General features: G+C 48.2%; 1 protein-coding gene across 8 annotated transcripts; it reads right to left on the bottom strand.

Annotated features, from left to right (window-relative positions):
* Window positions 1–39,081: 39,081 nt before the first annotated feature.
* On the bottom strand, window positions 39,082–120,098 carry COL6A3 (collagen type VI alpha 3 chain). Of its 8 annotated transcripts, XM_025912771.2 has the most exons (44): window positions 119,854–120,097; window positions 105,393–105,513; window positions 103,265–103,882; window positions 97,224–97,826; window positions 92,861–93,445; window positions 90,571–91,170; window positions 88,673–89,245; window positions 86,465–87,073; window positions 83,820–84,425; window positions 81,613–82,227; window positions 80,119–80,718; window positions 78,977–79,314; window positions 77,764–77,842; window positions 76,508–76,653; window positions 74,992–75,084; window positions 74,292–74,345; window positions 73,285–73,356; window positions 72,294–72,320; window positions 71,901–71,945; window positions 71,728–71,781; window positions 70,979–71,041; window positions 70,001–70,066; window positions 69,591–69,644; window positions 67,394–67,429; window positions 66,728–66,790; window positions 65,841–65,903; window positions 64,504–64,566; window positions 63,714–63,776; window positions 62,212–62,262; window positions 61,976–62,011; window positions 61,462–61,524; window positions 60,545–60,607; window positions 59,253–59,285; window positions 59,132–59,168; window positions 59,019–59,030; window positions 58,429–58,922; window positions 56,843–56,939; window positions 55,339–56,037; window positions 53,920–54,022; window positions 50,533–50,930; window positions 49,011–49,274; window positions 47,898–47,996; window positions 40,575–40,739; window positions 39,082–39,916 (listed from the first exon to the last, which is right to left on the bottom strand). In XM_025912771.2, the coding sequence occupies exons 1-44, from the start codon at window positions 119,872–119,874 to the stop codon at window positions 39,876–39,878; spliced, it is 9,585 nt and encodes a 3,194-aa protein (XP_025768556.2). In that variant the 5' UTR covers window positions 119,875–120,097; the 3' UTR covers window positions 39,082–39,875. The 8 variants fall into 8 exon arrangements, with proteins under 8 accessions (XP_025768556.2, XP_086576146.1, XP_086576148.1 ...); XM_086720020.1 differs by lacking the exon at window positions 72,294–72,320 and having other exon boundaries at window positions 73,258–73,356; window positions 119,854–120,098; XM_086720022.1 differs by lacking the exon at window positions 103,265–103,882 and having other exon boundaries at window positions 119,854–120,096.
* Window positions 120,099–144,179: the final 24,081 nt, after the last annotated feature.

Here is a 144,179-nt window from a genome sequence, read left to right on the forward strand (position 1 = left end):
TTCCATCACGAGCCATAACAACGTCATTACCGCCATATTTTGTGCTTCTGGTATAATCAGAGGCACCATCACAATTTTTATTTTTACTTTTATTTTTCTTGTTTCTTTCACCCACAATTTTTTAAATGAAGTTTATTGACTGAATTGGGTTGTATTTGGACGACTTGCCTGGAATTGTTAATGGCTATGCTTTAGTAATTTTGATTGGGGCTTTTACTTGGGAAGACAGAATTTTTTTGTAAATTTGCACATCACCAAGGAATTGGCATTCAGTGACAACCCGCTTACCACGGTATTAAGGTAGATAACGTTGTGCCCCGGTGGCTGAGGAAAAAACATTGAATAATTCTCGATGGCCCTTTCTCTGCAATGTATGAAATGGGGCTAGATGCACAGTGGGTTCCAGAAAAGATTACAGTAGCACCAACTTGTAGCACCTGTTATTCAACATCCTTAAAGGAGTGACATTCCCACTATGATGAATTTTATCCGGACTGTCACCAATGAGCTGTAATTAATCACCTATTTCTCTAAGAATGGTACTTACAAGATGAAAATATAAAATTCTGAAACTCTTCAGGTGTTAGACATCTAACCATGACTCCTCTCTGTGCTGGTGCTGTTCCCCGTGTGACCCTGGATGCCACCATGCCCCCCCCCCTTCTTCTCACCTGGATTCAGAGACTTCTTTTGCCCCTTGTCTCAGCCCCTCCCCTCTGCCCCTCTGCTCACCACAGAGCTGCTTGGGGGAGCTTCCTAAAATGCAAATCAGATCCTGCTGTGTCCCCTGCTTAAAATACTCAAATGGCCACAGTAGGCTTCAGAACAGAGTCCATGCTTCTCTCAAAAGGAACAGAGCCCTTTAGGGTCTGCCCCTCATCTTGTGGCCTCGGTTCTTGCTCTCGTCACCCCACACCCCACTGCTCATCACCCCTACAATTTGCAGTTTTCCACACACAGCAGTGCTCACTCCTGTCTCTGCTTCATACTTGCCGTTGCCTCTGCCTAAATCAGGCTTCTTTGCTGGGATAGCTTCCTCACTTCCTTAAAAACTCGGGCAATGTCTCCCCCACCACCCCCAGGAGTGATTAGGGGTCTCCGTGACACTGTCTCCTCAGCTCCCTGGCAGTCTCCTTCTCCAGCTCCTCCTCTTTGCCCTTAAATGCCACAGTCCCTCAGGATGACCGGAGCCCATTCTCTTCAGGCTAACCTCTGCCTGCAACCCTGTCTCTGCCAGGACTTCAAAGAATTATGTCTGCTTGTTTCCTGGTGAATTCTCAGCACCCGGTAGAGGATGCTCTTAATAAGGATGCCTCATATGAACCAGTGAATAAATGAATGAATGAACACAAGTACAAACGTGGCCCTAAAGAACCGAAGCATCTCATGGAAATCCGGAAGCCCGATGTCCAGGCAGGACTCACAGGTGCCAAGACAGAATTCAGGACCTGGTTGGATTCAGGAAAACTCTAGGGACCAGATCAAGCTGTTCTTTTGGCCCCTTATCTGCTTCTGCTTCTGTTTTGTGTGTCTTCTCTTCTCATTGATAACTTGTCAGTCATCAAAATTTCCCAATTCAAATTCTGATAGACACGAGGTGCTGCTCTCTGTAGGATGCAGAAAAGAGGAAGGAGTCTCGATCCACTCTGACGGTAAGAAAAAGCCAGATAAATTACAGAGGCATAATTTTTCTTCAACCAAGCAGGGTACTGAGGTGGCAGGACCACCGAGTAGCCTGAAATCTAAGGAGAAACTGGTCCCTGCAAAGGAGAAACAGAAAGCAAACACACGAGGAAGACATTCCAAGCACCATACAAGCTGATAAGAGGTATTCAGCAGATAAGAGGAATTGTGTAACAACTTTGAAAAGCCAAGTATGGAGTAAGACAGCAAGGCGCTCCTGGGATTACTGGATACAAAAGCAGACTGCAACTATTGAATGTTCTTCTCCATGGACCCCCACTTGGTGCTCACTGGTGAGGCTGGGGTTTGGGTGGGTTTGGCTGGTGCATAACTGAAGGAAGGAATTGGCATATGCAACAAAACTCGAGCCACTGTAGAAAAGGCAAAAACCTGTCACCCCCAGGACTTAAGGGAAGGCTCATTGTATCTCTGGAAAGAGTAAAAAAAGAAATTCCTCTCTCCATGGGGAAAGCCAGGAAAGCATCCTGGACCTACGATTCTATACCAACACCATTAGATATCTCTGCTATTGAGGAAGGACGAGGTACAAGACAATGGTTTCCATGAAGAGGAGAGGAGGCATACTGAGGAAGACTCATCCCTGAGACCCAAACACACAGAGTATGCCTAAGAGTAAGGTTGGACCAGGACAACAAAGAACCCCCATTATCTGCCCGAACAAGCTAGAAAGAACCAAGAAGTGAGAAACCAGTCTACTGCTTAGAGAAAGGCAAGACCATGGACAGAGAGGCTGTCTGAGGAACAGTCTCACAGAGGAGGCTGAAAGCAGAGGAGGCATGCTGAGAAACCCCTTTACTGCACAGGGGGCATCAGAGGAACCCGAAACTCATATGTACTCGCTGAAGGTTACCCAGTGACACCAAAATCACACTGGCTCAACTCCTCACAAGACTGATGTAACTCTACCTGGTCTATCAAAAGGAAAGGTGTGACCATTTCCAAGAGTGAATACTGTCCACCCCAGACTTTTCTGTTCCATACATGATGTCCAACATCTGACCAAAAAATTATGAGATACAGGGAAAGAAGCAAGACAGAAATGATCCATCACCAACAGCCAAAATAATCAATGGGTCCAGACTCGGGGATAACTCGAAATTGAAATTGCCTGAGAATGTAAACTAACTCTGATCGATATATTAAAGACTCTAGTGGGAAGGTGAACAACGAGCCTGAGCAGATGAATAATACCATCAGAGAGAAGCTACCAAAAAGGAGTCAAATGGAAAATGCTGGAAATCAAATTAGGTATCGAGAAATCTGCCATGGGCTCACTACCAGACTCAACACAGCCAGTGAATCACTGAACATCAAGGTAGCTCAGTGAAAATGACCAAACTAAAGCACAAAGAGGGAAAAAAAGAGCACAAAAAATAGAACAGAAAATCCAAAGGCTACGGGGCAATACCGAAAAGTTCTAACATAACTAAAAGCAGAAGGAGGCGAGGGAGGAGGGGGGTAGGGATCAGAAGAACTATTTGAAGAGATAACGGACAAGAATTTATCAAAACAATAAAAAGACATCAGACCACAGACATAAGAAGGTCAGAGAATCCCCAAACAGAATAAACACTGAAGAAGAAAAAACACACCAGGACACATCATACCCTAACTACATAAAAACAAAGATAAAGGAAAAGCCTTGCAAAGCATCAGACACGTCACCTACATAAGAGCAAAGAGAAAAATTTGTAGGAGACTTCTTGTTAAAAATAACATGAAGCTAAATTCCAGAGAGAGAGATTGACCCTAACCATCCCAGCTAACCAACATTTCCCCTGTTTGAGCAAAGCCATGTGTGTCCCTCTGACTCATGGCTGCGGCCGAGTGACCACAGTTACCTTCCCTTCAGCACAGTCTGAATTTCCCATGCCATGAAATTCTCTGCTGAGTGGTGCATGGGGACCTCTGCACGCTTATCAGATAGGAGCCCATTCGGAAGCAGTTATGGAAGGAGATGCCTATGTTGATAAATAGATTTTATTTCCAAGTATAGTCAAGGCACGATGTATCGTATAGACAGTAGACCTGGGCACCAAGGAGCAGGCTTTCCAGGAAGAAAGATGGCACATCAGAATCTCCTGGAAGGAGAATCTTTGGGGACAGAGCACTGAGGGTGGCCTGACACCATACATTTCAGACTACATGGAAAATAAAAGTTAGAATGAAACTTTGGGACACCTCAATGCTTATCCGAGGTGGTTTATTACTGTGGTTTTAGAAGAAAGGGGGAGATAAAATATGGATAATAAAGATTCATCTTCCATTCCATTTGCACCCTGAATGTTTATATCCAAACACTTTCTGTTGGGCCTTTCTGTATTTAAGAAGCAATAAAGGTAGTAGTGAAGAATCTGTTCTCAGATTATGGCTCTGTGCCTTTACAGCCATTTGCTTTGGAAACGTTGCTTTACCTCTGAGTCTGTTCCTTCGTCCTCAGAAGGTCATTATGCGAACTGAATAGAATTCAGGGCAAGTGCTTAGCACAATACCTGGCAGGCTATAAACACCCCATAAATTTTAGTTGCCCTGAGCTTAATTACTGTTTTTTGTTTATTACATCATGACTTGATCAGTGTGACTTTTGTCTCAGCAAGGGTACGATCCGCTAACTGCCTCTCTCTGTGCACCTCATTCTTTGGGTCTCTCCAAAGCCCAAGGTTCATTCTTCGGAGACTTTTCACGCTCATGGCTCATTCTCCTTTACGAGGTTTGAAAGGTGAGCGCCAGCTCTGAGCTTGGACGCTGACACGACTCTGCACAGACCCAGAACGTCCTGTGCTTTTCCCTGTGATGCAGCCGGAGAACCTTCCCATCCCTGCCTTCCCCCCATGAGCACCGCTTGTGAGCTCTGCTCAGTTTGGAGGATGGGCTGCAATGGATTAGCGTGACTTGATCGTCTGAACTGTAACCCAACCAGCACCCCACGGATCTATGAAAATATTTCTAAGAATGATTCCATTCGCAGGAATCTTTAGCAAGCTTATCTGTGTTGTACAGATGCAACCCTTGCAACAGCATTGAGCTCCAGATCAGAGCCTCCAAACCTTTCCGTAAAGCACCAGATAGCAAGTATTTGGGGTTTCGTGGACTACACACAATCGGGTTTCATCTTGTCATTCTTTTTCTTTTCTCCTCCCCACAACCCTTCGAAGACATAAAAAGCTCTTAACCTGTAAACTGTAGGGAAACAGACTATGGGCAAAAAATTGGCCCACAGGCTCTGGTTTACTGATCCTTCTTACAGGTCTCTGATTTCCTTTGCATTAGTTTGGCGATCAAGAAGAACACACACTTGAATTCTCTTCTCTTTGCTAGAATCATATTGAAAGTCTGGTTTTCAGCTTTTAGGAAACTGGACTCTTTCAGAGATTTCCTTGGAAAAGAAGAGGGTATTTCATTGAAATACATTTCGAGGGGCACCTGAGGGACTCAGTCAGTTGGGTGACCGACTTCGGCTCAGGTCATGATCTCGCGGTTGGTGGGTTGGAGCCCCACCTCGGGCTCAGTGCTGACAGCTCAGAGCCTGGAGCCTGCTTCAGATTCTGTGTCTCCCTCTCTCTCTGCCCCTCCCCCTGCTCGTGCTCTGTCTCTGTCTCTGTCTCTCTCAAGAATAAATAAATATTTTTTTAAAAACTTAAAAAAAAAAAAAGAAACGCATTTCAAAATACATCTTGTGTAGTTACACACACTCGCACACATATGGTCCCTGCGTTCCAAGAAGTTGAAGTGAATAAAAATGTCCGAACTTTTCCTTCTGTTGCCATGCGAACATAGGTTAAAACAAAACGTATATCCTCAACAAGCACCAGGTTTTCTGGCCGATGAAATTTCCGATGCGTTGACTTTGGAGGGCATTCTATTTCCACCGGTCCCTGCCTGCCTGGCTCCCCTCTCCGTCCCTCTTCTCGGTGTCCCTTGCCACGTCCTCTGTCGTCTCCTCGTCTGTTGGGCTCTCTCCTTCGCCCCACCCCCATCGCTTCTTCACACTGCTTGCTCTGTGGGCCTCTGCGATGAAGGTCAAACATCTGGTTTTCATCTACCCACACTGTTTAACTGAAGCCCAGCCGACCAGATTTCCTGTTCATAAATCATTACTCATCTGGAGCACACTCAGGACCACTTTGGGACTGTTTGCTCAGCGTATCTCCTTTTTTAGAAGAACTGCCTCCCTTCCACGCCGTTTCAAGCTGGCCAGCATCTTCTGAGTTGATCATTTTCTCAATTTTTATTTTTGAAAAGGAGGCAAAAGGGAAAGGTTTTCTTTGATAAGGCATTTAAACAAATTGTATCAAAATTAGAGTTTGGTAAAACCTAAGAGTCTACAATAATACACGTAGTGAAAACCCTGGCAGTACATACATATGATGTTAAGGAGGGACAGTGTTGGATATTTTAAAGAAAGCTTTCAGCAGCAGGGATAGTTAGCACATATTCGCAGCTACGTGCCAGGCAGCACTGGAAATCTTAACTCGCCTAAGTCACAACAACCCTACAAAATAAGTACTCTTGACCTTATGTTACAGACAAGCAAACCAAGGCACAGGAAAGGTCAGTAACCTGTCCATGCAGGTAGGGACTGGCCGCCCTGTCCTGCGATGGGAACTGGGGGATCTGGCACCAAGTCTGTGCTCTTAAGCACCTGATCTGACTGCTTCCAAGTTGCTTCATCTGTAAAATTACCCTCAATTCACAGATGGAGAAACTGAGGACCAAAGAAGTAAAGTAAATGAAACCATCATAGCTATTTTTAAATTTCTCCAAACACTGTCTCTTTCTTAGAACTTCTGGTAGGTTTTAGTGCCGTGTTTTATGAGTTTATAGTGAGCTCCCAAGAAGTGCTTTAATTCCTTTTTGTGGACACAAAGTTAAAAACCTAATTCCACTTTTACATTTTTCACAGACACATGGGATATGTCATCAAAGAAATAAAATGAAAACGTCAAAATATTTTAACCTAAAAACGGACCAAGTCAATCAGATGTTTTTCCTACAGTCATGACGTCAATGATTTCAGAGGAATTAAGTAAGGAAATGAAAATGCGAATTCAGGTAAAGGGCCCCGAGTCCTGTTCTAGCTCTTGGGTCATATTGGACAATGACCAGGAGACAGTTAATGACCATCCATGGTGTCCAGTAGGTGCTAAACACTGTGCCAGGTGCTAAGGGAAAGGAGGTGGAATTGGCCACTTCTCCCCCTGCAAAGAATGACACTGTAGCAGCAGACATAAAATCTGTAGTGAGATTCCTGTCAATGGTAGCGATTTGTAGTGATGTGGATTCTTTGTATGTGAGAGGTACGCTAGTCTTTCTCCATCATTGCTCAAGTGGCACGTTAGTGGGGCGGTGCTGGCTGGGGAGGGCTGGGTCATGTGTAGTAAGCAGCAACACCAAAATCTCAAGAGCTTAATACAACAAAAAGTTAGCTGTTACTTACATCGCGTGTCCTGTGTGATGCAGCAGTGGCCTTTGCCCCACACAGTCATTCAAGGACCCAGGCTAATGATGCTGCCACAATTTTGTAGCTACATCATCACAAACATGAGGCCAGGTTCATCATAGGGAGATTAAAGAGGGTGCCTTCTTACTCTCTCAACAGAATAGAACACAGACCCCTTCTCCCTGGCTGGAACTCATCGTCTGGACCCCCTACCTGTAAGATGGATGGGATATATGTGGGAGCTGGTGAGTCCCACTGTGTACTCAGGCTCAGAATAAGGAAAATGGTTAGTCTGTTTCCTACTTTCATTATCTCTTCACTCCCTAGGCTCCCAAGAGATAACAGAGTCTTTAGAAGAGGGACAGATACCCTATGTTAAGAAACAGATACCCAATGAGGGATAATTGGATGGAGACATCAATTCTCAAATATATTGCAATTAAATGTATATTATTAGAGTTTACAAATCCCAAGTATTTTGGGCATGTATTTTATAATCATTATATTTTTGAATCCTGAAAACAACTCTATGAAACTAAATAATTTGCTCGAGGAGGCACAGGTCATAAGTGGTACATCTTGTATTGGAACTCCAGTCAATGGGATTCCAAAGCCTGTGCCATTATCCCATATGCAATGCTGCTAAGAATCATCTCACACAGTGCAGAGAAAGTGATGTACAGGTTTTGTGAATTTTTCATTGTATTTACATACATATTCCACCTTTCTTCTCTCCTATGTATGGCTTGAAATTTGTTTGTTGCCTCTATCCTGTTCTTTCTTCAGTCTCTTTCATTTTGCAACGATCTTTTTCTTTGGCTTGGTTGCTTTCATGCAATCTGTGCTACTTGTGCTGTGTCTCAGGTGGATGCATACATCATGGTCAAATAAATACATGCAGAATAAAGTAGGGTATTTATTTGTTTGTTTATATAAACAGGCAGCCTCCAGATAGTCCGAAATCTATGATTCTAGTCTTCGAATTCCAAAAGCCAACTCAATAATCATTAAAACTTCCCCTATTGCTTAGTGGCTTCTGCTGTTTATTAGCAAGATATTTATATGAAGAAAAATCAGAAATTGATGGCAGGTAACTGATCCTGACATACGGAATTGGTTAAATAGAGGTGAGGTGATAGTCCTCAAGACCCCTCCATCCTGAGAAGGAAAGCTGAGAATTCCTGTTATCTCCTGGGGCTCAGATCACCTACTGAGGCTAGAACTTTAGAATACTTGGAAACAAATATCATGGTACCAAGATGTTTTGACTCCCTCTTACCGCCTTAGTAAGGAGACGAAAGAGAGTGCAAGCTCCAGTCCAAGGTGATCACCCAGAAGCAGAAAAAACAGCAGAGAAAGTTTATCATTTGTTAAGGGAGGTTGTTTCTCTCTATTTCTGGCAATGCAATAATGTGGTTTCACATAAACATGCCATATGTGAAACTGCCCATTTCTTTTTTTTTTTTTTTAATTTTTTTTTTCAACGTTTTTAATTTTATTTTTGGGACAGAGAGAGACAGAGCATGAACGGGGGAGGGGCAGAGAGGGAGGGAGACACAGAATCGGAAACAGGCTCCAGGCTCTGAGCCATCAGCCCAGAGCCTGACGCGGGGCTCGAACTCACGGACCGCGAGATCGTGACCTGGCTGAAGTCGGACGCTTAACCGACTGCGCCACCCAGGCGCCCCGAAACTGCCCATTTCTAATGCCAAGCCAATCCCAGAGCTTTTGTGTTTGTGGTTGTTCCTGCCGGGGATATTCCCTAATTACCACACCCCTTCCTTTCATCAGATATTTTCATGGCTGGCTCACATCTTCACTTCCTTCAGACGTCTGCTCAGATGACTTCCTTCCAGAAAGGCTTTCCCTCAGCACCATTTATAAAGAATACACTCACGCACACACACTGACACACACACACATCACTGTCGATTATCCTACTCTGCTATATTTTTCTGCTCAGCACTTACCATCAGCAGACACGTTATATATTTATTTGCCTATCTCTGTATATTATTTAGGGTAGGCTAAACTGACGTAATAACAAACAGACTCAAACAGACAGTGTCTCCGCATAATACAAGTTTTATTTCTTGCTCGCATAACAGACCCGGGGAGGTATTCAAGTCAGTAGATCAATCCTCCCCCTTGCAGTCATTCAGGGATACACACTCCTTCCATTGTGTGGCTCCATCAATCATTCCCCAAATCCAGGAAACAGAAGATAATAAAACACGGGGGAGATATGCATAGGAGGTTTTCACTGTCCCCACATTGGGATATATCACTTTTACTCATTTGATTAGAAAGGACTCAATTTTAGGGCCATATGTAGCTTTAAGCGATGTTGAGAAATAGAGTTTTAGTATGCATCCAAAGAAAGGGAGGCTGGATTTTGCTGAAGAGCTCACAGTTTTGATCTAGTGTTCTTCCACTAAAATGTAAGCTACTTGAAAAGAACAATTTTGTTGTGTTCATGGTTATATTCCCAATGCCCAGAACATAATAGACTTTCCACAAATTCATATTAAATGAAGAGGAAAAAATGAACAAAAACAAACTTGGTCTGAAGGTTTGAATGTAACCTGAGAAGTCCGGGATTACTGTCCAGGGCATGTTAGAGAATATGTTCCCCAGGATGCGCATCCCTGTGTATTTTCCCCATTCATACCTCTATAGATGATTTAATTCAGAATGAAAAAGATTAAAAAGTTGCCCAAGCATGGGCAGTTTCCTTTAATGGCTCTGATGAATAAAAAAATCACGATTATTCAACATTTCTGGCATTGAAAATTTACAAACGTATTCCTCGAAAACAAGAGAAAGGAATCTTAGCAATATTTTAGGTACGTAGGGTGCAAGCTTAGCTGAGAGAATCTTGAGATTTCCCCCTCAGTCTCCAAGATGCACCTCCGGAAGGGATTAGACCGATGAGTAGTCCACACTCATCCACAACACAGGAAAATCTGCTCATTTACTCTCTCAAGTCTGTCCAGAAGGGCCCTAGAACAAGGAAATCATTCAACAGACAGAAGCTGTGGCCTCTGGACTGACTTACCAAGGGCTTCAATCCACCTCCAGGGCAACACGTCAACAAAGAGACGTACATTACTTTTTCGAACCAGAAGGAAACAACGGGCTCTCTGAACCTTTGACCAGTGGATGGTGCTTCGCCATTTCCATCTTGTTTTGTCTCCACCAGTTCACATCACATGTGATGGACACTTAGCGCCATGTTGCAGGCTGTGAGGACTTATATCTGCAACATTCGAAGAGCATGCATGGGAAGAAATGGTTTTGACCAAAGGGTCTATACTTAGCAAGCAGTGGCAGTTCTGTGCTATTAACTCTGGATGCAATAACGTGTGTGTGTGTGTGTGTGTGTGTGTGTGCATGTGCACACATGCATGTGTGTTCTAGACAGCCACCCACGGGACTCCAGACTACCCTAGACAATTTGCTTAGTACTACTTTTCTGGAAAGTACCCTTTCCTGTTATTCATGTAGTCAGTCATATTAAGAGTGGGTAAGTAGGTACTTGACCCAAACTGGACAGCTGGGTCAATTAATCTTTCTCCAAAAACTGGATTGAGGAAGACAGGTGACTCTGGATCTGTATTTTAGTGATGATGTTTTCTGATACAGGGGAAGCAATGATTGTATTAGGAGGTCCTGAAAGGAGTATTTTGATTACTATTATGGGTTTTTGTGGCCCCTAAATGATGTTGGGGGGAAACTCACACATAAAATTGTCTTTTGTAATAGTAATGATGACTATCTTTTTCCTGAACACACACAATATGTCAAGTAGGGTACTAGATACTTTACTTGCAAGAATGCTAAGATTCATATTATTAGTTATTAATATCTCTACACATTAAATAAAGCTATCTCAGAGAGATGGAGCTAACCCAAATGTGTCAGTTTTCTACTGCTGCTGTAACAAACCCAAATGTATTATTTCAGTTTGGGAAGTCAGAATTCCCAAAATGGACCTCACTGGGAGAAAATCAAGGTGGGCAGGGCTGACTTCCTTCCTGAGGGCTCTTAGAGAGAGTGTTTCTCTGCCCTTCCCTTCTTTAAAAGCCACCAGCATTTTCTGGTTCCACCCCCCACCTGCAAAGCTAGCCATGGCTTTGACCTTTCTCCCATGATCACTCCTCACTCTCTGACTCTGATCTTCTGCTTCCCTCTTCCAGTTTTAAGGCCCCGTGTGATTATATTGTCCTCCCCCTGAATCCTCCCAGATAATCTCCCAATTTGCTGTTCAGCAAAATTAATTCTATTTGCAATCTCAATTCCCCTCTGCTATGTAATGTAACATATTCCAATGTTCCAAGGATTAGGACGTGGATGGTTTTTTTTTGGGGGGGGTGCATAATTCTATCTACCTCTAGGTTGCATAGCTAGCAAGGGTGCATAGCTAGCTGGATTCAAATATGAGTCTGCCTATAATACTCCCATTCATAACAGTCACATTCTTCAACCTCTCATCTTATTGGTATGCTGTTCTTCCTGCTGCTTGCGTGACTTCTGGAGGTACTTCAAGACCCTTTTCCAAAGAAGACATCCAGATGACCAACAGATACATAAAATGACGCACAACATCACTCATCATCAGGGAAATACAAATAAAAATCACGATGAGATACCACCTCACACCCATCAGAATGGCTAACATTAACAACTCAGGAAACAACAGATGTTGGCGAGGATGTAGAGAAACGGGAACACTCTTACACTGTTGGTGGGAATGCAGACTGGTGCAGCCAGTCTGGAAAACAGTATAGAAATCCCTCGAAAAATTAAAAATAAAACTATCCTACACCCCGGCAATTGCACTACTAGGTATTTATCCAAAGGATACAAAAATGCTGATTCAAAGGGGACACATGCACCCCAATGTTTATAGTAGTGCTATCAACAATAGCAAAACTATGGAAAGAGCCCAAATGTTCATCAACTGATGAATGGATAAAAAAGATATGATATGTGTGTGTGTGTGTGTGTGTGTGTGTGTGTGTATAGATAGATAGATATACATACATAGATAGATAGATAGAGATAAATACACACACACACACATACACACACGCTGGAATACTACTTGGCAATGAAAAAGAATGAAATCTGGCCATTTGCAACAACATGGATCGAACAAGAGGGTATTATGCTAAGCAAGATAAGTCATAGAAAGACAAATAGATGATTTCACTCATATGTGGAATTTAAGAAACACAACAGGTGAACATAGAGGAAGGGAAGGAAAGAATAAGATAAAGAGAGAAAGGGAGGCAAACTATAAAAGACTCTTAAATACAGAGAAAAAACTGAAGGTTTGTGGAGGGAGGTGGAGGGGGGACGGACTACATGGGTGACAGGCATTAAGGAGGGCACTTGTTGGGATGAGCACTGGGTGTTGTATGTGAGTGATGAATCACTGGGTTCTACTCTTGAAATCAATACTACACTGTATATTAGTTTACTTTAATTTAAATAAATTAATTTTAAAAAGAAAACCTAAATTCGAAGCCTCCTCATTACTCAAAGCTGAGCATGACTTCAATCTCTGCTAAGAAACATTTCCCAAGTAAACTCTCCTAGTGAGCAACAAAATCATAGGGTCAAACCCCATCTTCAGTCTTTCCTTCTGTGGGTTTGTAGAATCTGGAATAAAAAACCAATCTCAACTCTGTGTAGCCCACCTCATTTTATACCATCTAGCCATTTGGTTTTAAATCTTAAAGTTAAAAAGAACAAGAATAATTTTTCTCAAAGAAAGATTTTCACATATACACAGGAAATGACTAATGATGACCTCTTTACCTCCACATCTTCTGTTGACCGCATGGAAGAGATCTGGTTCCTTCAACCACCCTCCCAGGCCAGAGACCCGCTCCACCCCCACACTCAGGGCACACTCTCCTGCCATACTACTGTTCACTGATGGGCCCCTTCCAGAGTGGCAATTCCTTGAGAGTGGCCTAATCAGATCCTCACGTAGATACCGTGCTTCTATAAACTCTCTGAGATCAAACTCCCTGTTCGCTGGGTATGCCACCGCATCTCTTCAGCTTTAACTGATATTAAGGTCATTAAGGTATTTGTAACATGCTACTACTAAATACTATCACTTTATTGTATGTTGGAAAGTAGTTTATTTGTGGGATTTGGGTGAGCAGACCCAAACAAAAGTGCTTTCCAGCCAATCAAAGTGGATTTCATAGATCCAGCCCCTTCTTCCATCAGGTCTCACCTCCCAGGTTCACGCCACCTATAAATGTGAAAATGACTTCGGCATGTCTGTCCACGGGGCTGATAAAAAAAATGCTCAGCAGTGTGGAACTGGGGACGGAGTTCTGCAACACAAAGACCAAAAATCTTTGGGTTACTGAGTCAACATTTCCTTTGGACACCATTAGCCACTTAGTAATTCACCTCATTATGCCAGGCTCCACCCCATAATTCTCCAACATGTCCACAAGCAGATCGTAAAAGGCACATCAAATGACTTGATGAGGAACAGATTATGCACTAAGTCAACCACATTTCCCAGCTAAACTCCCGTGAAAGCAGGAAATGATGTCTGTGGGTCATGGCAGCTATCATTACTTATGTTCCCCAGATCCTCCACTGAGTGAAACTCAGTGATAAGAATGGGTTCAAACCAGTCACCTTACCAAAAATTGCAATCATCATTCTTACTTTTGTGAAAATACATAAAATCAAAAAGCAGGGTCATATAACCAGGTGTGACTTCTACACCTTTGCACGTACCCCCGAATGTCCTCAGTGTCCTGTCAATGAAACGAACACAGTATCTGTTCTTCCTGTCTCTCTGGGTTGTGATGAGTATCAACTTAGCTGAGATCATGAACATGTGCTTCGAAAACCACAGACATGTCCTCCATCACTGTGCCCTTGAGACAATCTTGACATCTGAGCACACCTTTCCTGGCTGCATCTCAATGTCCTCAACCAGCTAAGGAATGCCATACATCTGGGTGCAACCCTCGGGGAAGTTCTAGCTGCAGAACTTCCTTAAAAATGCACCGACTACATACAGTTTGGAGGTTCGGAACAATTGATATAGCCGAAAACATTCATAGTACTAATCCCAGAAGGAAGTTAATCACGCTTTGTTTTAACAGAACAAGTTTCACACTTGATGACCCGACTTGTATTTTGGGAAATGGCTCTGGTGCCCTTGGGATGGATCATCCAAAGAAAGGAGTGAGCCAATCTCACTGAAGGGATCCCTCTCCTTCATGTACTACATGACTTCATGTGACCACACCTGCTACTTGGTGCCATGCAATCACCAAAGAAATGGTCAACGCAGACACACACAGCAGCTGGAGGTGTGTGAAATGTGGTAAAACAAGAACCCCAGGGAAAAGCCAGCACCCTCATCAAGTGTGTGATCTTGACCTGGCCACCCCACATCTCAGAGCTCAGTTGCCTAATCTGTAAGATAGGCTTATGGTCCCTTCTCTCCCTTCATACCTTCTTCATCGTACCTTCTCCTCCATTGTACCTTCTATAGAAAACTGTCGTGAAGGGTGAGTGAAATAATTAACGTACGTGAAATTGCCAACACCAAAGCCAAGCTAGAGCATAGATCTTCCATGACTCACACAGAAGCAAATGTTTTCTTTGACATAAATCAAGGCTAATTCATACAAGACCAACGTCCACAGATGACTTAGCATTGCCTTTGATCTCAAGGTTAACATTTGTCAGTGTGTCAGAGTTTTCCATCTTTATATCATGAGCCCCAACAGATCTCCTTGTAGGTATAAGAAAACCTTATATAATGTGTAAGCGCTTCAGAATAAACTTGACAAGTGTTCGCAATAACAAAATTATCAAACTTAAGATGAAAAGTAATTTAAAAGTAGAGAGCAGTGGAAGCACGCTGAGTTAAGATAAAAATTGCAGAAATGCAAAGTAGCTTCTGGCTTTAATGATAGTTATTTGTAACACCTTTGGACAATGAGGAAAAAATCATGTTCTGTCATAACAAAAGGAGGTATTCACAGAAGACTTAAAATAAAAAACTATATTGAACTACGTAGTTTACAAAGAACATTCCATGTACGTTAGCTCAGTGAACCCCTTTTGCAGTGATAAAACTAAAGCTTAGAGACGCTAAGGGGCTTCCTCGGTGCCAAGGTCCTACCCTACTGTCCACACCCCAGAGCCCGTGTGCCTTCCCTCTAACCCTAGACTCTGAAGTACAGCTATTTGCTTCCGATCCCTACCCACACAGGCTGTAGACTCAGGGAAGAAGAATCAGACATGGCTGGAGAAAGCCAGGAAGACTCATGCCCTGTGTCCAAATTGAGGCATATCCCAGCAGATGAGGTTATCCAAGGAAAAGCCACCAGGTGGATTCACAAAGTGGATCAGTTTGCATCCCGAATGGGGGAAGCTGGTGCTCCTCGGCCCCTGTAATCCACAGACAGGGGCTGGAGCAGAGGAGTCAATATTCTGTGGTGGTGGAAGGAGCAGTCATCAAGCAGGAATCCAGACCTCAGCCAGGAGACTGGCGTGACTTCATCTTTGCCAATTTTGATAGGGGCACTTGTACCCCAACATTCTTAGCAGCACTTTCAAAGATAGCCAAATTATGGAAAGAGCCTAAATGTCCATCAACTGACGAATGGATAAAGAAGTCGTGGTTTATACACACAATGGAATAGTACTTGGCAATGAGAAAGAATGAAATATGGCCTTTTGTGGCAACGTGGATGGAACTGGACAGTGTTATGCTAAGTGACATAAGTCATACAGAGAAAGACAGATACCATAGGTTTTCACTCATATATGGATCCTGAGAAACTTAACAGAAGACCATGGGGGAAGGGAAGGGGGAAAAAAAAGTTACAGAGAGGGGATGAGGAAAACCATAAGAGACCCTTAAATACTGGGAATAAACTGAGGGTTGATGGGGGGTGGGAGGGAGGGGAAAGTGGGTGATGGGCATTGAGGAGGGCACTTGTTGGGATGAGCACTGGGTGTTGTATGGAAACCAATTTGACAATAAATTTCATGTTAAAAAAAAAAGTCCTGGCATTCAAAAAAAAAAAAAAAAAGGAGACTGGGATAAGAACTGAGCTCTGGACTCAGGGTCAATGACGGCATCCAGCAGGGACTAGGGAGGGGCTCATCATACCACTCAGAACATGCTGGGGAAGCAGGAATTGGATCCCAGATAGAATAATTCTGGACCCTGCCAGGTGATGAGCCAAGGATGCTGGCGTATCTCCTGCCCTGGTCAGAACCGGCCCAGGAAGGAGGAGAACTGATTCTTCCAAGGGAGGAGGTCTTGCTGAGCAAAGCTAGAAAAGGTCAATTTCAAAACAAGGGGGGGGGCGGCTCATTCCGCCCCGATCACCCTCTTCATCTCTGCCTTTTGAACACTGTGCTTTATTATTAAATTACATGCTCATTAATTGGCAAGGATTCATTGAGTTCCTACAGTGGCCAGGCACTGTGCCAGGTGGTGTTTATTCGATGGTATGTGAAACAGACCTGGACTCTGCCCCCAAGGACAGACACAGGCTGTGACAGCACCCTGGCACTGAGCAGAGGGAGCGTGGGACCCCAGGGGAGGCGGGTGAGCCACTCACCTTGGTTACAAGATTGAAGGGGGCCCCAAACACCTCAGCAATCCAGTAAACGGCATTTTAATGCAAAATTTTAAAAAATCAAAATAAACCCAACACAACCCATGATGAATAAAATATGAAACTATCCAAATAAAAGAGAATCTGATGACAGAAACCTACAGAGAAGAAGCAAAAATCACCCACCCTGCCATCATCGCTTGGGGTACTCCTGTGGTGAGTCCTTCCTGCCTGCTTTTAAATGTATAGATTTGAGTGGGGGCCGGGGGGAGCACCCGGGTGGTTCAGTCGAGTAAGTGAATGACTCTTTGATGTTAGCTCAGGTCGTGATCTCATGGTTCGTGAGTTTGAGCCCGAGTCAGGCTCTTCACTGATGATGCGGAGCTTGATTGGGATTCTCTGTCTTCCTCTCCCTCTGCCCCTCCTCCGCTCTCTCTTGTGCTGGCTCTCGCTCTCTTTTAAATAAACTTTAAAAAGCTTTAATAAAAATATATACACATGTACACATCTCAGTATAAAGTGGGAGTGATGCCCTCCCCTTAGTTTCATCCTTCAGACTTGCATTTCAATCCTTTATGACTCAGAGGTGTTCTCAGGTTCGCATTTTCCTGGTTGGGGTTAAGTGGCAGTTGATGCTTCCAACACAGCACGCCTACTGCGACCCCCACTGTATTTCTTGCGTGTCCTGAGGTCCACCCAGGGAGCCCTGCTTGCCCTAGATCTCAGGATCTGGGCCAAAGGAGGCCCACACTGTTACTCACTTCCTGGGAGTGTGGGCCATCATGCCATCTTCAAACTTCTATCCCAATGTGGAGTGTGTAAGTTCCACTCACATTATCATTGGCCAAAGCAAGTCACGTGGTCCCACCTACCCTAGAGGGGGTAGGGGGGGCAGCTCTGTCATGGTCATGACACGATCATCTGCCTCCGTGACTATCATGGCCATCCCTTGACCAAACCAAGTCAGGGAGGCATTCTTGCCCCTTTGGCTACTGTGGAGAGAGACGGTCACTGGATCTGCCATCCCAACAGCAAAGAGAGAAACATGCTGTTTGGAACAGTGGACAATGCTGAGTAGCCAAAAAATGGCATTTGTCCAGGGAGCAAACCTCATCAGCTACCCAAGGTCCAAATGCCTTTTACATGGGCGTCTTGAAAGAACACCCCCCCCCCACCACCACCGATTAATCTTTTCCCATTTGTCGTGGGGGGTTTTGGTATTTGCTTTTTTTTTTTTTTTTTTTTTTTTTTTTGGCATCAGTAGGCTTTCTTTTTCTTTTTTTTCTAGCACTTTTAGGTTGTGGAAATACCAAGCAGAAAGTACTGAATAGCATTCCCTTACACCCCCTTTTGAGACACACAGAGCTTCCCTATTCTGAACATCTTGCGTTAATGTGGTACATTTGTGATCATTGGTGAATGGAGTTGGCTGAGGCTCTTAGCCAGGGAGGAGCCTTACCCGCTGTGGCAAGGAGTCTGAGCTCTTGGTGGTCCTGCCTCTGTGGAATGGTGATGATTTTTCCTTAATCGCAGTGTGCTTGGTGGTCCAGGGAGGCACAGCAAGGGACCCTGGGGCCTTCATCTGTATTCCCCTCCACCCACTTTGAGCGAATAATTCCTTCACCCTTGAGGAGCGGGATCAATCATGCAGGCACTATAATCCACTCCTTTGCTGGTTAGCTCCCGTAGCATGAGGAGCCCTGAATGGCCAAGTAGCAGCATTATTTCCCACTGGGTGGATGGAAGAAGCTATCCTTTCTAGAGTACTAAAATCTCTCACGCAGAAGATCCCAGCAACATGGCCACCGAAGAGAAAAATGTAATCAGTTTATCAGGGATACTTGTGGAAAATGACATGCTCCTTTCCATCTCATTGTTCTTAGATCCGTATGTGTTAGTTATGAAAGAAGCAGCACTGTATATGGGTCTCAAGCACAGCCTGTAGAACAACATCATAACATCACAAGGCATTCTTCCCCGGCTGGCTCATATCTGCATTTTCAGCACACCGTTTATATCAATCGTTAGGATGATCGCATATATTCTGGTTCTCCTCTCCTTCCAGCAACCTAGTAGTAAAGTCCTTCTTCCTTCCCTGGAACTTAAGTTTGCCTTGTGCCTCAATGTGACCAATGACATAGGAGTGGCTGTGCTAACTCCCAGCAAGGAATGCGTTGCCTTATCTTTTTTTTTTCTTACCTTGGTAACTGTGGAAACATTCGTCAGGATGAAGCCTCCACCAGCCAGAGTTCAGGCGGGGCTGGGCCTGAAATGTGAGTGAGAAACAACCCATGGTTGTGTTGGGGTTTGTTTCTTTCTTCACCATAACCAACCTACCCTCACCAACTCACCCTTTCTTCTATAAGCTCAGTTGCTTCTGGGCCATGGGGTACATGATAAAACCAATGAAATTCATTCGTTGTAAAGTGATTCCCTTTAGAGACAAGGCAGTGAATAAGGTGTTCAGTAAGTCTATGGATGGTGGTGCTGGTGGAGCACAGTAACCAGGAGAAGCAAAGCCAATTTCGGAGTCAAGGTCTGTCCCAAGTAGGACCCATCAATGTTCCCTCATGGTGCAATGGGCCAATGTTATCAACCTGCCATATGGAGTTGTTGGTTGGTCCCTCACGACGCCATATAGGGAGATAAAGTTTGCATAATTTGCCGGCAAGTAAACCACACAACAGTGGCAATGGCCAGGCCAGCCTAATAAAACAGAGTCTCTACCATGGATCCCAATCATAGGCTTTAGCATAAGCTCTAGGGCCACGTGGATGTTTTTAGCCATTGATCATTGGAAGAAAGAAGCTAAAAAACTCCCCAACATGAGTCATCCCATCTGCCTGATGACTGAGAGCACCCCCTACAGTGGGGATCTTTGGGTGGCCTTTCAGGTAAGATGACTATTCTCAGCTTCTGGGCTCGTTTCAAAAAGCCCAGCCTTTTACCCCAAATCTCTTTGTCTCTAATCCTCCAGTCCTGCTCATTTGGGGCTCTGACTTCCATGTCATGGTCCATTAATCAGTATGGCTCCTCATCACCTGCCACTTCTTCACCCCTGGTTGCCACGGATGGAGTTGGTGTTGAGGACATGACACCATTTGTTGTGATTTTCCTCCCTGTTAAGGTTACTTCACACCAAGTAGACAAGATGGTTGCTTAGAGTTCTGCCTTTAGAAGCTTCTTCCCTTCTGCTTTCCTTCTTCAGGGTACCCTGAATAACAAATAGCTTCACACAGCATCAGTCCACTGTCACAAGGCACTGACACAATTTGCAGTTATCTATGTACCTATAGAGATAGATAGATAGATAGATAGATCATGCTCCATTTTTCTTCTCCTCTGTAATAGTCACAGATGTGGGCTAAAGAAGGGGTCACATTGTGAGAGAAGTAAGAGTGTAGCCTACTAGCTCATGCCAAGTTCCTGTGTCTACAGACTCTGCTTGTACCAGCCCAGATCTTCCACTGATGGATGGAGCCAAAGCTGGACTCACCCGAGTCCGTGGCAGGTTGGCGGGGCAACACCTGGCCCATGACTGGCAACCTACGTGGGATGGCCACCTCGTGTCCCCAGCATGACAGAAGCCATCTCCAAAAGAAGAGCCCTTATGTGCTCAAGGGGATGTGGATGGGTTCCAAAATCCACAGGAACTCCGTTGTGACTCTGTCCAGTCAAGGCTTGTCACTGGCCCCTCACGGAGTCTCAGAGGGGCTTTCTGTGGTGGATCAAAGCAATAGTAGAGGCCTCGCAGCTGGTCCCCGTGCGCTGTTCCAAGTGTCTGTCTTATGATAAACTAAAAAGTCTCTAAAGAAAATAAGCTAATAGCAGTAAAAATAAATGTTGAAAGACACAAATCCTGAAGTTTACAAAATTAATTTTCAAAGCAATGAAAAAATAAACAACTGAAAAAGTTTTTAAATTCGGAAAGGCAGAATGAAATAGCATACGCTGAGGGTATGAACAAGGAAGATGCCATTAAAAAGGATTCAGAGATTATAAAAGATAACGTCTTAGCATGATTCGAGAGGAATAAAATGAAAATAATGTGAGGATGATGGAAGCGAGATACAAATAATGGAGAGACAGTAACACAATAACTCAGCAATTCTAATTACAGGGCTTTTCTAGACAAATATGAGAAGAATCCTCCTAATGGTATACACAACCCCTCTAACCCCCAGCTTGGTGAGGAGACCAGGCCATGTTCTCAAGATGGCATTGAATCACATACTTGGCTTCCTGCCGTACCCAAGCAAGGAGGTGGAAGCTGGCAACTTTCATAGCTGAGATAAATTCACCATCTGCAGGACTTTGGCACACAACCCCAAACGTCCCCAGAGGTGTCCCATATCCTTCGTTACTTATAGCCAACATGCACACGTGCACTCGTCATTCTGTGCACGCGCATTAAGCAAGAGGCTCTCAAGAGGCTTCGAGAGACATACGCGCACACTAATCCAAACCCTTGCTCCCAAAGTCTCAGGCAGTAAAAAAGGAATAAAAGTCACACGTGAAAATTAATGAAGCTGATGGCTATTTGCACCCCACTGGCCTCCAGTCTTGATGTCCTCCCATGTGCATGGTGTGACTTTACTTTGGTTTCAGGCCAACTTTGAACTAATCAACTTCATGGTGTCCCTTTTTTATGGTTTTACCCAAAACGTATGGGCTCATAGGAGGCAATGCCTTGCACATAGAGCATTTCACTGGAAAAGTGCCCTCCAAACACCTGGTCACCAGATCTCTCTCCTGGCAGCCAGCCACAGGTGCTTCCTGACTGCCACAGGTGAGGCTCACGGACCAGCATCTGAGTTGGAGAGCTGCATGCAGGAAGCCACTGGAACGTGCTTTGGGGAGCAACACTGTCATCTCCAAGGATGGTCAGAGTTTTGGGGGTGGGGGAGGCTTCAGTGAGGGGAGTGAAAAGACGTGGGCAGATGACGGCAATCAAATGGAACAGAGTGGTTTTCATGAGGTTGTGGGGGGCAGCTCTGGGAGATGGTGATGGGGAGCAGAGAAGGCAAACCCATCCTACTGGCCCTGGTATGGCTGGGATTCAAAGAAAAACCCTTGAAAGAACGAAGGCAGAGAGCATTCCCCTTAGCAGAAAACCAGTTTTAGGGTAAGGCAAGTAAGAGAAAAAAAAAAAAAAAGATTCTGAAAACTTTTTGAGAATACAAGGGGAGTTTGCCATGATACAGGTGATCCAATAGGCACAGTGGAAAGATCTAGAAAAGAGGGAAGATATAGGGGTTGGAGCCTAATTAGGAGGTGCAGAGAGCGTGTGGGAGGAGTTTCCAGCAGTGATGAATGACCAAACCTCCCACTAACCGAGCTGTCAGCCTCCCACCAAGCAGCCCAGGGCCTCTGCCGCATGGCTCCTGGGCTCTGGTAGAACTTGTAAGCAGCCAAACTCAATACTCCCAGGCTTTGCATGTTTCAGCCAAATAAGGGACTCTTCCAGACCCTGACAAAAGGCGAAGAAATAAACCCTGGGATGTTGTCAAGAAACACAAGACGGAAGTGGCACCAGTGGCCATTTCTCCCATGCCCCACACCGAGGACAGGAAGAAAGGCACCTGGTCTGGGCATCCTGCTGGGAGCAAGGCGGGGCTGGGCACAGGTGCAGTATTGTGTCATGGCACTCCTGTGCTGGGTCCCCACTTTCAGAGGCCTTGCTCTTTCTCCACTAGCAGTCACGTAGAGCCACGGTCGGCCCATTGGCTCTGGGGCCCAAGGATGCCCCGAGATGCTAAGAAACCCGAGGCCCCATTTGGTTGGGGTTTCCCTGGCAACAGAACCTTGGTGAGCTGCCTCTCAATTTCGGTTTGCGATACGCGTGGTGATCTCAGGCCACAGCCCGAGATCTAGGAGTCAACCACACTCTTAAACGCTTGCCTGCCGGATGTGACAATCGAAACTCACCTTGCTTCTACGATTAACAACGGACCCCAGGGAGTCTGCCCTTTGCTAGGGTTCCTTGAGTAGGACATGGCTTCTGACACCAGGAGGTGGGGCTATGGGGCAGCTGCCAGAGAAAAGCCAGGGGCCTGGGCAGATGCCCAAACAGCATTTGCTACACGGTGTTCTAACCTGGAGACAGAGATGACGTTTATATGCATGGCAGCAGGGATGATGTTTGCAAGGGGGAAAAAAAACAGTAGGTATGAGCTCATAAAAATTTAAAGCCATGAAAATACCAGGAAAAGGGTGAACACTTTGAAAATTGCAATATTTGTCAAAGTCCTTCAATGAGTGAAAAAAAAAAATCTTTAAAATAGAACAATAAATAGGCCAAAAGAAAAATAGCACAGATAGCAAGGCAGACTTTCAGACTGTGTTGAATTCAAAAGTCAGGTTGTCCGTTTAGCGGCTATGTGACTCAGGGCAATTACAAAACCTCTCTGAGCCTCCATCGCCCTGCCTACAAAATGAAAACTTGCATTTTTTTTTAAATTGTGTTAAATGTTTTTATTTTATTTTTGAGAGACAGAGTGTGAGGGGGGGAGGCGCAGAGAGAGAGGGAGACACAGAATCCGAAGCAGGCTCCAGGCTCTGAGCTATCAGCTCAGATGCAGGGCTCGAACCCACGAACCGTGAGGTCATGACCTGAGCCCAAGTCAAACACTTAACCACCTGAGTCACCCAGGTGCCCCTGAAAAACTTGCATTTTTACTGGAAAAATGCAATGCAATGGGCTCCAGATACGGAGCACAGTCTCTGGCCTGGAAAAGCCATTGTGTCCGTTACTCTTAGACTTTTTTGCAACTGTTTAGACTGCATTCTAAATGTTTAAAATTTTAACTTCTCTAATAATTTTAAAATTAAAATCATGCAACATAAATTCTCACATATCGAATGGGCGAAGAGTTCATGAAATCAACATAGCCCCAACGGACGGATGGAACATTTCAAAGCCCGTAATTAGGAGTACAAATTGGTATCACTTTTCTCGTGGGCAATTTGGGGATGCATGCCAAACAACAAGACGGAGAATGGCCCTCTGCAGGAACAAAAAGAGAGCTGGGTTAAGATCCATGCACAAGGTTACTTGCCACCGTGTTATTTATTAACATAAAAAAGTAGAAACAATGGGTGTTTCGAAAAGCAAGCTTATGGGGGCTCCTGTGTGGTTCAGTCCATTGCGTCCGACTCGATTTCAGCCCAGGTCACGATCTCATGGTTCGTGAGATCGAGCCTCACTTTGCTTGGGATCCTCTCTCCCTGCCTCTCCCCCACTCATGCTCACTGTCTCTTTTTCTCTTTCTCTCTCTCAGAATAAATGAACATAAAAAAGGAAAAGTGAGCTGGTATCATTGTGGGTCATGCAGTGGTGCGAAAGATCACAGGTGCGTCAAAAGGAGGCTCCAGGGTCCTAATCGGTAACCAGAAACACCATCGTGATCTGTTTAGTAGGTGACAACTAAATATTCTCTCCCCTTGAGATTCTCTCGTCCGTCACCCTTCATTTGCAGAATCCACTTCCCTGACTTCTGCTTCCCATCCCCCATTCCCGGTGAACCCTTCCGAAGATTCCACCTCTGGGTCCAGGTCTCTCCTTACCCACCCAGTTCCCCAGCGCCTGGCGGTTGCCTTGCTTCCCTTTGCTCGATCCACAGTCTCTCTGGGCAACAGCATCTGTGCCCAAGGTTTCCACTGCACAGGGATTCTCCTGAATCTGTCGTCCAACTGACTTCCCTCCTCTGCTTCTCTTGTGTGGCCGATGCTTGCTTAGCAGCTTGTGCACCATAAGAGCCTCAAGACCATGAGTCGTCATTCTCCCGACCGTTCCATAACCCATCATGTGTTCCCCGTCTCAAGGAATGGCTCCACCTCGCATCCCGTTCTGTAACCCGGGCCTGGAAACCACCATCGGCCCCCTGCTGTCCTCACCGGCCCCATCGAAGCAGCCACCCGGCCCTTTCATTCCAGCCCCGCGTCTCCTCCATCCATCACTCCTTCCTCCCCGGCACGAGGCCCTTATCAGGGTCTTCGTCATTTCCAGCCAGACCGTTCATAGCCTCCTTTCCTGCCTCCCTCGACGGAAACCAAACAGTTCATGACGACAGCCGGTGGGGAGTAGACTGTCCTGCTACCATGAAATGTAATCGTGCCGTTTGCCCGCTTAAATTTTTAGTCGATGTCCCTTCACCTGCTCCGTATTAAACACTCTTTTGCATGACAGGCCGGGCCCTTCAAGACCTACACTGAGACTCTCAGTCCCGGCTTATCTCCACCGTCTCAAGAAGGTCAGTGATAACAAAGCTCAAGTCCCCTGAACACCGTCCTCCCTCCAAAGCCAAGCATTGTTTGGCACTCAGGTGCCAACGCTGCGTCCTTTGTGGTCTTTGGAGCCACCAGCCCTGCTGTCACCTGCCCCTGGGGCCCGGGGCAGACTCAGACGCGCTTCTCCTTAGCTCCTCTCTTCTTCATTGTCACCTCGACTAGAGCAAACCCCACCTGTGTTCACTTGCCGATGTGTCTACCTCTGAAGGCTACGTAGGGGCGAGAGCCAAGACTTTCTGTTTTCTTATCCTGGCTGCCTTTCACGGGGCCTGGCTCACAGGGGCTCTGCAGACAGAACTGCGACTGCCGTGTGCATTATCTGCCACCCCGACTAGACCGGACACAGAAGGCTCTGTCGTGTCCAAGGCTGTCAACGCCGAGTCCAGCAGAATGACACACGTACGGCACACGGCACGGAGCACAGACACGAGCCGCAATAGGGGCCGGGCAGTGAAATTCACACCTCCCCCCCGCCCCACCCCCCAGCGTGCTCTAGCAGGACTGTCCTAGATCCGAATGGATTTTATAGCTGCCAGCTGTGACGGTGACCGAAGGAGACGAAACCCAAGGCCAGGTTGAGAAGGGGGACCTGGTCTGTAGCTTTGTTTCCAGAAACTTCTTCCTCCGGGAATTTCATTTATGAAAATGTCTCCGGCATTTGGCTCCCATAGCGGGCGTTTTCTTCTCTCTCCTCAGGGCCCCGAAGCCCAGCACATCCAGGACTAGCAGGGGATTCCCTCAGGTACCCTGCTGCGCCTATACGAAAGCAGCGTTGCCGAATGTAATGAATTCTCGGACAACTTTGGCAACCGTCCTAGTCGGGCACAGGGTGAACCCCTCCAGGCCCTGCCATGTGTTCTGTACCTCTGTTGGGGTCACATGCAGTGACCCTAAGGTCGAGGGGACTCCATTTCCAGGCCACGGCTGCAAAATGTTGCACGATCCGTATACGACAGACCGGACGCAGCAAAACTGAATTTTAATTCGGTGTCTCTGAACCAGAGATTGAAAATTGGTGGCCCAAGGGCCACTCTTGCCTAGAGGACATTTATTCGGCAGTCGTGTATTAAAGTCATCAAACCTGCATGCCTGTGAGAGAGACGAGTCCCCCCCATCTGCCTGTCCTCTGACCTTAGTCATCTGTGACCCTGGTTGGGGTCTGTGACCACGCCTAAACCTGGCACACCCCGTGAGCTCCAGACTCAGGGGCGGAGCCTGAGGGTGGTCTCTGAGATGCGGTCACGGAGGCTGCTGTGGCCTGGTCTTTTCTGCCCACTTGGAAACCCCGTAGTGAGGAAGGGGGGGAATTTGGGGGCCCAGACACCAAGGAGGCATGACCCCCCTCACTGCCAGGGCACTTACAGACCCGACCGACCTGAGGGGCTCCATGCTGGGGGGGGGCCCTCTCTGAAAAACAAAAATCAATTTGGGGTGGGGCTTGAGTAACAGCTTCTGCCAAATGAGACAATTAGGGTCCCAACGAGACCCAGGAGACAGTTCCTGTATTTTCGCAGTAGATATAAATGGGCTGCGGCCGCAAAGCCTAGTGAACTACCCCGGGCTATTTTTAGCCCCTCCTCTCTGCCACGCTGGCAGATGTTCTCCTGCTAAAAGGCAGGCGATGGGTTCCATGTGTGCAAACGGGAACGGAGCGGCTGAAATGCTTCCAGACGCTGAGTCCGTTTCCCTAAAAGGCCTGAGAAAGTCACATCGGGTGGCCACAGGGACAGGAGCACGGACCCCGTGCAGAGGACAGATTTCCATCCGAGAGGGCTCTTTGGGCCCAGCAAGGGAGCCCGGGCACAAGCATCCTTTACGTGAAAATAGGTTTTTATTTTGAAACTCAGATACGGAGGAAGAGTTGAGCCGACAGCTACGTTGCATTCTGACAGTCTGAGGAAAGACAATCCTCGTGTGATTCATTTGTGGCAGACACTTTAGAGTCACTCACATAAATCCCCTTCAGACATTTACTTTACAAATCAAAGCTGTTCACCCGGCCAGTTGGTTAGAGCTTGATGCTAAACAGACCCAGTCCTCAGCTCACGCCTTTCCCAGGGCAATGTCACAGAAGGAAATAGTTTTCAGAATATGTTCCAAGACGAATAGAATAGAATAGAATGGAATGGAATAGAATAGAAACAGAATAGAATTAGGATTAGAATATTTCTTTCTTTTTAAATTTTTATTGATTTATTTTGAGAGAGAGAGAGAGGCAGAGAGAGAGAGAGAATCCCCCAGGCAGACTGCACACTGTCGGGGCGGAGCCTGACGCAGGGCTTGAATTCACCAACCATGAGATCACGATCGGACCCAAGAAACTCTGAAATCGAGAGTCAGGCGTTTAGCCGACTGAGCCACCCAGGCGTCCGAGGATTAGAGTATTTCTAACTTTTTTACCTTAATTCTGAATACAGTGAAATCTGCCTAAGTTTGTGTTTCTGGAAGTGGTTAATCTTTGTTTTTGATATCCTGAAGTTGTGTCTTATCGTGAGTAGTATTAACTCCCTTGATGAGGTCGGAAATTCAACAAACCATTTATTGTGCGTAAGGCCAAGCCCTCTGTTGCCCCACTAGATATAGAAAAACATAGATGGGGAAATGTTTGAAGTCGTTTGTACAGCCCTAGACTCCTGTTCAACCACCATACTGTTTGCCAAAACCTAGCTGTAGGTCACAAGCATTAAACCTGGCCCAGGAGTTAGTGAAGGCTGCCAGGAAATTGAGAGGGTGGGGAGTTAGGTGTGGGCTGAAGTGCTGGGCAGAGACCCCCGACATCCAAATCAAGACCTGCAGTGAAAGGTGCCTCGTGGAGGCAGTGGAGCTGACAGTCCGGAGTTCTCCTGGGCCACCGTGATGGAGCCACAATAAACTAAATGTCAATAAGTCCCATTAGCTCAAGTGCTCCTCCTTGACAAAAGCTATAAAGCTTTGTTTCTGCTATTCTGCTCTTCCTTTGGAAAACGTCAAGAGAGTTCATCGAGAAGAATCTACCTTGTACGGTGAAACCTTGGGATTGCAAGTAGCTTGTTGTGCGAGTGTTCCGCAGGACAAGCAAACATTTCTAATGCATTTTCACTTGATAAACGAGTGACGTCTTTTGCAATCGAGTAGTATGTGACATCAAACACCACATGATCACAACTGAGCCAATGGTTCTTCTCTCCCTCTCTCTCTCTCTCTCTCTCTCTGAGACTGTAGGTGATCGTCTCCCGTGCTCAGATGCTTGGTCTCAGGCCACGGTGTTTGGTGGAAATCAGTGATTTTTCAGAACGTTGGAAGGTGCCCATAACTGGCACGAGTGTATTTTTTGTTACTTCAAAGCACCTATGGACACTCCTTTGCTTTTCCACGTGAGAGTAAGTTCAGCGAGGTTTTGCTTCATTCTAGGTCAGGCTTCCAGCAGACACAGACCCTTTTCTCTCCCGCTTTATTTCCAATTACATTAAATACAGTAGGACATGAGTTTATTCATACAATTCTGTAGTCAACATCAGTTAGTGATAGTGAAAGTCGTCCTACACAACAACCCTCTTCTCTCTTGCCTCCTTCGTGCCAGCCGCGAAGGTTTTCAAAGTGTGAGTTAATTTGTGTCTTTCTCTATATTTTGCATTTTCTTTTTTACTTCAGATTATATGACAGTATTGTAATCATTTTTATACGACTATGTTTGGATTGCAAAACAAAGCATCTGAGTCTCCATCTTTCTTATGGGAAAATTCGCTTTGATGCACAAGTGCTTTGGATTACAAGCATGTTGCCAGAACAAATTATGCTCGCAAACCAAGGTTTTACCATACTAGTGGGTGAACTATATGCGGTTTCTTAAATGGCACATACTGTCAGGAGCCGTGGATGCATCCACGCAGACCCGCACCATGATGGATAGATACAATAGTGGATACAGTCGACCCACATCCTCCTGACCACCATCCCACCTATCTTTAGGCTCCTGGGCCTGAAGGGTGGGGGGCTTCTTTGCCAGTCGTCCCGCCAATGACTGGGGATGTCTGCTGGGGACTGTGGGGAGACACTCCCTCGCTCCCGAGAAAGCCACAGAAGCGCGGGTCCTGATCTTCCCTGCAATGGTGCCGTGTCCAAATGAGAGCATCTTGGTACCAGGCTGAGGGTGAGCCCAAACTGAAAACAGCACGCAACGAGGACAGAACCTGGACCCTCAGAGGCATCATCCAGCCACCTGACTCGCCAGTCGCGCAGTCCAGGCTCCAGATTTTCTGTGCAGCGGAGGCAAAGGCTGTTCCTAGGGCCCAAGCCAATTCGAGACAGGGCTCCAGTTCCCGGCCGCTGAGAACATGTACTGCACACGTCAGCATCCACACGGGTCTTCTCCAGACCTCCCCGGCCCGGTCTCAGCAGGACTCAGTGCAACAAAAGTCTCCGTGTCCTTGAAACAAGTTCGCGTTCGTGCTTCCCGTGACCCCCGTCCCTCCTGGGCTTGGCCTGTTTCCTCCGCTCGGCCCGAACTGTCAACGAGCCGAGAGGCCTCTCCTGACTCCCTTTCCCTTCCTTACCTACTTGCAGACCAGGCCATTTATCGGCACTCATGGCTCAAAGGATTTTATGTTCCCAAGCTGCCACATTTATACCCCTCGCCCCAACCGCTCCCTGGAGCTGCATCTATTTCCCTGACACCACTTTGAAGATGGGTGGGCTTCCTGAATTAAAATGCACATGAGGGGGGTGCCTGGGGGGCTCAGTTGGTTGAACGTCCAACTCCTGACTACGCCTCAGGTCATGATCTTGCGGCTCTATGGGACGGAGCTCCGAGTCAGGCTCTGCGCTAAGAGTGTGGAGCCTGCTTGGGATTCCCTCTCTCCTTCTTCCTCTCTCTGCCCCTCGCTCACCCTTTATGCGCTCTCTCTCTCTCTCTCTCTCAAAATAAATAAATAAACATTTAAAGGAAGGAATGAAAATAAAATAAAATGAACCTGAGACAATTCTTGACTCCCCAACCGCACTTCTGAAGATAACCAACACTGATGCTCCCCCTCCCCCTCCATTTTTCCTCATCTCAGTAAAAGGCATCACCAACCATTTAGCTTCTTTTCCGACCCATGTGTCTAAGTCGTAAGCATGCCGTGTGGATTCTATCCCCCAAATAAGTCCGAACCCGTCCTCTCTTCTCCACTGCCATGGCCAACGCCTGGTTCAAGCCTCCATTTTCTCTAAACCGGGGCCACGGCTCCTGAGACCCCCGCTCCCGTGTTTGCCTCAGCCACAGCAGCCACCCTGCTATTTCTCCCAAGTACCAGAGTCCATGCACCAGACTCAGGAGAGACTTTGGCCCGGCCCTTCTCTCCACCTAGAATGTTCTTCCAGGTCCTCCCATGGCTGGCTCCCTTTTTGCCTTTTGGGCTTGAGCTGATAAACCAACGGCTAGGAAGGCTTGCCCTAACCCCACAGACCCTCTGGCCCCCCCCGTGATGCATCCTTACTTTCGCACAGTCTGACTGCTGCAGAGACAGGGAGCGTGTACCGTCCGTCCTGCGCCTGGAGGCCTCGTGTAGCACCTGGCACATGGTAGCTACTCCACAAAAGTCTGTCCCACTTCAGCTTCTAGGCTGCAAGTGCCAGAAACTCACTCTGGTGAACACACCCAGAAAACTACTTTCTTAGAAGGATATCGAGTAGCTAGCAGCAACAACGGGAAGACTTAGAAAACCAGTTCATTTCCCAAAACGGACAGGAGCCCCAACAGCCGGAGAAACAGCCAGAATGCAGACCGCAAGCACCATGGCTCTCTCTAGAGCTCCTGCACCGAGGGACACCGGATGGGCCTTCACCAAGACAGTTTGCCGCCTCCAGCCCGGTGGAGTGCCGGGCCCACGTGGGTCCATGGGGAGAGCTCAGAGTATCTGCTCAATCACTGCTCCCACTAGAGTGGCCAGGAATAGAGCATCCCCTCCGTCCTCTCTGACAATCCTCTCTCATCGGCTCGATTTTTCGTGTCCACTGAGCTCCCATGGGTTCGTGTCCAACCAGGCTGCTAGCCGTTGCTGTTTATGTCCACTCTTCAGCCCACCTGTGAGCTCCCCCGCAGCCACGGTGGACGGGTCGAGGCGTGCCAACAGCTTTCCACCCCAAGGGCCCACATCTCCCTGCTTCTTGGCCTGAGGATTTTCTGTAGCAACAGTGCGGGCCTAGGCAACCCAGAAGTGCTGGGACTTAACGTCCCCATCGTAGCCCCAACCACAAGAGATGAGAGTCAAGAGAAAAGCGCCCATCCCCCCTCCCTCATCACACTTCTCCCCGGCTCCTGGCGGCTCCCCAGCAGGATGAAGCCCCAGGTGTCTACGGCCACCCCACCCAGAGGGGGAGCCTGCCCAAAATTAACGCACCTGCTGTTGACTTTTCTCTGTACTTCCTTTCAATTCCCTCAGCTGCACTTCCCACATACTTTCCCGAACCAACTACCTGCAACCCAGCAGTCAGGGTCTGCTCTTAGAGGCACCTGAACAAAGACTGGTGCACAAATGACCACGAGCTTCTTAAACCAGAATTGCTCCCATCAAGCGCAACTGCCCTAACTTGGGTCTTTCCAAGTAGAAGTATTCTTCCTCGAGTGCATCGACTTCACCGTTTTTTGTTTTTGTTTTTTGTATTGTGCTATTTCTGTTTCGAACATCTCCCGGAAAATTAGTGCCAATCCTGGAACTTCAGCATTCCTGTCGAATTCAAACCTGCTTGGCGAGTTCCATCTACAGATGCCCAAGCCCCTTCCACGAGATGACATTTTGCAACAGCGCGGCCTGAGGGTTTTCACAGACACCTGTGACCTAAGGCAGGAAAAGAGTATCTACTTTCCAGGTTGAGTATTACTTGGAAGGTGTTGCCCTTATGCACAGACTGGCCCTTTCTCCCCTGGCTGTTCCCCCATTACCCGCCCCCCCAAACGTCTCTGGGCTATAACAACTGAACTTTAAAATACCCCTTCTTTGGGGTGCCTGGGTGGCTCAGTCGCTTGAGCGTCCAACTTCGGCTTAGGTCATCATCTCACGGTCTGTGAGTTCGAGCCCCGTGTCGGGCTCTGTGCTAACAGCTCAGAGCCTGGAACCTGCTTCGGATTCTGTGTCTCGCTCTTTCTGTGCCCCTTCCTAGCTTCCTCTCTCTCTCTCTCTCTCTCTCTCTCTCAAAAATAAATAAAATATTTAATAAATAAATAAATAAAATACCCCTTCTTCGGTATTTCGCTCTTTGGCCTGCCCATGTGGGCCTCCAAGATCAGGAACAATGCAGAAAGACATCTGTGAACTGGCTCCACACTGGGCCTCTGAACCTCTGAAGGACTGTCCAGCTCTGGAGTCGTGATTCCAAACAAGCAGAAAGACACCCCCACCCCCCCCCGAGAACCCAGTGGCGCTAAGAACAGCCCATCATGTCAGCTCGGGGGAAGGTGGGAGGCCCAGACAGCATTAAAGCTCAGACCGGCAAACTGAAGCTGGAGAAGGAGCAGGCCACTGGGCAGCCTGGACCGTGGCCCGGTGGCACCACTCCACCAACAGCCCCCAGCTTCTCTGGAAGCAGCTCCCAGATGGGTGGGCCCGGACGACCTGGCTCCTGAGGAGCAGCCAGGTCCAGCTGGAAGTTCGACAACAAGGAATTGGCAGGGAAATCTGAACTGTTCCCTAAAAATGAATCACTATGGGGGACGAAATTTAAGATTGGTCTTCCGAGTTCATGATAACTGGCTTCCTACAAAAAGACCGGCTTCCATTCATGCTTGTTGTGATTTTTTTTTTTTTTAAGTTATATAGAAAGTTGTTGGAGAAGGGTAGTTGAAGGCACTTATATTCACAAATCCAGCCAAGATGATGACATACGGATTGAAACGTGCTAATAGTTGGGTCCAAACAGATGTCCCAGTGACCTGGCCGCAGAGGCTTGAGCAGGCCATCCTCCCTACTCAGGCCCTAAACTTGAGCTGAACGTCTAGCTTCTCTGAGTCCTTCCCTGAGCAGAGAAGCTCTGGATAACGAGAAAGACACGAGAACAATTATAACACAAAGAAGAGGGCAGGACAGAGAGAGAACCTCTGTCCACGGAAAGTGACACCAGGTCTCGAGCAGGGTGCTGGGTAGGGCTTGTTTTGTGCTGGGAGAAGACAGAGCCACAGCCGAAATCCAACCCCCAGGGAAGCAGTCCAAAGCCCCTGGAGAAGACGGCGAGGGTCCTGCAGGAACCTATATGTCCTCAGAAACTCTGGAGCGCATCTGGGTCACAACGTCTGGCTCAGATTCAGCCTCCATTAGATCATTAGCTGGGTGAACTGGACCACTGGGACCCCCCTGCTGCATCATCTGTGAAAACCGGAGTGATGACCACACCCAGGCAGCACTGCCCAAGGGAGTGTGTGTGAGTTAGTGTGTGTGAGACACCTCGTACATTGCCTGACACACAACTGCTCCTGGATAGAGACGCGTTGTTATTAATGTCACACGAGCTGCTAGGACAGCCCCAAACCTCAGTGCATTACCTGTAGAAGTTTAGTCCTTGCTCACAAAACCCAAAACAGGTGTGGCAAGCCACATCCAGACGGCCGATGTGGCAGTTCTCTGACGCTACCCCAGAAAGAACCATGTGGACGTTCGGATCTGGGGCCCACCAGGGTTCGAGGAAGGACACAGCGTCTGTGACATGGGCTGGCAAAAGGACGGGTCTTGGAAAGAAGTCCACAGCTGTCAGGGGCCAGGGCTCCTGCGGCTCAGACCACACTTTGCTGAACGCAAGCTCAGGACAGATGATCTAACGCAGGAATTTATTTTAGCTCCTTGGTGGGAATAAATGCGAAAAACTGGAACACAGAAATTACTTCCATTCTTGCATATTTCAGATCAAAAGGTACCCAGAGCCCACACTTCGCCTCCTCTACTATTTCTCGGTCTTGGCCACTGTTGCCTCTCACTGTCACCTGAGTTTCTGCCATAGTGTCGTCGCTGCTGCCACCATCTCGCTGCTCGGATGTCTCGTCCATGCAAGGCAGCCAGGGGACCCTTTAAAATTCATAGCAGAGCACGCAGGCCCCTTGATGGAGCTGCTGAGCGGTGCCTCCTGTGGCACAGACTACAGGCCAGCGGGCTTATGGTGCCACCGGCGTGCCTTCCAGCCCTCCCCTGGCTCGCCACAGCCCTGCCATGGTCTTCCCCGGTGGTCCTCCTTCTGCTTGAGAGGAGGACTCTGTGCTCTACGGTCCCCTCTTCCCAGAACCCTCCTCAGTTAGCCACCTGGCCGCCTCCCTCAACATCCGCAAGCGTTCCGTCACAGTGGACTCCCCAGCCATGCCCCCTGGTCTCCCTGCCGGAATTGGGTGGCCCCCCCGCCCCAGCAGGGCCAGCTCCCATAGCAGCCTGGCTGGCGTTCGCTTCTTGTCCCGCTTTCCACTCTTGTCTGTCTCCCGCCATGAGAACGTGAACCCCCAGGGACACACACGATGTGCTCAGTGTCTGTAAAATGAATGAACATAACCAAGTGTCGGTTGAACAAAACAGAATCTTCTAGAAAGGAGATATTTGTGCTAAAATGGGAAATCTGGTGTGGCTGAGCCTATTGAGGACTGCTCGGCTCTACCTTGTAATTCATATGGGGGTCAGAAACAGCTAGAAGATTAGGGTCTAGATGTGAGGGAAGGGACAGCGCTGTAGCTGGCCAGGAAAATTTTGCCGCATTTGCTTATTTAATATATTTTCCCTTTGTTAGGAAGAAACATATATTTGTGTGTGCATGTATATGTGTGTGTGTGTGCTATTATTGTACTAAATATACAGATTTGTATCATTTTTTAATATTCTATCATAAACTGCAACGGATTAGCGGCCTGGGCCACTTACCAATACTATGACCTATTTAATGGTTACTTTTCCTTTTCTGTTGTCAGCAAAGCATGATGAATTTCAGCATCCCCCTCTCGTTACCCATTTTTATGGCCTCAAATTCATTTTTGTCATCGCAAATAATGTTGCAGGGAATATCCTTGGACAAAAATTTGTGTGCACCTGATTGCTTTCTTGGGACAAATTTCCACATGGAAATTTACTGGGAGCAAAGTTGCACACGGGGAAATGTTACACATCGTAAGTATGGGGGGCATGCCATGGGAACATCCGTCAAAACTCAGCAAACAATATGCATAAATGGATGCGTTTTCTTGTATGCAAAGTTGATTTTTTTTTTATTTATTTTTGAGAGACAGAGCGCCAGAGGGGGAAGAATAGAGACAGAGGGACACACAGAATCCGAAGCAGGGCCCAGGCTTTGAGCTGTCAGCACAGAGCCCGATGCGGGACTCGAACTCATGAACCGCAAGATCATGGCCTGAGCTGAAGTTGGATGCTTAACCGACTGAGCCACCCAGATGCCCCATAAAGTTGATTTTTTTTTTTTTTTTTTGGTGGGGGCTAAATAGACGTCCTGGGAACAGCACAGAAAGCACAATGTCCACCATTCCCCATCTCTTGGGGTTTTGCTTTCCCAGAGGAAGTGCCCATGCCAGGGGGCGGGCCAGCACCGCTGTGGGCGCAAAGGGTTATAAGCATCTGGGTGACGGAAGAGGAGGGGGAGACAGGAGGCAGCTGCTGGAGGTGGGCAGAGGCAGCTTGTTAAAGGGCACTTGTGTGGCGTAAGCCATGGAATGTGTGAGAAGCTTCTCTTCAGTGTCTTGGGTTCAAGTCTTCCTTCTGGATGCCCCTAAGGCCAAGAATGGGGGAGTGCAGTATGCAGCCCGTCGCGAAGGGGGCCAGGGCCCAGAACTCTCTGCTTATTGAGTTCCCACAGGACGGGTATTACCTACCTGCTAGATCCTGCTCTCTCAGACTTGGTCAAGGGCCCAGCTCAAAGCACACTGCCCCGAGTCACTGCTGAGATAGAACAAGATAGATGGGACAAGGTCATGGTGGTCCTGAGAGGGCAAAGCAGTGCTTGCTTCTTTCACCTTCCACGGGGAAGGGAAGGGACTCACTTCCTAGGGTGGCAGGAAGCCACACTGCCCAAGGTAGGCCCCCAGTTTCCTCCAGAGAACCAATATGTGCCTCAAGAAGCCACACTGGGGACCCTGACTCAGAGGGAGGGCGGGGCAGGGGCAGGGCGGGTTAGCAGGGCAGCAGCAGGGAGCCAGGGCCAGCCTCGCCCCGGGAGCCAGGAGGGCGCTGCAGCACAGAACCCCACAGGCCTGGCTACAAAGACGAATGGGGGAAGAGAATAAGCCACAGACTTCTCCACCCTGACTCCACGCAGGGCGGTGAAGCCAGCCTGTGCGGGGTTCACAGCGAAAGGCTGTGAAGTGTATATTTAAGTCCTGGCGCGCCTCGGGTGGCTCAGTCGGTTAAGCCTCTGACTTCGGCTCAGGTAATTATCTCATGGTTCATGGGTTCGAGCCTCGAGTAGGGCTCTGTGCCGACAGCTTGGAGCCTGGAGCCTGCTTCGGATTCTGCGTCTGCCCCTCCCCACTCATATTCTTTAAGTTTTAAAAAGGATGGGACCCAGCCTTAAGATCCAGTAGCGATGGTTTCCATAACCAAAAGCGACTAGAAAGTGATAGGATTCAGGGGTGCCTGGGTGGCTCAGTCGGTTGAGCATCCAACTTCAGCTCGGGTCATGATCTCACGGTTCAGTTCGTGAGTTCAAGCCCCGCATCGGGCTCTGTGCTGGCAGCTCAGAGTCTGAAGCCTGCTTCAGATTCTGTGTCTCCCTCTCCCTCTGCCCCTCCCCCTGCTCATGCTCTGTCTCTCTGTCTCTCAAAAATAAATAAAACATTTAAAAAAATGTTTTTTTAAAGGAAGTGATCGGATTCAGCGGAAAGCCCTCACTGGAGGGCTAGCTAGACTCTGGAGCAAGCAGGTTGGGAGCGGGTACAGGAACAGCTAGTGCTGTGTTATGGGCTCAGTCGTGCACTCTCTACTCCCTTCCCCCCAAAAGATATGCCAGGACTCCAACCCCCAGTACCTTAGGATATTTGGAAATAGGGTCATGGCAGCCATAATAAGTTAAGGTGAGTCATACCATAGTAGGGTGGGCCCCTAATCCCATCTGACCGGTGTCCTTAGGAGAAGACGGCCTGTGCAGACAGAGGCAGAGACCAGAGCAATACAGCTGCAAGTCAGGAGGTCACCAGAAAGTAGGAAGAAGAAAGGATTTCCTACAGATTTCAGGGTAGCGTGGCCCTGCCATCTCCCTGATTTGGGACATCCAGCCTCCAGAGCTGTGAGAGAATAAATCTCTGTTGTGTCAGCTGCCCAGTGTGCAGGGGCCCAGCAAACAATCACAGACTGTTTCATGGCTTATGTTCCATCCACTACACTTGCGATGCCCCCTCCCTGGCCCCACTGCAAATATTTCTTTGCTCTGATGGTACGAACTTGACGAATACACGCAGCCCGAGAGGAGGCACATGGGCCTATTTATAGAGAAGGGGGGGCTCTTCCTCTAAGGTTGGGGACTTTAGGGGCAGCTGTTCCCGAGAAAGTCACAGAATGCACATTTCCCACCCAGGTTGAATATCCATGTGAAGGGAGCTCCTTCGGAAGTCCCCTGGGATGGCCTTATCCTAAAAAGGGGTCCTTAAAGATGGCGGGGGGGGAGTCAGCATGACCTAGAGGGCAGAGAGGGCCCATGGGGGGGAAGGGTTGGTGTGGTGCATTGCTCGCATGAGAGGAACCCCACAGGGCTTCTGCACAGGACGCGAGTAGAGGTGTCGGGGGGATGCCCTGACTGTGAGAGTGTCCGAGGGCTTCCCAAAGCTTCTTGGTTCCCTTGAAGCTGCCCTGGTGTCCATCCAGGCCCTCTCAGTCCCAAAGAAGGCAGGTAAACTCACAGCCCAGATGTCTTGTGAAGTCTTGAGTCCTCCCTCAAATTCCTGTAAATTCCCAACAGAGGTCTCCTCTGCCCACCCCTTTCCTTCTGCTTCTATGTGTCCACCACCCCGATACGGGCACACAGCTCACTCTTTCCACCAGTTTCTAGGCAGATGGGGCCACTCGGAGCATATTTTGAGAATTTAAAGATGTCACCCAAAGACCCGGGTGGAAGTCACAGGGAGTGGCTCGCAGGGAACTTTGCACACTCTCTGACCTCCCGTTCCTCTCCGTGGATCAAGTGACAGGGTCATCCCTGGTCTCACACAAAGCAGCTCGGCCCATGCCCACAGCCCCTGCCATCTGTCAGGAGCACTTGTCAGAGCAGATGTGTTTTGGCAAAGGAATCCAGTGTCTCTCCTAAGTGGGTTTCAGGTGCCCCCGAAATATGTATTTATTTGGGTCTTGTGTTCTTTCTGAAGACGGGAGAAAAAGGTCTTTAAGGGAAAAAAAGCTTAGGTTTTGTCTTTGAGACCAGAAATGAGTCTTCCTGACCAAGTGTGTCCCATCTCTCAGTCATTGTGGGGTGAGAGCAAACTGAAACCCCAGAAACAGTCACTTTAAAGAGGTGGCATGAGGGCACCTGTGTGGCTCAGTCAATTAAGCATCCAACTCTTGGTTTCGGCTCAGGTCATGGTCTCACAGTTTGTGAGTTCTAGCCCCGCATCGGGCTCCATGCTGGCAGTGTGGAGCCTACTTGGGATACTCTGTCTCTCTCTCTCTCTCTCTCTCTGCCTCTGCCCGCTCACTCTCTCTGCCTCTCTCGGAAATAAATACATAAGTAAACAAACAAACTTAAAATTAAAAAAATAAATAAATAAAAAGAACAGGCAGGGAAGGAGGCCATGGCTCTGGGTCTCACCAGAAGTCAGAACAGAGGATAAATGTCAGCCTGGCTGCAAAAGATCACAGACTCCAGAAAGGGGGCCTAAGCAAGGAATGTGATCCACTGGGTCCCAGAGCACTGCAGTGCCAGTGGGCTAAGCCCCCGGTGTCCCCACACTTGGTGAGACAGGGCAGTCTTGATCCCCCACTGCAAACACAGGGTGGTGCCCAGGACCACGGGCCTGGGCTGGGCCCCCTTTCCCCGGCCCAGGGTCACTGTGACAGTAAGTGCTACAGAAAACCAGACGGCCAATGACACCAAGCCCACAACACTTTCAATATACTTTATTAAAAAGTTTCTTTGTATAAATTTCCTAAAATCTTTAAAATTAAAATTAAACCCCCTCCCCACCCCCCACCCTGCATAAAAAAAAAAAAAACACACAACATTAGAGGAATGCCAAAAATATTCTCTATTATGACTTTCTTCATTCTTTAATGAAGGCATTGGTCCCACAACAGTGCACCAAGATTCAGGGATTTTGCTTCCTTCTAACTAGGTCGTTTGTTAGAGGCTTTAGGAAAAGAAAATTAGCTTGACATCTAATCTAGGAAATTGGGGGGGGGAGATTAAAAAGTTGGAATCGTATTTCTTCACCGTACACAGGCTTTCCATCTAAAGTCATGCTCTTTAAGCATGCTCATTAAGTCATGCTCATTAAGCAAGAGGGAAGAAATGAACCAAGCAGAAGTATATAGAGTAGCAGTGAAATTCGGAGTTCCGTTCTAGATCTTACACTTGCCCGGCACAGGCATAGCGTGAAACTCCAGAGGGGATCTGAGCTTACAGACATGTCCACATAAACACCAGCAGTGGATAACTATTACACGACGTTCAAAGTATACGATATAACTGCCTGGAGACAGAGAGCGTTGGGTCCACAGACACATTTAGCACCATATTGATAGGTCATGCGGCAGAACGGTTCGTCCCAAGTTCGAACGTACATCAAAGCGGGAAATGGAACAGTGCAAGGATGTCTATACCCAGAGCTTCTACAGAGACGACTCGGAAATGGCTGCCTCCTTCTTCAAGAGGTATGTGGTGCTGGTCGGCCACGCTTAGGTCCCCATGGCAGCCATGACTCCGGGGTTGACGAGCGCTGAGCATTGATGGAGGGGGCGGGCCAGTGAGGGTGGGAGAGAAGAGAAGGGAAAAAAGCCACATCACTGACCCAAAAGGACACAAAAACGATCCCGCGGCTTCTAGTTTTCCTCCCCAGTCTTTCTTCCCCGCTCAGTGCCTTTAACGGCGCCCCTGGCACTCCCTGGCCTGGGGTCTGGGTCTGTGTGTGCAATCTGAGCCCATCGGCTGCCTTGCATCACCAGCCAGGCCCCTGGGCACCCTGTACTTTCCCATTCTGGCACCAGCCGGGCACCCGGAGAAGCTGTTCTTTCTGTGTTAGCAGTCGAGTTGCCCAACGTAAGGGAGATACTGGGTGGCCCCAGTGTCCACATCAGTATGAAGACGAAGCAAAATTATTTAAAGATGAGCAGGAAAGAATAGTTTGGTCTTGTGTTTCTTCGTGGGCAAAAACCCAAGTACACAAGAATGTTTTTAGGAAATAGCAATAATTCAGAAAATTAATTTCACGTGTTCTATTTGAGCATCTTCCGTATCTAAAGATACAACGTACCCCCTTTGTCCTATCCACCATAATCATTGTAATTCTTATATCTTAAAAAAGGTGAATCATCGGCCCGGACCTCTTGTCTGATTTGCAAAAGCCACAAACGCAAAAAGAACAAGCAATCACTTACCGGGAGCGCAAACCTTTTCACATTCTTTCTGTGAATTAAATCTGTTCTCGTTGCCACCGCAACCTCCGTACCAGAATCTCGCACAGCTTTTGGTGTCCGCGTCGTAGTACCATTTTAGTATGAATTTCCTGCAAGTCCCTTCTTCTTTGGGTAGCTTACATATATCTTTAATAATGGGATGAGAACAGAGCATCATTTAGGACACGCTAAGGACTCTGCTGCCAGCGCGAGGAGCTGAAGGTCTTATCACAAGGCTGGCCAGGCAAACAGGAGAGTTTTGAGAAGGGAAACCTGTCACCCTCCCCACGCCTCCACCTTCTGGCTGTTGGACACACATGAATCTCACCCACAGCAATAATGCAGTCGCCTCGATGGAAGGACCTTGCCAATTTTACTCGGACCCCAATGCAAGCCATCATTACTGGATAATTTCAGATGGAATGAACTGTTTCCCCTTTTCCCGTCACGGGGCCATTACCGTCCAATTCCTCCAGCACTAAAGCCCCAGCTAAGAAACTACCTCTTAAAACTATGGCGCTTTCTACTCCTCGGCCAAATGGCACGTAAGTTCGGTCAGATTCTAGTTTTAAACAGAAGGCTGTTATCTCACTACAAGACGAGCGGAGGGGAAATAAAACTCAACGTGGTAAAGAAACATCTTTCTGAGTGTATGTGCACGTATGCCTGTGCGTGCGTGTGTGCGTGTGTGTGTGTGTGTGTGTGTGTGTGTGCTGGCAGCCTTCAAGAGCAGCCAAATTAAACAAGCAAAGCAAATTGCTACCGCTGCTGTAAAATGCACGATGGCAAAAATGTCACATCGTAAAGCTGTTTTGAAGACACGGAGGCATTCTTTGTCCCGTTAAGGAATTTTATGTTTTCAATGCATACTTCTGGTGTGGCCCAGCTGCAAAGTAATGGCGACGTCAGAGCCATTGCACAACGCCTGCAAAGAAAAGTTTACAGCCTTCCACAGGAAAACATCTGTTTACAGAGTCTTCTGGCAAACTCCAGGTCATGCTGGGAAAGAGGAGCATTAATGTCAACCATCTTCTGTAAGTTTGAAAAACGTAATCCTTCCTTCTATAAAACTCCCTGGAGGAGACAGCGCTACATGTTTATGGGAGTAGCCAACACGCCTGAGTCACCGGGCCCTCCCCACGCAGGGCTGATGTCCCCACCCCCGTGGATTGCTCACAGCTGCAGAGCTGGTGAGCACGTGCAGGTCTGATTGCACCAAGAAGTGAAAGGAAAACTTAAATCTTCAGGTAAAAAACCAAAGCTTGGGTCAACCATCACGGACCAGACTCAGGTACACAGGATTTAGGCTCAGAACTGGCCCAAAACATTCCCTGGGGACATGGGAGAGGCCATCACCTAGGCACAGACTGGTCCCCCTCCACAGTCTCTCCTAGTTGCAGACCCTCTCAAGGGCCCAGAAAGCCAGTGGCCCTACCAAGAGCCTTGGAAGACCCAACGAAGCCAGAAGAAAATGACGACAATTACAAAAACAACTTTCTTCCTCCCAAATGTGCCTACCACCAAAGGAAAATGCCTGGCTTTCAAGAAATGTCTTGCGGGGAAGTGAGCAAAGCAAGAGTATTTCAACCACCAAAATTTATCCCTCACTTGCCAGTGGGTTCCCCTTTGAGTGTGAGGCTTGGGCCAAATGGTTGACTCGTCCCCCTTCCTTCTTCCCCTGAGCATCCCCCACATGGCTCACGTCTGTTCCATCTAATTTGTTCCACGTGCCATCCGTCCTGGCCACCTCTGTTTAGCTATTCTGTTCCCGTTCCCCCGTGCTCTTCTGAAGCAGACACGGGAAGTCTCCCCAGACCTGAAGCCACACAGCCCAGGGGCCGCCCTGCAGAAGGACACTCTGTTCCCTGACTGGTTGGCTTCTCCAGCCTCCTAGGGTTTTCATCAGAATGGTTCATCACCAAACAATCACTCCTGCAATTCCACAACCTTTACGCCAGTGACAGTCGCTGCTAAGACCCTGTAGCTTTACCAGCATGACATAGGGGCACTGGCACCATGGGCACACAGATATGTGGTAGACCCAGAGAAACATTAATGAGGGCCCTGCACTGTTTGAAGACAAAAACGTGGGATTTTTCCCTCTTAAAGCATGGAAATGAAAGGTTTTGTCCTAAGAAGCCTTGTAGTTTTCATTCCTATCATCCTGACTTCTGAGACATGCCATGTAGACAGGACTCAGCTGAGTCAGTGCTAAAACAACCATTTTAGAGACACAAAACTAAAAATGTCTTACTATCCAAAGAGGTGTTGATTAGATGGACCTCACTGAGCTTTTCCCCAGAACAAGTGTTTGGACACAACAGTTGTCCAGGTTTTCACTCCAAAATGAGTGTGCCCTTTGGGCACAAGCCTGGAAGAAGCCCGGAGTCCCCTCTGACGTGAGAGGAAGGCCAGGCTGCATACTCACTAACTTTCTCCTCCTTACGTTGAGGACCCAACAGGAGCCTGAAGGCCAACAGGGAGCGACATTTTCAATAACCTTTCCTGATTCACTTTTGCTGAGAATAACCACGTAATAGGTTCCATCTGAAAGGATAGACCTGAAGGGTTGTGGATTCAGATCACTCTCTGGTGACACTTGCCGGTGAAATATGAACTGGTCAATGGGCACCAGTGACCATCCAAATACAAGAGGAAACTGAGGCAAGGGCATCTGGAAAACCCTGCCAGGGAATCCCACCTGTTCACAGAAGCCATGGGAGCCAACCTAGGAGTCTTAGAACAGCAACCACAGGGTGGAAGGTGCCCTAAGAAACATGAAAGACATGTGCATGTGTACATGTGTGTGTGTGCACATGTGTGCGTGCATGCCCACGCGTTCTATTCATTTAAAAAATTAGAAGGGCTATGCATAGGATCATTAACAGCGGTCATCAATGCTTCAACTATGGGAGTCATATTTTCTTAGGTTTTTTTTTGTAAGTTCTGGATTCTCCACAATGAGTATCTATGATTTTATAATTAGAAATAGATATTACTCTTTGAAACACATAAAGGGTTCAACTGAAAATCTTGCCTTTTTTATAGTTTGAGATTTCTAAAAAATTTTTTAATGTTTTATTTATTTTTGAGACAGAGAGAGAGACAGAGCACGAGCAGGGGAGGGGCAGACAGAGAGGGAGACACAGAATCCGAAGCAGGCTCTGGGCTCTGAGCTGTCAGCACAAAGCCCGACATGGGGCTCAAACCCACGAACCGCGAGATCATGACCTGAGCCGGAGTCGGACGCTTAACCGACTGAGCCACCCAGGCGCCCCCAATTTGAGATTTCTATAGTGTCTATGAGTAGCATTTAAAAGTTATCAGCTTTGGGGCACCTGGGTGGCTCAGTCGGTTAAGCATCCAACTCTTGGTTCCAGCTCAGGTCATGATCTCACGGTTCATGAGTTCCAACACTGATCACCATGTGTTCTAAATCCAAAGTGCTACGCTGTAACAAAATACAGTTCCTTGTAACAAGCCCCAGTGAATCTTTTATTCATGGAGGTTAAAAAAAAAAGGCAAGGAAAAGTATCTAACCTTTAACAGGAAGAAAGGGACACATCTTTGTAAATACAAACCGTGTTTCTAATTAACTGGTACTGCGAAAAATAAGAGAAATTAAACTGTACTCACAACCACCTATAAAAACCAGTTTTTAAACTTAACTTTGCCTCCGCTGCCTAGAAAAAACATCTTTGGAGAGATAATTTATAGTATGCATAGTAATTGATATTTAGATGTAGCTACTGAGTAAGAATACAGTGAATATATTTTTAAAAGTTACTTAATAAAGTGATTCACTGTCTCTCTTTTTTTACCTGTAAAAATAGGAGTATCATAAAAATGTTTTACACCCCTGGGAAAAATTCCTAAGATGACTTAACTATGACAGGGGACAGGGGAGGGAGGAGGTTGGGAGACAGGGGAAGCTTTTGTCTCCTGATTCTTCTTTGCCATTTGGAGGTTTAAACATTTTAAAGTAAGTATCTGATCAATTTCCTTCAAAAGAGTTCTCAAAGACTCACAGGCACCACCAAAATCCCTTTTCTCTGCCACATGGTGAAAGGAGACCTAAGTGTTAAAGGTCCGGATTAGGGCACCTGGGTGGCTCAGTCATTTGAGTGTCTGACTTCAGCTCAGGTCATGATCTCGCGGTCTGTGAGTTCAAGCCCCATGTCGGGCTTTGTGCTGACAGCTCGGAGCCCGGAGCCTGGAGCTTGCTTCGGATTCTGTGTCTCCCTCTCTCACTTCCCCTCCCCTGCTCATGCTCTGTCTCTCTCTGTCTCAAAAATAAATAAACATTAAAAAAAAATTAAAGATCTGGATTAAAAGGACTTTCCTAACTCTGAACCCATGACTCAGTCTTAAGCAACAAACACAACAGCCCAGTCAGATTCTTGTTTAACGATTATGTTGTTTATATCAACTAAATATTGTTTATATATTCTTGTCCCTTCTGGGCCACACAAAAAAAGAACCAAAAACATCCCCAAGTCTTGCCATGGAATTTACTCTCAGTCATTTTCTCTCAATGAAGCACCAAATTTGTAGAATTTTACAATCTCTACTCTCTATTGAGGGGTAAAGTTACCAGTGACCAGGAAATAACAGACAGATTTCAATTACTTTGAAGTCAGAATTTCATCTTCCCTGACCCAAATCTTTGGGGAAATCCTAGTGAGTTCTTTGCCGCTTCTCTCTGAGCTCGAGCACCATGCTGGGAACCAAGTCACCATGGAGGTGACCCAGGAAGGGGCAGAAGGGGGACAGGAGCTGAAAGGACCCCCGTGCAAGGGACAAAGGCTCAACCATGGTGTCTTCATGCAAGACTCAGAAGACGCCTTATGTGCAGAAATCAAAGAGGCAAAGACAGATGTCTTCTCCACATACTTCTCCTTTTGTTAGTTTGAGTTGAAAATTACAACCTTAAAAGCTTTTATAAAATCCTTTTATACAATCTCGAACAAGTTCAAGTTTAATTACCCTATCTACCCTGAATTCCTGAATTCTTTCTATATCTCTTTTCTACACCTCTTTCTCTTCGATATCTCTTTCTAGTCTCTTTTCCCATAAATTTATATCAACAGGAGAGAACGTCTTGTTTTTCAGCCAACTTTTCCAGTGGGAAGGCTGCAAGAGTTTGAAAAACGCATGGCTGCCTCTAACATAGACCAATTCCTAAACTTGCTTCCAAAAGCAGATTTTTTTTAAACCTTTTCCAGTTCTATATGTAATTCATTTCTTTACAGTAATCACACAACTATGTGTATGATAGTTCCACAATTCCTGCACTGACTTAGTTACTTTATTTCTAGTAAACTCCCAATGCCACCTGTCAATAGGGGTTGTGGCTGTACTAATGGATGACAGAAAGAGAGAGAGATAGATGGATATAGATATAATACAGTATAGATACAGATATAGATACAGATACAGATATATAAAGGTACAGATATAGATCACTGATATATGTGTGCACAGATACACGGCTACAGGGCAAGTCCACTGATGGCATAAAATATTCTAGCAATAGAGAAGATTCTCTCTAGAAACAACTAAAAGAATCAAGAGGCCTCTCCTCCCGAGGGGCCACAAAGAGATGGGGGTGTGGAGACAAAAATCATCCAATATTATTTACACACAGATGGGATGGGATGCAGTCTCTACAGAAAGGTAGAGACTGGAGGTGAAGAAACAGACATCATCTTCAAAACTTGCAGAGCAAAGAGTAAAATGATAGGATCCTCATGGTGCCCAGGTGGCTCCATCAGTTAAGCGTCCAACACTCGATGTCATGATCTCACAGTTCACGATTCATGAGATCGAGCCCCGTGTCGGCCTCCGCCCCAGACACGGAGCCTCCTTAAGACTCTCTCCCTGTTCCTCTGCCCCTCTCCCCGGCTTGTGCACTTTCTTTCTCTCTCTCTCTCTCAAAGGAAGAAAGAAGGAAGAAAGAAAGAAAGAAAGAAAGAAAGAAAGAAAGAAAGAAAGAAAGAAAGAAAGAGGAAAAGAAGAAAGAATCCTCACTAATGGCTCAGAAAGCAATGTGTCGCTGCTTCTGACAATGCCATGAGTATTGAGAAAGCACAGAGCTTTTAAATCCAGAACAAAGGCAGTGTGCCTCGGCAAATGCCTTCTATCAGAGTCCACTGCAGAAATAAACATTGTAAAGAGGAACGCCTTCCTTCTCCGGATGGCGGCCAGCATATCAAAGAATAAGGACTTGTCTTCACAGCGAGGGGGGTCTATAAAACAATACCATAGGTAAATGCCCATGGAATGTTGACTTCGGAGACCGGTGCCAACATCTTCTGAAGAACACTTATATATACGCAGAGCACACCAACTATATCAATAATCAGTTTCTCAAGGGAGAACAGTCTAAGCTCAGGGTCCACTGGACAAGGGTGAAGGTCTGGAAGGATCACGGAATCCCACTGCCCAGGAACAAAAGCACGTATCAGCTGTCGGTTCCAGAAACAGGTCGAACTCGTCACTCACGTAAGGGTACACACACTTGGGCTTAGGCACACGGACAGTGGGATGATAGGGTAAGCCAAGGTGTGTGCTTAGGGAATGAGGACCAGAACATCCCTCCCGTGGTTCGCTTCCAAATGCATGCCTTTCACGGGTTCTAATCTTGGTTGTTTTGTGTTCTTTTAAGCAGCTGTCATTAGATTAAGTCACTGAGTGGACAAATCCCTATGCTTCCAGCTTCATGAACCATAAATCAACTCTAGTCCCAACAGGAGCCTCAGGGGAATCCGATGAACAGACACATGAACTCCTGGCTATAGCCCCAAAGCAACGGCCATCTGGCTTTCTTTTAAGAGTCTGGTGACAGGAAAGGAAAGTCACTATTTACAACTTGGACTACACAGAATCACACCACATTGGGCCACAAAGAGCCGAGGTGGAACATTCCCATAGAAGCCAGACTTGCCTGAGAATCAGAATCCCAGTGGATGACCCAGAGTCGAGGCTTCAAAGGCTTTGAAATGTCTGGTAGAGGGGCGCCCGGTTGGCTCAGTTGGTTAAGCATCTGACTCTTGGTTTTGGCTCAGGTCATATCTCATGGTTCGTGGGATCAAGCTCCAAGTCTGGCTCTGCACTGACAGCGTGGAGGCTGCTTGGGATTCTCTCTCCCACTCTCTGCCCCTCCCTGGCTCAGGCACGTGCTCTCCATCTCTCTCTCTCCCTCTCTCCCTCTCTCTCTCTCAAAGTATATAAACAAAATTTGTTTTAATGTCTGGTAGAATGCTTTCTTAGTGTTGTTAATGGACCCAATACTTCACAACTCACCTGCTTCACCACCAGCCAATGGCTCTGTGCTCACCATCAGATTGATGGTTGAACTAGAAGCTGACCTTGCTTGTGGTGGAGACGGAGGCTGAGCTTTCTCTAGAAAAGAGAAAATACACGCGACTGGTAAGAAACACAGACACAGAAGGGCTTAGGAATTCTCAGCAACTGAGGCAGGCTGCCTTTCTGAGTTACCATCTCATGCAAGGGCGAGCCACCAACACACAGAGACCGGCCAAGTCTCTACAGACACTCCCGAGGTCCACTCATCTCATTGGGCAAATGGAGGGAATCTCTGAACTCTGAACAAATCCTCCCATTTCCCATGGAACCTCTTCCATCCACATGGTTCCGTCCATGAAAATGGAGCCCCAGCGTGGAAGGCGTTTTGCACCCACATCTTCACAGATTACATGGTGACTGATGGGAATTCCGTTTCTTCAGGCATAATTCCTTGACCTGAATTACGCTAGCCCAAATAGAAAGGCATGGGGCTGGGGGAATCCGGGAGAAGGTTCAAAGGGGAGGGGGATGGTGGCATTGTAGCTAACAGAGCCTGGAAACACATGCAAGGGCAGGTCGAGGGCCTCGGTGCCGAGGCGGAGCCAGGGAGACAAGAGGCCACGGAGGGCAGAGCCGCAGCCTGGTGCACCGGGGATGGGATGTGATGCCCTCTGCGCCTGGCTGTGCGTGTCCCCTGGTCTTAGGGTGGTAAGAAGCAGGGACTCCTAGGTTCCCCTCTGAGAAGCCAGTGACTCTGGGGGGTGTTTTCTGTTCACTGAACTTGCAAACAAACTTTAGAAACACGGTCATGGTGGGCAGTCAAGGCCCCAGTCAGGGTCCACGAATGTATTTCTTTCTCCCAGAGAAGGGGCTTCACCTTAGGCCAAACGGATCTGGCTTCCCCCATAAAGCATCCCAGGACCCCCACGGCAGGACAACAGAAGGAACCCATCTTCCGCAGGATTAATTTACGAAACGGGGCACAACCAAAACACCCAGGACAACCTCCTCATTTCAGATCCAGTGAATAAGAACCATCCCCTTTGTGTCCTGTTTGACAGTCCATGCGGAAATCAGGTACTGGCTGCTCAGGGTGGCTCACGTACTCACTTGTAGTGAAACTTCCTTGGTAGGCAGCTCTGACCTGAGACTTCAAGTAGCAAAGCACCACCACGTGGTACGTGTGCCCAGCGAGCAGGCCCCCGATGGCACGCTCCGTGACCGACAGGTTCTGCCTCAGCACCAGGGACTGATCGTGGGCCGAGGTGACAGTGAGGTCATAAAAGTAAGGACTGGGGGGCTCGGGCCTCTCCCAGTGGATTCTGGCGCTGTTCTCTGTGACGTCCGACACCTGGACCTCCCGGGACGCCTTAACTGGAAAACAGATGGAAGCAGAATGTGGGGATAAAACTTAAAACCCCACATGACTGTAGCACACAGGCAGCAGAAGAGCAGAAGCGATGTATCAGCAGGCAACTGGGTGGGAATTCGGGTGAGCAAGGAACTAATTTCTTGTTTGAGCGCCTAAGAACCGTTAGTCTCGTAAGCTACCGACATACACGAAACGTGGAATTCATAATCTCATTATTCATCAGCAAGATGCATCACTATTTCTTTTCTATGGGGAATCTGTGCTGTTAAGGAGAAACTTTGAAAACACACAGTCCAGGGGCACCTGGGGGGGTTCAGTCGGTTGAGCATCCGATTCTGGCTCAGGTCACAATCTCGCGGTTTGTGACTTCGAGCCCCACGTCGGGCTCTGTGCTGACAGCTCAGGGCCTGGAGCCTGCTTCGGATCCTGTCCCTCTCTCTGTCCTTCCTCTGCTCCCACTCACTCTCTCTCTCTCAAAAATAAATGAACGTAAAAAAAAAGAAAAAGAAAACACACAGTCCAGTGTGCTAATCTGAAATGAGACATCCAAAACAGAATGAGCTCCGTAATTTAGAATGTGTTAAATTTAAACTCCAGGGCGTGACAGGAAATTCTTTTAAAAGAATCCCTGCTTTCTCTCTGTTCATCAAATGAAGACAATTTCTACCTTTTCGCAGACACACTCATTCCGCCTTCACCTTTCTATATGGTTTGTGACTCTCTAGTATCTTCTAGCATCAGAGGAAAAGATAAAACAAATTCTGGATCTCATTTAGCCCGCCCACCCTCATATCTCGTTCCATCTGGAAGATGTCTTCCCCATGGACGGCATTTGTGGGGCAGGGGGGTTGATCGTCCAGGCTGTGACTTGCCAACTGATGAAACCAAACATCCCAATATTGCCACAGCGTGCATCTTGGGGCCTCCTTCCCGCGGGAAAACCCGAGATGGGGTTCGGGGCCCGGGGTGGGCAGTGGGGGAAGGAGGCAGCAGAGGGCGGGAGACCCATTTCACCTGCTTTTTGAGAGGAGCTCCCCAGCCTCACAGAGCTAAGAGACAGGCTGCTTCCTAACAGAAAAAAAGCAACGTTTTGACAATCGCACGCTCTGACCGGCACCTTCTAAAACGCATCGTCATCTAGATGCACAAATCCCAGCTCAGTGACGGCATTTCAACTGCTTTATAAACAGGCTTCGAAGGACGTGCCCTGAGCACAGGGAATAAGGATGTCACAGCTGGGCCCTCACAGTGCTTTCTTACCCACGGGCTTAGCAGCGTCTGTCTTGCTGGTGGCCAGTTTGGCGGCCTGGGGCTTGGCGGCCTCGGGCTTGGCGGCCGCTGGTTTGGCTGCAGCAGGGGGTCTCACAGCTGCTGGCTTCGCGGCCGCCGGCTTAGCGGCCACCGGCTTCGCGGCCACCGCGGGTCTGACCGTGGCCGTCTTGGTGGCCTCAGGCTTGGCGGCCACAGGTCTCCCAGACACCGGTCTCGAGGCCGCCGGTTTGGGCGCAGCTGGCTTTGCTGCGACCGGCTTAGAGGCCGGCAGGTTTACTACTGTGACTGGTTTCGTCGTGGTGGTCACCGCTTCTGTGGAGGCCACTGGCTTCGCTGTGGTCACTAGTTTGGATGCGGGACTCGAAGTCACGTTATTCGGAATATTTCTGTTAGGACAAATTAAGTACTGTTTAATATTATTGTTGTTTGATATTTAATTATTTAATTTATCATGTAATATAAGTACATTTATATATTTATATAAATTAGTGTAATATTATATAATATATAAAATATATAAATATAAATATATAGTATATATAAATATATTATATTATATAATAATATATATTATTAATTATATTATAACTAATAATATATAATATAATTATATAATATAATTACATATATTAATATATAATATATATTAATATATTATATATTATAAATATATAATAATATATAAAATATTTTCTATATTATATAATATTACATATTATAATATGCATATGTACATATACATAATACATATGTATATATAAATGTAATATTATAGAATATATAATATAATAAAATATTGTTTAATATTTAACTATTGTTAAACATTGCATGTCTTTGCCAGCTACCTACGCTTTACAAAAACACAATCCCACAAGCTATGTGAAATTTGCTGCTTTATCAAAATGCACGCAGTAGTTCTGATATTACACATCAGTATTGCTTATATTAAATTCTTTCCTTTTAGAATCGTGCCACAGAGAAGATACTGAAAAGCATATAAAGTAATAGAATCATTAAAAATGAAGCCCACAGGGGCGCCTGGGTGGCTGAGTCAGTTAAGCGTCTTGACTCTTGGTTTCAGCTCAGATCGTAATGTCACGGTTGGTGAGTTCAAGCCCCGAGCTGGGCTCTGTGCGGACAGTGGGGAGCCTGCTTGGGATTCTCTCTCTTCCTCTCTCTCTCTGCCCCTCCTCTCTCTGCTCTCTCTCTCTCTCTCTCAAAATAAATTATTCCTTTAAAAAGTGAAGCCTATATTGTACTATACATACATCTGTCATCTTAATTCTAATTTATACAATAAGGGCAGGAGAGGGGCGCCTGGGTGGTGCAGTCGGTTAAGCGTCCGACTTCAGCCAGGTCACGATCTCGCGGTCCGTGAGTTCTGAGCCATCAGCCCAGAGCCTGGAGCCTGTTTCTGATTCTGTGTCTCCCTCTCTCTCTGCCCCTCCCCCGTTCATGCTCTGTCTCTCTCTGTCCCAAAAATAAGTAAACGTTGAAAAAAAAAATTAAAAAAAAAAAAACAATAAGGGCAGGAGAATGTAAAGAGACAATAATAAATACTTTAATTATTATTACTGTTATGAAAAATACAGTAATAATACTCGAACAACGTTCGAAATGTAAAAATTGACCAACTGAAACATATACACCAAGAATTAAAAAAAAAAAAAAAAAAAACCCGTTAACAGCTACGCTCATGATAAGAAAATATCCATTCAACCAAATGCTGTGCTAAGCTCAAAATTTTAAGGTCGGTGTATACTTTCACTCCCAGACCTTATTGTGTGTGTTTGTTTGCATTAATTTTCGTGTGTGTGGTTGTTTTTTTTTTTTTCACAATGTCTTGATCTATTATGAACCTCTAGAAAGAACGGCAACATAAGGAGACACGGATCCACCAACAGCCGCACGGATCCACCCCGTGTCCACTTCCGGCCCCGAGATGGGCACTCGTGAATTCCTAGAGCCGTCACGCTCCATGTGTTCGGCAGTAGATTTTTCAGTTGGTGTCATAAAACCTCAAATACTATGTTATATTGCCCATTCTGTCTTCCTAAAGATCAGGTTAAGAATGTTTGAGAGGAATCCGAAAGATAATTAAGGCGAGGGAAAGAGAGCCCCTGAACCTGGACAGAGCAGGACACACATCACGACACCAGAAAGGGTCACAGCGCCCTCAGCGGTGAGTTTCAGCCTGAGAACGGAGTACCTTTCTCCAGGGACAAGGGCAAGAGCTGAAGGACGGAAGGGCTGGTAGAGGGAGGCGGTTCTCTGTCCCCACCCTGGAGGTCAGCCGGGAGAAAGCCACATACTCATTTTTCAAGGATTAAGTCGGGTCTGCATCTCCTCTGGGGGCTACAGGCAGAACCCTCTGCTCCCCGACTAAGGGTGACAGTCCGTGGCACACCCTTTAGGGGCACAACTTGCTGGCACATCGGCCGGGTTCAGTTCCTGCCACCACGTGGCTGTCGCCTAGCCCTCTGTCACACGGCCACCCGGCCCTCCTCTCCGCTCCTGGAGTTGGCACCAAAGACGGAGCTGAGCCAGCATCCCCGTGGGTACGAGCCCCCCAGCCCCCACCCTCTCGTCTGCCTTCCTGGAGGAACACGCACGTCGCCTCCCGATGTCACCGCCATCACCTATGTTATCATGGCACTAATCGTTTTAAGTCTCGGAGCCCATTTCTTGGTTAATGTGTTCAGTCCTTCCATACGAGGTCATTTCACACCAGGTGCCGTAGACTGTTTAAACACATGGCCCCAACTCCCCACCCTCTCTGTTCCCATGCCCTTCACAGTGTGATGTGACAGGGCCTCCCATGGAGTGTAGTCCCCCGCTGTTGAATCTAGACCGGCTGGCCCACTGGACATGCCTTGGCCAACAGACTGCGGCAGAAGTAACGGTTCGCTGGCTCCAGTCTCGGCCCCGAGAGGCCTCACGGCCTCTGCCTTCTCTCACGGAACCCTTCCCATCCACCTGGGAGCCAACTCCCAACACTGCCTCCTGGAGAAGGAGAGGCCATGTGGAGCCGAGGCGAGCCAACTGGCCGAGACCATCCTGACCACCGTCCACAGCCGACAGCTGACATGACCACAAACATGTGAGCGAGCCCAGCTGAGCCCAAGCAGAAACTGCTAACCCACAGAACCGCGCGTTAAATAAACAGTTGTTTTAAGCCACTACGTTTCGGGCAGTCTGCTCCGCAGCAAAAGCGAAGGGATACAACAGATTCTCTGCAGAGCCTGCTCCACGTGTCCCTCGGGAAGTCACAGTCTCTGGATTTCAACGTCCCCGTCATGAAGTTAGACATTGTCTGGAGGACCTCCGCCCTCTCTCTAGCACCATAGTTTTTAAGACAATCGTGACGATACTTACAACTGTTTGTGACCAAACTTCACAGGATTCTTTGTCAGTTGGTCCCCTTGGAACCAATCACACTGTTTCCTGATATCTGGGGACAAGTAAAAAGCATTTTCACCTGCACAGAAAGAGAGGGAAAAAAATATCTTGCAAGTGCCTGTAGATCCCATGCAAATTAAAATTAATCTGCTAACGAGTTCAGTGGAGCCCACAGCAGGCAGTCTGTGTGTATTTGTTGAGTTCATTCATTCCCCCAGACAAGCTAAGTCCAATCAATTTAAACAGTAGGCCTACCGGTCCTCGATCCATAAAACATCTCAAGCCAAAATCTTTTGTTTGGCAATAGTTGGGTGATCAGGTTTGAAGGAAAGATTCACTCGGTGTGAAGGGAAGATAGGAATCAAAGAAAAATCACAGAGTTTAACAGGTTCCAAGCTCCTGAACATCAAATTGTGATCGAATTACTTGTAATATTTTCTCAATGCTGTGTTTAATAAAACTTTTGTTTTTAATCTTTGGAAGGCAGTGACAGCGTTCCCAGTGTGAACCTGCTGGCCTACCTTTGCTTCATGTTTTTCCTCTAAGACTCTGGAGGGACAGGCCTTCACAAACCGGAACGCTGTTTTCACAGAGCTCACCTTTCCCTTGAATAATAAGCTCTCCACACATGCGTGTTTGTTCCTACTTCCTACAGCTCCCTCACTTATGAGACACTCTCCTCTGCTGACCTGGGGCCATGAACTGCGCTGACCTGGGGCCATGAGCCGTGGCCGGGCCCTGGGGCATCAGGAGAACGATACCCTCCCTCAGGGACCATGCATTCTACTGGGACCACAGATCACACAAATGAATAACCAGCAGGCCTTGGGATAGATATGGTAATTAGCATCCAGACTAACGATGAGAAAGCCTTGGGAGTAGGGAGCATTCACGGTGAGTAGGGGCAACTAGAGATATGCTTTGAGGATGATTGTGGGTTTGCCGCTAAAGCACAGGTGGAGAGAGATCCCAGGGAGGAGAGTCCCATGAGCAAAGGCCCAGAACTTTCCAAGTATGGGGCTAGCGGCTAAGCCCAGATCAATGCAACTCCTTCTAGGAGCTTCCCCATTTATTACGTCATGCATAATAAGTGGGCACTTGATCCGCGGTATACTCGCAGAGTCTATGGCTGGGAGGCGCCCATCAAACTTGGTTGAATATAGGAGTCACCAAGGACAGGATGTCCAGCTGTGGGTTCACTGTCAACCTTGGCTCCTAAAGTGTGTCTGAGATATGGCAGGTGTCATACGTATGTGTGTTGAATGAACGAACAAGTCGGCATCAGCACGCTAGACGTCTCTTCCGCGCCCGCGGCCCCACGTCCCTGATGGCCCGAGGGTATGGGCTGGCAGGAAGACCCTGACCCAGGCCCACACTGTCCCCTGGAGGACTTACTGCTGACGAAGGACGGCAACAACCTCCCAAAGCGCATCAGCGGCTCCTCGTTGAGCTCGGTCGACTTATCCAACAGTTTGAAGAAGACGTCGCTTGGCTCACTGGCGAAGTTGTACAGCTCCTTGACGTTCACCTTCCTGCCAATGCCCAGAATCACGAAGAAGTAACCCTTGCACTTGGCCTGCAAGATGACCCCCTGGGCCTCTTCCAGCTGCTGCTTGTCGACCTCTCCCGTCAGCATCAGAACCACGACTTTCATGTCCCGTGGGTTGGGTGCACTTTCGAAGACGTTCTCTATGGTGTATTGGATGGCGCGGCCCAAGTCCCTGGTGCCCTGCAGCTGTGTCATTCTGCTGCTGAGAAAGTCCACCAGCTTCTCCTTGGAGCCGTAGTCCGTCAGGGAGAACTCCACCTTCACGGGGGGCACGCTGGCATTCCCTGCCGACTCATAGGGCGCGTGCTGCACCACCGCCACCCTGGCAAAGTGCTGGGCGGCCTTGGGGTCTGGGCTCAGGTCCAGCTGTCTGACCAGGTACCCTATGTACTTCCTCATCTCATTGAACTGGAACAGGCTGGTGGACTCGGAGCTATCTAAGACGAAAGCCAGGTCAATGTCTGCGTCGCTGCCCGCCGCTCTCCTGTCCCTGAAGGAAGGCCTCCAGCTGCCAAAGCCACAGGACGGGTCAATGTTGCAGATGTCTAGAAAGAAGACAGGCAGCCCGTTTATTCTGTGACTCCCACTGCAAGACTGTACATTAATCTGTTGGGAGTCTGGGGTAATTAAATCGTCACATAATACAGAAGCCTATTCATCGCTTGCTGCCTTTTTGTGGCCAGATTTCAGTTTTCATCACCTAACACTCAATCAAACAGATCAGTAAGCTGAAATCCTTATTCTGATACTATGGTATTGGCGTTAGAAGGAGGAAGAGGAGGGAGAGGAGGGGGAGGGAGAGGGAGGAGGGGAGATGCTGGAGGGAGAGGGAAACGGGGAAGGGAAAAAAGGGTGGAGGAGGGAGAGGGAGGGGGAAGGGAAGGAAGCGGGGGAGAGGGAAGGGGAAGAAGGATGGGGAGGAGGGGGAGAGGAAGGGAGAAAGAAGAATTGGGGAGAAGGGAGGGGAGGGGAGAGAAGGGAGGGGAGGGGAGGGGAGGGGAGGGGAGGGGAGGGGAGGGGAGGGAAGAAAACTACTTCTTTGCCACGCTGAAGAAATGTGTTCTAGAAAGGCACAAAGCCAGATCATTGAAATCTGGACTCCAAGGTCAAAATGTAAGCAGAGCCTACTTCCTCCTTTATTTCCTATCTATCAAAGAGAAGCTCGGCCTGAGGGGTTCCACTTTAAATATGGAAACTACTTATGTAGGAATTACACTGGCAAACGCAAGGCGTGATGAATCTTCATGCAACTCAGGCCCTTTGCATGGATGACAAATATTCGTTCAAATGTCGCCCCGTGGATAGTACAGTACATCTTGTAACAGACTGTCCTGTTCGAGAAGCCCTTACCCAGGCAAACGTGACACGTCAGGACGGTCTTCAAGAAGTCGGTGAGGTCTCTCCTAGGGGGCAGGACAAGTGCGTGTCCCACTGCGGTGTTATTGATCTGGTTCAAACAAAAGGAAATGCTTGGTAGGAGTGTCCGTGATAAGTAACCACTTGAAAATGGAGCAGCGGAGTCGAGTCATGTCCGTAAAATAAGCTTCCCAACAGATCACCCCCTCTTCTCGGGGGTGGTGCTGGTGGGGTTTGGGAGGAGGTGCTGAGCTTAATAGGAAAACACAGGCTTTCTTCTGTGGAGCTGAGCTGAAGTTCAGATCCCTCTCCTGCACTTTCCGCTGGGCTCGAAGGAAAATTATTTAACCTCTCCGAGGCCCAATTTCCTGAGCCGAAAATGGGGGTAATGTTAAATTCCCCATGTCCAATTACATGATGCGTGGGAAATGGCTGCTATAGCTCTAGGAAATAGTGGGCACTTGAATGGCACAGTTATTCTCGGCCACAGTAACAGCCACTGACACACGTTAGCTCCAAACTCTCCCAGAAGGGGATTTAACCACAAGGCAGGTAGTGAAATTGCTTCTAGAAGGTTCAAGAAGCCCTGCTCATCACGGTGCCTTGGGACCCCATCACTAAGTATTCATTGCGTGTAAAAGTAAAGTTAACTAATGAATGAATAATTGACTTTTCGAACTTGCCGGGACACTGCTGTTAAGAAACACAAATGGTTCTGGGTCACTCAGCCCACACGAGGGAAAATGTACATAAATGAGCCCCTTATGAGGGCAGACAGCTGAAAGCCCAAGCTGGATTCCCAGGCCCAGCGTTGTGTGCTCAAACTGGCCTGTGGTTTGGCAGAATAAACCCTGAGGGACGGTACCAATGACCAGACCGTCTTTCGCTGACGTGGGCAGGGGTAAAGCCATAGAATACCCAGTCTTGGAGGGAAGACGGTAGGGACCATCCCTCCCCCACTTTGCCTTTCACAGGCGAGAAACCTAAAACACAGAGAGGTTAAGTGACATGACCATATTACTTCGGTGACTTAAAGCTAGAAAGTGGGCAGGCTGGAACAAGGGCTCTTTCCCAGCATGCCCACTGCCCACTTGGCCTGAGCAATGCAGCCATCGTTGGCACTGAGTAAATATTAAGTGATGAATTAGCCAATTATGACATATATCATTGTCACAATTAAACCAGCTATTTAAGCAAACGACAAGGGAGCACTGTGCGGCTTCACCGCGAAGGCTGACCATCCTGGCTGAAGAAAGGTTGGAACAGGGGTGCATGGACGTCTGGGGGACCTCCCTAGGGCACTGGAGGCCTCAAGGTCAGCCCTGGGAGAGTCTCCTCCAGCAGGTGAGGAAGGACCCAGTGGGAATAAATCACAGGCATGTGGATGTCGCTCTAGAGCCAGAGCCACTCGGCTGTCCCGGAAATATCGCTCAAGTAGCTGCCAATCACAACAGCCTCATCCAGGAGCTTTTGGAAACTATGGTGCATGAATCCATCAAGCAGGCACCAGGTGCCCGAGAACATTCTCAGAGCCCAAGAAGAGCCAAAGGAGATGTCAACCGTGCCCACAGGGTACAGACCTGCAACGCGCTGATAAGCTGCCGGTCCTCCTGGCTCGTGAGGAACAAGGGGGTGATCCCCGCATCCGAAAGCTTTAGCACAGCCTCCCTGAGCTGTGGGGACGCCCTCGTGGGCTTATTGCTGAAGAAAACAGCCACTTTCCTCATCAGGAATCCGTTCCTCACACGTTTAAACGTGTTTCTGGCCACGAAGGACATGGCCGTTTCCAGACTCTGTTGCTTGGACGTCAGAGCCACCTGAAGGTTCTTGATCTTGTCCAAGAGGACCGACTTCTTCTTGGAGTCGGCAAACCGGATCTCCGTGGTCACCTCGTTGTTGTAGGTGACCACGGCCACGCGTGCCCCCCGCGGGCAGTTGCTCTCAGCAATGGTCAGGTCGCCCACGATGCTCAGGAGCACATCCCTCATCCGGCTAAACGTGTCTTGGGTCACCCCCTCCGAGGTGTCTAAGGCAAAGGCCAGTTCCGTCGGGAAGACGGGGCATTCCAGGGGCCCTGTGGGAAGTGGCGGGTTTTCAAAGACAAACTTTACTTACCGGGAAAGGGGTCTTCTTCCCACAGGAGAAAGTCAGACGGCTGAAGTCAACTTACCGTAGCAGCAAGCTAGAAAAGAAACAGAGAGAGGGGTGAAACACAGGTACTGCATGAGCATTTCAAACATGAGAGCAGACGTGCGTCACAGACAGCAAAGATCATGTACTTACGACATTTATCTTTGATGCTTTGGACAAGGGCACATTGCTTTAAAAAGAAAGGAAAGAAGCGTGAGGGGGGCGGACAAGAGGCTTACGGCTCAACGACTGGGGATACACACATGCAACTTACATCCATGGAGTCACCTCTGTTGCCCTTGGGACCCTGTGGAACGAGAAGGAGAGGGTGAGAAGCACCACAGATGCGCGGGACCAGCAACATGACAGAAACACGGCTGAGGGAGCAAAGGTGGGTCTGGGCTGCCCTTGACCATTTTCAGGCTCTCCCTGTAAATCTGACTTTACTGCTCAAGGAACAAAAGAGAGGGGAAACTTTGAGGACAGAAGTGTTTCCCCTGCAAAATGAAAAGCTCCACACCCTAAAAACCTGGAAGGTTGTGACAAATCAAAGGGATCACTCATTTGGGCTCGAGTCTAAACATGACTTCTCCTCAGAGTAGAGCTTTCTTTCCACCTGCGATCTTAGTATCTCCTGTTCACAGAAGGGACAGCGACATGTCACTTAGCTAAGCCTCAGCTCCAGATCTAAAGCACACTGGCTGGATACCACCCCAGAGGAGGTCCAAGGACAGACCCATGGCTGCTCTCAGGGTCTTATCACAATATACAGCCGCCCTGACAGCCAAGCAGTTGTCTCCTGGGCCAGTCAGGTGCGTTTCCACAAGACTACAGACTGCCTTAACTTTTTCCATTAAATGCTTCACTTTCTTAAAGGCAGAAATGACCTGACTTAGCCTTTATCCAAGTCTGACCAGTCTAATCCCTCCACCTTTCCTTGTACGAGTGATTGTCCATCATTCTTTGAACCTCATGAAATTTAATGTAGGGAGACAATATAGGGAGAAATTCAAGTAAGGAAACGAAGATATTCATAATGAAGAAATGCAAGGGAAAAGCTGCAGTAGGTCGCCCTCTTGGCCCCAGGTGGCCCAGCACTCGTGGGTTTTAAACCATAAATCAGAAGCTGTCTTGGGGATTTTATAGACCACAGGAAATAGTTCACAAACCGACGTCTGACATAAATTATACTATTTCTACAAGATGCAACCAAGAGGTATTAGAACTTGTCCTCTCTCTCTCTCTCTCTCTCTTTTTTTTTTTTTTTTTTCTGTCCTGTACACAAACCTCAAACCTACCCCAGGAAATTATAAGGGCAAATTACAATATACCCTAGACCACAAGGTTCCACAAGAAACTTCTTTGGAACGTTTCTGGTTAGTCTCAAATTCAAAAGCTCTTTTCTCCATTGTGACATCAAAAGAAAAGTGGTTTACAAAAAAAAAAAAATCAATGACAACAAAAATGCAGCACGTCTTTTCTGGGAGGCTGTAGGAAGTTTACAAAGGGACACATGTAAAGCTTCCAGCCCATGGCTGGACTGGAACTGGGTGGGTGGGTACTTACAGATGGTCCTGGGTAGCCAGGGTCCCCCTTCTGCCCAATTGCCCCTGGAGGTCCTGAATTTCCCTAGAAAAGGCAGAACAAACAGTGAGATGCTTGCCCAAGAACGATTAAGAACACTATCCATGGAGGGGCGCCTGGCGGGCTCAGTTAAACGCCTGACTTCGGCTCAGGTCACGATCTTACAGTTCGTCAGCTCAAGCCCCGCATCGGGCTCTGTGCTGACAGCTCAGAGCCCGGAGCCCGCTTCGGATACTGTCTCCCTCCTTCTCTGCCCCTCCCCCCCTTCTCTTTCTCTCTCTCTTTCAAAAATAAAATAAACGTCAAAAAATTTTTAAATAAAAATTAAAAAAAAAAAGACGATCCACGGATGTGCAAGAATGCAATAAACGGCAATCAGTGAGACCAGCGCTCAGTGCAGATAACCAATCCAACGTGGTAAAACCACCTGGAAAAGTAAACGATGCAGTTTGTCTCCACTGAGCAAATTAACAGGATCATATGACGATTTTAACTATATTTCAAGCTAAAAATAACCGTTTCCCACATCGAGACCGCGACATGCTAATTCAGGACTCGGTGCAATCTTAAGAGGATGAGTAAACATCCACTGAAGACAGTCATTTGGAGCCAAAAGCAGCTTCAGGAAGAGGACTGTTATGCCTTGGAGGCGGGGAGCGCGGGGTCTGGTGATCCTTGAGATGTGTTAGCAGAAGGGCTCCCGGGGCCTCCTCGTAAGGGCAGCACGGCTGAAGAAGGCAGTGTAGACAACCACAAGGGGTCCTGAGGACACTGGCCTGGGGCCTAGGACTCCTTTTCTTGTACCCCACATGCCACCAGCCAGGTTGCCGGGGAAGAAGGAGAATGTTCACCACACATGTTCTCATCCCCCACCTGCAGCCAGGTGCGGGCAGACTCACCCTTCGGCCCCTGATGCCTTTGGGTCCTGGTCCTCCATCCGTCCCGGGCTCGCCAGGGGCACCCTGCAAAGAGAGCCAGGAAGAGGCACATTAAGTTCTGAAACGGAGGGTCCAACGGAGGGCCCCCGGGCATCTGGACCACACTCCCCAGGGCAGCCCAATGGCTAACTCTGGTTTACATTCCACTGGGTTACTAGTGCGTCCGTGTCCTCCACAGATGCAGCCTTAGTTTACCGCCCCCATGATGACGATGTCATACAGATCAGAGCATGTCAAGTTTACAAAGTGTGTGATTGCCATGTCATTTGATCCAACCCTCGCAAGGCCCAAGGCAAGTACACTGTCCACTGTCACCTCCACTTAACGGGTGAGGGAGTATCTCAGAGAGGGCAGGGCCTTCGTAAGCGGCTGACCCCACACTAACACCACAATATTCCGATTTTCAGCCCATTAACATGCCAGACGCAGCCCCCCAAAATGGTGACGTTTCACCACCAGGGGAATATTTATTTACCTTTGGACCAGGGTATCCAGGGAATCCTCTTTCTCCCTGTAAGAGGCAAATAAATAACTCAGTTTTGGGTCCTAATTTACATGCATCTAAAAGAAATTATTCTTGAGCAGAAACGAATACATCCACGGAGTCACCAAGACAAAAAAAAAACTCATGATATTCCAACAAAATTTTGAGAAATACTTCTCTAAAGACACAAGACTCCAGAAGCTCAGGAATCCTCAGCAGATACGCACTTTTCTGCCTTTGCGTCCTTCACCGCCAACCCCATCTCTGCCATCATCGCCCTGGGGGTGGAAAGGGAGCATTACTGCAGGCCGCCATGCTGGGCACCCCACAACCACTCTGTCTAGAGCCCAGAGCACAGGGTCGTTGGGTCCCTGAAGGGTTCCCAGATCAAGGAAGTGTTCCTGCTCCCACCCCATCCTCCATGTGTAAACAAGAAAGCCGTCTGCAAGTAAGTGGGCTTCATGGACTCCTTTGGGAAAATGGTGCTGCTGTGCCACCAATAAAAAGAACATCTGACAGCCACCGGGAAAGACAGCACTTGGGTGTGGAATCAAAGGCCCACGGAATCTCTGAGACTCTTAGAGCAGAAAGGACTCCCAAAAGTCACCTTGCCAAAGTGCATCCTTGACTCTTTGATTCTAGCAGGAACGCAGGACTCAGTCTCTCATGCCCTCCTGAGTCTCCTGCGCTCAGACCTTCTCTCCTCTCCCCCCGTGGCTTCCCTCCCTCCTTCCAGGTCATGCCTTCTTTCCAAACACCCCCCTCCCTATGCTCTCCAATCTGTCCCATCACACCCTCACGGGAGACTTTCAGAACTGCACTCCATTGACTATTTCAAACGAATCAGAACAATATGTGTGAAATATATACACTGGTATCTCTAAAACATACGCAGAGCATGCTATTTAAAGTTTTAAGCAAACATCAACAGCTAAAGAGCCATTGCCCCCAAATTTATGGACACACCATCAAGAGATTTCCTTCTGGTCTGAACAGATTTTAAAGCCTGATTTTTTCCCCCTCTGCTTCTGAAACTGAAAGTAACAGAAACGGATCCTTCAAAGTTCAGTTTTCTGTAGAGAGGTTACATACACACACACAAAAATATTTTAAAGTTTGGGATTATAAATCAGATCAACCGGGTTCTCAAAACTTTCTTAAAACAGTCTATAGATTTCTTTGCCCTGTACAGAAGTGTATATTAAAAATGTATCGTTCGTGAGCAGTCAGATTGTCTTTAGATAATATTTTAAAAAATGAGTTATCAAGGTAATAACTTCTATTCCTAGGATGTCTCATCCAAAGGAAACAGTTTCCATCTGGATTGAGACCTGATCAGATATGATTCCATTTTAACCAAAGGACATTTATTTCTCTGCAGAAAAACTCCATCTAGTCATGGTCACAAACCATTTGCAGGACAATAATGAAGGCGGTTCAAGCTTCAGTGAGTCCCCACATTCACTTACCAGGAAAAACACAAGAAAAAAATGTCTTTCCCCACTCTTCCCCAATGTAATGAAACTTACTTGGAAATTGATTTGCTATTTATAAGCAGTCAGTCTCACTGCATTCGGTCATATCCCCAAGGACACAAGGGGCAACTATCCAGTTACCTGTTTAGGACCAACCCAATTTGCAATGAGAAAGGCTAGCCCAGAGAAAGGCCCCATCTCCCCTGCCTCACAGCTTCCAGCAAAGGATTGGCCACAGCACATCCTGATCTTACCGTCTCCCCTCGGGGGCCCCGGCTTCCGACTCCTCCCTTTGGTCCCGGCTCTCCAGGCTCGCCCTACACACAAGAAGCAAGGCTGAGACAGCTGTGGGGCTGAGACCATTTAAAACATGATTCCAAGCAATTTCTGTTCTACGTGATGCCGGCGGTAAGGTAAAGTCAGTGGGTGTTGACTACAGCAGGGAAACCCCCCACCATCACCAAGAGACCGAGAGACAACCGTGGATTCACACGAACACATTTCCTTTACTGAGAAAAGGCTGCCCTTTGAGGCCCATTCTGATAAATTGTGTTTTTTCTTAAGGCTTATGGAAAGTCGGTTCTCAGACAGTCTTCGTATGACAAGCTGCTGTTATCCAAAAGAGTCGGGGAGCTGGGCCTCTTGGATTAGCTAAATATGGCCAGCAGAGCTCTGTGCGTGCAGTGCCAGTGTTTAAAGAATGTGTGTTCAATGCAACACTGGGGCTGTGCTAAGTGCCTCCCATCTGCTCTGATGACTCCAAGGAGGCCAAACTCCCGTCACATACACAGGCACAAACAGATCAGGGAATCCACCAGCTGTTGGTAGGTTCTGGCCACAAGAAAGCCAACCCGCTGAGTGTAGCCCGTGAGTTCCCTTCAGGTGGGACAGGACAGGGAATCCCACTGGCCAAGCCGGGCTGGCAGCTGGGGAGGCTGGATGCAGACTAAGCAGGTGAGCACACGGGCAGATGAGGGGAAGGCCACAGAGGGTATGGCTGGGCCCTGACATCAAGAAATGAGCTCTACTTTGGTTAAGACAAACCTTTCTTCCCAGGGGACCGACTCTGCCACGTTCTCCAGGAGCACCCGCAGTCCCTCCGCTTCCCTGGAGCAGGGAGAGGAGCATGTCAATGAAATATTCACCCTCCATCCAGAGGCCCTGCACTCGGCCCCCACCCCGCAGCACTCAGTGCCAAGTGCGGTGCCAGAGACCCAAATGCACATGGACATGGCTTGTGCAAATCTAACACATCCGTGTGACCGCTCGGAACCAACTTCCACAAACCAACCCGTGTTGCAGTTAATATCCCGAGTCCCTGACTAGAAGAGAAGAACCCAGATTTTGTGGGACTTTATTTCCTCTCCCTTTTCACACCTCCACAGTGACACCTGATTATACAGGTGCAGAATCCTGTACACATATCCCCTGAGGGAGTAAGTAAATAATGAAGAAACATAGCTCTTAAAACGGGGTGCAGCCTCCAGAGCCCAGAAATGATCCACACGAACATGCGAAAAACAGGTGGTAGGAGCTCTTTGTCATTGGTGACTATTAGAAGAGTTTCACCTCACCCCCACTCCACCTTAGACTCTTGACTAATTAGAGCTTAAATAATGTTGAATAAAACCCACAAAAGCTTTGAAAATAGGTATTTATCAGACGGCGAACCAGGAAAGGAATGTCTAAGCCAACAAGGGATCTCACAAAGTTCCTACTTGGTTGCAACACCTTTTTGTCCATTTCTGTAGCAACAAGCCAGCTCTTTGCCACTTTTCGGTTATTACGGTTTTCTGTAACACATGACAGGGTGGCTCCCTGAACAGCATGTCAGACAGGACGGACACCAAGTGTGCAGTGCTGGGGACCCAAGCCCCACACAGCTAACTCATCTCTGCTCATGGTCACCGAGCCCTGAGATGCCTGTCCATGCCTGTGGTCGTTCAAGTTTAAGGAGCAGCTTCAGTGCTGAACCTGAGGGTGGGGAATGCCTTACACCGAATACCAAACCACAAGGCAAACTCCAGGGGCCACATATGAAACAATTTGGCATAAGCCGAGAATTGGGGTAGATTTAGAGTTTACAAAGGTCCAGCCTCAGGCTTTGGAAGTGCAGGATAGCCTCACCACTCAGCTGGCCAATGCTTGGAAGAAGCAGCACTGGGATTCAGAAGCCCCTGGAGCACCAAGAGAAAGGGTCTCTTACTTCCTCCGGCAAACTGGCCAGTCGCCGTGAGGACTGAGGTTGACCCGGGGTCTGTGCTGGCAGGGGGGAGGCGAAGGGAGAAGTCTGTCTACAGTAACACCATCCGCAGGACCTCAGCCTGTGCGGGCCGTGCTCCCGCTTAGCTAAAGACAGGGGTGGGATCAAGCGGACTTACCCGAGGCCCAGAAATGCCTTGTTCACCGATCAGGCCTGGGGGACCCGTGGGACCAGGTGGACCCTGAAGAAGTAAAAGGCCAATATAAGTGCTGCGTTGAGGTGGCGTTCCATGAGGAACGTCGGGGTGACACCTGCACTTTGCACAGAGCCCGGAGCCTCGCTCCCGCCGGCCAAAAAGACCGCTAGAGACCATGCTTCTATCTCAGCTGTTAACAGCAGCTCCAACCCGGGACACTAAGGGGGAGGTTAGCTTAAGAAAAATACAAGGAGCCCGGAGGGCTCAGTCGGTTAAGCGTCTGACTCTTGATTTTAGCTCAGGTCATGCTCTCAGGATTTGTGAGTTTGAGCCCCACATCAGGCCAGAGACAGAAAGGAAATCAGTGGTTTCCAGGAGCTGCAGGAGAGGATAGAGGAATGACTGCCTAAGGGCTCGGGGGCTCCTCTGGGGATGATGAAAATGTTTTCAAACTATGTAGAGCTTATGGTTGTACCACACTGTGAATGTATTACGTGCCACTGAACTCTTCAGTAGTTAATTCTGGGTTCGATTATATAAAACTGGCTGTCACCTCATTTAAATTGAAAACCATCTGGGGACTCCTGGGGAGCTCGGTCGGTTGAGCATCTGACTCTTGATTTCAGCTCAGGCCACGACCTCACGCTTCATGAGTTCAAGCCCTGGGTCAGGCTCCGTGCTGACAGCGTGGAGTCTGTTTGGGATTCTGTCTCTCGCCCGCTTCCTCTACCCCTCCCCCGCTTGTGCTATCTCTGTCTCTCTCAAAACAAATAAACATTTAAAAATAAACACACGGAACAATTTAAAAACACATACTGGAGCACCTGGGCAAACATCACAAGGCGCACGGCCGCGCTGAGAGTACTGACCTGTCCACCTCGGGTGCCCTGCTCTCCCACGGAGCCCGGCTGGCCCGGGCCGCCCTTGTTGCCCTTGGAAACAAAAGAAGATGGGGGGGGGGGCGGTCAGAGTGGTTGAGGCCAGTGTCAGCTGTGTATTCGACAGTTACGTCTGGACAAAGGGGGTAGGGGAGCAGCCCCACAGGGGAGTAGAGGCCACCAGGGCAGTGGCCCCAGGATGAGACATTCAGCACGTACAGCCAGTGCCATTCTGCACGCTTACGATGGTTCCCCACACCTGCCTCACCTCTGCTCAGGATGGTTGTGAAATCAGGATTTTTGAATCCAAACCTGCCTTGCACAGCTGGGCAGATGGACACAGTTAAGACGCAGAGACCGGCCGACGAGCGGGTCAGCGGGCGCGTCAGGGACGAGGGACGCCCGGACGCCCCCTGCTCCATTCCTCCCCTCAGTCTCTGCCCCTGGTCCCCACAGCCACGCGGTTTCACAAGTCGTTTGGAAGAGGCTAAATGCATGGAGTCGGTACAGAAGGTGGTGGCTGGTGTTTGAGCCCCACGCCTTGAAGGCAGAGGGACAAAGCTTTTGGCTCCCAGGCTGATTGCATTCTTGCCCTTTGAGAGCACGTGGTGAGTCATGGTGTGATGGCAGAAGAAAGGCACCAAATTAGAGACTTACCTTAGCTCCCGCTGGTCCCCTTCGGCCAAAGCCGCCCTGTGGAGGAGTCACACAAACTGAGAGGGAGCCTGGGGACGGAGCCCGGGGCTTTCTGCAACATGAGTCGCCACGAGCCGGACAATGTGCCTGGCCGGCCCTGAGCAGACTCAAGAGAGACACCCTTCCTCCTGCCCTCCTCTCCGCCAAGTTTTGCTTCCACGCTGCCCTGTTAGCCACCCAAATGGGAGTTTTCAGAGTTACTTCCAACCTGCCAAGCAAAATAATGACTCCTTCTGGCTGCACGATCCCAGCCAATTTCAAAAAAGGATGTAAAAATGGTAACGTCAACCTGTCTGTTTTTCAACCATTTTCCTAACTGCAGGCAGAAGTAATGAAATACGTCAATTATAATGGAAGGGAGTCCCAAACTCTCCAAACGCTCCTGGCCAAATATAACACACACTCAGCTAAGTAAAGCATCGGGAGTGCACATACGTGAACCTAAAAAGCCCAACCGTACTTAGTCTGGGCTCATGACTTGGCAGCATCTTTCTCGATGTTCCAGAGGTGACCCTTCGTTCAAATAAATGTGGGCCCATTGCATAAGCAATGCTTTCATTCTGATTCTGTGATGGCTTCCTCTCCATCGGAAAGGTTTGGGACGGGAACGCATGAAGGTCCTGGGTGTATCTTTGTGAGGTGAAGGGTTAGTGTTCTGGACACTGTAAGGCACCAGCTCTGTTATGGGGCTTGGCCCATCTGTGGCGTCAACCAAAGAAAGACATTCTCCACTCCCAACAGGCCAGCCCAGAGACCTTCTGGGGTGACTGTTTTAACATTATTCACGGTGGTGGAAACTTCTTTAACAGAAGGCCTTGGCCTCCTTCTACGGATGACACGTGGACAAGTGGAGAAGGAGACGGGCCAGGCGGCTCCTTCAGAGTAACAATCTGCCTGGCCTCCCCCAAAGGGCACAACTAGGAGTACGACCAGAGGCTAAGTGCTCAGTGACGCAGTGCTCAGGCCAGAGGCAGCCCGCAGAAACCCCAGTGTGGCTGTGTGAGACGTGAGGTGGCCCGGTGGGAAGGACACGTTTCACCTTGGCCTGAGCCGGGCACAGCGAGGTCCTAAGGGAAGGAACCGGAGGCCCCCGGGCCAGGCCTCACCCTAGCGCAAGGGAAGAAGCAGGTCGACAAGAGCCCTTGACTCCATCAAGGGTGAACCGAGGTCTCCACCTTGCGCGCAGAAATAAAACAAACTGCAGGCAGGACTCTATTTTAAGTCACTTCGTGAAAACAAGTTTTGGTTCCGTCACACGCTGAGCGGGTGGCTCATTTTAACAGCGGGGTCTTTCCTCATTGGTCAGTTTGCAGTTCGCTCGCAGTAACACTCAGAACTTCTAAGATGGCATTTTCAAATTTTGTTTTTCTTCTGAATTCTAAAGGCACAATTTTAAAACCTACGCCCCTAGCATACCATGTAATCACGGGTGAGAGTCATCCCTTCCAAAAGCTCCCATCTCAGGGCACAGCCCCGAGGGTCCAGCCACTGATGGATCCCTCACTGCGTGGCTGGTGCTGGGGAAATGGCGGAGGTACCATTTTTGGCCGCCCAGACCCAGCCTGCTGCCGCTCTGCTCTCTCAGCTTGTGAGCAGAGCCATCCTGACTGCCCCTGACGCCTTACAAACTTCCAGACCACTCCTCCCCCGTGCAGGGACCCTCTTCCCCCTCTGGAGCCACGCTCTGTGTTCCCCAGGGCCCTGGGAGCTGCCAAGGGTTTCCCAAGGGTCGTGTACATAGCTTTGGTCTTAGCAGCTCTACGAGGGGACTCAGAGATTAGGGACGCAATAAGCTCTCCTGCAACAGACATTCGCGAAATGTCTCGCAAAGGCAACCGCCTGATGCAATTCACTAGAAAACACAATCTGGTGTCATCGCTTGAATTACAGCCGCACCAACAAACAATGACTAAACCCACAAGCATACAACCCATTAGCCTTCTTGCCCCTCACTCCCTCACTCCCTCCTGAGTTTGTGCTTCTGTTTGGATTTTTTTTAAATATTTAGCGGGACAGAGCCTAGCCACATGTTTGAAATCCCCCTCAAAGCCCCCAAGTAAAAAGTTGCTGAGTAACGCTGCCCCAGATCGTGTTGGTGATTCAGGAGGCATTTGCTAGGACTCCCCACAAAGCCCCCTGAGCCCCAAGAGGCACTCACGTCCTTCCCGGTTTCTCCAGGGCTTCCAGATACCCCGTCTCTCCCAGGGAGACCCTGACATGGAGAAAAAATCAGCGTAAGACTCTCATCCAACTCTGGCATATTGTGCCAGAGACCACGGGAAAGGGGGTTGCTTGTACACACGGCAGAGGCCGGGGGATGCTTGGTGGGACCCCTTAGACGGGGGTCATGCCGTCTGCACAAGCCTGAGAAGCGCTTTCCGTAAATACCTAAGGGGCATAAATTCTGCAGAAAAGGAGCCCCTCTGGGTAGCAGGTGGACACTGCCTTCCCAGGCACACAGTCCACACCCGACCTCGTGTGCCCATAGCCGTGAAGACCACTTCTGTGGCCCCTGTGGCTGGGGGTGAGCCCTCGGCAAAGGGGGTCTGGGGATGCAGAGCACCGTACCATGGGGCCGATGTCTCCGGTTTCTCCTTTGGGCCCTCTCTGCTGACTGTCCCGTCCTGAGTCACCCTGCAGACAACACAGGTCAGGGACATGAGCCACGTGTGCAAGAAAAAGGCACTTCAAATTCACCTTAGGTAAACAGAAGAGTTTGCCACCCTTCTCAGTCTATGGCTCTACAAAACCTATAGGCCAACCCCCTCCCGAGCCAGCCTCCCTCCTCCTGGGCCAGCCTCCCTCCTCCTGGGCCAGCTTCCCTCCTCCTGGGCCAGCCTCCCTCCTCCTGGGCCAGCCTCCCTCCTCCTGGGCCAGCTTCCCTCCTCCTGGGCCAGCTTCCCTCCTCCTGGGCCAGCCTCCCTCCTCCCAGGCCAGCTTCCCTCCTCCTGGGCCAGCCTCCCTCCTCCCAGGCCAGCTTCCCTCCTCCTGGGCCAGCCTCCCTCCTCCCAGGCCAGCTTCCCTCCTCCCCACCAGGCCAGCTTCCCTCCTCCCCACCCGGCCAGCCTCCCTCCTCCGGGCCAGAACAAGGCAAGAGGGACGGTGAGGCACTATTCTCCCTGTTGAGGAAGGACCGCTGCCCACTGCCCAGGGCTGAGAGTGGTTTGGGACCCCACGATCAGGCTGTCAGAGTGAGATGGGTGGGCTATGGGGGATGTGGCCAAGGCGTGGCCCCTCAGGGTCCTACATTCTTGTCACCTCTGATACTTTTCTGAGCACCTGACCCCGCTAGATTAAAGCGCCTTGAGACCACCTTTGAGGGAAATTCCTGAGGCCTTCGTATGACAGGCCTTGCAAACACTATCTTTGCAGCTAGAGAGCAAACGTGTCTCCAAAACTGTAGGAGGAGGACAAGCCATGTACATTATCAACACATTCTAAAGCAATTTCAAAACTCTGGTTAAAAGCTCTTCCTCCCAACTCACTTCCCAACGACCCCCCTCCCCAGACTTGGGTCCCAAACTGTCCGTGAGAAAGCTCCCTTACCGGGTCACCTCGAATTCCAACGTCTCCCCTCTCCCCTTTGTCCCCTTTGGGTCCTTTGTCACCCTAAATAAAAAAATACCAGCAGAGACAAAAATTAGATAAGGTTTCAAATTTGTATCTCCCCCTTAAAAATCACGTTCTTCAGTTTATAAATCTTTTTTTTTTTCAACGTTTATTTATTTTTTTGGGGACAGAGAGAGACAGAGCATGAACGGGGGAGGGGCAGAGAGAGAGGGAGACACAGAATCGGAAACAGGCTCCAGGCTCTGAGCCATCAGCCCAGAGCCTGACGCGGGGCTCGAACTCACGGACCGCAAGATCGTGACCTGGCCGAAGTCGGACGCTCAACCGACTGAGCCACCCAGGCGCCCCTTCAGTTTATAAATCTTAAAAAGAAGAGTATCTCCCGTTTACTCGTTTACATGAAGGTAAATTTACTTCCAAATATTTCCAATTTGTTCAGGTAATCCCAAATCTTTACTAGGACCTACTCTGGACCAGGCACCAGGGATTTATTTAAACAGAACAGTCAGTCCCTGCCCTAGGAGATATACTCTTCAGACTAAAAGATACGATGTAATTGTCACAACGGACAGAGGACACAGGAGACACCACAGAAGCACCCCCAGAGGACATCAGGGAAGGCTGCCTGGAGGAAGCAGTCTTTACATACAAGAATAAAAAAAATTTTTCTTAGGTGAAAAGTTTTTAGTTTTTCCATAGCGGAAACACTATGGAAACATACTTACCCTTCTGCCAGGACTCCCTTTCTCTCCAGGAGAACCGGGCAATCCTTTGTCCCCCTGTCAAAGACAACAAGAAAACGTCACTCCTGGCACAATTTCCACCGTAGACTGAAGCATGAGTCACAGGGATGCTCGGGACCGGACGCGGTTGGGACTTAGAGTATGAAATTGCTTACATCTTCGCCGTTGAGACCATCCAGCCCGATTTCTCCTAATTCACCCTGCACGGGAACAAGACACACGGTGAGGGGAGAAAGCCATCTGGTAAAGGAAAAATGACCAAAACGGGGGAACGCTTTGAATTTCAAAAACGAGGGGCGCCTAGGTGGCTCAGTCGGTCGAGTGTCCGACTTTGGCTCAGGTCATGATCTCACGGTTCGTGGGTTCAAGCCCCGCATCAGGCTCTGTGCTGACAGCTCAGAGCCTGGAGCTTGCTTCGGGTTCTGTGTCTCCCTCTCTCTCTGCTCCTAACCCATTCGCTCTTGCTCTCTCTCAAAATTAAATAAACATCACCAAAAAAATTTGAAGATAAATAAATAAATTTCAAAAACGAAAACCAGAGTAGGTACCTTCTCTCCTGGGAATCCGCGAGAGCCCTGGAAGGGAGAGGAAAGGGGAAACATTAGCTCCTCCCTGAAGGCCAAAGAGAAGAGGCTAGAACAGCAGGGGGTGGAGGGGGGGGCCCACCCCACCTGAACACCCTGAGTCTGAAATTCAGTGCCGGGGATTCATCTGTGTGCCTTGTCCCCTCTCCATCCCGTGGGGGATCCTGAGGCTAATTGCCCTGGCCCTGAGCAGGTGGCCTTCTTGGCTCCTTGGTCAGGAGGGGTGGGTCCTGAAAGCCAGGGACCCGGCTACAAGACCCCTTTGTGACTTTGCCACATGCTGGCCCTTTCCCTTCAGCACCTGCTTTCAAACCTCAGCAAACAGAGGAGAAAGCACATTCAAGTGTTCCACACAAGGAATTTTCCAGCACGAGCCACCCTCTTGCTTCCTCCCACCCCGCCTGGACACCACCCTGGCTCCTCTGGGGGGCCCCGGGGGCTGGAGCCGCTGCCCCCCGCCCCCGGCCCGTGTTCTCTGTCCTTGTGACTCCTTCCTGGCTGCTCTACACGCCGTAGAAAATGCCTCCTTCATGGGGGGTGGGAGGGAGGGGAGGGTGGGTGATGGGCATCGAGGAGGGCCCCTGCCGGGAGGAGCACTGGGTGTTGTATGGAAACCAACTTGACAATAAATTTCATATTTAAAATAATACAAAAAAAAACACAAAGACATATAAAGTAAAAAAGAAAAAGAAAAAGAAAAAAAGAAAACGCTTCCTTCATTCCCAGGCTCCCTTCCCAGCGCAGCCAGTGCCGCTGACCCGCCAGACTGCGCCCTCTCGCCACGATGCAAGGCCACTGGCTGCTGCACATGGATGACACAAAGGCCCCGGGGCCTTCCTCCCCAAGGAGGCATTTGGGGAAACTGTCTCACTTCTGCACGTGCCACTGAAAGCCTCTGCCTGCGGGGCCCTGGTGCTGCGGTCCCCACGCTCACGCAGGGCTCAGCACACGGTACCTTTATTCCTCTCTGCCCGGGGCAGCCCTGGAAACCTTGAGTGCCATTCACGCCTGGAGGACCCCGTTCGCCCTGCGGGAGAAACGAAGGCAGTTACAAGGTGGAGCTCCGGGCCACCACGCCTCCTCTGAGTGCGCAGCCCTGGGAGGGCGTGGCCTAGAAAGCGGATTTCGCTGGGCTGGCTGGGATGCCGGTCCATCCCGGTGAGGCCTCCAGCATTCCTGCAGCCCCCGGCCCTGGGCCTGGCCTTGAACCTGCAGTTCCTGCCCCTGGAGGGACCAGGGAGGGTCTGCAGCTCAAAAGGGTACCAGGGTGAGCAGGTCACTTGGTCCTGGGTGTGCGTGAGTGTCGGGTGCCCACAGAATCCCGGGCCTGACAGTTCCTCTGCATGGTCCCTTGTTCCCGGCTCTCCAGTGGGTCCTGGGGCCAGCCTGACACCCAGCACTGCCAGCTGGGCCCCTGTGACTTCACCACTCCCCATGGACCCTGTATCCCCGTCCCAGGGCTGGGCTTCTTTCTAGTGTCTCAAAGCCTCTCGGACCACATCTGTCCCAGGCACTGCTTCTCAAACCCCCAACCGGACCCTCTGGCTACTGATGACCCAAGTCAGTAAACCTCCCTTAAGGGGCGTGACCCCGACAACCACCCTGGTTGGGTTTCCCGGGCGCCCCTGCTCCGGCTCACTCCCCTCTCTGCTTGGATGTCTGGGTCTGCTGGGTATGCCACACTCAGTGGCCCCCAGTCTCAGAAGCCATTAAGTCTCTCCCTCTGAAATAAGACCAGCAAAGTGCCTGCACTTCATGTCCACATCTGTCCTGTTGGGGACGTCACACTGTTCTCCACAGTGTAGAAATCTGAGTGGAGTTGCTAAGGAGGTTAGAAACTGATGTTTTCCCAGTAGGAAAGTCATTGGAAATGGAACAGATTATGAGCCCCACAATTCAACCCCAATGAGTGAGGAACAAGGAGGCAATAAAAGCTTAAAGAACAAGCCATCTTGTACTTACGGGTCCGCCCTCGTCACCAGGATAACCTCGGTAGCCATCTTCCCCAGGAATACCCTAGAACAGAGTAAGTTCATGCTTCAGTTAAAGCTCGTAGTTTTCTTTGTTCTCCAAGTATCGCCCTGCCCCCCTTTCTTGGTAGAGCAATGCCACCATGTAGCACAGCTTTAGGTGTCCCCTTGAACTGGGGTTTCTTCTTATTGTTACAGCATAATTAATCTATCAGAATCTTTAAGGCTCATCTCCACCAAGAAATTCTGCCAGTTTCCTGTAACTTAGACACCTACTAAGAATCCCTGCTGACCATCCACAATGAGGATGTCAGTCAGTGATGCCCGCTAATTTTAACATTATTTTTTTAAGTTTACTTACATTTATCTTAAAAAAGAGAGAGAGCAGAGGAGGGGCAGAGAGAGAGGGAGAGAGAGAATTCCAAGCAGGCTCCACCTGGTCATTACAGAGCCCGATGCAGGGCTGGATCTCAAGAATCGTGAGATCAAGAGTCGGACAATTAATCAACCGACTGAGCCACCCAGGGGCCCCTGATTTTAACATTACTTTATAAAATGATAAACAGACCCCTTCACCCCAAGGAAAGAGAGAAGGCAGCAGGCATTCAGCACCCCTCAGGCCTCATGTCGCACCCCTTCGGACTCTCCTGAATTCTAGTCCCAGACGTCAGAGAAGGGCAAAGCCAGCCTACCTTTGGCCCGATGCTGCCAATGGGCCCGCGGTCTCCCCTTTGCCCGGAGCATTTGCAGGGAACTCCACAGCAAGCTTTCTCAGCAATGTTGTCCTACCAAAAGGAAAAGAAAGTTCAAGTCTGAACAAATGCCTAGGAAAAAAAAAAAGCATAAATACGCCGTGAAGGTCAAAATCGATGTACGTGGATTTCACGGTGAGAGATGATCTTCTTCCCGCAGAGCATTTCCTCCAAGACTGCTCAGCAGTCAGGGTGGCAGAGGGAAGCCACCAACGTAGGAGCATGGACAGCAACCAAAGTAACACAGACCATACTCACGGTGTCACCGCAGGCTAGGCCTTATTTCTAAAAGTTTCCAACATACGTATCCAAATTTCAAATGTTAAGCATAACTTACATATTTTTAAAACCCCGAAGAGCAAGACCTAACAAATAAATTGCATACGGCCGGGACAGAATGCGGTTCCACAATGGAGATCCTTACACCCTTCCTCAGGACCATGGTCAGAGCACAGACTGGCTCCAGCTGGGAGGAGACCTTGGGAACAGCCGCGGTGTGGGGCCGACACACAAGTGGTCCCCGCCTCTTGGCCACCAGCACCGCCACTCTGGGCCACCAGTGTGGCCACACTCATCAGACACCCTCGACGTTCCCTTCCCATCCTAACCCCTGACCTTATTGGGAAAGCGCATGCCCAACCAACATTTCCATCTGCTAAACTCGTGGTGCTCAAACACTTTTCTCACAGTGAGCTTCCTAGAGTTTTCATTTCCTCCATGGCCCGGATGCATCAACTAACGCAACCTCCTTCCACCCAATAAAAAAATAAAATCCCAATTCCAGCCCTAGGAAGAATGCAGGAGGGAAGAAGGAACAGTCAGTTTATCCTCCAGCTCACTGTTGCCACCAGAAAGCAATGTCCAAGTTGACCACTCAGCCCCACGTCCCCCAAAAAGCCCACCCACTCCCGGCCCCAGGGCTAGCACCTCCAGCTGAGAGAGGCTGAACCCCGGCATTAGGATGCCTCATGAGGGCACCTTTATTTGCTCCAAAGGAAATTAGGAGAGAAAACAAGGGAGGTGCCTCTCTGCCCAGAAACGGTCTTTCTTTTCCTGCACCGTCTTATTTTCACATGTAACTTTTGGATGCTGAGGACAGTTTCCTGTTTGGGGACAGTCACTCCGATGTCTTGCCTTCCCAGCCATCTTATGAATGGAAAGGTTCTCACGAAAGGGAGCAGAGGAAACTGTCAGGTAACACCACCAGCATGCCTAGAGACCCATTTTCCAGCTTGCTGCTTTCCCAGCTCTTGGACACCTCCGTGTTCTGGACTCATGCCTGGGATGGCCACAAGGCAGGTCCCAAGTGAATTAAATAAACCGAATTACCCACCCAAAGGGCCCCTCTGCCATTCACGTCGCAAACAAACAAACAAACAGAAATGCCTTCGTGATCTTAAATGACAGAAAAAATTGGTGTCTTGACCGCTTTGTGTGTAGAGACACAAAAACTCACGAGCTGCTCCGCCAGTTCATAATCGAGGTCCAGCAGGTTAAGCCTCAGGGGCCTGTTGTACATGAAACCTCGCCCGAACTCCAACTGCATCAGCTGCTCCAAGTTGGCTACACGTTCAAGGCCCACCAGGATCAGAGCTTGGACGCCTGCAGGGGGAGGCACATTCGGTGCGGCTCAGCTGGGCATTCCAGAACCACCATGGCTTTTCCCTCCTAACTTTTTTTTTTTAAAAAGAAAAAACTTCAGGGGTGCCTGGGAGGCTCAGCTGGTGAAGCGTCCAACTTCGGCTCAGGTCATGATCTCACGGTTCGTGAGTTCAACCCCCGCGTCGGGCTCTGTGCTGACAACTCAGAGCCTGGAACCTGCTTCGGATTCTGTGTCTCCCTCTCTCTGCCACTCCCCTGCTCATGCTCACTTGCACTCTCTCGCTCTCCCGCTCTCTCTCAAAGATAAACATTAAAAAACTGCTTTAAAGAAAACTTCAGTATAAAATGTGACCTTTACCTAAAACATGTTGAATCAAACCAGTTAGCTTCTCTGAAGAGTTAAAATACTGGAACTTTGGAATTCTGTAGCAATTGTTCAAGGAATGTCAGTAACTAAACTGATCAGCAGAAATACAGGAAGTGACACCATGAAACGCATTCATACGTAGATTCTCCAACTCTGACAAAACTCAGGTGTGCTTGGGGAGAGTTGCCACACCACACCCCCAACACCCGATAGTAGCAATCTCGTCCTCTTGGCTCAGGAAAAGCCAGCTAATAAAGAGAACACTCTTAGGATAAGTTATGCTTTTTGTGAGCCTCCGGTGTTGGCATTCACTTTGTGATAATCAGTGCGACCAGATTCCAAACCAAATAAACAGATATTACATCTGATAATGGGCATCCTTGTCTGTCTAGTTACCTTAAATCTGGAAGATGTGGCTTCATTGTTTACTTTAGAGCAAAGTGCATTTTCTGCTTTAAGTTGTAATGTTTTCAAGCGGTAATCACGAAGTCATGTTCTTTTGCAAAAGCATCATGCTTTCAAGACGTTCTACCACCCGAATGAGTCTGAGAGCCTGAGGGTCCTGGGTCAGGATTTGGTGAGGAAGCCGACTGTGGCACGAGGGGAACCGCGGTAGCCCCAGGGAGGCGACAGAGGCCCAGGCTGCGAGGAGGAGTCCCCTGGGTCCCCCAGAGGACTCCAGCAGGGTGGTGTCCCTGCCTCACCCAGGCCAACTTCTCCTGTTTGGAAAGCCCACGACCCACCTTCTTGTCGGAGATCCTCAGACGCCCTTTGTAAATCAGCCAGATCTCCGTCCACCCCATCAGTAAAATGAATGACCACCTAAAAGCAAAAGAGGTGTCAAACCCCAGCCCAAATTACAAAGAAATGACCTCCCGGGGGTCGGGAAGATAGGCCCATTCAAACCCTCCATCCACAGTTGAGGAGACTGGGGCCAACGTTGAGAAACAATCACCCCCACTCATGGTACTTTAATACCATGCACTAAAGGAGGGATAAACGAAGTGGGTATATGGTGGTGTTTGATTTACTAAAAAAAAAAAATTACAATAAAAATAAAAACAGTATTCATCTCATTTTCCTATGTATGTGATGTAGCTTCTAGAAATGTGTGTGTGTGCGCGTGCGTGCGCGCGTGCGTGCGTGCGTGCATGCTACGGGCTGAACCATGTCCCTCCAAAAGTCATATGTCGAAGCCCTAAACTTTAGTCCCTCAGAATATGACTGTATTTGGTGATAGAGCTTTTAAAGCGTCATTAAATTCAGTGAGGCCACTGGGACCATGCGGTCTCTAATCCGATGTGACTGGTCTCCTTCTAAGAGAGATTGGGACACAGACACACACAGAGGGAAGCCCGAATGGAGACAGAAGGAGAAGGTGGCCATCCGCAAGCCAAGGAGAGAGGCCTCCAAAGAAACCAACCCAGCAGAGACTGATCTCAGACTTCCAGCCTCCAGGACTGGGAGAATACATTTCTGTTGTTTAAGCCACCCATTCTGTAGTAATATGTCTTGTCAGCTCTAGAAGACTACTGCTGTGTGTGTGTGTGTGTGTGTGTGCACTCATGCTATATATGTATGTATCTGTATGTAGGTACACATACACGCAGAGAGAATGAGAGAAGAGAACGTGATGTACTCAACGGGTAGGACAATAATCAAACAGGAATTAATCATAAATTCAGCTCAATCAAGCTTAATTACTGATTTCCAGGATTTTTTTAGAGCGTAAGTAAAACTATTGAAACGGGACAGATATCACATTTTGGACTTTTATGACCAGTTGACGATAAAGCACTTTTACGTTCAGGCACCACCAACCCCATCAAGCATGAAAAGCGCTTCTAGAAGAACACTTGGGGGTAAGGGGCTTCTGGACACGGAGGTGCTCCTCCTGACCAGTACAAGTCCAGAAACTGCATGGGAACCTGGAACAAGGGGGGAGCCCATGCTCACCTTTACGTTGTCTGCTGAGGACTGTCTGAACTTGTTCTGATAGACCTTCAGCGTGTCCGCAGTGAGGACGTAGGGGTGCTGGCTGCGCATGTTCTGGAACTTCTCAAACAGCTCCGGCTGGTACTCGGCAAAGTCAAAGGCCTCCACGGGGCCCGAGGGCGTGTTGGCCACCACCGACACGCGCACAGTGGGCATCTGGCCGCCGGTGCAGCTGATTCTTTGCATCTGGCTGATTCTATTCAAGATGGTGTCCACCTTGGACTCAAGGCCCTTCTGGGTCACAAATACGTTCTGATCCCTTGACCCATCAAACCCCAGAATCACATCCAGATTACAGACTGCAAAAAGGAAAGGAGGCAGTGAGCTCTAAGTCGAGGTGGCCAAGATGGGTCCAATACACAGGCACAGCCCCGGGACGTGGACCGGGCATCACGCTCGAGGGCAAAATGAGATCCTCTATGTATGAGCTTCGAGAAGCAATTCAGTCTGCCTCTCTCTCAGGGAACACCAGTGCTGACTCTTAGGAACTGAAAGCGTAGGCCATTTTAACGTGTTTGCTTTTCTGGAGTGTTCATCACTTTTGGCCTGCTCTACAGCAGGTGTTTACATCCATCTCAAGATTGTGCTTTAAATGAAATGCACTTGAGAACTCAAATACTCTGAACTCAAATAGTTGATCTAAGGAGCCTATAAACAGAAACAGGGATCAGTAAGTCTGAATAATTTGGGGAATTCAAGAATAGAGGGGGAAAATACATCTTATAAGATCAAGAAAATACAGACTTCCACTCTTACCCTGAAAGATAAGATATCCTTATCGATAACAGGGGCTAAGTGGTTACCAGGATCCAACCCACACAGTTGGGTAAGCAGAATGCCTGAAGCAGCCAAAGGCTCAAGGAATCCATAGGCCAGCAGCGGGCATCTAAATATCTAAACTAGGTCCAGGGGTGCCTGGGTGGCTCAGTCAGCTAAGTGTCCGACTTAAGCTCAGGTCATGATGCCGTAGTTCGTGGGTTCAAGCCCCACACTGCTTTCCATGCTTTTAGTGCAGAGCCTGCTTGGGATTCTCTCTCTCCCTCTCAACAGATGCTCCACATTGGCATGACAGGATGAAAATGTACCTAAAGGGGATTGGTTACCTTTGGAAACATCGGTCACACCCGGACATAAGGTTTCATGCATCGCATCATGCAGAGTTTCCAAAACTTGCTCGCTCAGCTCAGACAGCTCCTGGACGTTCCCCACACGGAACGCTGTGGCGCTGTTGGATGCGATCTTCCCAATCTCCTCTGAGTCGATGTTCTTCACGCCCACGGCAAACACTTTGACACCTCTCTGGGTGAGAGCCAGGCTGGCTTCCTGGGCATCCTCCACCGACTTCCCGCCCGTGATCACAAATGCTATCTGAGGGACCCTCTGATCCAGGCGGCTGCCCGCCTCCGGCACGAAATGATTCAGCCGCAGGTGCTGGAGGCCCACCTTGGTGTTTGCGTGTCTCCCCCCTTTGTAGACCACTTTGTTGATAGCGTCGATAATCTGCTGCTTGGTGGTAAAGTCCCTCAGGAAGAACTCATCGGTGGGGTCCGAGTTGTACTGGACCAGCCCCACTTGGATGGAGTCGCCCCCCTCATACAGTGTGTCCACAATTTCAGACACGAAACGGAGCACTTCCTGGAAACTGTCCCTCCTGAAATTGATGGAGCCGTCCAACAGGAACACAACGTCTGCTTTCTTTTTCTCTAAAAGTGGTTAAAATGGAAATGAGAAATTTGGTTTCCATATCCAGAACAAATACACAAAGTGTAAAATAACTGGAAAAAGGCATTCTTATAACTCGTTCACAGCAGACACCTTTGCTTTATTCCATGCCTCTACAGGGCCCAAATTCACAGCCACCATCATGCTAAAAACAAGAAGAGAAATGATAAATCATCTGAACAAAAAGCTAGGAGGCAGGAGGACTCAGGGAAACCGAGAACTGAGTCCTGGTTAGCCCATGCAAAATGGCATTACGGCAGATTCAACGGTCCATGAACTCAGATGTTTTAGGAAATGCCGCTAAACACGATCCTTCTGGTCAGAAATAAACAATGGTGTCTGACGGGTGTTGGGAGAGATATGCTAGAGGCAGAACGAAAAAGGGCTGGGAGAAATAGACTGGAAATAGGAAGTAGACCCTATACACCTTTGGAGGGCTGCCTGCCAGCATGCGAAGAGCTCCATAGAAGCCCGCCAAAAATGAAAGGCATTTGATGGTAATTTCCTAATTATAATCAAACAATGAAGACTGGAGTAAAAGAGGGGTATGGATTGGCCAACCTCAAAGATGCTGTCCTATTCTCAGACCCAGTGAATCTGTGGTTAGTCCTCAATGCACCTTCATAGAACCTTTCAGTGGGGCTACAACTAGCCTCATAGAAGCCTCACGGAAGAATTAATGACCCTATGCTTTCCGGGTTATGTTTCCTTCTACAGTTTCAACTAAGTCATTTTTCCAGGATTTAGTTTCTAATATTATATGCAGCAACGACCATAACAGAAGAAAACTATTAAAATACATGCTAATTGCATTTTTTTTCAATTAAAAAATAACAGATGTCACACTCTGTGGTTATGTGTCCCAGAGGTCATACCTGGCCGTGAGGGAGATGGTATGTCCACTCCTGGAGGTGCAGGTGTGATCCCAGAAGGTCCAAAAGAGTTCATGATTTTTTCTTCTATGTTGGGGAGGTCTCTGAATTCTCGCACCGTGAAGACCAGTCTGGGGTCATTGGTGATGGTCTGCAGCTCTGTTCTGTCAACATTTCGGTCTCCTACCCCTAAACTCACAATCCCTGAGGATCTAATCACCTGTGAAAACCTGGAAATATCATCCTGGGATTTTCCACCCAGAAACAGAACCAGGTGTTGGGGTACGCCATCTTCTATCCGGCTCCCAGCAGACTTGACAAAGAGATTTCTTGCCACAAATTCCAGAGCTTTGCCGGTATTCAGCGGGGACCCCCCTTTGAACCTCAGGCGACGTATTGCATCAAGCACAGGGGCCTGGGATCTGTGGGTCTTCAGGTAGAATTCTGGGAAGACCTCATTGCTGAACTGTACAACCCCAATCCTCACTTTGTTGGGGCCAATGTTGAGTCTGCGAACAATTCTGCTAACAAAGTCCCGAATATGCGCGATGCCATCTGGCCTGACATTGTCAGAGCTATCAATTAGGAAGACAATGTCTGCAGCATCACTCTCAACATCTGTGGATAGAAAGAAAGGAAGAGGAAAACTCAGTATGTGGTTGGTGTTTCTTTGGCTTTGTTTCTGCTTTTGTTTCTGAGCTCGGAACTATCTTGCACTATCTTGCACAGTGTTAACTAGCATTAAAAATTACAAGCTAATGCACATGTGTTTATCTCTTGAGCTTTTTAAAATTAATCATTAAGGGGCACCTGGGTGGCTCAGTCAGTTACGCATCCGACTTCACCTCGGGTCATGATCTCACAGTTCGATTCATGAGTTCAAGCCCCACATCAGGCTCTGTGCTGACAGTTTGGAACCCGGAACCTGCTTTGGTTTCTGTGTCTCCCTCTCTCTCTGCCCCTCCCCTGCTTGCTCTCTCTCTCTCTCTCTCTCTCTCAAAAATAAATAAACATTAAATTTTTTTAACTCCTCATTAAAAATTGGGCTTTTTTCACCAAAACAATTTCCACTTCTTAAAAATCTTCGAAGTTCTCCAAAAGTTTCTAAGTTTACTCTATTTTAATTATGGCTTTGAAGTCTGTGTTACAACCAGTTTTAAAAATGTAAACAGCATTTAGCAACTGGATTACCAGAATCTACAAAATCATGAGCTGTTACTACCAGAAGGGATCAAGATCTCCCAGAACATCATTGGTGTATAAGAAGAGGGAGCCAGCTAAGGTCAAAAGTCCTCTCTGTCCAAGGCCACCACTTAGGTAGTGACACCCAGAGAATGCCAACTGTCTCCCAGTGTGCCACAACAGCTCCCCAGGTGTTTGACTCATGGTATTTCTTCTTGCCCACATATCCCTAGCATTTATACAATTTTTTTGTTTTCACTGTTATTTCCCCTATTTTCTTTATGAGTCTATTTTTGGCTACAAAACTAATCCAAAAGTCCTGGGAAAGATAAGCCATGTTTTCCTTTTAGTTAGAATTCTAGGTACTTCTTGGAGGCTATTTTATCAACTAGTCCTATGTTGCCACTCAACAAGTTCGGCCTGTCTTTTGCTTCATAAATCGTAGGGCTACTTGTAATGGAAACACAGCACAGAAAAAGCTGAGCAAGTCATAGAACTCAGCCATTTACATTGAGAAAGAGAAAAGCTGGCCCAGCACACAGAGCCAGGCCTTGGGTTCTCCTGTAGAACACAAAAGATTTCACAGAACATCAGAATCATAGGTCCACACTGACAAAAAGAAGACGAAAATAACCAAACACCTGCCCTCCCTGCTAATAGGAATGACTACTGTTTCTTCACCAATTACAGCTTTAGCCATAAGATGAAGAAAGATACCAAATCATAGAATTACTTCCACTTCTTGACAATATCCAATCCAGGCCAAATAGTATTTCCTTAAGCCTCCCACAAAATTGCCTACCGCAGGCTCTGATCCTATCCTATGACCTAACACCCTCTACTGAGATGCTCCATGGTTCACTGTCATGTGCATCCTCCCTCCTTGCAACAAGCCACTGACATAACTGGCTCAATATTAGGTGTCCCTTTATTTTAATTTAACTTATCATGAGTACTATGGATCTTTGAACCTGTTATTTTTTTATATCAAAAATACTCAGAGAGCAACAATAAATACCCCATCTTACCTGGAGAAGGATAGCGAGTGCTGGCTAGGATCCGCTGTATCTGCTCTGAGGTTAGGGTTGTGATGGGGGTCAGCAGTTTCTGCTCCAGGCTTGGCAGCTCCCGGAAGGTGCTCACCGAGAACACATACTCGGGGCTCAGGGAGATCTTAACCAACTGTTCCTGGTCTGCATTCCTTGCAACCGCAAATGGTGCCACACCAAACTGCTTGAGCTCTGCCGCGGAATCGTCTACCTCGTCATCAGACTTCCCAGAAGAAATGAGGACCAGGAACTGAGGGACACCCTCTTCAATCCGGCTTCCCAGTGGCCTCTTGAAGATATTCCTTGACACGTACTCCAGGGCACCCCCAATGTTGATCTGCCTCCCGCCTTTGGGCCTCAGCCGCCTCACTGCATTCTGTACTTCATCCTTACTGGAATGGGCATTCAGTAGAAATTCCACTCTGGGGTCCTCGCTGAACTGGATGACTGCCACCCGAGTCGTGTCGAAGCCCACGTCCAGGTAGTCAACCAGCCTCTCAATGAGGGTGCGGATGTACTGGAATTCAGGGCCAGCATTTTGGGACCCATCAATGAGAAAGACCACATCCTTCTTGTTTCCGACACCTGCAAATCACATGTTACCACGGGTTTCACATTTGTTGGCACCAAATTCTTAGTGTTCATGAACCACCTCCCAGTCTGTCATGGAATCACCACCTGATGGGAAAAGTATCCTAATTCTGGCTATTATAGCTAAAATACCAGTCCCAGTAGTTAGTCCTGGCATTGCAGTGATTATAAGCCAGGGAGAAGAGGAAGAACCAGAAAAGGATAAAGAAGAGAAACTCTGAGGGAGGCAGAGAGTAGATACACAAGAGCCATGTCTGGACCAAACAAGGATGGTGTTTCAGGAAGGAGGTGATCTTAACTGTGACATGCATCAGGTTCTCTTAGATCAAGCAGAAGGGCATCTGAGAATTGACCATTGGGTTTTCCAGATGTAAAGACCTTGACAAGAGCGCTTTCTGTGGAGTGGCTACAGCGAATGACAGATGGGGGTGGGCTAAGAGAGGAATTGTAAAGATTGAGAGAATTCTTTTAAAAGATTCAGGCACTATTGGAGAGGGGAGCAGGCATCAAGAGAGAGTTTTTAAGAAAGAAGAAAAAGTGATATGTTTATACTGTAAAGGGAATCATCCTTCCCATCCTCATTGGAGAGCCAGTGAGGCAGGACAGAGAATGGTGAATGGCGCCCTTGGGTTGCTCAGAGGGGCAGGTGCCCTGGAGGCAGAGACAGCTCACCTGGGAACAGGTCAGGGCTGAGATATGGATAGCAGTTCTGGTAATAAGAAGAGTGTAGAAGACGTGGGAAAGGAAGAAGGTGAAGGTAGAAAATACTCATTTTGAAGTGTGGAAGAGCAGCTATGCTATAGACATATATGCTTGTGTTTAAAATAAAGAAGTTGCATATGCACTACGACAAGATTTCCAAAGTGCATTCTTGGGAACACTGGTACCTCAGGAGGCATCATAGATAAGGACCCTGCAGCCAAATAAGTTTTGGAAATGTATCATTCTTGTATTGGAGATATGCAAAACACATCAATTAGAGGGGGGGACCTCTCTCTCTGTTTCCCAAACTTATTTGATCACAAACCATTGAGAACATTCCATGGAGGCCTGTGGGGCCTGCTGCACTCTGTCCTGGACACCAGTGAGGAAACGCCGGCCCTTTTAAACAATGCCACGTCAGTCACCCTCACCTCCTTCATTCACCCAAAAGGCACCGTATCTGGCATCTGACTCTTCTCTCACTTGCTTCTTCTATTCTTGGCTTCCTTCTGTTCCCCCCTGCCTTTCCCTTTTGCCCCTCTCCATGCCATGAGGCTTCAGATGGCACTCAGTAGGATGTAAGCCACAGGGAACAAGGATGCTGCTGGCTTTCCACCACTGTGAGCCTCCCCACCTGAGTACCCTGGGGAGGCAGGCCCTCAGTGGGTATTTTGAGGGGGTTGGACATATCTTAGTGCCCCTTCAGCGGCCAGGCTCCCACTGTTTTCTAGTTTACTGTAACCAGGCCTAGAAAAGGGGCACAGGAACAATGAAACAGAATAAATCTTGCAGTCATAAGAGCAAGATGGGATTCTGCCAGTTAAGCCATTTACTTCTTAGCACCAGGCAAGTCAAAAGCAATCATCACGCCTGGGCTCTAGAAACACCAATATTTCAGAGACTGTGCCCCCAGCTGGGTGGACCCTATGGTCAAGCTCCCTCCCTGATCACAGAAGGCTGCCGACTGGACCTGCCAGGGGCAGCATAGAACTGACATTGAACTGGGGCCACCAGCTAGATGGCCCCGTCCCTTCTGATATCTGTGCAGAAGCCTCTACACAGACATGGGGGGTCTGCACTAAAGCATGCACCTGCCCCTCTTTGAAACTTTAATTTGGCCCCAAACATGAATCTCAGCATGTCCCCAGGCCTGTACCACTTCCAGCCACTGAGACCAAAGGCACACGGCTCCTAATTCTTCATGAAAAGCCAGTCCCCACCCACCCCCCCACAAGGCAGAGGAAACCAACAGAGAACACTCAGAGCCCACGGACCAAACTAGTAGCCCCGGATGTTTCTAGAAACAATGACCCAAGGAATCCCCTCCTTACCTGGGCTCGTTGGGGGGAGCAAAACTGGCTGCAGCCTGCTCAGCTCTTCCCGGCTGAGCTGAATCACTCTGTCGGAGATCACCTGCTGGACCGTCCCTAGCTGCCGGAAGGTGGGAATGGCCACGGCAAAGTCGGGGATAAAGGAGATGGTCTGCATCTCTGTGATGTCGGCATTCCCGATGCCAATGCCGATGGGCACTGCCCCTCCCCTCTTCAGGACCACGGAGGGGCCCCTCACGTCATCCCCAGACCTGTCAGCCGTGAGGACGATCAGGAGCTGGGGGACACCTTCTGCTATCCTGCTTCCAGCCGAGCTGATCAGGATATTCCTCAGGACAAAGTCCAGGGCGGCCCCGGTGTTGGGGGCCGGCCCTCCCAGGAGGGCCAACTTGCGGATGGCACTGACCACACTCTGCTGGTCCATGTATGAATTCAGGTAGAACTCAGGTCTGGTCCGGTCGCTGTACTGTACCACGGCCACACGAACCCGGTCTGGGCCCACATCCAGGCTCTCCACCACTCTCTGGACAAACTCTTTCAACAGAGGGAAGCCGCTCCTGACACCCTCAGAGCCATCTATCAGAAACACCACATCCTTTTCACCTGAAACTGGGAGACAGACACCATCCATGACACACAGGACCCGAGAGGGACCATCTCCTACAGATCATGGAGGGCTGAAGAATGGCCCCACAAAGGTAGCCGATCGAGAATCCCCAGAACTGGTGAAGGGGACTTTGCGGGTATGACTGAATTAAGTGCTTGGGGAATGAGAAAATTATCCTGGATTATCCAGGCAGACCCAGTGTAATCAATCCCATGTCCTTCTAAGAGGGAGAGGAGACGATGAGAGTTCAAGGAAGAACTTTAAGGTAGAAGCAGAGATCAGAGAAGAGAGAAGAGGGTTCGCTGCTGCTTTGAAGATGCAGGAAGGGTCCACAAGCCAAGGAGCGAAGGCCACACGAGGCAAGGAAACGGATGACCCACCAGAGCCTCCCAAAGGAGTGCAATCTGGCTGACACCTTGCTTTTAGCCCAGTGAAACTGGTTTCGGATTGCTGACCTTGAAAACGGAAGACGATGCATTCATTTTGTTTTAAGCCACTAAATTTATGGTAATTTGGCACAGCGGAAATCAAAAATGAATACAGCAATACAGACAGGTAGGTAGATAGAAGGACAGGCCTTTAATTTAGAACCTTCGGTGCCTGTGCAGCATTGTCAACTTTCCAAGGTGTCCTCAAGAAACGGTGTTGGGCAGGGGAGAAACAGGATGGTACATCCTGCCTGCCCATTAGCATGTTGCACAGAGGGGGTTTCAAATGATTTGTTGTAAGTCACAGAGGGGCAACAGGGAAACGTATAGACCAGATGTCTGGGTTACCATCCAAAGCCAACAGCGTGTGGGCCCCATAGTCAATGTAGAAGTTCGAAATTCTCGGGTTTTTTTCCAAAGGGTTATTATAGGTGCAATTAACGACTTTCTTCACCACATTTTTACCAATAAACGGAAAGCAGTTAAACACCAAGTCACGGTAATGTGGAGTAGCAGCTGGAAATTTTAGGTCAGCAGTTAGGGTGCGGATCTATCCCCCTCTCATCACACCTTATATTCTTGGTAAGTGGACTGTGGATGAATTACAGCACGGTGAGACCCGCTTAAAATAAGACATTGGTAGATCATACGGATGAAGACTGTTTTAGCTATAATGCAACCACGGGTGTGGCTTTTATTGTGCTTATAGTAAAAATAGTGTTTTTAAATGGATCTTTAACTACTGATATGTCTAAATCTTTATCATGTAGCTAATTATGAGAAATTCTTTTTTTAACTTACTGTTTTAATTTGTTTCAAGTTTTATCTTGAGATACAGAGTGGGGGGTGGGGGGTGGAGAGAGCACTCAAGGAGGGGAGGGGCAGAGACAGAGGGAGAGAGAATCCCAAGCAGGCTCCGCACTGTCAGCACAGAGCCCCACGCACAGCTCAAACTCATGAACCATGAGATCGTGCCCTGAGCCAAAGTCAGAGGCTTAACCGACTGAGCCACCCAGGTGAACCTAATGATGAAATACTCTCATGTCACCTGGATTCTCCTGTCTTGCCCTGAGAACCGTTAGACAATTCAAGTGGGGAAAGAGTCAGCGGCCTACTGTCACTCATACCCTCCAGTACCGGGCCGCAGAAGCAACCAGAATTCCCATGCCGTACCTGGTGTCGGCGCCCCATCCTGCACGGATTTTAAGAGATTGACGATCTGTGGTTGAAGGTCTCCGATCTTGGGGAGTGACTCCGCAGCCAGGATGAAGACGGGGGATGGCACCATCAGCTCCAGCTCGGCGGGATCTGCGTTCTTGGCCTGCAGTATGAAGGTCACCACCTGGCTCTGCTTCAGGTTGAGTGCCGGTGTGTCCAAACGATCCGAGGACCTTCCTGCAACTAGCAGCACCAGGAACTGAACCACTCCATCCTCAATCCGGCTTCCGGCGGACTTCACAAAAATGTATCTCTGTGCGTACTCCAGCGCGTAGCCCAGGTTGAGGGCTTTGCCCGTCTTGATCTTCATTCTCTTCACGAGATTCAGGATCTCGGGCTTGTTCTGGTGCTCATCAAAACGGGACTCCACCCTGACATCATCGCTGTACTGAGCCACTGCAATCCGGGTCCCATCAGGCTTCACGTCAAGCTCGTCGATAACCTTGTAGAGAAAGTCGCGGACAGCAGGGAACTGGCCCACGAGATTGGCTGAGCCGTCAAAGAGGAACAGAATGTCTCGCTTGCTTTCTACAACAGAAGTAGGTTAGGACACAGTGAGGGATGAGAACCTAACGGGCACCAGAGTGACTTCAGCCCAGCGCCACTAGGATTTGGTAACGGGGGGTCACATAATTCATCTGATGATCACTGTACCAGCAAGAGGGGAGAAAACCCATTGTTGAAGCCTGAAGCACCAGCTGTCATTAAGACGCCCCATTTCAGAGCAGTTCATATCTGCCAAGGCCTAGGAACCGGAGGGGTCTACCCGATCCCGCACCGTGCTTCTTCCTCAAAGCAAAACAACATAAGCCCCAGAGGGTCCTATTCTTGGTGGCAATCACTGTAAGAGAACAGTGTTTTCAAGCCGTTATAAATCAAGCTACGGAAAACGTGGTCCTTATTGTCCTTTGTCTTAAAAATTGACCAGTCTTTAGCGCCAGAGGCTGATGTGGGTTAGCCACCAATAGATAACTGAGTTGACACATATCTGCTCTAACTGGATTTTCTTTTCACTAAGTTTGAAGTTATGGGCCAGGACCCCAAATAGCACCCATCGTTGCTCTGTGGGTCAGGCTGTCTGTCAGTGCATCCCAATCTGCTACACTAAGCCAACAGAAAACAGGGCTGAAGGCCCACAGGGGGCCACAACATGTAGCATGTAACGGGAACATAATTTTCAGGTCAAACGGTTCTTGGAGGTATTTGATTAGGTTTCAAACTGGCTCAGTCTTGCTCCCCAACTGTGTGGTGTCCACACGCTGGCAGGTCCCACGCATCCGGGCCTCAGCACCATATTAATCTGCAAGAACAGTAATATTCCCGACTTCCTTTGGAAATCATTTTATCATCACATAAAGATGCAGCCCTTGTTGGGTTTGTAAAAAATAACTTTTCTGTATACAGCAGATTTTGAACATGAAAGAATCATATAAATAAAATGTCAGTGTCTTTTTTTGTTGTTGTTTTCTTTTCCTATACTTAAGTTAGTTAATATTTCTAACCGGCCCCAACGCACTCTCCGATACGAGAGGGCATCAATCCCTTGCGCTCTCCCTTCCGTCTGGATGCGTGTTCCAGAAACTTCATGGGCACTGGGGCAAAAAAAGGTGGTGGGGGGAGCCGAGATAAGATGGGAGGGACATAAGCTGCATTTCCCAGACCTTTCTTTCATTAATGAACCTTAGACAGAGAACCTCAACTTGCTGGTACAGTGTCTCAAGCCCCCAAATTACTTCAAGCACAGAAATCCGGTCTTCCTTCTACAGTTCACTGCACGCTGGAGTTCAGGCTGGGCCACCTGCCACCGGGGAGGTGTTGAGGGAAGGGAGCCCCGCGCAGCTGGGGAGCTTTACCTGGCTGGGCGAATGGAACTTCCTCCACACCTCCACTAACATATGTGGTTAGGGGCTGAATCAGCTGCTGAGGCAAGGCTGGCAGGGAGCTGAAATCGTCCATGAGATACACCAGGCTCGGGTTAAAAGCGATCTGCTCAAGCTCTGCCTTATTCGCCTGGCTAGCTCCCACACAAAAGGTCAGGATGCCTGCGCGCGCTAGGGCATTGGCAGCTTGCCCATAGGAGTCCTCGGACTGCCCGGCTGTGACCAGGAGCAAGAGCTGTGGCACGTGTTCACGGATCCTGCTGCCGCCAGCTTCGGTGAAGTGGTTGGCATGGACATAGCTCAGGGCCGCGCCGGTGTTCAGGCCCGACCCCCCCTTGGGCTGCAGCTGCCTCAGATGAGCAAGCAAATCTGACTTTGTCTGGTATGTGTTTAGGGAGAACTCTGTTACTGGCGTGTCGCTAAATTGCACTAAACCGACACGGATATTGTCGCTGCCGACATCAAGGCTGTTAACTACGTTCATTACAAAGTCCCGCACATAAGGGAAATCGGTCTTGCCAACGTTGAACGATCCATCCAAAAGAAAGATGATATCCCTTTTGTTTACGTGAACTGCAGTGGAGCACAGAAAACAAAGTGAGACACAGACAACCGCGGAGGGCATGCCATGTGTGCCTGCGACACAGGGCACACATGCCAACATTCAGAACACACAGACAGTCAGTGAGGCAAAGCACGTCCATCTCGTAAAATATGGCAGAGGGCTGCATATTTTCCACCGGTGGCGGCTGGTGTTTGTGAGGCATATCCATAGCCAAGTTGACGAAACCAAGTTGGCTCGCGGAAAGATACAGTGCCAAAGTTAGGACGTTTGCAACCAACAAAAATGATCAGAATCCTCCAAGTGGAACATTCCTTCCCTAGAAGTGAACGCTACGAGGGACCTGTGCCTTTCTGCCTCAGTCCTATCTATGACCACGGTCACAGTCAGGTTTACGTGTGTGAGACGGGGGTCCCCGGGATTCACCTCTACACATTTGCAGAGAGATTTCCACTTACAGATAGATTACGAGTGTTAGCCCGAGTCCACCTGAGAACATGAGATCCTGAAGGTTTAAAAAAATAATAATAAAACTGGAATGTTCTCATCCTGAAGCATTCCTAGGACCAGCCCTTTGTCATTCTCTACCGGTACCCTTCTTCTGTGGGGAGTCACAGCACTGTCGGGCAATAATCCAATGGAGAGCCCGTAGGAATTCCTCCAAGGCGAGATAATAGCATCGTGGAAACACATTAAAGTACAAAAAGACTAGCTGCCACGTCTGGCTGAGGTTATACATACAGTGAATCACAAGTAGAGTGCTCAAATTAGAGGATACGTAGCAACACATTTAGTACAACATGCCTTTAGGAAAATTATCTCCCCTCTCTTCCCTGGTGTCTCCCTAAAATTTAAACCTAACAACTAATTTCATCCTACGGTCTATCCATCAACTTTGGCCATGAAAGTGTGGACCGGAAGTGTGCAGGAGGTAAGGAGAAGAGAAGGAGGCTTTCGGAAGAGCAGAGAGCCTGGGGAGAAAGCATGCATCATGCAACGTGAGTCATGCATCCAACAGTCCTCCAGTGGTGCACTTGTGTGGCGGAAAAGCTGATTGCCATGATATTCATCTTCGTTAAGGACGGCAAATTGTACTCATCCACTTGTAAGCTCATAGACCGCTATCGTGTCTTTCAAAATAACTTTTCCCTGACAATCATATTAAATGAAAGATTTTAGAAACCACTGGGCTTTTTGTCTCCATGCCCATTCACTGACTGAAGGAAAGGCCCTTAGAAAAAGGAGAGAGGGTTAATGTTCTGCACCGTTCGGGGCTGGGCCACTGAGAGGGGACCGTCAGCTCAGGAAAGCAAGAGCCAGGCCACATCTTGGTGGCGGCAGAAGGAGGCTGGACAGGAGTCACTGGGAGACACAGAGCCCTGGGATCTGCCAAGAGGTAACAACTGAGAAGTGACCTCCTAGGCCAGAAGCAGTAAGGACAAGTGGTCCTGGTCCTATAGCTTCCGTCATAAGATTTCTACTTGATGATTTGGAAACTTCATACAATTCTTATCATATGGCATTTTAAAACATACATCTGTACCATATGGCATTTAAGTCACACAATCCCCAACTAAAGGAAGCCCGAGATAAATTGTTTATCACTCTCATTTCCATCATTTAAGAGCCATCTCTCATCTAAGCTCAAAGGCTCTGCCTGGAGACCACCCTGCTGTGCATCTGACTTGCTCCCCACCATACCTTCAGTGGTTCCGGTGAGGGTCCTGAGAGGCGCCAGTAAGCCGGGCAACACGCCTTGCAAAGGGGCGGCTCGGAACTCGGTGGGGATGAACACCAGGGAGGAATCGAAAGCAATCTCTTCCAGCTCAGCCTGGTCGGCAACCTTGTTCCCAATGGCAAAGGACATGATGCTGCTTCTCTTCAGCTCCTGGGCAGGCTGGCTGATTTCATCTAGGGACTTACCGCCTGTAACCAGCACCAGAAGCTTTGGGACCCCCTCGGCGGCCCGGTAGCCAGCCGAGCTAGTGAACAGGTTATTCCGAACAAAGTCCAGAGCAGAGCCCGTGTACAGGGCCGAGCCTTCCATGGGCTTCATTCTCCGCACGGCGGCAATGACTTCCCTTTTACTGGGGTAGCTATTGAAATAAAACTCTGGCCTCACAGTGTCTGCGTACTGAGCCACTGCCACTTGGATAAGATCCTGTCCGATTTCCAGCCTCTGGATGACTTTGGCAATGAAGTCTCGGATTGCATTGAAGTTGGCCAGTCCCAGTGCGGATGAGCCATCCACCAGGAAAACTATGTCTCTCTTGTTGACTTCAATGACTGTAGGTAGCAACGTTATAAGGTGAGTACAATGGCCTTACCTGTCACATTCAACTATGACCGTCTCTACAGCTAACGCTACTCAAGGGGCACTCCCATCTGCTCTGGCCAGTGTGAGGTCAGCGCAAGTCCCCGAAGAACCAGTCGTAACACACATCAGTGACAGCTGCATCCTCCCTAGGGGGTGGCAGGTAGGGCTCCTGACCCACCCACCCCCACCCCCTTAGTACCTTTGACAAAATAGTTGCACAAAAACAAAATGAGCTTTAGCAACCACCTGTGCAGCATGTTGTCAGTAAAAAAGCCAGGAAGCCCTTTTCTGCCAAAAGTCTGTAGGTTAGATTTTAGGGTCCAGAATGAAGCTAGATCTTAAATACCTAAAGGAGCGATCAGTGTCTACACAGAGGGCACTTCATCTCACAACTGTGACTTCATAAACACCCACTGCCAAGTACAAAAGTATAGAGCAGGCACACCCCCATTGCCTTCCGTTCTCTTCTCTGTGCCTGGGTTGTTCAGGCAATGAAAAAAAAAAAACAATTCCTTGACATCATAAAACTTATAAAAAGGAAATCGATGTCAAAACCAGCCAGAGGCACAGAAGGATTTTCATTTAAGAGACCTGCACCATGAAGGTGCAACTTACGTATCAGGACTGTGATAAACTACAAAGCAAAGACAGCTGGGCAAGGTCACTAGCTTGTGACTCTAAGCTTGTGTCCACCTGCTGTACACCCACCTGAGCTGTGGGCACAAAGTACCGTGTCAGGCATGACACCCAATCCAAAAACCTGCTAGGACTTCCAACACTCACAAGGATATAGAGGGAGGAGTGCTTACAGTTTATTAAGTATCTGGACGTGAGGAGGCCTCCAATACTCCACACTGTCGGATGAATTATATACCTTGACATTTGACTATACGGACATCACTCGTCCAAACTCTCCTCTTTAAGAGAAAACACGTAGGGGCGCCTCAGTGGCTCAGTTGGTTCAGCATCCAACTTCAGCTCAGGTCATGATCTCAAAGCTCATGAGTTCAAGCCCCGCGTCCGGCTCTGTGCTAACAGCTCAGAGGCTGGAGCCTGCTTCAGATTCTGTGTCTCCTTCTCTCTCTGCCCCTCCCCCACTCACGCTCAGTCTCTCTCTCTCTTTCTCTCTCTCTCTCTCCGCTCTCTCTCAAAAATAAATAAAACATCAAAAGAATTTTTACGAAAAGAGAAAACACATAAATGCACACATAGATGCAAAGCACACAAGGACAGGCACATGGAGACCACTGCTTTGGCATCAGCTTGTGGTACAAAGAATGAATTCCAAGTCCTTAAGCTCTCCGTAGAGACGTGCATACACGCGGGATTCTCCCTCTATGTACGTGCGAAAGACACGGAATGCCACACGGCCCTGCCCTCTCCTTCCCTCAACATGTACGTAAAAGACATACATATATGCACACATATGCATGTATGCACGGTTAACCACATGTGTGGCATTTCATGCACACATGGATAGTGAACCTGCCTGGAGGCACACACACACACACACACACACACACACACACACATAGCCCTCCTACACCATTGATGTAGAAGTGCTACTGAGATTCCGTCATCCCATGCCTGTATAGACATATATGTATGCAATATACACGGGAGATGAATAAAAAGACAGGTCAGTTGTCACCCCGACCAGCAGGCTGACTCACTCAGCTGTTGAGTGGCAGCCCCCCCCCGACCTCCAGTAAGCGACGTCCCCCTTCCTGGCATGTGATGCCAACCCAAACAGAGCTGTCTTCTGCTCGGACTGGGTTTGAAACACCCTTGTTGGGAGGTGAAACTGAAGGTCCTGCCAGTCACTGGGCTGCTGGCCTCACCTGCACCACTACCCCCTGCAGGGTGCGTCCTCTGCCCTCACCCGCTTCTCCCGCCCCTCCTCTCCACGCGCCCCTGGCACTGGAGTGACACTGATCTGCCAGGGCCACAGTGACCTGCACGTGTGGACACACGCAGTGGGGCTCTTGGTCTCATTCTCCTCAGCTTCTTAGCAGCTCGGGGCCCTGGCAACCTCTCTAGCCCTTGAGACACGCCGTCGGCACTGGGCTTCACGCTCACCCCCTAAACTGGTTGCTTCTCCAGCCTCCGTGTATCAAACGAGCTCCAGCCCCACGGCCTGCTGAAAGTTCTGGAAAGCAGCCAGGCTCCTCGGTGCCCCAGAGCCACGGCACCTGGAACACCGTCCCTTTGTTCTTCACCTGCTGCCCCCTTTCTATCTTGCAGCTTCTCCAACTGGCCTTCCCCGGCCACCCTGTCCAAAGCTCTCTCCCCCTGTTCCTCTGTGTACAGCCCCACACAACTTCTGACCCTCGGAATATTTGCGTCTGGACACTGGCCCCCACTTCCACCACCTCCCCATTATCCCCCAACAGGCCGGCGGCCACGTCTCTCTCGTCCACCAGCAAGCACTGTGTATCCAGCTCAGACCAGATCGCCAGGAACATTTGTTAACTATTGCAAATCGGTCACAAGGATTAAAGATGCTGTCTGCGTGTGAGGAGGTAATAGTCGAGTTAGCTAGGGAAAACTGAAATGTGAGCAGCGTGTTGCCACAAATAAAAAGAAGAAAGAATTTGGAACTTCTCCTGGAACAGAAATCTCTTCATCCAGGGGAACTCCTCTCTCATACATTCAAGAAATCAGAGCCCAGGGTGGTTGCGCAGCCTGCCCAGGATCACACAGCTGGTTAACGTAAGAGCGGGGACCGAAGGCCAGGTCTCCCGGCTACAGCCCTGCTGCTCCCTCGTCATTTACAAAAGCTATGGAAACCATCTATGTGTGCCACACGCACACGAGCCTGGAGCAACCTTGGTAAGTTGTAGTCCGATGAGAGGGAGGTCTAGAAATATCAAGCGAATTTTCAGGATGTAATTCTGCATCAATTCTGATTTTCCCTACCCGGTGATAATGCAGAAGGCCATTGGTAACCTCTGGCAGACAGGGGAGATCACCAACTAACGTAAGTTGGCACAACCGGATCTGCCTTGAGGCTCAGCTGCCTCAGCGCCAGGCAAAACCGTATTCTTATTTCCATTTTGAAAAACACATTCCCCTCCCACACTTGTTAAATGCGTATTCGTTACGTGATGCGATTCGTTTGATGTTTATAAACGAGTCCCGTTGGGCTATTTTGCCAAAGGCCCTCAGTTTGAATGGATGTACGTCATGACCTCGCGACTCAACGCAACTACTCCGAAACCTGAGAAGTACAGGAAAATGGTTTCTCGTAAATATCCTGCCAAGTGAGCGTTGTGTGGTTTCTTACCTTCAGAAGCGCAGCTCTCAATACCCAGCACAGAAAGGGCCCCACGGGGCAGCCCTCACCTACCTGCAAGGGCGCTTGTAACACACGGGCTTAGAGGCCATGCCATCGTCCTGGACTAATTTTCTCAGAATTGTAATGAGCCCCTGAGATCCATTTTTCAGATGACTGGATCGCAAGTGAATAATACAATTGATGTTGAATAGTCTCCAAGTACCGGCTTTCTTGAATTCACCTCAAAAGCACACTTCCTCGACAACGCACTTGTTAACGAGAGCTTTCCACTCACTCATGGATCTTTTGTTTTGCACCCCCGAGAGCTAGCTTATCTCAGAAGGACCCCACCGTGGGTACTTACAGGTTCTCCTGAGGCGAAGCGTTCTGGAGGTGCCTGCCTTGCTTCTACAAAAACCAACACACAAAACACCCCACTCCCACACAGATGGCGAGGAGAGCATACGTACCTTCTGTGACAATGGTTGGCGGTTGTAAGACAATGCGCCTTTGGGCCACGCCAACAATGTACAGCAGTAATTGCTCCTGGAGGTCCCCAAAGCTACGGAATTCCGGGACAGTAAACACCAAGTTGTCACTGGTAGCTATGTGCTGAAGCTCTGCCCTGGAGGCGGCCTGGGTTCCGAGGCCAAACGAGAACACGCTAGCCTGTTTCAGTGCTATGACCCCGTCGCGGATCTCGTCACTAGAAGGCCCGGCGCTTATGAGGACCAGCACCTGGGGAACCCCTTCCTCCACTCGGCTGCCCCCTGCCCGGGTGAAGTGGTTCTCCACCACGAAATCCAGGGCCAGGCCGATATTGGCCAGCTCCCCACCAGTGAACGCAAGAGCTTTCACTGCATCCAGAACCTGCACCTTGGTGGAGTAGGTGTCCAAGGAGAACATGGTTCTGGGCTCATCGCTATACTGGACCACCCCCACTCGGATCTGCTGAGTTCCAACCGCGAGTCTCTCAAGGAGATTTACAAGGAAGTCGCGAATGACTGCAAAATGGACACTTCCGGTGTTGTTTGATCCATCAATAAGGAAAATAATGTCAGCAGAGTCTTGTGCTTTAAAAGAAAGAAATGCAAAAAATGTGAAAGCGTTAGAACAAGTGACCACATGCATTGTTCAGTGTTCTGACATGTTTCTTTGGAAACCAATAAGAAACACGAAATACAGACAAACAAAACACATGTTGATTAAGGAATGTGAAATTCTCTTTTAGTTCTGCATTCTGAATGGATAAGAGGCAACTCCTCGCGAACAGTGGCGTAAAATAGGAACATTTATATCAAATGTTCATTGGTACCGTCTTTGTAGTTACAATTCAAAACATCATATTCACTTTTCCGGGGGAAGAATCATGAGTACGTGTTCTAGAAATTTCTACTAAATTTGGAGGGAAATGTTGTTACGTGGAATTGTGCGTTACCATACCTACAGGAGGTCCAAACATGATTTCTAATTTTTGGATGTTTCTCTCGTAATCCTCAAGTGCTTATAGGAATTTTCTTTGCCCAAATCCACAGCTACGAAACAGAAGCCCAGAGTCAGGGTTTGGTGACTTATCATCCCAGCATGTTGAACACCTGATTCCTGGAATGACTACTGTTTCTTCTCTTTAAAAACCAAGATGGCGGCCTGCACGCAACTTTGTGAATTTGAAAGGAAGAACTCAAGCTACGCTTCAAGTTTTAATCTTAAAAATATCTGATAAATGTTTGGTTTGATCTTCTCTTCTCATACGATATTGAGTTGCGTGGAACTCACATGCAGATCTGGGATTAGGCTAGATGTTTTGTTCACATACTTTTGCTATTGCCTCTGTATTCAATCACATAATGCAGAACAATGTTAAGCAGAGTGATATGAAACCAGTCATGACATAATTATCCAACCTTATTTTTATGACGTCCTAAACTGACTGCCTCTAATAAACCCTGGATCAGAATTAGTTCTGGGGTTATACAGATGGACAAAAAAACGGGGACCTTGGCCTCTTTCCTCCTTACAATGGCAAACTAGAAACTTCCATTCCACTATGGAAAATGGGGACTTCACAGAAGCATTGGGTAAGGAGTAGCAATTAATAATCTATAAACCTGAGTGAAATATTTCAAAGGCTCCACTGGAAAATTTAAATTGGACTGATTTAAAACTAGAGGAAAAGAAAAATTACTCTGGTGAATGTTTTTTAATAACTTAAGTGTGTGTTAGGAACCGGAAAAGACTGTATGTGAGCATATGTGATATTCATACCCTGAGATTTTAGAGAGCTATATTTGGGATATAATCACAACACTGTATGTAAGACCATGAGTTCTGATCTTTCTCATGACAGTGAACATTTTATGTTTAAAATTAATTTTTCCTTGTGCCAGAAAAAGTTGCTCCCATTTTTACGTGGAAACAGGATACAAATCTTATCTCATAAAATTAAAGAATTCTGCTACAGTGAAACTATGTTCTTACTCAAGTTCCCTCATATGAAAGCTGAGCCAGAGGTTGCCTAAATCAGAAGAACTCTTCCTCCCCTCACACACAATCCCTGACAACGTTCTTGCAGGTGAATCCCTTGCACAGGGAAAGATAATAACTTGGAAACATGAGGGTTAATGAGAAGGATAATTTTTTGCTACAGTAATTAAGATCTTGTGTTTTTAGTAAGTGTCACACAAAAGTATGAAATAAGAGTGGGCCTTTGCTAGGAATCCCAACGCATTTGCTTTTTCTTTAGCCAAAACATAAGATTCCTGAAGGATCTTTGGCAGGGCGCAGTGCCATAGAAATGGCCCGCATCATCATATGAGCCATAGGCTCTGTCCATCACACCACTGTATCCCTCAACCTCTCCCAGGCGTGAACCAATGACCCTGAGAGACCGTAAAAGATGTGCATACCAATAAAAGAAGGATTAGCTAGGAGCCTAGGGTCCTCAGGAAGAGAGAAACGATAACCTAATACATAGGATGACACATTCCTTATTCGTTTATTAATTTTTAATTAATTTATTACATTATCTTTTTTGGTTGCAATTTATAATAGTGTACAAATTAAGAGAAACCCTGTGGGAAAACCCTTGACCCTTTCTCCTCCTAAAGGCTGAACTGCAGCAGGTCATAGAAAAATGTTGGATAATTTGTCATCACTGAAAAAACAACATTGTCCTCTTACGCACACAATGATGGGACACACATTGGCATGCTGTGTTATCCAGGTGAGCTGAAGCCTCAAACAGACACAAGAGCTGTGGGTTCTTGTGTACAGCAAGGCGTACCGATGACCAGTTTTAAGTCTAAGGATAATCAGCTCTAACTAAAATTTACAACGTGAAGTTGCCTGGTTTTCTGCTTTCGTGGCTCACGTATCACACACACCCTTCTGTGGCATTTTCCATAGAAAACTTTCACCGTGTCCATGGAAAAGTCAGGCTCCTTCAACACTGTTGGAAACATTCTTTTCTGGAGCACACTGATGTGGGCACAATGCCTTCCTCAGCTCGTGGGATGCTTCCTTTTTTTTTTTTTTTTTTTAAGAAAAATTAAAGAGATCATATGTGTGTTTCCTCTGCAAACACAAAACTGTAGATTGATTTCGTGAGTGCTTTAAATGTTCATCTTTTGCAAAGAAGAGAAGGCTCACACTGAAATCCTCACCGAATACAGACCACTTTGGGCTTTCACTTCAGAGCACAGCTCTTGCATTTTAGTGATGTGCATTTATAAAAGGATGACAAAGAGATTTTTAAAGAACACCACCTTCAGAGACTGATTATGTGAGTAGAGTTCATTTAGAACAGGGGGGACCATTAACGTTTTATACACAACATAGATTTCGGTCAAGAACACTCTATGGGGAAGAGTTACCCAGCGGACAGGTAATGGGAAGAAATGGCCCTAACTCACTAGCAATCTCTAGAATGCCCTCTGGAAGCAGAGGATTATTATTATTTTACGTTTATGCTGTGGAACATGCAATGGTACGTGATACCGGAGGAATTGCAGAGTGAAGTTAATCAGAAAAAAGACAACATAAACGGATTAATTTTCCACCGCGGAGCTGCTAGTGGCTTGGACACTAGAAGACAGAGATGCTTTCTTGGCATAAAAACAAAGGTTTTTTTTCATCTGTGTGGAAACGTACCATGTTGAAAGGCTCAGTTAGCATTCATGTAAGAATACGATTGTTCATTTAAACATAAAAGCAAAGTCGTCCGCTCTTTTCCCTCACTTGGCCAAAACAGCAATAAAGAAAAGATGTCCTGTGTCTCCACTGACCCCTTCACCCTTCTGACATGGATCACTTATCATCCCTATATTCAGAAATGTGATGATCGGTGAAAAGTCAGTATAGGCAGCCTCACAGCATCCCCTTGTTCCCCGGAGATTTTGGTTTGGGATGCTCTGGGGGGCGGGGGGGGTCCCACCTTCTTCTCCTATAATCTGGCAGGATCAACACATGTATCATGAAACACGGGTGAGGCATGTCACTTGTAGCACAGAACGCTTTTGGGGTTAAACGGGAAGAATCCAGACTGTCACCCGCTCCTCTGTCAGAAGCAGAGCCGCTGGCAGGACATTAGCATTCCCACCACTGTCAGAGTTGAAATCATGGGCAACCACTGGGCGGACCATTTTATGAACAGCCTCCCGAAACGCCTTGTGGGTGGTTAGTTCTGAAACCCTTCTCCCATCCAAGCTCTGCCTGCCCAGGACAACTGGTTCCTTCTCCTGACCTCTAGTCATATTGTTCCCTAACCCCTGCTTTCTGAATCTGTTACAAAAACCTGACGTCCATACCGTTCACCTACAATTCCCCCGTTATCCTGATTGCAGTCCAGAAAGCCCTCCCTTTCTCCAGACTCCACGTGCCCCTTCTGTCTTTCCACAAGCCCCTCCCGTGTGGCCCTTTAGATTGACCGATTTAGGGGCGCCTGGGGGGCTCAGTCGGTTAAGCGTCCCACTTCGGCACAGGTCATGATCGCGTGGTCCGTGGGTTCAAACCCCACGTCGGGCTCTGTGCTGGCAGCTCGGAGTCTGGAGCCCACTTCGGGTTCCGTGTCTCCCTCTCTCTCCGCCCCACCCCAGCTCGTGCTCTCTGTCTCTCAAAAATAAATAGGCATTAAAAAGTTAGATTGGCCAATTTATGTCTCAAAATCCCCAGTCTTGCTTCTCCCTGCCCCATCCAACATGTCACCCTGCCTCCCGCCTCCTGTTTTTGAGCCCTCTGGGGGACAACCACTTTTGAAAGCGTAGGAGAAAAGCGGGCTGTGAATCCCGCTCCTGTGATCACCTCCTGGGGCTGGTGCGGAGGCTGCCTGTCCCCTCCACCCCCTTGCATTCAGACAATCACCCGCCTCCCCAGCTAAGCGCGCTGAAGGGACCTCCAGCTTTCCTTGGGTTTCCCTTATATCCCACTCAGCCTGCAGCCACACGGCACACCTGTGCTCCTCTCCAGAGACTTTAACGTCTATGTGGCTAACCTTCCTGAGCACCGGCCTCCCAGGTCCCCAGCGGCCCCCTGTCCACCGTGCCCTACGCACGTGAGGGCCACCCCGTGAGCATCTCACAAAACTACTGCACCCCCATGATGTGCCCTTGGTCTCCCTCCATACGCTGTGGTGGCAGCGTCCCCCAGGTCCCATGACCAGCGGTCTCTAGGACTCCTCCCCCTCCCGGCCCCCATGAGCTCGCCCCCCTCCTCCCCACCGGGCAGGACCCCCTCGTGGGCTGCTGCAGGAACTCACTTGCCACCATTCTGGATTTCCTTCCCAAGAAGATCCTCCTGCCCCTCCATCTCTCTCTCTTTGCAAGCCCTGCCGTGCGTTCACAACACAGTGCTCTCTCTCCAGGACACGGGTTCTCTGTCCCAATAACAGATGGGAGGGATCTTTGTGAGCTGCCCGCCTGGCCACGCTTCCTTGGCTTCCTTGGCTAAGGATCACAGAAGTCCCTCCCGTGGGGTCATAATATGAGAATGGGGTTTTTTAGAGTTAAAATCTAACTGTTTCTGGGTGCCTGGGTGGCTCAGTCAATTAAGCGTCCGACTCTTGGTTTCGACTCAGGTCATGATCTCACAGTCGTGAGTTCAAGCCCCACATCGGACTCTGTGTGAACAGTGCAGAGCCTGCTTGGGATTCTCTCTCTCCTTCTCTCTCTCTCTCTCTGCCCTTCCCCTGCTCGATTTCTCTCTCTCTCTCTCTCTCTCTCTCTCTCTCTCAAAACAAGTCAACTTAAAAAAAAACTTTTTTAAATAAAATAAAATTTAATTGTTTCAGAAAACACCATCCTGGATGCAGGTGAAAGTGCTACCTTAGAAGGAGGCGACACAGCGTGGTCAAACCTTTGTTTTTACACCTGTGAACAGCCATCTCTTCCCGGTCCCGCCCCACCGACCCACCCCCCCCCCCGTCTTTTAGCCACAGTGTTGCTCTAATGCCAGCAGTTGCCAAGCTTATCTCCAAAGAACAGCGAGGCAGGCAGCAGCTTGGCAATGGTGCCATTACCTGTGATGTCTTTAAGGGTCTCTGTGCCTCCAGCCCCTTCTGGAGCCACGGATGACTGCACACAGGACACTAAGCTTCCTACTATGTCGTGAAGTGAGGTAAAATTCTCTAGGTTGAACACATGCATATTGAGCGGTTCGCTCGCTATTTCTCTTAACGCTCCTTCATCTGAATCCTCAACTCCAATTGCAAACACGTTAACATCAGCAGACTTAAGTTCCGCTGAAGGCAGAGCAAGGCCGTCGTCCGAGTGTCCACTGGTCAACACTACAATAACCTGAGGGACTCCGTCACTGGCCCGGCTTCCAGCAGCCTCAGTGAGGTGATTCTGCATTACGTATTCTAATCCTTTTCCAGTCTGATTGCTTCCCCCAATATAAGACATGTTGGAAATGTGGGAGAGGACTTCTTGATTAGTACGGTACGTATTTAACAGGAACTCGGTATGTGGGTTGCCGTTGAACTGGACCAGAGCAAAATGGAAATCATTTTCTCCCACAGCTAAAGATTTTATAACATCATATAGAAACTCTCGAACAAGTTGGAAATGTTCCTTTCCAATGCTCCAAGAGGAATCCACTAGAAATATTATATCGGCAGCGGCACCATTTTTGACATCTTTAAAAAAAGACATTGGTTTAGATTTTTCTCCTGTTCAGCAATTACTTCCTATCGGCGCAAAGCCTTCCTAACCTAACTCAGCTTACGCTGTGCTGTTAACTGAGTGGCCCACACCTCACTTGCACTACGGGCAGGCGGGAGGACTTTACCTGAGGGGCAGGGACCTGGGCACAGGGACAGCTGTTGGTCAGCAACCCTTGGTCCAACTTCCATATGCAATGAACCCCATCCATGAACCAGTAGCAGGCTCCAGAATGGGGGAGAAAACATTCCCTGGCATGTCTTTTAACTCAAGCGTGATTCTCTGTGACAGTTTGAGCCCCGACACCCACCTGATGAGACCAGGCTACTCCATCAGAGATAACCAACCGCCATTTTAAAAATTCCTTCTTCATTTTTGGCTCTGAAACGGGGCCTCGAGAAGAAGGAACAGTGAAAATGACCGCTTTACGTTAACTAGCGTCCGATGCTTGGCGTACTTTGCCAGAAAAATACACATGGCAAGTATGTCTTCCTTACGTGAAGACTTCAATAACTGGAGAGAAAGGAAAGGTCTCATTGTTCCCAGACTTTTTGGCATGAAGAAAGGCACCCTAACTAGTCACTATATATTTTTCAGGGCCAGAAGAGTCTTTGCAGATGTGGGATATTATTTATCTTTCTCAAAGACAGTGGGAGCAGGAAGCTCAGGGCACCAGGCTGGGGGTGCCCGAGGAGGGCCCTTCTGCAGCTGTGGGCCAGGCTGGCTGTACACAGCCAGCTCCCAGACTCTACTTACCTCAGGCTTCCCTGATGCCCCAAGCAATGCTCCCCTTTCCTTGAGGTGGCATTCGCCTCCCACCATCTAAGGACCACCGCGTCCAGTGGGAGAATCCCTGCCCAAGACCCAACTCTCCAGGCAAAGGAGAGAGAGACTCAAGGCCATCCCTCCAAACTCATAGTGCGTGAAGCATTTCTAAGTTTTCTAAAACTCTGCAAGCAAATTCTTAAGAGGGTTCATTTGGATCTTTTTTTTTTTTTTCATCATTTGGGGAAGTGTTTTTTTTCCAGACTTGATTCTAGATGAAAAATGTCTTTTTGTATCCAGAATTATACAAAGAGGGTGATCTGGGTGTTTTGTTTTCAAGGAAAATAATGCTTACTCTCAATAATTGTCTCATCCTGGTTTCAGGTGCCGTGAGATCAAACCAGGGCCAGGAGTGCAGAAAATCCCTTCATTTTGGTGAAATGTTTGCGACACAAACGTTCTGTTCATACCCAGTGTGAAAACAAACCACTTGCGAACCAACTCCAAGATATCAACCCAAGGGTTAGTAAAAGTAGGCCATCTCTCACTGGATACAGAGCATCTGGAGAAGTCTGTGCATTGAACGAACATCCTGAGACAAAGGGCTCCACCACCCCCTACGTCACATCTAAGTTCTGGCTCAAGCTCACGAGGTCTAAGATCAAAACATCAGAGAGCACCTTCCTCTGAATAAAAGTAAGAAGTGTTTCTGGATCTTACCTGCTTGCTGCTGTTGGGCACGGGTAAGAGAAAAGCCTGAGAGAAAGAGGCAAAAGGTGGCCACCAAGGGCAAATGTCGATGTTTCCTCATTTTGAACGTGTCTAAGCACCAAGTGGGAACCTAAACAAGAAAAGAGGGTGGAGGCAAAATGATCAGTTCTGGTGCTCAGATTACAAACCACTGCACCAAGGATTTAGCCCTTCTACGAAAAGGAGTGCTGACTACACAGTCAGTGAAAATCTTTGAATCCCGTGATGGTACTCCTTTGGTCGTACCTAAAACAAAACCAAACAAAATGGGTAATTAAACCCTCGTTCCTCTCAGACTGAGGCAGGCCACAACAGCATGTCACCCAGAAAATGGCGGAGAAAGAGAGAGGGAGAGAGAGAGAGTCAAGGGTAAAGGTATTTGTGGCCGCAGAAAGTGGTGGGTCTGCGACACCCAGCTTAACTGTAGATGGTGTCTGAAAGAATCCCCCAGGAAATCTTCAGTTCATGGAGAGAATGGGCTTTGCCCAAATCAGAGCGTGTGCCAACACGGCCATGGCCTCTGGGACCACTGCAAATCTTGCCCTCGTTCCTGTTGCTTTTTTTTTTTTTTAATTTTTTCTTAACGTTTTTATTTATTTTTGAGACAGAGATAGAGCATGTGCTGAGCTGTCGGCACAGAGCCCGACGCGGGGCTCGAACTCACGGACTGTGAGATCATGTCACAGTCACGTGACTGTGAGATCACAGACTATGAGCTGAAGTCGATGCTTAACCGACTGAGCCACCCAGGCGCCCCGCTCTTGTTCCCGTTTAGCACTTTTTTCCCAGCAAAATCCTGCTGTGTGCCAACCACCAATCTCAGAATGAAAGAAGCCCAGGGCCGTTGAATTAACAAGCCTGTGAAGCCAGACCTGAGGGCGGGCCGCCTGGTGGCATGGTCTCCCGTCCCCACGCACCAGCTGGTGGCCGCAAGCGTGACTTCCAACCAGCCACGCTCATGTTCAGATGGGCAGATCTTTGCCCCGCAAACAAAACCCTCTCCTCACCCCAAACCAGAAGGCACCCTCCTCTGTCAAAATTCCAATGGCCTTTTTTGTAGAAATCCGGGGGGAAACATCCTAAAATCATTTGGAAGTTCAAAAGAGCCAGAGAGCCACAGTGATCTTGAGAAATTAAGAAAGAAAAATATAGCTGGCGGTATCACGTTTCCTGATTTCAAAACATATTACAAAGCTACGGTAATCACAACAGTATGGTAACAGAATAAATACAGGCGTGTAGGCCGATAGAATAAAACAGAGATGCCAGAAGTAACCCTCACCTCACTTATATGGCCAAATGATCCTTCATAAGGGTGTTCAGGCGACACAGTAAGAAAGAATAGTCTCTTCAACAAATGGTGCTGCGAAAAGTGCATCTCCACATGCAAAAGAACAAAATTAGACGCTTCCCTTATAATACTCACAAAAATGAACTCAAAATGGGGTCAGAGATCGAAATGTAAGACCTGAAACTATAAAACTCCTAGAAGAAAATAGAAAAGTCCGCATGATGGTGGATTTGGCAATGATTTCTTGGATATGACACCAACAGCACAGGCTACAAAAGCAAGAACAGACAAATGGGATTGTAGCAAATGTATAAAACTTCCGTGCGGCAGAGGAAACTACCAACAGAGTGAAAGGGGCAACCTGCAGAATGGGAGAAAATATCCACAAACCGTATATCTGATGAGGGTTCAAATCCAGAGTATATAAAGAACCCCCACGACTCAACAACAACAAAATAATCTGACTTAAAAATGGGAAGAGGGCCGGGGTGCCTCGGGGGCTCTGCGGGTTGAGCGTCTTGACTCTTGATTTCGGCTAAGGCCACAATCCCAGGGTCGTGGGATCCAGCCCCGCGTCAGGCTCTGCGCTGAGCGTGGAACCTGCTTAAGAATCCGTCTCTCCCTCTGCCCCTCCCCCACTCACGTGCGCACGTGTGTGCGCGCGCGCTCTCTCTCTCAAAAAAATACATAAAAATAAATAAATAAAATAAAAATGGGAAAAGGGCTTGAACAGACACCTCTCCAAAGAAGATACACAAATGGCCGTTAAGCATATGAAAAGATACTCAACATCATTAATCACCAGAGAAATGCAAACAAATCAAAACCACGATGAGCTATCACCTCACACCCATTGGAATGATGGCTATGAAAAAAAAATAGTCAACGATCATTATCGATGAGGAGGCAGAAAAATTGGAACCTTTGTGCCCTGTTGGTGGGAATGTAAAACAACGCAGCCACTAGAGAAAACTACACGGAGGTTCCTCAAAAAATCAAAAATAGAATTCCTGTATAAACTAGCAATCTCACTTCTGGGCATATAGCCAAAATAAATGAAACAGGATTGCAAAGAAATACATCAACACCCCAATTCACTGCAGCACAAGTCACAACAGCCAAGCGGTGGAAACAACATGAGTGCCCATCGACGGGTGAATGGATACGGATAAAGACGATGTACGCATACGATGAAATCTCATGCAGCCTTTAAAAAGAAGGGAATCCTGTCATATCCCTACAACGTGGATGAACCCTGAGGACGCTAGGATAAATGAAATGAGCCAGTTCCAAAAAGACACATACCGCGAGACTCCACTTCCGGGACACAGCCAACGATTAGAAACAGGTAACAGGGGCTCCTGGGTGGCTCAGTCGGTTAAGCATCTGACTCTTGTTTCGGCCCAGGGCACGATCTCACAGTTCGTGGGATTGAGCCCCACATCCGGCTCTGTGCTAAGCATGGAGCCTGCTTGGCATTCTCTCTCTCCGTCTACCCCTCTCCCCAGCTTACACTCTGTCTCTCTCTAAACTTAAAAAAAAAAAAAAAAAATCTGATGTAACACTGAGACCTGGTGCGAAAATTATCTCTGCCCTAAGTCCCAGCTGAGCTATGAAATGAGCTCCACCTAAGGCCTAAGCTTTGGCACCTGCTTGACCTTTCTAGCGTGACCTTCCTCTTGCCCCTAGGCACTCCATGGGCCCAGAGATTCTCTTCACAGCTGTCCGCTGTACAAGGCAGGAGCTCTGCCTTCCCCACATTGCTAATGAAGCCAACGTTAAGGACGGTCTGGTATTGTCAATGCTGTCGTACAGAACAACACAACTCACAATAGCAGAGGGAAGTCTGACTGATTAGTGATGCGGCCTTGGCAGAGGACCAATGTCCGGCTGAACTGCTCAGCGAGACGGCGAGGGCCAAGGGGAACAAAGAGACAGCCCCTTATGCAGTCTGCCACCTAAGCACATGGGTGCAGGGGGCACAAAGAAAACCAGAGCTCAGGCCCACGGTCGTGCCTGCCAGGGGTCAGGCCCAGAGGGAGAAGCTGGAGTCCAAATCTTGTGGCCCAGCTGGGAGGAACAGCAAGACACAGAGCGTGGGCCCTAGGCCAGCCTGCCAAAAGTTGGAGGACTCGAGAAAGATAAAACCATAAACAAGAGAGGAGATTCCAAGATCCACTGTGCCTTTGCATTTCCAAGGAAAGTCAACAGAAAGTATCACCTGTGACGAGACCACCCTGTGACTCCAATTCTGAGAGTCTGAAGACATTCTCGGCAGCTAAAATAGAACCACCTGTCGATCCAGCTTTCTCTTGGAAATATATCAACGCTGCCAAGGACATGTTCTAACGATGATCGGAAGGCCAGTCATCAAGAGGACATCTTTCTCTCTTACGAGAAGGTGACAGCGAGTGGTGAGAATGGCAACATTTCAAAGGCACAGCTCAACCACCTTGGCTTGAAACGGTGAACACACATTAGACACGGATTGATACAACCGAGAAGGGCAGTCCCCAGTGCCCAGTGCTTTGGTTCCACGATGTCCCCAAGTCCTAGTTGAGTCCTGGCTGGTGCTCAGGACAGTCCCCACAGGCACTGCTTGGCTGGTCAGTCTGTTTTCTCTACTGAGGATGACCCTCTAACACCGCCCCAGCATCACCGCCTCCGCGCTCTAGAGATCCCTCAAGCCCATGCTCCACCCTGGGAATCTTCCAGATCTTTCCATCCAGCCATACTTTCCCTCCCGCACACTCTGCTAGGCCTATTCCTGAGTTTTGGGGGCAGGGGGAGGAAGTAAATGCAATGTCTGCCATTTGTGTATGTGTGTCCTCAATAAATTGAGAATACACGCTTTAGAACAATGTAAAAGTACATTGCACACATGCTATTCGTGAGTCTCCTGATTACAGCAAACACTGGATTTTCTTATCAGCAGTAAGCATCCTACTAGAAAACTGTTTTGTGGGAAAATTGTCCACACTATTTAAATTTTACTGGATTCTTTCCAAAAATATAAAGTCCTTTCAAAAAAAAAAACCTGTAATATTACAATTGGTCGAGAACTTTTTTTTTTTTTTCAACGTTTATTTATTTTTGGGACAGAGAGAGACAGAGCATGAACGGGGGAGGGGCAGAGAGAGAGGGAGCCACAGAATCGGAAACAGGCTCCAGGCTCTGAGCCATCAGCCCAGAGCCCGATGCGGGGCTCGAACTCCCAGACCGCGAGATCGTGACCTGGCTGAAGTCGGACACTTAACCGACTGCGCCACCCAGGCGCCCCGAGAACTTTTTTTTAAATGTGGGATCCACGGGTCTGTCAACCTCCCACAAATGTGTACAAAACCCAATCTGTGTACATGTAGGATCCACATTCGCATGTGACTCTAAAAGCATCCATTCTACCTCCCCCCTAAAGTGTAAGCAGTACCGTTTCCACAAAAAATTTTGATGCAAATCTTCTGGGGAGTCCAGCTCAATGGTTTGAAAGATTTGATCCATGCACAAGACGCAACATTCTAAGGAGTACTTCTGTTCAAGAATTAGAGCGAGAGAATATCACAGGGCCTCGTTGGAAAGCACTAGACTGTGTAATGCATGCCGAGAAAAACAGGACGTGAGACAAAGATCTGCCCACCCACTGCTGGGTGCTGGACGGGCGAGCCACAGGCCCCTGCAGGCAACCTGGACCCATGGGATGTGTTGTGTGGTCAGCAGTTTGCTAATGGCGTTTTAACCATCTCTGTAACTCACAGGGCCTCACATCTGACTTCTTGGAATCCACCAGTCCTCTCATAGGGTAAACATTGAGTGGGCCCTCTACTGAGAAATTCTAAAATATAATTTTCTCATCTTTGATAAAGCTCGTAACATCTAAATGGAAATGGGATGAAATCTGTAATATCTTCCGGAGGCATTACTTACTTCACCCGTTCTCTAAGGAAAAGGAATTTTAAGTTGGTTGAAAGTGACATGTAAAAATGTTTATTTCCAAGATATTAATCTTTAAGGGTAAGAAGCCCCCTAAACAAAGTGCTACCCAATTGAGACACAAAGTACAGCACATAGGAATTCTCTTTTCCAAAATGTGCCCAGTTACGGAAGAGAAGGGAAGGGAAGGGAAGGGAAGGGAAGGGAAGGGAAGGGAAGGGAAGGGAAGGGAAGGGAAGGGAGGGGAGGGGGGAGGGGAGGGAAGGGTGGGGAGAGGAGGGCAGCGAGGGCAGAAGGGAAAAACTCTTCCCACTCTGGAGACGATGCTTGTGCCACGATAAGGAGTTATCCAAGCTCCGCTCGTGACCGATGAGCTCACGTGGCTTGGCTGAGCTGAATTCCCAGGTGGGAAAACTTTTTCTTGCCATCACGCTTGGGAGCCAGTCTCGTGGCTCAAGTGTTCCTGGCCCAGCTGTTGAATATTTGTTAATATTTTCGTTTGCAATTAAATCTATTCTATTTATCATGCCATGGAGTCCCAATTTTTAAAACTGAAGTTTTTGAAAGACACCAAACGTCGTCTCCCCCGGTGATCACCGAGCTTGCTCATTTCAATGAGGGGGAAGGAGGCAGCCACGCCCTCATTACCCACCCCCCTCTGCGCCAGCCTCTCCCCACCCCCCAGGAAATGGAGACAAGAGAGCACAAGTAAGGTTTACTGTGCGTCTGTCTCACGGTAGGATTTCATGCCCTCCTCCCAATGGCCCAGTGGCTGCTTCCCCCCTACCCTGACCCCATTTTATAGCTGGGAAACTAAAACCAGGCGAGGCAAAGCGATGTGCCCAAGGCCACATGGATGCAACAAGATAGACCCAGAATCCTAACCAAAGTCCACATTTGCAAAGCCCATGGAAAGGACCCCAGGAAACCCGGAGAGACTGAGCCAGGCCTGGCCCAGATCTCAAGGAAACTCCCCATCCCTTTGGGGTCAAAAATAGACTTCTCTGGTAACAGATTCTGTGTCGACAGAATCCATTTGACTGTTGCCATTCTTTTAAATATGAAAAAAAGTCCCAACCGGCTGCTTGAGCCCCTTGGGTTGGGTGGAGTGAGGTGCTCCTTTGGGTCATAGAGTCTGTGTCCAAAGGGCAACAGATTCAATAATAGAATTTCATTAAGTTCTCACTCTCATCTTTCTATTGAGCATTAGTAATTCCTTTTTTCACTCCGCCTCATTCTGAAAAGGATTCCAGGTGCCTTTTTCCTTTGTGTAGCTGCCCATTTGAAACTTAAAAAGATAGCTCTTATTACAAAGATTGCTTTCCCCGGACCTCCAACTTGCAATCGTATTCGGTCATACTCCAAAGACTCTCCCGAGCTATTTAGCAACCCCGTGAAATTAGTTTTCATTAAGTCTACTCAAAAGCTGTTTCATTTTCCATGTCTGAAAGCTTTTTTAAGAAAGAGACACACACATACATGCACACAAGGAAATCATTTTGAAACAAAGGCTTAAATACTTCCAGAGTTCCAGAGGCTCCATTTTGAGGGCATTTATTCCGTCCTCTCCGACTACCGCTTTTTAAAATCAGGCTGGGGCGCCTGGGTGGCGCAGTCGGTTAAGCGTCCGACTTCAGCCAGGTCACAATCTCAGGGTCCGGGTGTTCGAGCCCCGCGTCAGGCTCTGGGCTGATGGCTCGGAGCCTGGAGCCTGTTTCCGATTCTGTGTCTCCCTCTCTCTCTGCCCCTCCCCCGTTCATGCTCTGTCTCTCTCTGTCCCAAAAATAAATAAACGTTAAAAAAAATAAAATAAAATAAAATCAGGCTGGTGCTCCTACCGAGTCCTAGGACTTCTGTTAACTCCTGGTGTCCCGTTTCACAGGGGAGCTACAGCAGTGTAGGATGCGGGGGCGGGAGTGCGTCCTATCTGCTGTGACTCACACTTCAGGAAACCCCAGGGACCTTGAGCTGGCTGCCACCGTGGTTCTCTCTCTTTCCCTTACTCCCCTTCCCTTCTTGCCTGAATCCTGGGAAAGGAGTCCCCATCCTTGTCCCCAGGGAGAAAACTGAAAGGATTCATTAGGTTCCCAGAGAAGGAAGAGGATAGAATTTACTATATGCCTGCCATTTGAAAGAGCTTTGGGGGATCCTCAAGCGATTTGGAGAACACTAAGAAGGCCCCTCTAACTCAGGAGGTGGTTTTTTTTCACTGTTTATTTTACAACCTCTTAAACCTCTTCTTTCCATTCTATGAAAAAGCACCAGAGAAGAGAATTATCAGCCACGCATCCACGTCTGCAAACAATTATCTGGTTGACCCAGGCTCTGAACATGTTTCCTGTGATAGCAAAATTTTAACTCTTCTGATTATGTATTTTGGCCTGGCCTCACTGCCACCCACAGTGTCCTTGCCAGACGCTGAAGAGCCAACTCAAGATCTTTGATGTTTGGCCCCTTCTGGCAAAATCAAGTAAAACAATACCCGTTCCACAGCTCCTGTGTTTAAACAGAGCAAGACAGGGATGCCTGGGTGGCTCAGTCGGCTGGGCGACCAGCTTCAGCTCCAGGTCACGATCTCATGGTTCACGGGTTCGAGGCCCGCGTCGGGCTCTGTGCTGACAGCTCGGAGCCTGGAGCCTGCTTCAGACTCTGTGTCTCCCTCTCTCTCTGCCCCTCCCCCACTCGTTCTCTGTCTCTCAAAAATAAACTTGAAAAAATATTTAAAGAATTCTAAACAGAGCAAGAAAGGAAGCGGGAGGGGGTTTGGACATCCCCTTGCAAGCAGCCTCCTCCCTCATGGAGGTCACATGCAAGCATGTGCTGAGCGCCCTCAGGGTTCACGTCCTTCCCCCCCTAAAGGCAGCTTGAAGATCCTTCAGATTAGGTGCCAGATACTTGGAAATGTATTTGAAGACATATTCCTAGGGTTCAAGGCAATAACCGTGAAGCAGAAGGTTCTACATCTGCTGTAGATGGGAGAGCTAGGCACCACCATGCACACATAGAAGGCAGCCAGACGAGACTTCTCCATTTATACTGCTAATTATAAACATTGAGCAGAGACTAGGTTGGATTTAACATTAAGGAAGAGAATGCCTTAGAAATTGCTTCAGAAGAAATTGTGCAAACACCCATCTCATTCCAGCCCCGTGAAGCATGGTGCCGGGTTCCATCCGCCTCTTCCCTTCTTGGCCACGGACTTTTGGGGCTACTGGCCTCTCCAAACCCATGGCGTTCCGTTGCTGGGTTATTCCAAGTGGCTAAAGCGCTCTCAGATTGAAAGGAAAAGTTCAACATTGTTTGTTTTCTACTCCGACTCACGATCAAGTCTAGAAGAGAAAGTCACTTAAAATAGACTTTTTAAAACCTTAAGCTGAAGACGTCTGATATGACATCCTCAACACCAGATTTAGTGTAAGAGCCTGGAAAACTCCTACTTCCTTTCCTCTCTATCAGTAATGATCAGCTGATCTCTCCAGGCTCACTTATCTTAGGCGTGAAATAAGGCTAACTGCTGATGCTCTGACAGACAAGGTTCGGAGACTATTTCCTCTCCTCTGTTTCCCTGGGCGGGACCAGTGATGGGGATCCTGCTGCCCCCACGAGAAACACAGAGTCCCCCAGGGACACATTGGGCAATCTGTGGGCCTCAGCTGAGCTGGCGCTTGCTCTGGCGGCTGGCCCCGGGCTGCTGAATCAACTGATGAAGATTCCAGAAGAGAAAAACCAGTTTCCTGGAATGGCTTCCCTTGAGACCTGAGTCATCTCCAGCTGTTGTTCGATTTTTAATTTTCAAATTAAACTCACCCGGGGGGCTCTTCCGTCCAGCGGCCAACTCTCGATGCTCTGGGTCCATGAAAACTAAATGTACAGCACACACTGGGGAAATGTTACCGAACCATTTCCTACTGTGCTTTCCCCCGGCCGCTGTTAACCCGCAAATGTTTCCCGGTTATTTCCTGAGTCTTCGAATTCAGGAGGACGGCAGGGATTATGCTATGCTAGACGCAGCCAGACCCCTCCAAAAGATTAATAATTTGCCTTTGGGAAAGGGTTTGGCAGGACTTTACATGTTTGTCTTACTTTTCTCCTCTCCTTTTTCTTTCCAGATTTTTTTTAAAGTAACAATTACCCCTCTGCCAACTAAACTTGTGACAATATGCTACTCCACGGAAGACAGGTCAATGGGAAGAAGTGCCTTTCTTCACATGATGTTCTAGAATATTCTCTAACAACTTTTACTCCCTGGATATTCCTGGTCCCGGACACCTGCTGACGGGCGTGCATCACCATGGGCAGGGGCGCCCAGAAATTCTGATTTCACTCTACTATTAGCACTGTGACCTCAGACCAGTAATTCACCTCTCTGTGCCCCATTCCTTCATCTGAAATATCAAGGGTGTGGCGAAAGTATCCACCAAGGTGGTAATTTTTTGATATTTATTTATTTTTTAATTTTTTTATGTTTTTATTTTATTTTCGAGAGAGACAGAGTGCGAGCGGGGGAGGGACAGAGAGAGAAGGAGACACAGAATCTGAAGCAGGCTCCAGGCTCCAGGCTCTGAGCTGTTGGCACAGAGCCCGACGCAGGGCTCGAACTCATGGACTGTGCGATCATGACCTGAGCCGAAGTCGGGTGCTTAACCTACTGAGCCACCCAGAGGCCCAATTTTATGATATTTAAAATAGCCCAATGGCAATCACATATTTGCCAACCAGAGGGCAGGGTCTATGTCTCAGTCACCCTTGTGCCCTCCCTCAACCCCAAAGCTCCATGCCATGAGCACAGCAAGGCTTATCCAGCTTGAATGAATAGGAGAACACATGGACAGAGTACAAGGTTAGGGTCCTCCTCTCAAAGCTGGGATCCTGTCCTTCGGGATCCTAACAGTGGATAGCTCGGCAAACGAGAAGTCTGAGAGTCAATAATATGTTTTTTTTTTTTATTAACCAAGATTTAAAATGGGACGTTCAGGGGCGCCTGGGTGGCGCAGTCGGTTAAGCGTCCGACTTCAGCCAGGTCACGATCTCGCGGTCCGTGAGTTCGAGCCCCGCGTCGGGCTCTGGGCTGATGGCTCAGAGCCTGGAGCCTGCTTCCCATTCTGTGTCTCCCTCTCTCTCTGCCCCTTCCCCGTTCATGCTCTGTCTCTCTCTGTCCCAAAAATAAATAAAAAACGTTGAAAAAAAAAATTTAAAATGGGACGTTCATAATTATCGTAGTCTGTGTGCATTTTTTAAAATATGTTCAAACAAGTCACCCTTTGGGGGGAAGCAGCAAAAGGCGGATAATGAGAAGTCTGAGAGTTACTGGATCAGTTTACTACCTTAACATTATTACTGCCTGTTTTACGTTCAAAAATTCTATGTGGACACATTAAGGCATGAACATGCAAATTCACTTGGGTTCTGAAACAACTTACTGTTAATTTAAACTTTTCTTAGGAGATGTGGGTAAAATGTTTCCTTTGTAAGTTCTTATATGGTTAGTGCCCTTGTAATGAAATTATTTTAGAGTACAGAATGCCTCGTTTCAACGCATAATCTCACTTCAATACCTGAGCACAGAAAAAAAATAAAATAAAATTCTAAATTTATATCTACTTCAGGTATTACGGGCACATTTAAAAATATACGTGTTTAAACAGTGTAAAGTTACCCATGAACCCTGTTGAGATGTCTATCAACCTTTGCAAACCCAGAAACCCCACCCTGAAGGACTCCCACCCCTTGCGAGATTTTTCTGGGGCTTGGAAAGATACACCGCCCTCTAGAGGAAAGAAAACCACACTGCATTTTCAGGAAAGGCTACACCCGGGTGAATGTGCTAAGCCAGAATTTCGTCTTCCTCCCAGAACAGACCCAGGAGACCAGAAGGTGTTAAAAACTGTGCTTCCAAAGATTAACATCATGAAGAGGACCCCCCCCTTTGTCAATCAGGACACAGTGTGTGCTGAGTGTGAGGTGTCGGGGGCCATTGCCCATGCTGCAGAGAGAGCCAAGAGCATCTTTTCTTTAAAGCATAGAACCTTCCAGAATTTTCACACTGGAAAGACAGAAGCCATGTCTGGAAGTGTGGGGAATGAAGAGAACCGTCCTTGTCTTGCTCAAAGCTGTCTGAATGTACAGGAACTTTTTGATGCTTCCCTGCTTTAAAATTTGAATTAAGTAAGGCTTTCGTTTCCTCGGCTAGAGCTACTAATAGGATTTTTTTTTTTTTTTTAATGTCAGGTCACGCCTCCGGCAGTGGATGTTTACGCAGCCGTGGCACATAAACCCTAAGGGACTGCCTCACCGTGTCCCACTCAGATGGGGAAACAGCCTGGGATTCTTCTCCAAAAGATAACAGATCCCCAGGTTGTTCCAAAGAGAACAGTGACAAAACCAATGGTCAAACACAAGTGTGGGCTGAGGCCATCAGCATGCCTTGCAAGACGGTCTCACAGGGCAGAATTTGTGGCTTGTCGGTGACTTTTAAACCCTAAATGTGGAATTTCACATAACAGTGGCGGGTGGTACAGGCTGCTGGGAAGGGACCATACTTCATCCAGTTGTCCAAACACGCTGAGCAAGCTCCCAGGGCGGGAACCCTCTCCGACTCTCAAAAGGGACAGAAGACTGGTTTCAAGCTGGCATACAGCGGTGGCCTCTGTGGCCTCCTAACCCCAAACTACAGTCGGAGGGGGAGCCTCGTAGGAATCAATCACTGATCATCGATTAGAGATGTTTCCTCCTGCTTTATCACCAGTGACGTGTTAGGTTCTAAGCAACAAAAAAGGACAAAAGGGGCTCCTGAGGACAGAGTCAAATGTATGAATGCTAAACACTTTGTTATAAAGGGAGGTGCAGAAAGAAAAGACCTTTCTGTTCAGAAAGATTTGGTATCAAACAGGTCCTTACGACCCCTCGTTTGGACATTTGCCATACAGGCCATCAGCGGACAGCCACGGCATGGTGGAGAGGGGCACACTTCCTCCCAGGAAATGGAAGAGCCTGGGCCACAGGCTAACCATCTAGAGGTTTCCGCGGCCCTGGAGGGTGGGGCGGCCACACCCTCCAATTCCCCCCTAAGAAAAAAGCAGGACGACCACACCTCCCCACCTCGCTGTGTGCCATCCCCTCCCAGGCCTTGCTCTCCACCCAGTGTCTTCTTAATGGCCATCTCCCTGCTGGAGTAGGGAAAGAGAAAACTCAGCCTCACGGCAATACAATCCCTTGCCTCCACATAGATGGTCAAGATCACACGGCCATTCCTATATGTAGAGTTCCTACAAAAGCCCCTCACCTCCCCATCCCTTCACCCTCAGCAACGAGCCCACATTAAGAACCAAGTTCCCACCCCTCTGGGCCCCAGCCCCAGAGGTGACCTGAATGAAGAAGGCCTCCTCAGGCTCTCAGGTCGTACGGCCAATGTCCCTGCCAGCTCCTAGCACCTCCTTCTCCCTCCGCTGGGCTGGGAGAGCCTTAGGGGGCCTAAACCCATTGTCCCATTACTTAGAACAGAACAGGACAGAAGGACACTATCCTCTGGGGAAAACAAATCAAAGAGCCGGTTCCAGTTCAGATGTTAAGTGAGTTTGGGATCCTCCATTGCTCGGACATCTGCTTTCCTGAAATGGTGATGCTTTTACCCACCATCTCAACCACGTACTGGTTCTGTGGCCTCTGCAAGCAATAATTTGGCACCTCAGGGCCCCCGCCCCTGATTCTGCATCTTTAAAACCAGCGGGCCACACCTCAGTGGCTTCCAACCAAGAATCTCTGCCATTACCTTTCGCCCAGCAAAGAACTCAGAAGTTCTGGTACACTGTCCAACAGCCAACTGCTTTCCAATAGAACGCTGGTTAGGAACAAAAAATGTTTGGTTTTTGAAGCCATTTCTGTTCAGGCTTCGCAACTGTTAAGAATGGATGCCCTGGGAGGTTGGGGGATCCCAGGCAGGGGAAAAATCTGCCCACATGAGCTCCAAGCACCTTTGCGGCTCTCGGATCCTACAGCTCTCGTGTGGGGATAGCTGTGTGCAGGGCAAGGAGGGGCGGGCACGGGTCAGCACCCCTGTGCTCCCTCTGGGTGCAGGACACAGCCCTACACTCAGGCCAGTCTGGGTGTCCGGACCAGCCTCTAAGTTTGCTCCTGGGGCTAGGCTGTGAGCTGCTGATTTTTGTTCTACACTCCCCCCACCCCAGACCCAGTATTCCCCTGGGCCTGCCCAGGGACCCCACCCAGGCTTCAACCCCGGCGCACTTTCTAACACACCAGGCTCTTGAAACAGGTCCCCAAAGCTGGCTGGCAGCTCTCAGGAGACACTTTCCATCGTGGGCGAGCGAGGACCCACGTCCCGCCCTCCCGGCCAGGGAACAGGCCTCTGGGCGTCCCAGTCTGGCACCCGCAGCACATGTGGGCACCACGGGCCGGGCCCACGGCCCCAGAGGCCTGCCTTATCCAGTGGGCACGCAGCCCAGACACCAAATGCTTTCTCCTCCTCCGACCTCGACCTCGGCAGCTCCTCTCTGCAACCCCGGAGGGTAAAGACTGCAATAGTGACCTCAGGTTCCTCAAAAGAGGTCGGCCCGGCGGCACCGGCTGGGGAACTCTTGACTCGCCCCGAGCCTGGGCACCAACATCACCCCCGAAGGCCACAGATGTGCTCCACCAGCCCCCGCCCACGCCAGGCCCCGGGCGGAAAGCCCCCCCCCCCACACCCCCAGCTGGGAGAATTCAGAGAGAATCTCCCCAGAGAGCTGCTCAACAGGTAGCTCTTGAATCCTCTAGCCAAGACACGTCTGCTCACAGAGCACTGGGTGCTGTATGGAAACCAATCTGACGATAAATTTCATGCTAAAGATAAATAATTAATTAATTAAATAAAGAAGGGAAAAAACAGAGCAGGTCCCCACCGAGTGCCGTCAAAAACAGACGGCAGCGAGCCCGGCAGGCACCACCACAGTTGGGGGGGGGGGGTGGCGAGAGACAGGCAGAGAAAGCCCGCGGCGCCACCCGACGGCAGCCCAGAGCTCGCGGGCAAGCGGCGGCCCTACCCAAGCTGGAGAAACCCAGGGGCCAGAAAGGCAACTCAGCAGAATCTTCCAGAGACGGAGAAGGCGTCCAGAAAACGGACTCAAGCGAACAGGAGAGCCTCCTGGAGACGATCCCCGGGTTTAAAGCATTTCCTTCTTGCCCGCAGACTCGGGAAAGCAGAGGGGCAATCGCACTCACCCTGAGCGAACCTGAAGACATGTGTGTCCCTGGGCTCCCGCGTTCACTTATGGTCGAATCTGATGCATGTTTCTCCCGCTCACTGTGTCTGCTCTCCTTTCTGCCGGAGAGGGGCTCCGGGCGGAGGAGGAAAAAGCCCTCCGGGTCCTCGCTGGAGGCTGGAGTGCAGGAGAACTCAGCGGCCCTCAGTGGAAGACTGAGCTCCGAACTGGACCCGATCCAGGGATACAGTCAGGGCTCTCTCCAGCTCCTCCTCCTCCCCCTCCTCCTCCCCTCCCCTCCTCCCGACCCCTCCTCTCCCCCTCCCCACCGCAGGGCCTGACCCAACTGTAAATGAAAACCAGACTCTCTGAGCTCTGTTGCTTCTGGCCCCTGCTGCAGGCTGATGTTGCCCTCCCAACGCGGTCTTCACCCTACAAGCCTCTAGCTGGACTCCCACAAACGCCGACTCTTGAAAAGAAATCCACCTCTTGTGCTCGTCACCTTTAGGGCTGGGCCCCTGGTGGCAAAGAGAATGAGTTTTGGAATTTTTTTTTTCTTTCCGTGGGTATCCATGGTTTTCCTGCAGTGTTTTCCAACACCATCTGGAAGGCAAACAGGAAATGCAATCTCCCCTCTCCACCCTCACCACGCCCTCCCGTTTCTCCTTGAAGTTTCTGAATCGGGACTTCTCCTAATAACTTCCCTTTCAAATAGAAAACCCAGCAATCAACATCTCCCCCCACCCCCACCCCGCCTTCTGCTGAGCAAAGCTCTGTTCGCCAGTGAAAAGGCAAGAAAATGGGACGGCTTCTTTTTTAAAAGTTCTTCACATAATGGTTCTGACTCTGCGGCCGATGGTGCCACTCTAGGACACATCCGAGGGGACACGGGGCGCTTTCCTTGCTCAGAGCTGCAAGAAAATTCTTGAGAAACAACTTGCCAGGCTTTGCACATTTCACTACACTTTGATACACATTATCTGGGTTACCCCAACATCACCACCCTCCACCCAGCCGCCCCTTGCACATTTCACTACTCTTTAATACACATTACCTCCGTTATCTCAAACATCACCACCACCCCCCAGCTTTAAATAGATATTTGTTATTTTTTCTTGTTGTCAGGCGAGATTATGGCCTCCTTTTATAGGTGAGAAAACCCTGGGGGCCAGAGCAGGGCTCAGCCCAAACCCTGGCCTCCAACACCCCCAAGCCTCCCCTGCTCTGCATCAGGGGGCTCTTTGTGAGATTAACGGGAAAGATGAAGAAACGTCTAACAGATACTTATGACTTTGAGATCTTCGTCCAGCCAAGTGTAGAGAGTAAAGATATCATTAACTCCTCTCCACAGATTATCCCCTTTAAATGTAGGGAAGAGGGGGAGACAGTTGGAGGAAACCATGCCTGTCCCCTCTTAGAGTAGGCAGCTTAGACAGGAGCTGGGATGCCTGGGCTGTGATACCCGGGGCGACACTTTACAAGCCTGAGGGTACAACATCTTGCCTTTGTGGCTTTCAACATCATGGCCTTGAGGCTTGTAACACCCCAGGGGGCTGGCAGACCAGGAGCCACAGGTACAAAACCTGTGCTCACCTCTTGAACTTCTGCCCCAGGGTGACCCCCGAGGTTCATTATAATGCATTTGTATTTCAGTCTGCCCCCTCCGTGGGGGAAGGCTGCCGGAAGGGAGGCAGTGCAAACCTTGTAGGGTCCAAAACTCTCCCTCATGATTGGCATGAGCCCCCAGTAGACATCACTCCATCCTGTGGCCCAAGACCCCCACCTCCATAAAAAGAAAAGACCCCTGTAGCCTCAGGGCAGTGGTCACTTCTGGACCTGCCCTCTCTCCCACCTCGAGAGTGTACTGTCCTTCATAGGCAGCTGTGCAATTGCTACCTTACTTCTGTCTGCCTGTATTCGAGCCCAGATCCTCACGGAAATCTTCCGCAGGGCATCCGAGAACAGAGACCTCCATGCATACAGCCAGCCTCTCTCCTCCACAGCTTAAGGTTCAGCTGGCAAAATGTCAGCCTAGGGGACAGAGATGGGGGCCTGGGTTGTGGCAATTCCCAGCCCGGCGCCTGTAGATGAAGAAGAAATGAGCAGAGGCTCAGCGTGGCCACCGCATTACCCGTGGGACGCCAGTGCTCCCACCTGCGACCCCACCGCACAAGGCAGCCTCGGACCGGGCCCCATGCTGCGGGGACATTGGCTGCACTTCATTGGTTGGTGTCTGCAAGTTCAGCACTGGGGGGAACCCTGGGTCCAAGGCCATCACCTGCTGCAAATAAGGCAACCTCAGATTAAGACTTCCTGTCCCAAGCAGTGTGGCCCCGCAGAGGTTAACCGGACAAGCCTGTCCTAGATGTTCCCTTTCAGCACCCTCTCTTTGCAATTAAGAATGCAACTACTTCCGGAGCGCCTGGGGGGGACTCAGTAGGGTAAGCGTCCCACTGCCGCTCATCTCATGATCTCGCGGTTCGTGAGTTCGAGCCCCGCGTGGGGCTCTGTGCCGACAGCTCAGAGCCCGGAGCCTGCTTCGGATTCTGTGTCTCCCTCTCTCTCTGCCCCTCCCCTGCTCGTGGTCTGTCTCTCTCTGTCTCAAAAATAAATAATAACATGAAAAAAAATTTTTTTTTTAAATACGACCATTTCCTTTCAAATATTGCTTGGTCTTAGGAATTAGTGGGGGTTCTTTTGTTTTTGTTTTTTTTATTGAGGCATAGTTGACACGCAAGGTTACATTACTTTCAGGTGATCTAGACCCTTTCCAACACTGCTTGTGACTAGAGAAACTTCTAGAAGCTGGTGGCAGGTGGTGGCAACTCAACCCAGGCTCCATGGGTTTTTTTTCTCCTCCCTTAATCACTGGGATTTATGATTGTCACTGAAATGTCTAAGTTGCTCTCCCCCACCTGGTCCCAGGAGGAAACCATCTCAAATGTCAGCACTGACCCGAACATCGAGGGTCTTGGGTCCCGGCCACCTGAGGGACCTCATAAGCCACAGAAGCTCTCAGTTCAGTTTCCCACTGAAGGTCGCGTTGGACTGACCTCGGCACCTCTCCCCATACCTTTCGGCACAAGTTAGAGAGCTGCACATCCCATTCCCAGGTTTGCTAGTTTCTAGGGCTCTGGGTGGGAGCTAGGCTTCCCCATGTGGATGTTCTGGTGTGACGTGGGAAAAATGGAGGGATGCACACCGGAGACTTTCTGCTGGCAAGCAGAGTGTGCGGGTGCTAGGGAGCCTCCTCCAGACCCTTCGTGGCCTGGGGCCCCCACCTCAGCCAAAGTGGGTGTCAGCCGTTAATGGCTCACAACTGCACCCATTTTGGAGGCTTGTCCTTGGCTGCTGGGAGCTGTCTCCTCTGGAAATGTCAGAGGGTGGAGGGTAGACAGAATTCTAAAGGAAACTCCAGCTTCCCAGGTGCCAAGGGGTGGTGGGGGTGCAGGGGCAGCTGGGCTGGGCATCACAGAGTCCACATTCCAGCCTCCAGGCAATAGCCAAAGATGTGTCCACGTCCCTCCCCAACCCCTGTCCGTTTCTACCCCAGGTGGTGGCCACACAGGCTCTCCAGGGAAGCCCCTGTGTCCCCACCTTCCAGAAAGGGCCAGGGGAGAGACTAGGGAGTCCTGGGAATCATTCCCAGAGGCCCAACCCCAAGCCTACTCCACTGACCCTCCCAAATTTCCCCACAATGGAACCCTTTCTGCCCATAACAGCTAGAAGTGCTTCTTTTCCCTGTACAGACCCCCGACCAGTACAGACCTAGTACATCAGCTCTGAAGTTTCTTTCAGTTCCAACAGCTGTGTTTATGTGTATCGTGTGACAGACACAAAGAAGAAATACTGCTGGACCCACACGGGACTGAAGATGCCATATTGTATTTACTTAGTCTCCAGCTCAGTCACACACAGGACTCCTGGTCCTGGTTGCCTCTCGGGCTTTGAGCCTCTTCTCTTGAAAAGACAGCCTCTCTTACTGTTCTGTACCTCTCCCATGGCATTTCTTCTGATTGGTTCCATCAGCCGTTTGCAGTCCCCATCAAACCAGCAAACACGTAAAATCTGCCCAGAGGTCCAGACTATTATAATGACTCGCACCATTGCATCTATGCGGTAATATAATGTGGAAGAATGCCCTTAAGTAGAATTGTAATTCTTTTCTTTTTTTAATGTGAAATGATTTCCCCTCAAAAACCATTTCAATTCAACGTAGTAAGTCCATGCCGATGGAGAAGAAAGTGTAAATAACACAACGGACGTGACCCTGAGGTGGCAAATGCTGTATCTTAGTTGACATGGAGACCCATTTAGTTTGTGGGAATGTTCAGAAACGTGACGGGCTGGGGTGCCTGGGGGACTCAGTCCGTTAAGCGTCCAACTTCAACTCAGGTCATGATCTCACGGTTTGTGGGTTCAAGCCCCACTTTGGGCTCTGTGCTGACCGCTCAGAGCCTGGAACCTGCTTCGGATTCTGTGTCTCCCTCTCTCTCTCTGCCCCTCCCAGGCTCACACTCCCTCTCTCTCTCTCTCTCTCTCTCTCTCTGTCAAAAATCAATAAACTTAAAAAAAAATTTTTTTAAAGAAACGTGTCGGGCTAACACCTGGGGAATTGAGAGAAGCCCATCACCGTGACCTTTGTCCCCGGTTGAGAGATGAGCTCCTGATCCCCTGGCAAGTCACAAGGTGCCTCACTGCCTTCCACACTTGCAAAGGCCTTTTCTGGGTCACAGCCCACGCCCTCAACTCCTCAGCCCCAAGGATATTGCTTGAGACCAAAAGGATCTTCCCAAGAAGCATCAATAGATTTGGCGAACAACAAGCAGACAGGAAGTCTACAGCATTATAGGCGGAGCCCCACTTGGTCATAATTTGCCCTGATCTTAAGATCACAAGATCCCTAAAATGAAAGGATGATCACATTGTCATCGGCTCCACATGCACCTCCACAAAGACATCAACTAGAGGGGCAAATAGTTGCATCTTCCTTGGTGGGGGGTCAGGGCACACAGTCGACGAGCATTTCCCGTCAAAACTCTCCTGGGAGCACCTCTTCCCCGGCCAGAGAAGTGAGCGTTCCTGAGGACAGACGGTCCTGCTCATTAAATGCTGCTCTTGCCAATGCTTAGAAAGCACTGAAAAAGGACAAAAAGGAAAGTTAACAGGCATTTCTGCCTTTAAGATAAAAATCAGGGGGCTCCTGGGTGGCTCAGTCGGTTGAGCATCTGGCTTTGGCTCAGGTCACGATCATGCAGTTCGTGGGTTCGAGCCCCACGTCGGGATCTGTGCTGACAGCTCAGAGCCTGGAGCTGCTTCAGATTCTGTGTCTTCTCGCTCTCTGCCCCTCCCCCACTCACACTCTTTCTCTTTCAAAAGGATAAATAAACATTTAAAAAAATGTTTTTAAAAAGATAAAAATCAGATTCCTAGAAGGGACTTAGGGTGGATGGAGGGAGAGTGTCCAGGCTTCCCGGCTTGCCTGCACAGCTCACACTTTCGAAGCTCAGGGCAAGAGCCTGTAGTTAGATGCTCAGATTTGCCCACGGGGCTGGAGTTTACTTTCTTGGACAGGGGGTGCGTGAGGTTCCAGAGGCAGCTTAACATAAAATGCTCCAGAGACGCGGCTGTATTATTTCAAGAGAAGAAGGATGGTGAGACCGACTAAAGAGGAGGATTTGAGGTTTCCACTGACCCCACAGCCGGACGGTAGCTGGGCTTCCTCCGTCCACCCCGAGCCGGTTTCAAGCCTCCTCAAGCGGCATAGTGGGAAGTGAGAATGACGCCCTAGTGCCTTCTGTGCCGCTAACGCCCCACAGGTCTGGACCAGTCAGCTCAGCTTTCTGCTGCCCAGTTTCCTTGCCTACAGACCGCGTGGCAGTTGTGCAGGGCGACATCAGGACAGGTCTAGCCCCGACCCTCCAGGAGCCAGGGCTCTCTCAACCACGGTCGCCTCTACCTGATTTCTAGCCTCCACTTCTTTCCCTGCCCCAGGCCATAAACATCTGATGCTCCAGATTCAGCCCCACCCAACCCCAAGCTCAAGGGCAATGATAGAAAAGATGTGCTGGGCTGGCTACCCCCTGCCGCGCTCCAGATGCACCTGACTCCTGCGTATTGACGCGACCCTCCTGCTGCTCCAACCCACTGCTGAAATGATGCTGTTGCAACAATTTTTGAGGGTCTAAAGAGAAAAGACATCTCACCTCCAATTACTAGAGAGCACCAGGCTGTGAGGCTAGGAAGGAAAACCCTGTGTTCTTCATCATGTGCTCTCATCACGTGCTTCAAAAGACAGCTGTCGTTTTCCTGCAGAACTTTCCAGCACCACCTCCACTGGCTGATCCAGGGATGGGCTATAGGACACGAGAGGTCGAAACTGAGCTCTTCTCAGGGGGTTCCAGCTTGTGCCCAGAGCCAGCCAGTCTCAGGCTTTCTCTGCTATGAGCCCAGGAGCCACCGTATTTGCAGCCATTGGAGGAAGCCAGCCCGAGAGAGCAAAGCAGAGGGGAGACATAGAGAGGGAGGGTGCCATCAGCTTCCCGGTTCCAGATGTCCTAAAAACAAGTCTACCCCACAGTTTGGTCCCACCCCATCCGTCTCAACTTTCCCTTTGATGATGTGAGCCAAAAGTTATTCATTTTTTACACTAATTTGAGTCAGGTTTCCCACACTTGTAATCAAAGGAGTCCTGCCTGATGCAGAAATAAAAACGGTTCACAGGGCGACTTTCTTTTTTTTTTATTTTTTAACGTTTATTTATTTTTTGAGAGACAGAGCATGAACAGGGAAGGAGCAGAGAGAGAGAGAAAGAGAGACAGAATCCGAGCTGCCAGCACAGAGCCCAACGCAGGGCTCGAACCCATGAACCATGAGATCATTACCCTGAGCCGAAATCTGATGCTCAACCTACTGAGCCACCCAGGTGCCCCCACAGGGTGACTTTGTAATGTGAGTCCCAGGCTAGCTGATCAGTCTGGCCCACTGCATCTTTACCAAGGCCGTTCCATGACGACTTCTGCTAATAGTCAAAATGTGCCCCATCCTGATTTCCCGTGATTTTTCTTAAAACCGTTTTTGAATCAAACAGAGAGGAAGTGAAGTCTTTGTCACTCGTGGCACATGGACCCAAAAGCCAAAAATAGAAATTAAACATTCACTAAAGCATCTGCCCAGCGAGACATGAGGCAGATCGTTGAGTCCTCCAACAAGTCTTTGACTTTCAGTGCCCAGGAAATACCTTGAAACAATGTGCATTCTTGCGAAGAAACACCCTCCAGAAAGAGTTTTCTATTTAGCTTGAACAGGTAACTTTGGGGGAGCATGTTAGACCCCTCCATCTGGGGGGAATGAAAAGATCGCCAGCATTGAGCTGGCTCTAGGAAAATCTGTGTAAAATTGCCCAGTGAAAAATATAGCATTCTTCCCAGAATTTTGTGAGCTATAAACCATGCTCAGCCGATTAATTTTAAGGATGTCAAACCCAAACGTGAGATGAGCCAAGAAACTTTCGCAGTTGATTGGAATTCAAAACTCTGAGCAAGGAGATGTTTGGTTTTACAATTATCAGACTACACCAAAGTTCCAATCTTGACTCATTTTTTTAAACTTTGAAATATAAATTTCCATTTAGAAAGGATGGGTGGATTGGTTCTTTTTTTTTTTTTTTTTTTTTTTTTTTTTTTTTTTTTTTTAGCAATCTCAATTCCTTCATTTATTCCACACATGTGTGCTGAGGGGCTCTTTTGTGAAAATGTTGGGCCAGGAAGTAGAGGTGATGCCCAGATGCATCAGACACGGACACGTCCCTCCAGGACCTCCCTGCATAAACCCCAAGTGAGATGGAAGCCAAAGGAAGAGGTCTGGGAGAATGCATGGAGTAGACACTGGGGGAGGGGGGCAGAAGAGGGCACCCTCAATTCTGTGGGGGAGACCCAGGGGGTTCCCAGAAGCCTGGCAGATTCCCTTCAGCTGAGGAACTTGAGGACAGGACGTTTGATATGTGGTTGTGAGTCTCTCAGGAACAGGAGATTCCAGATACTTTTCAGGAGTGAGCTGAGGCTGAAAACACAAGGATTAGCTGGAGTCTGAGTGCGAAAGACGCAGGTGCCTAGACGGCAGCCCCGTGAGGATCACCCCTTCCTCACTCCAGGGGAACCAGGAGGTTACGTCCAAGAGCCATGGAAGCAAAGAAACTGCAGGTCCTGGGGACACGGGGCGCAGAATCGGGCGAAACGGACTACTACTTGGCAATGGGAAAGAATGAAATCCTGCCATTTGCAGCAATGTGGATGGAACAGGAGGGTATTGTGCTAAGTGAAATAAGGCAGTCAGAGAAAGACAGAGATCATATGTTTTCACTCATCTGTGGATCTTGAGAAACTTCACAGAAGACCATGGGGGAGGGGAAGGGGAAAAATAGCTTCAAACAGAGAGGGAGGCAAACCATAAGAGAGTCTTAACTACAGAGAACAAACCGAGGGCGGGCAAGGGAGAGGGGAAAGTGGGTGATGGGCATCGAGGAGGGCACTTGTTGGGATGAGCCCTGGGTGTTGTATGGACGCGATGAATCACGGGAATCTACCCCTGAAATTGAGGGCATCCTGTATACACCGTATGTTAGCTAACTTGACGATAAATTATTTAAAAAAAAAAATAGAATAGGGCAAGGTGAGACCCTACAGTGACAACGGAAGGGACGAGGGCCACTGAGTATGATCTGCACTGTCCTGAGGACGTGTCCCTTCCGAGCTGCTGGCCCCTCAGCCTCCGCAGCAAGCAGCAGTCAGTCATCTGTACTCTCTGGAACTGTGTCCTGGGACTACCGTCACAAGGAGCCACAGACAGCAGGCCCCAAACACTAGAAGTTTAACGTCTCTCAGTCTTAGAGGCTGGAAGTTCAAAATCAAGGTGTCCACATGGCCACCCTCCCTCTCGAGCCTCTAGGAGGGGATCCTGCCTTTCTTCTCCCAGGTTCCAGAGACGGCAAGTGTTCCTCCAGTCTCTGTCTCTGTTGTCACATGGCCTGTCCCTGTACATGTCTATCTTACAAGGACACCAGTCACTTTGGACTAGCGGCCCACCCTGTCCAGTGTGCCCTCCTCCTAACCTATCACACCTGCAACAACCCCACTTCCAAAGATCACGTTCTGAGTGCTGGGGACTAGGACTTGACCATGCCTTTTTTTGGCAGACACATTTCAACCCATAACACCGTCCCAGCAGATACCAGAAAGCGACTCCACTGAGAAACTCAGGGACCCAAAGGAAACATGTTCGGATGCTAATATATAGAGTCCCTCAGGAAATAGGTAAGTCCTCAGTCTCCCGCGAAGCTCATTATTCGACAAGCCCCACCTGTGAACATAGAGCTTCCAACTAGATTGTCACGTTCTTAAATTTGGACAACCAGTCAAGGCCTCTAGGGAAACTCAGGAGTAAGACACAGAAACTTTTTTTTAATTTTTATTTTTGAGAGAGAGGGGAGGGGAGGGGCAGAGAGAGAGGGCAACAGAATCCCAAGAAGGCTCTGTGCTGTCAGCGCAGAGCCCGACGAGGGGCTGAATCCCACAAACTGTGAGAGATCCTGACCTGAGCCGAAATCAAGAGTTGGACGCCTCACCGACTGAGCCATCCAGGCACCCCAGAAGCAGAAACTTAAATAATAAGCAGAAATTAATTAGTTAGTTATTTAATTAAGGAACTTAGAGGAAACAGAGATAATGCAGGGAGCAGAGGAAACTTTTCAAGGGGTAATAATGAATACTCACAGAAAGCAAACAAATATATATGTTGCGTCCATAGAACAAGAAAAGGTGTTTTGTTTTGAAATGAGACTATTTACTGAACAAGAAATCTTTCAGAAGTTATAAACACCACAACAAATCTCACTTCTCTGTGAATTCTAAAAAGGCCAGACTCAGAAAAGCAGAGAATAAAACAATGGCAACCAGAGGCTGAGGGGGTCGGAGATGTGGGGAGATGTTGGTCAAAGGGCACAGACTTGGTTTTAAGATAAGTCCCAGGGATTCGATGGTGACGATAGCCACTAACACTGTCTAGTACTCTTGAAATTTGCTAGAGAGTTGGTCTTAAGTATTGTCACCATGCACACACACGCACACACACACACACACACAGTGGTAACTACGTTCGGTGATGGATGTGTTAGTTAGCCTGATTGTGGTCATCTTTTCAAATGTATACATCATGTTGTACACCATGAATATATACAATTTTTATTTGCAAAAAATCTGGGGAAAATGTCATAGCAAAACTAAAAGAAATCGAAGGGCGCCTGGGTGGCTCAGTCGGTTAAGCATCCGACGCTTGATCCAACTCTTGGATCAGGTCATGATCTCGAAGTTCATGAGTTCGAGTCCTGCATCCTGGAAGTGCTTAGGATTCTCTCTGCCTCCCTCTCTCTCTGCCACTGCCCTGCTTGTGTGCAGGAGTGCTTCCTCCCTCCCTCTCTCTCTCTTTCTCTCTCTCTCTCAAAATAAACTTCAAAAACAATCAATATAAGATGTTGGCACATTAACTAGAGGAAATCCCTCAGAAAGTATAACCAAAATTCAAAGAGAAGGAAAATAAAACAGGAAAGACAAGAAAACTACAGGCCCATCCAGGAGGTCCAACATCTGAGGAACAGAATCACAACATGAAAGAACAAAAACCAAAGGGAGGAAATTATCAGATTAGTAATATTTTTTTTTTAAATCCCTGAATCGGAGGGACTGAACAATGAAATGGTGAATGAAGAAGGACTTTCGTCAAGGCACCTTACGGTGACATCTCACAAACACTGATAAAGAGAAAAGATCCTAAAAGCTTACTGAGAGCTAAAATGAACAAAAGGGGGGAGTTTTATACAAAGCATTAGGGATTGGAAGACTTGTCAACCATGCTCAGAAGCAACGTTGGAAACAAGGTGGTGCCTTCAAACGCCTGCGAGAGTAAATGTCTCCATCCTAGAATGCTACACACGACCAGCTATTAATCGAATACAAGGGCAGAGTAAAGACACCATTAGGCCAGATCTCAAATATTTATTTCCCGGTACCTTTATCAGGAGTCTGCTAAAGGATGTGCTCTACCTTGTGGAGAAAGAAAACCAAGAAAGAGGGAAACTAGGGCTCCGGGAGGCAGGGATCTAACAGAAGATGCAGGAAAAAGGACATTTCCAAGTAGATGATGAGGGACAGCAGCTTGTGCAGCCCATCTGGAAACCAGCCGGCCAGGACCAGAGCGAGAGTGTGGGGGGTCTCCAAAAGGGAGGTCCCAGGAACTTACAAAACACATAGATGAGTGAACTGTTTGATGGTTATTGAAAGAAGCTTGGGGAGGAAAGACGCATCAGCCCTTAGAGAAGCAAACCAAAGAAGAGGCCATTATAACTCTCATAATAATGGAAGACTTGTTGAACCAAATCACATGACATGATTACCAACCGGGGGAAGGGGATGGCGTGGGTAAGGGAGCTACGCACTTACGTCCACAGCAGGAGGTCAGAACTTGGTCCTGAAAACACTGAGAACAGTACAGGCATTGCACACAGACAGGTGGATGAACGAAGAACGAGAAAGAACACAATGAGTTAAAATGGTTTCAGGAAGGGTGGGACAGAGGGTAGCTGAACTTTAATTTATAAAAAAAAAGTACATCCTTTTTTAAAAAAATAATAATAATAAAAACAAAATCAGAAAGAAAATCAAATAACTTAGCTCTGGGTTTAAGATTTAGCTTCCAAATTTTCTGAACACGGTGAGAGGGCAGAAGCAGGAGGGGGTTCCTAACCACAGCATCGAGTTGATGCATCCTGAAGCACGATTTTTCAGTTTGGAGAAAGGTATCTTTTGGCTTAGAGTTTAAAACTTCCAGGCAACAGGGGCGTCTGGGAGAGTCAGTCGGTTAAGCGTCCAACTCTTGGTTTCGGCTTAGGTGATGATCTCGCGGTTTCGTGAGTTCAAGCCCCGCATCGGGCTCTGCGCTACCAACACAGAGCCTGCTTGTGATTCTCTCTCCCTCTCTCTATGCCCCGTCCCCACTCACACTTTCTCTGATTCTCTCAAATGTATAAAATTAAAAAATAAACTTCCAGGCATAAATTTATGTAAACATAGTTGTTTTGTTTTCATCATTACAAACAAGGGGCGGGGGGTACCTGGGTGGCTCAGTCAGTGAAGCGTCCGACTCCGGCTTGGGTCATGATCTCACGGTTCGTGGGTCCGAGTTCCGTGTTGGGCTCTGTGCTGACGGCTCGGAGCCTGGAGCCTGGAGCCTGGAGCCTGCCTCGGATTCTGTGTCTCCCTCTCTCTGCCCCTCCCCTGCTCATGCTCTGTCTCTGTCTCTGTCTCTCTCTCTCAAAAATAAACATCAAAAAAAATTTTTACATTAAAAAAAAGAAGAGAGGAAGGAAAAGGAGAAGAAGGCTTGACACCCTTTCTTGAAGCCCATAATGCCCTGCAAAACAGAAGCAGGTAATCGTGAGAGGCAACCTGAACATAGCCAAGGAATGCTTTACTGTGACCTGATGTCTCAGCTTCGGGGATTTGCCCTCTAGGAGGCTGAAGCAGGGAGAATCTTCATTGAAAAAACTTTCCTCTCCTCGCTTCCTCTGCCACCGAGTCTCTGTCCCGATTCAAACAGACTGTGTTTCGTGAAACAGATTCCAACCTTACCACAAACTGATAAGCGAACTTCAGGCTTGTCTGAAGCAGGTGTGTGGAGTGGCTGCTGGGGACACCGGCGGGGCGCATGGTGCGCACAGGACAGCGACGCGGTTTGCAAACCCCGCCTGACACTGACATGGACAGAGACGTGTCAGCCATGCCATTAGGCCTTCCAGAAGGGTTTCGATCATCCTTGTGAGACAAAGTGCTTATTTAGGGAAGAGTTCCACTTCTAAACATGGCTAAAAATATCTGGTCTTCATTAATTCCAAATGAATGGCCATTTCTGCGTTCCAAGAAACTGTTGCTGCTTAGAGAAGAGGACACACTGCATTTGACTTAAGGATTCCAGCTAATGATCCACTCATTCTGCCATATGCAAAGTCAGTCTGAAATTTCCAGTAGTCTCCTCTTTTTCCCTTGTCTACAAGGAAGAGAGGAAAACTGCTGGGTCTATCAGAGTGTATCGTTTTCCCCGCCGATATTCGTTCTCTTCTCCACGAGAAGAGTGTATATTCCCTCCCATTGCCGTTGACTTATAGCACCTTCTCTCACGCAGATTGTAACCCCCACCCCACTGTCGGGAGTGACGAGCTAGGCATGAGTAGCTAAGGTAGAACGGAAACGCATCAGTGTGTTTTGCAACACCCAAACATTCTCTTCTGCTGCAAAACCAATGGGTCCAAAATTGCCGTTTCTCCAGGTTAGGCTCATCCAGACTGCAATATGTGTGGCACCGAGCCTCGGCAGGCCACCCACAGCCACCTTTATGCAACATGATAAAGAAATAAGCGTTCAGTGTCGAAAGCCACTGAGATCTGAGGATGGGTTATCATAACACAGCTGCCGAATAGACTAGGTTAGTAGTAACTGCAACAGTTACGTACTGCAAAGACGGCTGAAGACCATTCCCTAAGATAAAAGTGTTCTATCTGCCCATATGCCCCCTTCTCCTTAAATGTGTCCGGCTTCGTGTTCCTCGAAGTCAAATGCTACCCATCACATTTTCTCTGCACCTCCTGTTCTGGGTGAGCTCTTTGAAAGCTTCCAATGAAAGAACTTATTTACTGGAGGAGCCTGGGTGGCTCAGTCAGTTAAACATCCGACTCTTGATTCGATCAGGCCATGATCTCATAGTTCGTGCCCCCACACCGGGCTCTGCACTGACAGCCTGGAGCCTGCTTGGGATTCTCTCTCTCTCTCTCTCTCTCTCTCTCTCTCTCTCTCTCTCCCCTCCGCCGCTCACTTGCCCTCTATCTCTCAAAACAAATAATTTTTTAAAAAACAACTTATTTACTGAAAAACGATTCTCCCTGGGGGCGCCTGGGTGGCTCCGTCAGCTCAGGTCAGCTCCTTCAGCTCCTTCAGCTCAGGTCATGGTCTCGCTGTTTGTGGATTCGAGCCCCGCGTCGGGCTCTGTGCTGACAGCTCGGAGCCTGGAGCCTGCTTCAGATTCTGTGTCTCCCCCACCCCTCTCTGTCCCTCCCCGGCTCACACTCAGTCTCTCTCTCAAAAATAAATAAACATTAAAAAAAATTTTTTAAATGATTCTCCCTGGTTTGTCACATGATATTACCAGTCACTCTATGTCATAGTAACTTTCCAGATCAGCAACTTTTGATTTAATTTGTGTTTTACAATATGTACATATATCCCATATATATTTAAGAGCCCCGAAGGGAGGACAGGTCAAGGAGTCATCCTGTCATGACCCACCACTCCTCAGACATGGATGCCATCCATCTGCGAGGGAGTTAGAATGTAGAGCTGCAAACCAACTCAGAGCTCATCAACGTGCAGTGCCAGTCCCCACGCTTGAGCTTCTGGATCCCAGGGAGGCTGTGCCAACCAGACCCTCCCACATGCCCTACCACTTGGCTCCAGTGACATCTGTACTTTGGCTCTCACGGCTTCTGCGACTCAAAGGCACAGTGGTCCTTCCTGGCCATTCTGGGGGGGTTAATGCATCCCTTTGACTTGAGCCCCTTTCTTACCTCCTCCCAAAGCAACTTTCCCTCTCAGTGCCAGAAGCTTCTCCTGGGCCCTCAGCACAGCTGGGAGTCTTCTATAAAGACACAGTCCTAACTGTTCTCCTCTGCCCTGTTAAGGGAGGACGTAAGGCAGGCTGAGTTTCAGGTCTTAGGCCCAGTTTGAAGCTTGGTTTTGATCTTGGTGTTGGTCACCACCCAATGATGCCAACTCTTCGTCTACCATCAGGAGCCTCCCTGAGCGTTCATCCTTTTCTCAGCCTTCTGAGTCTCTGTGGGGGGGCCTGGTCCTTGGACGGGGGCACCCAAGGTCAGGAAGCCTCATCTGCCATAGGCTCTCTGAGCACTCTGGTAGAGACGTCTGCCATCACCCTCAAGTGATAATGACCACCATCAAATGGAGGCCCAATGCCAAAGGCATCACATGTTTTGCCTCACCTAACCTCACTGCAACTCCAGCAGGTACCCCTGGCACCTCTGGCATCTACAGGTGAGGGAACCAAGGCTTGGAGCAGGTAAGACATTTGCCCAAGCTCACCCTCCTAATAAATGGCAAGGAAGAGGTGTGAACCCAGACAGTTGAGCCCTGAACATCATGGCAAGGTGAGGCTATGAAGAAAGACAGCTGGGTCCAGAGTTCAGCCCTAAAGGCACCTGGGACTGGGACCGGCGGACGGTACCAAGAACCCAGCCCTGGCTTTTGCTTTCCTTCTCCATTCATAACTTTCCCGATGCTCCTCACTTCTCCCTTCTCTTCAAACACCACGACGTCTGCCCTGATTGATTCTGTAAGAGACCCGAAGGACGTCCGCTTCCTCAACACCTACCAAGGGAACACACGCTTTGCCAACCAAAACCACTTCTCTCATGGTTTAATTGGATGTTGTGAGTCGGCAAAGGAGAGGAATGTTAACTCAGCTTGCCCTTCAGTCCCATAGATGCCTCTCATTCCCCATGAGTCCGTTCCAGCTGCTGGTGCAACAAAAGAAAAGAAACTCATATTGTGTCAGAATGTGTCAATCCAGAGAAGTAGAGAATTTGAGAATCGAAGGCTCCCTGAGAGAGCATCTAGTACGAACTCTTCACATTACAGATGAGGAAACCAAGGCAGGAAAAGATCATGACTCATCAGGCACAGGACGAGCTGGCACCACAGCCAGCTCCAGAACTCAGCCTCCTGGTTCCCCAGCCCTGCAAGTCACAGGGTCTCCCTTAACGCCCTTCTCATTTTTCTGTGGTTCCCCCTCGGGGCTGCTCTATTCTCTCACCCCTAACCACAATCTTCCTGAAAAGAACATCAAGTTTTTCTCTAGTCTGTTTATTTTCAGCCTCAAAATGTAGGCAGTTTTCACTATTTTTGGTCTTTGTCGGAAGATATACTGTAATGAGATTTTTCTTCCACGTAACAAATCAACCTTGACTTTTCCTCATGTCACCCACATCACTTAAGTGGCTCTGAGTCACATCTCTGCAAGCCTCAAGGGGGAAGAGAGACGTTTCCTTTGCCCATTCTTGCTAGCTTGCCAGCCCTGGATTCATATCCAAGATTAGAACACTTGAAGTTTCCATACAAATTTTAAGAATGTTCTTCGGGGTCACAAGCCTCCAAGATGATGAGCATGTATGTTATCCAAGTTTGACGTGCAAAATTTGAGGGCAGAATAAGTGCAGGGCCGAGGGAAAAATTCTCTTCTCCAATCAGCCCCAAAATAAGCATGAGTTTGTCCTAAACTGGTGATAACTTCTAGCAAAGGCTGCTGAACAGCCCTATTGGACTCTGGGGGTTGTCAGAGTCCTTAACCACTCAACCAAAACAAGCATGACCCCAAGGCCCCAATGGAGTCCATCACCTCCTGCCCTCCCTGCCCATCCCTCGGTCTCCGTAGCACCTGACTTTCTTAACACTTTTCCCGTGCCAGCCTGACCTTAGCCCTTGGGCTTAAGAAGGCCAGGATATTGGAAACCTGGATCTTCATAAAGAAAGGAAAAGCATCAAAGAGGGAATACATGAAGGTAAAACAAAATCTGTTATTGTTCTTACTCTTCATGGATATAATTGATAGTTGCTCAAAATAATAATAGCAACAATGGATGAGATGGTTATGGCCTGTGGATATGAAACACATGACAGCAAAGTTGTAAGGTGCAGGAGGGAAGGATTGGAAATAAGATACTTCCACTGTCTGTGAAACAGTTTAGTGTTCATTGAAATTGGGCCAATTATTTGCAAATTTGCATGACAAACTCTAGAACAACCACTAAGTTTGTTTTTTATATAGTATAATTGATATCTTGAGGGAAGAGAGAAAATTAAGTTATATAAAATGCTCATTTAAAGCCAGAGAAAGCATAAAAGGGAGAGGACGAGAACAAAGAACAAGTACAATAAATAGAAGACAGTTAAAAACGTGGTAGACATTAATCCATCTTTGTCAATAATCACTTAAAATAGGAATAATCTAGGAGCACCTGGGTGGCTCAGTAGGTTAAGCATCCAGCTTCGGCCAGGTCAAGGTCTCATGGCTCGTGAGTTCTAGCCTCCTATCAGGCTCTGTGCTGACAGCTTGGAGCCTGGAGCCTGCTTCAGATCCTGTGTCTCCCTCGCTCTCTGCCCCTCCCCCACTCACTCTATATCTCTTTCTCTCAAAAAATGAATAAACATTTAAAAAAATAGAAATAGTCTACATGTGCCAAGTAAAGATAGCAATTGTCAGAGTGAATTGAAAAATAACCAAACTATATGTTTTCCATAAGAATCCCAATTTAAATATAGAGATCCAGATAAATTGACAGTAAAAGAATAGAGAAAGATATACCATGCTAACATTTACAAAAAGAAAGTTGGGATACCTATCTTAATTTCAGACAAAGTAGACTTCAACACAAAGAAAATTTTCAGGGATAAAGAGGGACATTTCATGATAAAAGAGCCAGTTCTCCCAGAAGAGATAACAATCCTTAACATGTATGCACCCAACAGCAGTGCATCAAAATACGTTAGGCAAAAACTAATAGAAATGCAAGGAGAAAAACTAAATCCCCTATCATAATTAAAGACTACAGCCCCTTTTTCAGTAATTGATAAATCACTTAAACAGATCAATAAGATGTAGGTAAATAGATACTCAGTGAAGATACAGATGAACATCACTATCAATTAACTTGATCTAATTGATATGTTAAAAATATTCCATCAAACAACAGAATAAATATTGTTCTCAAGCTCACATGGAATATTCACAAAGATAGACCACATTTATTTGGGCCATAAATATACCATAGCAAATTTAAAAGAATAGAAATCGTACCAAGTATGGAACTAAATTGTAAATCAATAACAGAAAATTTTCGGGCGCCTGGGTGGCTCAGTCAGTTAAGCGTCTGACTTCAGCTCAGGTCACGATCTTGCGGTCCGTGAGTTGAGCCCTGCATCGGGCTCTGGGCTGATGGCTCAGAGCCTGGAGCCTGCTTCGGATTCTGTGTCTCCCTCTCTCTCTGCCCCTCCCCCATTCATGCTCTGTCTCTCTCTGTCTCAAAAATAAATAAACATTAAAAAATATAAAATAAAATAAAATAAAATAACAGAAAATTTTCTAGAAAACCTTCAAAAATTTAGAAATTAAACATACTTCTTAAAAAACACATGGGTCAAAGAAGCATCAAGAGGAATTAAAAATGTTTTGAACTAAATGGAAGTGAAAATATAATTTATAAAAAATTTGTGCAATGCAGTAAAACACAGTATTTAGAGGGAAATGTGTTCTTCTAAATGCCTATATTAGAAAAGAAGAGAGATGTAAAATCAATCATCTGAGTTTCCACCACAGGAAATTAAATGAATAAGAGCAACTTAATTTTCTTTTTCAGTACAGTAGAAAGTAAATACTATAAACTGGGGCAGAAATTGATGAAATTTGAAAAAAAAAAAACTCAAGGAAAATCAAAACAAAAGCTGGTTCTTTGAATAAATGAATAAAATGTATAAATTTCTAGACAAGATCACCATGAAAAAGAGAGAATACACAAATTACCAATATCAGATGAAAGAGGTGCCATCAGGAATGATCTCATGGACATTACAAAAATAATGAAGGAATACTTTGAGCATCTCCATGCCCACAGATTTGATAACTTAGGTAAAATGGACCAATTCTTGAAAAACACAAACTACTAAAACTTCCATAGAAAGAAAGAATAATCTAACCAGGCCTATATCTATTAAGGAAATGAACTCAATACTTAATATTGTTCCAGAAAAGAACATACTAGTCCCAGATAGTTTTACTGTTGAATTCTACCAAACATTTAAGGAAGAAATGATGCCATTTCTCCACAAATTTTTCCACAAAATAGAAGCAGAGAAAGTACTCTGGAGCTCATTATATTGAGTCAATTTGACCCTAATGTCAAAACTAGATAAAGACATTGCAAGAAAAGAAAACTACAGACCAGTATCTCTCCTGAACATAGATGAAGAATTCCCAACACAATATATAAAAAGAATTATGCACTATGATAAAACAGGCTTTATTTCAGAAATGCAAACATGTTCAACATTTGAAAATCCACAGGCTAAAGAAGAGAATCACATTGTCATACCAATTTATGTAGAGAAAATATTATACAAAACTCAACAGCCTTTGTGGTAAAAAAAAAAAAACTCTCAACAAACTATAAATAATGTGAAACTACAGAAAATCTACTGTTTACATCATAATCTGTAGTGAGAAACTAGACACTTTGCCGGTAAGATCATGAACAAGGCAAGGAAGTCCTCTCTCACCATTCCTATTCAACATCTCATGAAAGTGATAGCTAGTTCTAATAAGATAAGAAAAGGAAATACAAGATATACAAATTGAGACCAAAAAAGTAAAACTATCTTTGTTTACAAATGACATGATTACCTAAGTAGAAAACCCTAAAGATAGCAACAAAAATAATAAAATATTTAAAAATAAACATATCAAAGGGAGTGCAAAACTTATACTCTGAAAACAACAAAACATTGTTGAAATAAATCAAAGAAGAACTAAATAAACGGAAAGGCATCCCATGTTCATGGATTGGAAGACTTAATATTGTTAAGGAGGCACTACTCCCCAATCTGATCTACAGATTCAGTGCAATCCCTATCAGAATCCTGGATGACTTCTTTGTAGAAGTTGACAAACTGATTCTAAAATTCATAGATATTTGCAAGGGATCTGGAACAGTCAACACAACCTTGAAAAAGTAGTACAATCCTGGAGGACTCACTCTTCCTGATTGTAAAACTAACTACAAAACACCAGTAATCAAATGGTATGGAACTTGCATAAGGATAGACATATCGATTAATAGAACAGAATGGGGTACAGAGAGAGATAAACCCATACATTTATGTTCAATTGATTTTCAACAAAGTTACCAAAATAATTTCAAGGGAAAAGAGTCATCTTTTCAATCATTGGTGTTAGGAAACAGGATATCTACATCCAAAAGAATTAAATTTGACCCTTACCTCCCATCATAACACATCATATTACAAAAGTTAACTCAAAATGAACCAAAGACTTAAATGTAAGAGTTAAAACTATAAAACTCTTAGAAAAATAAACTAGGGATAAATCTTAACAACCTGTATTAGGCAATGGTTTTTAGATATGACGCTAAAAGAATAAGAACAACAACAAAATAAATTGAACTTCATCAAATATAAAAAGTTATTGTGCCTTGAGGAGCTCCTGGCTGGTTCATTCTGTAAAGTATGTGACTCTTGATCTCAGGGTTGTAAGTTCAAGCCCCATATTCAGTGTAGAGATGACTTAAAAATAAAATCTTTAAAAAAAGATTTGAAAACACCTTCATGCTTTGAAAAACAAACACCTTTAAGTGGAAACCCATCCCACAGAATGGGAGAAAATATTTGCAAATCATATATCTAACTAGGATTTGTATCTAGAATATATAATGACCTCTTATGATTCAACAATAAAAAGAAAATTCAATTTTTAAAAAAACAGGCAAAGTATCTGAATAGGCATTTCTCCAAAGAACACATGCAAATTGCCAATAAGTGTATGAAAAGACCCAACATCATCAGTCATTTTGGAAATGTAAATCAAAACCACAGCAAGATGCCACTTCACATCCACAAGGATGGCTTAGACAGGAAGTGAGAACGTGGAAAACGTGAAATGTTCATGCGCTTCTGGTGGGAATGAAACATCACCACTTTGCTGAGTGCTTGGGAAGACAGTCTGGCATCCCCTCAAAAGCTTGAACATAGAGTTACCCACCCTATGAGCCAGCAACTCCACTCCTAGCCCTATATCAGAAAGAAATGAAAACATACATCCACACAAAATGTTCACTATTCATAGTATCCAAAAAGCAAAAACAATCCAACCAATGAGTAGATAATAAAATGTGTCTTCGCATACGATGGAGTATTATTCAACATTAAAAAGGAAGGAAGGTGGAGTGCCCGGGTGGCTCAGTCGGTTAAGCAACCGACTCTTGATTTCAGCTCAGGTCACAATCTCACAGGTTGTGGGTTTGAGCCCCGGGTTGGAGTCTGCACTGGCAGTGTGGAGTCTGCTTGGGATTCTCTCTCTCCCCTGTCTCTGCTCCTCTCCCACTCTCAAAAATAAATAAATAAAACTTTTTTAAAAAGGAATGAAGGATTGATACAAGCTACCACATGGATGAAGCCTGAAAATATTTTCTGACATTTATTTATTTTTGAGAGACAGAGAGAGATAGAGCACAAGCGGGGGAGGGGCAGAGAGAGAGGGAGACACAGAATCCGAGGCAGGCTCCAGGCTCCGAGCTGTCAGCACAGAGCCCGTCGCGGGGCTCAAACCCACGAGTCACAAGATCACGACCTGAGCCAAAGTTGGACATTTAACCGAATGAGCCACCCAGGCGCCCCTGGAGCTTGAAAACATTATGCTAAATGAAAGAAGCCAATCACAAAAGACCATATATTGTATGATTCCACTTATATGAAAGATTTTTAAAAGATTTAAAAAAAAAAACAAGATTCTCCCTCTCATAAAAAAAGAATAGAATAGAATAGAATAGAATAGAATAGAATAGAATAGAATAGAAGCGTCTGGGTGGCACAGTTAGGTAAGCGTCCAACTCTTGATTTTGGCTCAAATCATGATCTCAGGGTTTGTGAGTTCAAGCCCACGTCAGGTTCTGCACTGACAGTGTGGAGCCTGCTTGGAATTCTCTCTCTCTGCCCCTCGCCCTCTCAAAATAAATGAATGAATTAAAAAAAAAATATTCTGTCCTCAAAAAAAACCAACTGGAATGGAATGGAATGGAATGGAATGGAATGGAATAGAATAGAATAGAATAGAATAGCATGGGATGGGATGGGATGGGATAGGATAGGAAAGGAAAGGATAGGATAGAACCGGTCCTGTATTGACCAAGCAATCAAGAAGTAAGGGGCCAGCAAGAACCAGAGGACCGGACGAGGGGACTCGGACCGTAGGCACCCGTCTCCACCACTGTGGCCGTGGACTCTGAGCCGGTTACTGTCTCTGAGCTCCAGTTCTCTCTGCGGTAAAATGAGAGTCATTCGCCCATCTTTCCGGTCCCGCAGGGCTGCCGTGGAGGTTGGTTGACAAGAGTCTGTGAGGGAGTTCTCAAGGCTGCAGGACGGTCTAGCAGAAGTGACAGGAAAGCAGCCTTGGCGTTTCAGAGCCTCTCTTACTGCTCTCCCTGCCTGGAAGTGTGCCTTTACCTCTCTCTTCTTCTCTGCCCAGAACACCTGCAACTATCGCCTCCTCTTAGCACCCCACAGGGCCCCCCCCCCCGCCGCCACGGCGCCCCAGTGGGTTTGTGTTCAACGTTCCCCGTCGTCACCTCTGTGCCCTGGCCAAGGGACCCGGCTCGCTGCTGACGGACAGGCCTGGGAGGGGAGGGTGAGCACCCGGGGGAGAAGGTGCCAGGCACCCTCCGCGGGGAAGGCGGAATAGAGGTGGGAGGTGACGGGGAGGAAGGTGACAGGTGGGTGGGGACGCTCCCGGAAGATGACGCGGCAGTGAGTAAGGGTGGAAGCAGGCGTGGGGAGCCAGCTCACCTCCAGCCCGGCCACCGCAGCCACAGACCGGGAGGGGCCGGGCACCGAGCCGGGGTGGACGAGGCGTCCCGAGAGGAGCCGGCAGGCTGCCAGCCAGCCATTCATGGCAGCTGGCACCGCCACGCCCTCTCGGGCTGCCACCCCAGCCCTCCTCCGAGGGCTCGGTAATGGGAGACTCACCGAGGACGCCGTCAGCAAGGGCGGCCGCTGATTCATGGTGTACAAGCAACGGTGAAGTCCTTTTTCCACTGTTTGCAACAGACTAGGTGCTGTGCCCAGTAACGGTGACCGTGCCAGTGGGTCCCCACCGCGCCCTCCCCTCGCCTGACCTCTCCGGCCCCGAGCGGAGGCTCCTCGCCCCGCTGCCGCAGCCGCATCCTGGAGAAGCACCGGAGACGGAGGTCGACGCTGCCAGCCAAGCAGAGGCAGGGGGTGGGCTGCAAGCCCGTTTCCCGGACAGACGGAGAAGGGGCGGAAATGGAGGTGTCGAAGTCCCCAGCAGGACTCCCAGCAGCCGCATGGCCGGGGAGACCGGTGGCAACAGGATGGGGGCATCGCTGCTTCGTTCATTCATTCACTGATCCGGTCATTCACTGCTTCATTCATTCATTCACTCATGCACTCATTCACTGCTTCTTCATTCATCCACTCATTCACTGCTCCATTCATTCATTCATCCGCTCATTCACTGCTTCATTCATTCACTCATTCACTGCTTCATTCATCCACTCATTCGCTGCTTCATTCATTCATCCACTCATTCACTGCTTCATTCATTCATTCATCCGCTCATTCACTGCTTCATTCATTCATCCACTCATCCACTCATTCGCTGCTTCATTCATTCATCCACTCATTCACTGCTCCATTCATTCATTCATCCACTCATTCACTGTTTCATTCATTCACTCATTCACTGCTTCATTCATTCATTCACTCATTCACTGCTTCATTCATTCATCCACTCATTCGCTGCTCCATTCATTCATCCGCTCATACACTGCTCCATTCATTCATTCATCCACTCATTCGCCGCTTCATTCATTCATCCACTCATTCGCTGCTTCATTCATTCATCCACTCATTCACTGCTTCATTCATTCACTCATTCACTGCTTCATTCATTCACTCATTCACTGCTTCATTCATCCACTCATTTGCCGCTTCATTCATTCATCCACTCATTCGCTGCTTCATTCATTCATCCACTCATTCACCGCTTCATTCATTCATTCATCCGCTCATTCACTGCTTCATTCATTCATCCACTCATCCACTCATTCGCTGCTTCATTCATTCATCCACTCATTCACTGCTCCATTCATTCATTCATCCACTCATTCCCTGTTTCATTCATTCACTCATTCACTGCTTCATTCATTCATCCACTCATTCGCTGCTCCATTCATTCATCCGCTCATTCACTCATTCACTGCTCCATTCATTCATTCATCCACTCATTCACTGCTCCATTCATTCATCCACTGCTCCATTCATTCATCCACTCATTCACTCATTCACTGCTTCATTCATTTATTCATCCGCTCATCCATTCATCCTTCATACCAGCAAGCCACCCCTGAAGGTTTTTACCTGTCGGGACCTG

The sequence above is a fragment of the Puma concolor genome, chromosome C1 (genome assembly GCF_028749965.1).
Source record: "Puma concolor isolate L17-30 chromosome C1, mPumCon1.1.hap2, whole genome shotgun sequence".
In the NCBI taxonomy this organism is placed as follows: domain Eukaryota; kingdom Metazoa; phylum Chordata; class Mammalia; order Carnivora; family Felidae; genus Puma; species Puma concolor.

What these genes read in the sequence shown, in the direction of transcription:
- COL6A3 (XM_086720020.1), bottom strand. Translation starts at nt 119,874, where the DNA reads ATGTCTTCAGGTTCGCTCAGG. An exon ending in GCTCCCCCCAACGAGCCCAG is followed by an intron (nt 84,426 to 86,464) that starts GTAAGGAGGGGA and finishes TGTGATTTGCAG; the next exon opens with GTGTCGGAAACAAGAAGGAT. An exon ending in AGGGCACCCGAGGTGGACAG is followed by an intron (nt 65,904 to 66,727) that starts GTCAGTACTCTC and finishes TTACTTCTTCAG; the next exon opens with GGTCCACCTGGTCCCACGGG.